A 144179-nucleotide genomic window follows, 5' to 3' on the forward strand; every position below is an offset into this window, starting at 1 on the left:
CTATATATTCTATATGATTCTCTTGTATTCGACAGTTCTGTGAATAATAGCATTGGCTGAGCCTGAGAGCTCTCTTTTCACCCGTGGACGTAGGTTCCTGAAAAAGGAACTGAACCACGCTAAACACTCACTTTTATCTTCATTTTCTTTATTTTCTTTATGGTATTAGAGCTAACCTCTTGAAGTCTGCTACATTAATTTTTTTGGCGTGCCTCTCTTCTGTCATGGCTTCTGAAGGATCAGGTAATCAGAGGTAATCTTATCCTACAACTCTGAACATATCTAATTTTGTGTCCTTGAAGTTGAATCACTCAAACTTTTTACTCTGGAGGACTCAAGTTCTCGCTTTAGTGGAAAGCCAAGATATGCAGGGATTTCTCAATGGAGAAACTCCCATACCTAGTCCTCTTATTGATCAAGTTAGCACTGCCAGTGAAAAATGACAAGTGCAGAATCCCAACTACACATTCTGGAAAAAATCAGGTCGATTACTTAAGGGATGGATTACAGCTACACTTTATGAATCCGTCCTAGGTCTTGTCGTTGGGATAGAAACTTCAAAAGAAATTTGGGAGGTACTGGTGAACTCTTGTGCTCAGGATTCCCAAGAAAGGGAATTTTGCCTTATTCAACAGTTGTCCACCATTAAAAAATGGTCGGGCAACCTAAATAAGTACATTTGCAAGTTCAAGAACATTTGTGATGATCTTGCTGCTATCGGAAAGCCAGTAGATGACAAAGTTAAAGTATTTTGGCTTCTTCAAGGACTTGGCGAGGGGTATGAAAATTTTGTCACAAGCATACTTAAGCCACCATTGATGACGTATAGGGATATCATTTCTCTATTGCAAAGTCATGAAACAAGAAACTCATTAGGTATCGTTGAAGTGCAAAGTCAAGCTGCCTATTATATTAATCAAAACTCATTCAAGAAAAAAACAATAAGAATTTCAACTCAAGAGGCAATGATTTCACTCAAGGGACGAGCAACTTCAAGGGCTCAAATCAAAATGACGGGGACAACAACAAGAATCAAAACAAGCAAAAGAATAAATTTTATGGCATGACATGTCAAATCTGCATAAAGAAGAATCATTCTGCCATAAACTATTACCATCGCTTCAATCATTCTCACAAGGCTGATGATATTCCTCAAGCCCTAGAAGCTATGAGTGTAACCAATTCTCAGGATGCGAAATGGTTCATTGATAGCGGGGCATCCACGCACATAACTGGAGATGCTGGTAAGCTTTCTAATATTAAGCCTTATTTTGGTAATGATGCTATAATGGTTGAGAATGGTCACAAGTTGCATATCTTTCATGTTGGTGATACTAAGTTATCTTCTATGCCATTAAAAAATGTTTTGCATGTCCCTACTATGAAGAAGAATTTGATCTCTGTCAGACAACATGCCATACTCTATTGAATTTACATCTGGTGGTTGTGTTGTTAAGAACGGGAGAACCAGACAGCTTGTGGCGACAGAGAGTAAGCAAGGAAACTTGTACGTGATGAAACAGGAACCATAAATCTATCTATTTTCAAATCGGTTCAAGTGTGTCTCGTCTGAGCATTGGCATGCGAGATTAGGTCATCCACAAATAAGTATGGTTGAGTTCCTTAGAAAAAATAAAATGGTTGAGGTTGAAAAAGGAGACAGTCAGAATTTAAATTTTATTTGTGCCAGTTGTCAAATGGGTAAAAGTTGTTGTCTTCCTTTTGTTTCTCGTGGAGAAATTTGTAGTGAACCATTTATAAAGATTCATTCTGACTTATGGGGGCCGGCTCCAATTAGTTCAAAAGAAATTTTTTGTTTTTATGTGATATTTATGGATAATCATACTCGTTTCACTTGGTTCTATCCATTGAAAAGAAAATCGGATTTCGTTGAGGTTTTCAAAACCTTTCATAAGTTTGTTGAATGTCGGTTTGATAGGAAGATTTAAGTGAAGAACACTTTTCTTTATGGTTTTCTTAAGGAATTGGTCTTTATGACTCAACCACTTGAATACATTGATCCAAAATATCCTAAAAAAGTTTGCAAACTAAACAAGGCTTTATATGGCCTCAAACAAGCCTCCCGTACTTGGTTTGATCGATTAAGCTCATTTCTTCTAAATCATGGATTTTTTGAAAGTACTGCGGATTCATCCATGTTTATCAAACACTTTAATCAAGACACTCTTATTCTTTTAATCTATGTGGATGATTTAATTCTCACTGGGAGCAATGAGCTTGTCCTTCAAGACTTTATCAAACAACTTCAACAACATTTTGCTATGAAGGATTTGGGGGCACTTCACTATTTTCTCGGGATTGATGTTTCTAAAAATGAGAAGGGGTTGTTTCTTTGTCAACGTCGCTATGCTCATGATATTTTGGCCCGTGCTCACATGCTAGACTGCAAGCCCATCAGCACACATATGGCTCTTAAGTTCTCTACGACTGAAACAAACAATGTCTTGTTCACGAATGTTACAGAATACCGTAGCTTTGTAGGTGCTCTTCAATATTTGACACTCACTAACCGGAAGCTTTCATTTAGCGTCAATTATCTCATCCAGTTTATGCATGCTCCTACCTTGGGACATTTTCAACCTGTCAAACGTGTTTTGAGGTATATCAAGGGAGCCATTGATTATGGAATGCAAATCTATGCCCATAGTGATCTTATTCTCTATGCCTTTTTTAACGCTGATTGGGCAGGATGCCCCGACACTCATTCGTCTACTATTGGGTTTTGTACCTTTGTCGATAGTAATTGTATCTCATGGAGTGCCAAGGACCAAAAGATCGTCGCTCGATCTAGTACGGAGGCTAAATATGTATTGATAAGCATCATGCATATGGTAGCAGCCAAGGCCAAGCCAGCTGTGATGCGTTCGATTCTGAAGGATAAACAAAAGCCTATTGCAGTTGAAAAGTTATTTTTTTATATATTTTATATGATTCTCTTGTATTCGACAGTTCTGTAAATAATAGCACTGGCTAGCCTGAGAGCTCTGTTTTCACCCGTGGACGTAGGTTCCTAAAAAAAGGAACTGAACCACGTTAAATACTCATTTTTTTTCTTTAACTCCCCCCCTCCCCCCGCCCGCGCGCGAAAAAATAGGCTTTCTTTTTTTTCCTTTTACCCCCATCGCTGCTCTGATTCTTACGAAGGAGACAGAGAATCGGTGAAAGAGAAGAAAGGAAATGGATGGAATCTCCGGCGACTCTCCCTGGAGACTCTTCTTCTCTTCCGGTTTTTTCTTTTTCCTGTCCTTGCTTCTCTCCTGGAATTCAGCGGAGAATTTCGGATCGGAGGCCGCAAAACTCCCCTACGATGAAGGTACAGATTTTTTTTGCTGATTTTTCTTTTGTTTATTCCATTTTTATGCTGAAATCATCGTCTAGATCTGCCGTTTTTCTTCTCTCTGCGTTCTCCCCTCTTCTCAACGAGTTTTCTCGGTGAAACATTACTCTGTTTTTACTGATTTTCGCCATAGTTCCTACTTTCTTTCGATTCTTCGATCCCGTTGATCTGGTCTAGTGGAGGCCATTACGTAGGATTAGAGCTTAATCCTTCTCGGTAGCCGCTGGTACGGCAGATGCAGGGGTGCTCTGCAGGAGAGTCTTCCTTCTCGTTGTCAGAGGGTATTAACGTCATTTTGAGGTGGCTTCCTTTGTACGCTTTTGGTTACCAAAGGCCGGTTTTGTCGGTTTCAGAAAAAGATGGTGGGGTGTTCGGCGGTGGGACTTCAAAGGGATCGGGTAGTGCGAGAGGATGTTCTAACCCGCATTCCGAATCTAAAATATTTGCGTTGAATAAAATCTCGTTCGGAGCTCGACCTAACGCTTTGGGAAACGAGACGAGCCCCTCGTGGCTCGACTCGTGAAATAGACTTGGTAAGCCGAACACGAGCAACGAGTGTTCGCTCAGCTCGACTCATAGAGGATCATTAATTAATAAATAAATATATTTTACATATTATCTTGGATCGTAGATATAAATGGTTGAAATGATTGGTTTACAACTAATAACTATCGAGTTTAAATCCTATTATTATCTTGGGACATTTTGGTATTTGGCGAGGGAATCTAGGGTTTTGTCACCTACTTTAGGGTTGTGGGGAGTAAGGGTGTGAAAGGGTCACGTTTGGTTTGGACCCAGGTGGAATCAGACTTGAACTTGATTTTTGAGTATGGATCGGGTCTGGTTATTTTAATCGGATCTATCATACTTGGACCTGATAAGAACTACGTCAACCAGACCCGAATCATACTCGATACAATAATATTTTTTTATCATTTTTATATTCAAAATTTATGGGTCTTAATGAAACTCGGGTTGGGCCCGGGTCTGGTATCAAATTTCACAAACTGTATCCAGATTTCACGTATTAATCGGACCTTTGAGTCTGAACCTGGGTCTTAATTGGGTCTTCTTATTTATCACCGTACCCTAACCCTATAGGGTTTGGTCCCGATCGTGTCCGGGTAACCCATTGACACCCCTAAGTTGGGAGGCAAAGTACAGCAAAGTGTGTAGCGTCATCATGGACTGTTTAACAGTTTTTTTTTTTGTTAAGGAGGGACTGTTGAACCTATTGACCGTCTCAGTTGGGTAGCTTTGAGACTGATCCATTGAATGCCTCTCATGGATCCCTTTTTTTCCTCCTTTTGAACGAACTTCCAGCGAGTATTCTCATTTGAGAAACAAAAGATTTCTAGTTCACCTCTTGATCGGACGCACCGGAAATACGTTAAATCACAGGTCTTCATGTTCAAATAGCTCGAATTTTAGGAGTATAGGACGCAAACCAGATCCGATTACTGGACTCTGTCAACATGTTGGACCTATGCCAGACTCGCGGACGTCCGAACTCAGGCATAAGCAAGCACCGGATCTGCGGATTCTGGATTCGGAACACTACGCGATTTGTTAGGCCCCGCCCTGTGGCGCTAAAGCCGCGTCGCACGAAAGTCCCTTCCGCAAGAAACTGCTTCCCCATGGAAAGGGTGCGAGATGCCTTTCACAAGAAACGTCGCGTTTTGTTGTGAGCAGCCGTGGGAGATACCATGGCTTGTTTTGCCGCCCATGGTTTTTGACTGAAACAAAACAAAGGAATAGGTGCACTGTCTTTTTTGTTTTTTGTTTTATGACGAGGAACCCTGGCTGAGAACGGGGCAACTTAATGGACCTCATCTCCAGTGAGGCAAATCCGGGTGGGGCTCATGACTACCCTGCTTTACGTGTCTCACTTTCGAAACATACAGACACACCCCTATGCACCAGCCGTGGTTGATCAGGCGGCGGATTCATCTCAACGTCTTCACAACCACCCTGCTGGCGCGGCGGGGTAGGTGCACCGACCTGTTTGATATGTATAAAACTTGCCTAAGTCTTCGATGTGCTTAGGGTTAAAACCAAGAAATACTATTGGGATTTTCCATGCTGCTTAACATTTTCCATAAGACTCCCCCTGCAGTAGTTTTTTAACGTTGCATTCCCCTAAGGCTCCGTTTGGATGACAGGGGTCCAAAACTAAGATTTTGGCAGACCTAGTTTATAAAAAACCAAAGTTTTTGGCTGTTTGGCTGACCCAAAACATGGTTTTCCAAATTTCTAACAGAAAAAACTTAAAAACAAATAACGGTCAGCCATTTCTGCCCATCTATTAGCTGGAAAATGTTAGGTGTAAGAAGGAAGGGAGAGAGAATTCCAAGAAGAAACGTGGGTTGCTTTTTACCTTTTGTAAAAGGTTGGTTTTGAATAGTCCCATATTGATTGTGCTTGAGTTTTTTGTGGGCTTTATAAGCCACATGTAAACTCATACACTTGTTCCTCAGAACAAGAGAGTGGGATGACCACCACGCTCGCGCGCCCGTCGTGCCGAGTTCAAGTTCGGGTTTGGGTTTGGGTAATTGGCCCTTTAGGGCCATATCCATTCAAGATCAAAGTACCTTTTTACCCAAAGTTTCTGTGGATACGGGTTATGAGAAATGATAACGGGTCACGACTCCTCGTAGTCTGTGCTCGTTATGGCTCTTCGGATTCCGTAACGGATCTCGATCTTTCGAAGTCCGTTAACGGGTCACGTTCCCTCGGATTCCGTAACGGGCTCCTTCCATGTTTCATAACCGTTCGTGGGTTATAAAAGTGTGGTCAGGGGTGGGGTTACGGATATGCTGAGAGACAGACGCTCTGGTTTTTGAAGCTCTGCGTTTTCTCTTTTCCCTGTTGTTTTCTCTCTCTCTCTTTCCTGAGTTATCCCGAAAGGGGTTGTTCTGTAACGTTGGTTCGAAGAGGATGTTTTCGAAGGACGACCCGCGGGAGTGCACCGTTCGGTTCGTCGTGGCTATTGTATCCTGGGGGAAGGACGCCGGACCCTGATTTGCACTGTATGTGGAGGCAAATCTTCTCTAAGGGGAGTACTTTCGTACGCCTTAGCCTGTTACATAATCTAAACATGTTTCTGTTGTTTTCTTTATGTTCTCTGCTTCTGTTTGCTCTTATGCTGTCGACTGGATTTTGGTCTGATGCGGAAAATGCCATGCTTGCTCCCTGTTATTGTTTCGATTGTCTGTTGATCATGCTGTATACACTGTTGTACTTACTGTTTTCTATCGTGTATTATATCATGATGACGATTGTGAAACTGTGTGATCCGAAATATGATCCAACAGAAAATGGCTGGGCTGTTCCCAAGCGGCATTAGCCATGTCCGTTGGTGCTAGCCTGGCCATTTTTCGGCCGGTAAATGGCTGGGCGTCAAAATATAACAAAAAAAGAATAAAATACCCAACCATTTTTCGGCCATCTACCTGCCGGAAAATAGCCAGGATGGCATCGCCAACAATGACAATGCCGACCATTTTTTGGCCGTAAATGGCTGGAAAACGACTAGATGACAACAACAACAACAACAACAACTACGCCTTCATCCCAAAACAATTGGGGTCAGCGATATGAACCAAAAAAGAAATTCATTTTGGGTCTTCCACATGAATCCTTTTCCTCCAATCATTTCTATCCAACGCCATGTCCTCGGTGAGGTTCAAAGCATTCATATCCTTTCCTATCATCTCCATCCAAGTCTTCCTAGGAAAACGACCAGATGACAAAGAAAAAAAATAATAAAAGATGCATGGCGGGCTGGCCGGTGCCATCTTGGCCATTTTTCGGTCGGTAGCAGAAAATGGGCAAAAAGGAATTGTTTTGGCCAAAAAATGATTTTTTCCGTCCATTTTTTGCAGGGAATCGGCTGGAAAATGGTCAACAGGATACCATCCTGGCCTGGCGGTACCACACCAGCCATTTTCCAGCCGGTTGCCAGCTGTAAATCATGTGGGTTGCATAAGGGCCAACTAAATATTTTTAGAGGGTGGGAGAGGGCACTTCTCCCTAAGGATGCACAGCGAACCGAGCCGCTCGGTCTGAAGCTCAACCATGCTTTAAATGAGCCGAGCTTGAACATTGTTCTAAGGTTCGGACGAGCAAAGGCACCGAGTTTGATCAGTCTACTGAGCTCGACAAGGCTCGCTAAGGTTCAGATATAAGTATATATATATATATAATATGTTTGCAAAAATAATCAATAAGTTATTGTTATTGTAATGGGTGGGCAATTGGTTTTTTATCAAAAGGTGCCGAGTTGGAATCTGCTTTTTACTTTTTCTGTAGAGTACTTTTAGTATGGATATAATATTTTCGGTCTCAATGAATAAAATATAAGCGTTGGCTTAATGGTGGGTTGCTTCAGAAACTTTGAGTGAGGTTAGGGTTTGAATTGCATCTCCTCCAAAAATTTTAAAAGTTGATTTTTTTTGGAATGCCTTGAAGCTCGGCTCGAGCTCGGATCTGAGCCGAGTCTGAACACTACCAGTCAAGCTCGGCTCCGAGCTTGAGCCAAGCTTGGACATAAACATTTTGAACTGAGCCGAGTTAGAACAGCTCAGGCTTGGCTCGAACTCGGCTCGTGTGCATCCCTAGCGCTCCCTACCCCTGAAAAACTAGGTTTTAAAAAAAAATATGCTTTGAGCAGATTTTTCAAAAATCAGGTTTTCAAAGAAAAATCTAGTTTTTCAAAACTCAGTTTTGGGCATCCAAACAAAGCCCAACCCTAGTTTTGAATGCTAAAACTGAGTTTTCACCCACCCAAGGTGTCACCCAAATGGGGTTGGTGGTTAATGATAGAGAAAATTTCATTTGGGGGGCAACCTTTTGCCCTAACTTTAAATATGGGCCTCACATTTTTATAAGTTTAAATATAGCCCTTTTTTTGAGAAACTGTCAAACAAGGGTCTGCATTTATTATTGTCTAACTTTAGTTAAATCATAAGTCAAATTACAACAGTAACCGTCATCATTAAGAGTAATTGTTTTCTTTTACTTTTTCTTTTTTATGAGAATGAACAAGTACTTTTTAATTTTCAATAGATGTGAAAAAAAAAGCGAATCACATTTTTCATGTTGACCAGAAGCCCTATTTGACTGATTTCAAGAAAAGTTTAGTTCATATCTTGAATTCTTAAAAAGTATAGCTCATTTTTGGAATTATAAGCAAAAAGTTGATACATTTGGTTGCTTGTGGGGTGATGTACAAATGAGATTCACTTTCTAAATCTCATGAGAACTCGGATTTTTTGGAGATACTAGGAGATGCTTTTTATTGTAATGTCCAAAAAATGAATTTAAAATTATGGCATAGAAGACTAAGACATCCCAGTGTATCTAAAATTCAATTTTTTCTAAGTTTGAATTTTTTTTGTAATATTAATGATTTCACTTGTGAAGATTGTGTTATGGGAAAAATGAAAAGATTACCTTTCAAAGATAGAACTTTTGTTTCATCTAGACCATTTGAGTTGGTTCATTCGGATGTTTGGGGTCCAACATCAGTTGTGTCTAAAGGTAGATATGTATATTATGTTATTTTTGTGGATGACTTTACTAGATATACTTTGATTTACTTCCTTAAATATAAATCTGAAGTATTTTCTCATTTTCAAAATTTCCTTAAGATGGTCAAAAATAGATTTGAAAATGATATTTTTATATTTCGTACTGATTCAGGGGGAGAATTGTTGTCAAAAGAATTTAAAAATGATCTCTACTCACATGGCATCACGTATTAAAGATCATGTCCACACAGACCACAGCAAAATGGCCTAGCTAGAAAACATCGGGTTTATATACAAGAATGATACACTTCTCTCTTATGGAAATAGAACTCCTTCTAATTCCAACTCTTTAAAATACATATATATATATTTATTTATTTATATATAAAATAGTTTTAAATTGGTTATTTATTATTGTTTTATTTAAACTTATCTATCTTGTCATGGATGGACTATGGGTCTCGGCTAATGGATTTAAGACCATATCCAAATCCAAATGGATGTCAGCCCATATATATCCTACCACTTCAAGCAGGGAACAAAATATATATTTATTTAATAAAATCATATTTACCAAATAAAAATTGAAAGAATTCCATGAGATACTACAAGGGCTTGTAACTATATTAATTCACAAGTAGCTGCTGGCTTGGAACGATATTTTGCTTCAGTGGTTGAGCGAGAGACGATATGTTGTTTCTTTATCTTCCAAGATATTGGACTTTGTCCCAAAAGAATAATGTATCCAGTAACGGTGCGTCGAGTCATGGGACAACTGGCCCAGTCTGAGTCACAGTATGCATTGAGTTGTAGTTCACTAGTGGACAATAACAAAATGTCTTTGCCTGGCGACGATTTTAAGTAACGCAAGACCCGTATGGCTTCATCGTAATGTGGTACCTGAGGTTCTTGCATGAATTGACTTAGGATGTGAACCGGGTAAACGATATCGGGTCATGTCACCGTTAGATAAATGAGGCAACCTACAAGACGTCGATAATGTGTAGGTTCATTACAGAGATCTCCTTAGTCCGATGTCAGTCGTAACTTTTGGTTTATAGGGAACATCATTTAATATATCAAGTGTATACTTTCGCTGACTCAAAAAAAAAATCCCTGAAGGAGATCTGGCTACCTCAACACTTTAAGTGCCCCAAGTCTTTTAAGTGAAATCTTGAATGAAGATACACTTTGATAGAGGAAATGCCTTGGACATTGTTGCCTGTAATGATGATGTCATCAACATAAACCAAGATGGCTATGAACATGGATCCAGTCCTTCAAGTGAAAAGTGTGTAATCCATTGAGGACTGAATAAAATGTGTCCTTGAGAGCCGAGGTCAGTTTGTTGAACCAATTTCTGGAAGATTGTTTGAGACCATATAATAATTTATTCAATCGACATACTTGATGTAATGCCCCAAATTTTTTACTTGAAAATTTTGGAATAAATTTTTTTTTTCTAAACAACAGCGGAAAAGCTTTATTAAATCCTTCGTCAAATTATTTGGGCGGGTTACAAGTAATAGCACAGACTTAAGGCATTTAAGTAAAATAAATTCTTGCATTGAAATACTACAAGTTATTATTTACAACTTAATGATTTATTACAAGTCATATTCCTCAGGACATCCGAAGAAGATATGGTCACATGGCACTGTCGTAGCGACGACCGCAATTGCTCGTCATTCAGTTTCCTGAAAAACATTAATTCAGACAAGGTCAGACTACCACGTCTGAGTAAGAAGCAAAATATCCATATGAATGTGCACAGTGTCACGTGTACAAGTATATGTGCAACATGTTTAGATAGAACTAATACCCATTTAACAAGTGATAAATGTACAGGTCACCAAAGTCAAGTATTTCATGATATATTTCATCAACATCAAAGCACGATACATCACATGCATGAACCATATTTATATAAGCAATAACAACTTTGGAGCTAATAAGGATGTACACCTGACTTAACTAAAACAATTAATGTAAAGTGTATATAAAGCACAAACATCAACGTTCAACACATCATTCATAAGTTATCACAATTTTCATGTAACGAAAAACTAATTTGAATCATGCTCTACAGGAGTCCCAACTTAATCCAACAATTTCAACATCGAGCAATATGCAACTACTTGAAGATTTTTCTTAATGCACTGACTTTATGTTTCATCTTGTTAATTACCTTGTGGGTACGCACAAGCATTCGACATCGTAGCGGACCGAGACCACACGGGGGTTTATTTTTTTTTTTATAACCCGTATGACTAGCCGTACGGATATCCAAAGGGGACGGTTCACGACCGAGAGAGTACTCCCCAATGGCTAGAACTAGAATTAGGATGCACCCTGTACTTCTGCAGAAGACTTGGATCTACCACCTAGGACGAATTGGTAGTCCTGGCCCCCTAACTCCGTGGACTGGGGACCGGTGAGACGCCTAGCTCTCACAAAAACAAGAATGTCCCACGAAGGTTGTACCATCTACCCTCTCTAAGGTAGACTATGGGTCCGGTAACATACACCGTCTTCAGGTGTACCCAGAGCCCTGGGAAAACCAGTAACATATACCGTTTTCAGGTATACCCAGTATCCCGGGAAACCAGTAACATATACCGTCTTTCAGGTATACCCAGAATCCCAAAGGTTTTATGTTTTATATTTCATTTACATTTTCTTTATGACCAAGTGCGAGCTATCGCACTACGAGGGGTCTGGTAACATATACCTTCTTTCAGGCATACCCAGAGCCTAGAATTTTCCTTTATGTCATCATGTATGAATTTAACTTTTGATTTTGGTGCTAGGGTATACATATCGTACCCTATTGGTTATGCCGCAACATGGCATAACCCAACTTTACCAATTCATAAGTGCACGTATGGCACTATCAGCATTCTGTGAAGCTGTAAGCTCAGTTTTAAACTTTCATGTGCTCATGGCAGGTCAAATGCCTTTTATTTAGCTAGTTTTTTTTTTTGCAAACAAGCACATACAAACCGACACTAGACATAGAGACACTTATTTATACGCAATCATCATGCAATCCATGCGTATCATAAGTGCTCATAGAGCACTGCAAGAGCATTGTAAGCAAAATTTTAATATCATACCACCATGCCACTGTAGTTTTTCATTAATTGAGCAAGTGTAACTGACATATGCATTTACCACATGCTACATACAAACCATTATGCGATAAGAAAACATCGTTGAAATCTCATTCATTGCCACATTCACTAATACGTAACATTCTTAAGCAAATATCACATAATAGTGACTTTCAGAGGTACACATAGACTACTCGCACCAAGTCGGGCTGTCTTGAGCCCTCTCGTGTTGTGGCTGCCACCTCCAGGTGATGCCATTAATAAAACAAGCTAATCGACGCTAGCGCTCATTGAGGAGTCCACCTGCCACCTATGTGACCAAGCCCTACAAGTATTCGCAAAAAGGATTCTTTCTTTCTCGACCTTGTTGCACCAATGTCATGGTGTAGTGCTACCATCAATGCGGCAAGTCGCGGTACTCTTTTATGGTGCGATATAGCAATGCCACTATGGCATGCGCCATGGTTGCTGCTTAACTAAGGTATGCAACCCTCTTCTTGGTTGTGGTTTATCAACCGGGGCTACCAAATACTTTACCGCAGCCCGAAGGCAAATCGACCACAAGGTCAACTTGGTTCGCGACCATGGGTGTGACGGGAACAAGGCTGGAGTCGAGCCGACCCCCGTCCAAACCCGTGTATAGGATTCAACCAACCATAACGAACCCGTACACGGTTGTAACAAAACCGCCGGAGTCCGGCTTGAAGCAACAACAACAGGCTTGTTGTTTCATCCACATGCTGGCAATGCCAGCATCAACGAATGTGGGTGATCCAATGTTCTACTTCAACGGACCACCAGCCATTGGCAGCAGGCAGTATCGCACCGCCAGATCATCAGCCGAGTGTCACTCATGTGCAGTAAGCTATGCCAACACCACCAGCTTGCAACTGAAGGGGTTAGTAGGGTGCAGTAACCGATGCACACCACTCGATATCGTGTGCCAACGAGGATGTTTAAGAAACCAGACCTATATCGTCTGGTGCTCACCCGCACTTTCAATCATTTGGAGATGGTGCGTGCTTATCAGAAGACACACGTTCTCTCATATATAACCAAAAATAATGCATGATGCAAACGGATACATGATGCAAATAGGTATATGATTCAGATATGAATATTGACTTGATTTATTAGACCCATAATTTCACATATTATAACTTAATGCAGAAATTAGTGAATGATTTTGCTAAGTGTTGGATCGATTGAGTGGTCAACACCAACTCTTATACCTCAAAAATCGTGATGTAGATCTATCTGTATACATCATTGACATGTTAGATCATGTCATTTTAATGTAGTAGGCAGATATCAAGTTATCAAGCACGGGTCTTCACATAGTTAAGAGAAAACATTATGCAGATTTATAACCCATGTTGTTCACCATTGCAACTTCAGTCATGTACTAAATTTGCAACAACCACTAAGTATCATGACGGTTCACATCACAAAAATTTCCAGACATTTACCTTATGGAAAGACCAATAATAACAATGTGAAGTAATCTTGTTAAAAAAAAAACATGATGTGTACAAGGTCTTTTTTTTTTTTTTTATAACCATCTAGTAGTCAAACTAATGCATAGTCCCTAAGGAAGAAAATTTTCAATTTTCAAAAATACATACTAACTTTCTTGATAATGGCGTAACCATCAAGGCTCACGATAACACATAACTATTGTAACGTCAATCTGTAACTCCAAAAAAAAAGAATTGGGCAATGATACATTTGATAATATGTTGGGCGTCAAATCTTGATGTTTATGTATAAATTATTTTTTTTTTCTTTTTGTTTTCATTTTGTTTATCTAACTATTTTATAACCCAACCCATTGTTCCAACCGAACAAGCCTCAAATCAAGGCTGTATATTCTTTTCCAATCTACAAAAAAATATAAAATGAAACCATCATATGGGTGCACACATTTCTGTAGAACTAAAACACTTCCAAAACCTACTTGAACAGATTATATGGAATATTTGGGTAATCAAATCAAAACTATATATATATATATATTCATCTACGTGTGTGCTCAGACCTAAGTTTTAATCATCTTTCATGAAGGTAACTTATATGTTTTGCTACAAGATAGTTTCAGATCTACATTCAAGAAGAAAATAATCTAACAGGATGATACTTAGATAACCCTTCCAACCTTTCTCAAGTATGGGTTTTGCAAATGACTAAGGTCTTGCCACGACTAGAGTAGTTGGACGAGCAGCCACCTAGATAACTATACCCTTGTCTGGTCCTATAACAAGTAGGGATTCTGCACTCGCGTATACACCCCACATGATGACGCACACACCTCAGTTGGTGGTACCATCAAGAGGGAAACGACAAGGGGTTATCCTAATCTATGTTACAAAACATTGCCCACCTGCACACAAATAGAATGCCCCTTACTAATTTGAGTACGCATAAATTATCAAACCCTACCAGGCTGTCAATTGATCACCATTGATCTTGCTGATGCGTGTTTACGATAGGGTCATTAGCTTTTTCATGTGAATCCCTATTTGGTTTGTGTAGTTTAGGTATAAACAATGAGATCCACTGAACCAATATATTTTCCAGCCCATACATGTGCCTCATAACACAATACACAAACACACAGAAATATTGCCCTTACCTCTCTCGATGAAGATCGAACCCGGAGGTAGCCGTGCTTCCTTCGCTCGGTCATTGAACGACCTCAAGCAAGCTTCTTGCTGGAAGCAATGGAGCAAAACTCCCGAGGATGAACCACCCGTCCAGCAATGGAGTCCACACTTACGGTGAGAGAGAGAGAGAGAGAGAGAGAGAGAGAGAGAGAGAGAGAGAGAGAGAGAGTCCAAAATGAGTTCATGTTTTCTTCTTTTCTCAAGGCCCACCTTTCCCTAATTAATCTCCTTTAATTAAGCATGATTTTTAACTGTCCACCATTCACGTTTTTGTAACTCCCTCCTCCATATTCAAAATTCAAGAGGCCCTTTCACCTTCCATTTGCCATTGTTGGGTTTCCCATTTGGGAATTCGGCTAGCCTCCTTTCAAAAAAAAAACGCACTCTTTAATACATGATTTATGGTGTATTTCGTATTTCGAAACCCTATTTCAAAATAATGTTTTGGTAAAAAGATCATGGATTTGAACTGATGTTCTCCTCCCCAAGTGGTAAAAAGTCCCACCAGTACGCTATTGCACGTTTTGTTGAAATTTCTAGCGACGTTATTTGTTTTATCCTCTATTAACGTTTTTACATGTTTGGCCAAAATGACATTTTTTTGGCAAAACCATTTGGCGCACAAGGGGATTCGAACCAGAGTTCTTCTCCCTAAGAGGCAATGGGCCTCACCACTGCACCATAAGTGATTTCGTTGCAATTCCTTGCAACGAAGTTTACTCATCATTTCTCTTTCTGTGTTGTGTTTTCAAAAAAAAAACTAGTGGCTTTGCAAAAGTCTTGACGCCCAAGGGGTTTGAACTTGTGACCTCTATCATGTGAGTGCATCATCCTAACCACTATGCCAACTCTTCTTTAGTTGCCCTTTCTTGAAATTTAAATTCTCTTATCCACTTATGACAGTACTTCTAAATCCATAGAACAAACGTTCTCAACAAAAAGACACATATTGAGATTTGAACTCAGGTTGCTTCCTAACTGGGCAAGATCTCTTGCCATTACACCACATCACCTCTAGTTGCGATATTGGCCTTGTTTAATTTTTTTATATACGAATTGATTTTTTTTTTGACGAATTTCAATTACGAGTTGGATAAAAATTGTATTTTAGATCTTCTGAACCCTCTAACTAGATTTTTGTTTCTTGATCGAAATTCGACCATATTTGGATCCATTAAAATCCAATTGGATTCTAATTGGGTTTCGGATCCATCCGGGATCTGAATTTGTTCGTCGTACCCGAATCCAGATACTGGATCCATTCTATCCAGTTTGGATTCAAGATCCATTTGGATCGACTCAATATCATTTTATCGTATTTATTTCAAAGGATTTTATTCTTTATTTAGTTTGATAATTGTCAAAATTTTGCGGGTTTTACACTTGATGCTCCCCCTTGCATTGTAGTCCCTGTGGCGACTGTATGTAGACCTCTTCATGAAGACTGCCATGGATAAAAACATTGCTGACTTCTAACTAGTAGAGTACTCATTTTTTGATGGACGCAAGAGCCAATAAAACCTCATAGTGGTAAGTTTGGCCATCGGGGCAAAGGTTTCGTGATAATTGAAACCTTCTATCTGTGTATAACCCTTTGCCACTAAGCGGACTTTGTATCGTTCAATAGATCTATCTGTCGGATGTTTAACTTTATAGACCCATTTGCAGCCTATGGGTCGTTTATTGGGAGGTAAAGGGACTATGGTCCAGGTATTGTTCTCTTCCAAAGTTGTGAGCTCAACAGACATGGCATCATTTTTTTAACCGCCTCACAACAATGAGTAAAATAGTGAATAGAAAATCAACATGCGAAGGAGAGAAGTAAGAAATAGGTAGGAAATTGGAAATGAGATAAGGTGTACCTGAAGCCATCTGATTGGTAGCAGACGATGAGGCTTATGTGGGCGTAGTTGATACCGAAGAACACAAAGTCTCTTAGGTAAGTGGATTTTTTATGGGTTTTAGTGGATCGATGGTGTAACGCCCCAAAATTTTAACCCAAATTTGTTTAAAGGATTTTTTGTTTATAATAGCGGAAACAACCATTTCATTGGGTTAATCATCCAGGAGCATTACAGGAGTGTTCAAGCAACAACATTTATTTTATTCTAAATAAATAATGACATCAGAGTTTCCAAATAACAAGAATAATAATAAATTGAATTTTTTTAAGAAATTCAGATCTAAGGATATGAAGTTTTCTTCACACTATGGATCTGAATTAAGATACATGGATCCAGACAAAGCTAGTATGGATCCACACATAAAGATTTTGATTGGATCCTACCCTATTTACCTCTCCGATGTCCAGGATCCAAATGTGGATCCAACCATCGCCTGTGCTATTTCAGATCCCTCTAAAGTGTTATAGGTGTGATATAGAAATTTATCATTAAAATTTGATTTAAACTTCATGGATCCATTCCATTCGTCCTGGATCCAATATCAAATTTGACCATGATATTGAGGTTCCAATAACAGAGATCTGATCCATTTGACCGAAATCTTTTACCAAATATCCAATTAAAATGTTTGTGATCTGTTAGCTAAGATTCAAATGGAATATTGAAAATTCGAACATGATACTAGGAATCCGGCATTGAAGATCCAACTAGGATATCCAAGATTCAAGTACAAATAAACAATTAAAACAATAAAATATCCTTGTAACAACCTAAGGACGTAAATTTTAAGTCTATTTATCTGATAAAATTTACGGGTATTACATCCTTTCCCCCTATAAAGAATTTCATCCTCGAAATTTCATTGCAGGATTCACGTAGAGATCGTAGTCTGAGGGGATTGATATCAACAAGGATGCACATATGTGTGTGAGCTCCCAACATGTATCCCAACATATAAGGATTAGGACAACACACAATGAGTTTATAAGAGAAGTTTAGAGCTAAAATTTGGTCTCCACAAAATTCATACATGATTTCTTTGATGGCAAAAACGTACTAAATCATGGGAAAGTCTTAACCTAAGACAGTTAGAGTGTATGCTCACTACCTACTTGTTTAGTCATGGATGATAGACACGACCTGCTATTCCTTTAGCTTGTTCTTGATTATTGGATGAGGTTTCCTTTATTTTATCATAACTACGTCGTTGTTTGTTGTCCTCGCTATTTCTAACAGACTCTTTGTCCTGAATAACCTCCACTTATTCCTATTTCTCATGGCCTTGCGCGGCTAGTTGTTTCCGATCGAGACCTCGCTCAAGGCGTAATTCTCTCACAAAATGGCTCATCTATCCACGAAAGACATAAACATAACATTGTATTAAGATCTAAATTCATTAACGATCAAATTCCGCTATAACTGAAGCCAAATCTATTGGCTATATCAATCAATCTCAGCAAAATTCTCACAATTTACCATAACTCTTTATTAATTAAAGATTAACAAGATCCACGCCAGATCACCTGGTCTGAGAAATACATGACCTCATAAGGAATTACCGCCCTAGAGGGTATACTTGGTTTTGGACAATACACTTCCTCACAGGAATTCACCGTCTTTGCGGCTACCCGCTCTTGGACAGTGTATTTCCTCACAGAGATCTACCACTCTAGCCGGATTACCTGATCTTGATCATACATACCCTCACAGATAATCCTTTGGAGACAAGTTTGTTAAAATATGATGTATATTTATATATATATATCTATATATATCGATTACGACACATATACATATATATGATATATATATATGTCTACGTGTCTATCTATATATATAAATATATATATATATATTGTAAAACCCCACAGGGGTATTTCTGTCATTTCATCTGTACACGCATATCCTTGATATGCTTTTTCCTTTCTTTCTTTTTCCTTTTTTCTTTTTCCTTTTTGTATTTTTTACTTTTTCCTTTTTTACATTAGAGAGGGGTCCACATAGAGTCGTTGGACCCCTCCAACGGTCATAAATATGACCGTTGGAGGGGCTCCAACGACTCTATGGGAGCCCCTCCTTGGGTCCCTTGCTGTGTATAAATAAGGGGCTCAGCCCCATGTATTCCTTAAGCTTCTTTTGAAGCATTCTATGAAGTGAGATATATTTTTTATCTTCTTTTTGTGCTTGACCACTTTTGTGGTTTATTTTGCCCTTTAGTGGCATCTTGTGTATGTGCGTGCTTCCGTGCTTTCACTTGGAGACGTTGCTTTTTTCATTTGGCACTTCATTACATGGTATCAGAGCCTTGGCTAAGAAGGCTTCATTGGATCCTCCATTGACAAGTAATACCTCTCCTCTCTCTTGTCTTATAAATTTTTCTTCTAATGGCCAACAAAGATGCAAAAATCGATCTCTCATTCAAATTGGATGGGACCAATTATCGTATGTGGGCGGCCGCTATGGAGAATAATCTCAAAGGTAAAAGGCTTTGGGGTTATGTATGTGGAACCATTCCGGAACCACAACTTAAGTTAACTAAATTTGAAGGAGGTGAAGAAAAGGCCTTAAATGAAGAAGAAAAAGAAAAGGCTATTCTTGATTACTCTTCTAAAATGGAAGATTGGGAAAGTGAACATGCTAAAATCTTAGCGTGGTTCATGAATAACGTCGAATTGAAGATTTGTGCAAATCTTGCTAAATTCAAGAAGGCTAATGAAGCATGGTTTTTCATGAAAGGTATGTACACTCAAAGAGACCTTGCTAGGCATTTTTTTCTTCAAGAAAAGGTAAGAGCTACCAAGCAAGGTGATATGAGCATTAGAGACTACTATAGTGCTCTATCCTCTTTATGGGATGAACTTGTCCTTCTCGAACCTCAATGGGAAGGAAGTGTTATTGCTATGAGACAAGAGCAAATGGAAAAAGAGAGGTTCTTTCAATTTATTCATGGGCTTCGTCCCGAATTTGAACAACTTAGAGGATCTCTACTTCATAGAGCCTCTACTCCTCTAAGTGATATTTTGGCCGATTTATGTCAAGAAGAAACCCGTTTGGCCTTAAAAAGGGATGTTGATGAAGTACATGCCGTGTCTAGACCCGGCAACAATGTAAGATCATATAAACCACCACATTTTTGGAAGAACAATGGTGGAGGAAGGAAAATCATTTGTCATAATTGTAATGAACCGGGCCATATTCGTCCCGATTGCCCTAAATTCAAGAAGAAGGTAGCTTCTGTGGGAGAAACTCCTTCAAACATCAATGAAGATTCAAAGAAGGATGGTGACATAAAGGATTCCATCGCTCATCTAACCGAAACTCTCCAACAATTTATGAAGATGAACGCCTTTACATCATCATCCTCACCTTCCACTTCCGGTGCCGCCATCTCTTCATTCCCAGGTATGTCTTCTTGGATTCTTGATTCGGGTGCCTCTTTCCATATGACTCCAAATGCATCACTTTTGTCAAAACCAAGTCTCAATAAGTTTAAATCATATGTATCCACCGCCGATGGAACTTCTTTAAATATTGAGGGTATTGGAAACCTTGAGAAAATTTATGACCAAAACAAAGAATTTTTTGTTCCCAAAATCCGAATCATCCCAAAACTTAATCTAAATCTTTTCTCCGTCTCTCAAATCACCGATTTTGAGTGTAATGTCTCTTTTTCACCAACCCATTGCTATGTGCAGGATCTCCGGTCCGGGAAGCGGATTGGGCAAGGCCATAGAAGAGGGGACCTTTACTATATGGATTTTTTGTCTTTGCCATCCAAATCATTTTGTAATCATGTTCAATCCAAAGATATTGAGACTTGGCATAAGAGACTTGGGCATCCTAGTATTTCCAAATTGTACCTTTTTCCATTTTTGGAAAAATTTTGTAATACAAATACATTTACATGCAATGATTGTATTCTTGGGAAAATTCACTCTCTTCCATATTCTCATAGCAATTTTGTGTCAAAAAGGCCTTTTGAACTTGTGCATTCCGATGTATGGGGACCGGCACCCATTATGTCCAAAGGAGGCTTCTCTTATTATGTTTCTCTTATTGATGATTTTACTAGATACACATGGGTTTATATTATCAATAATAAATCTGATGTCTTCACTAATTTTAAAGAGTTTCACGCTCTTGTTCAAAATCAATTCCAACACAATATAGCCATTTTTAGATCCGACTCAGGAGGAGAATACATGTCTAAAGACTTCCAAAATTATTTTAAAACAAATGGAATTTTGCACCAAAGATCTTGTCCTAAAACTCCGCAACAAAATGGTCTTGCGGAAAGGAAACATAGGCATTTAATTGAAACCACAAGAACTCTTCTTGTGTCTAAATGTGTTCCTAAAAACTTTTGGGCCGAAGCTCTTCTTACCGCAACATATCTTGTGAATCGTATGCCCTCTTCCTCTTTGAAAAATGTTTCGCCCTTTGAAAAATTATTTAAAATTACTCCCGATTTTAATAGATTAAGAATCTTTGGATGCAAATGTTTTGTACTTAGTTTAGGACAAGATAAGTTGTCACCTAAAGCTATTGAATGTGTATTCATTGGCTATGGTGAGAATCAAAAAGGCTATAGATGTTTTGATATTCGAAACAATAAATTATATGTGTCGAGAAATGTAAACTTTATTGAAGAACAAAATGGTTTCGATATCCACACATCTAAGGAAGACATCGATTATTCTTTTCTATTTGACTTAGCTCCTAGATTTGAGTCTCCTGAGGCTATTTCTTGTGATACTAGTTGTGATGGAATTTCACATTATAATATACAACAACATGACAATACCTCCCAAAATGAAAACCTTAATGATATAAATGTTTATACCCGACGGATAGGAAATGAACATCAACCTGCTATTGACAGATACTCTCAAGACTTCTCTTTAGAAGAATCTACTAACAACAATCTACCTAGGAGATCTTCTCGTACCAGTAAGCCACCACAAAAGTTTGTGTCCTATGAATCTTTTTCTCCAAATTATAGGGCCTGTCTTATGTTAATACATTCGTATCACGAACCTACATCTTTCAAGGAAGCTAAAGATCACCCACATTGGATTGAAGCCATGAAAATCGAATTAGAGGCTCTTAACAAGGCCCAAACCTGGAGCATTATTCCTCAACCTTTAGGGAAGAAGGCAATTGGGTGTAGATGGGTATATAAAGTCAAAACTAAAAGTGATGGGTCTCTTGAAAGATACAAAGCTCGTTTGGTAGCAAAAGGCTATGCCCAAGAATATGGGATTGATTATGAAGAAACTTTTGCTCCCGTGGCCAGAATGACTAGTGTACGAACCTTAATTGCTTTAGCATCCATCAAACAATGGCCTATATACCAACTTGATGTTAAAAATGCTTTCTTAAATGGAACTTTATGTGAAGAAGTTCTTATGGATCCTCCGCCGGGTCTTGAAATTGGGAAATGCAATATTCTAAAATTAAACAAAGCTCTTTATGGGTTAAAACAAGCGCCAAAAGCGTGGTATGATCTCTTTAGCAAAGTAGTTCTTGATAATGGGTTTTCCTCATGTTACACTGATACTGCTTTGTTTGTTAAATCCTCTAATGAATACATAACCATTTTGTTATTATATGTTGATGATATGATTATCACAGGTAATGATAAGAAAGGTATTGATCTTATTAAAAATATTCTTAAGAAAAATTTTGATATGTCTGATCTGGGTTTTTTGAGGTATTTTTTAGGAATTGAAGTTGCATACTCACCCAAGGGGTATGTCCTATCTCAGATGAAGCTTGCCTCTGATATTATTGCTAGGTCTGGGCTAACAGATGACAAAAGGGTGGAGACTCCAGAAGTGATCAATGCCAAGATGAGAGCCAATGATGGCACTCCTTTAGCAGATCCCACGCCTTATCGTCAATTGATTGGATCATTAACATATTTATCTATTACCAGGCCTGACATTTCCCATGCAGTTCATAGTGCAAGCCAATTTCAGACTGCTCCTACCACCACTCACATGGCAGCAGTGATGAGGATTATCAGATATCTAAAAGATTCCATAACTAAGGGAGTATTCTTATCCTCTTCTTCACCTCTTACTTTACTTGCGTATACTGACTCTGATTGGGGGGGTAACCCCGATGATCGTATTTCTACCACAGGTTATTGTGTGTTTCTTGGAGAGTCACTTATCTCCTGGAGGTGTAAAAAGCAGCGTAAAGTTTCTCTCTCATCTACTGAAGCTGAATATCGTGCGATGGCCACCACCACAACTGAGATTATATGGTTAAGAAGCTTACTTAAAGATATGGGTGTCTCATTCTCAACTCCCTCAAAGCTATGCTGTGACAACAAGAGCTCCATTTATATCGCTAGCAATCACACTTTTCACGAACGAACGAAGCACATTGAGATGGACTGTCATTATGTTCGAGATGAGTTCCTACGTGGCACCATTCAACTCCCATATGTTCCTACCGAATATCAGTTGGCGGACTTCTTCACCAAAGCCTTGCCTTCGCCTCGCTTCTATTTCCTCCTTAGCAAACTCTCGGTGATTTCACCGTGTGTTTGAGGGGGGGTGTTAAAATATGATGTATATTTATATATATATATCTATATATATCGATTACGACACATATACATATATATGATATATATATATATGTCTACGTGTCTATCTATATATATAAATATATATATATATATATATTGTAAAACCCCACAGGGGTATTTCTGTCATTTCATCTGTACACGCATATCCTTGATATGCTTTTTCCTTTCTTTCTTTTTCCTTTTTTCTTTTTCCTTTTTGTATTTTTTACTTTTTCCTTTTTTACATTAGAGAGGGGTCCACATAGAGTCGTTGGACCCCTCCAACGGTCATAAATATGACCGTTGGAGGGGCTCCAACGACTCTATGGGAGCCCCTCCTTGGGTCCCTTGCTGTGTATAAATAAGGGGCTCAGCCCCATGTATTCCTTAAGCTTCTTTTGAAGCATTCTATGAAGTGAGATATATTTTTTATCTTCTTTTTGTGCTTGACCACTTTTGTGGTTTATTTTGCCCTTTAGTGGCATCTTGTGTATGTGCGTGCTTCCGTGCTTTCACTTGGAGACGTTGCTCTTTTCATTTGGCACTTCATTACAAAGTTCTCAACAGGTGTCAAAATAGTGATATATGCATCAATACAAATAATTGCTCTTAGGGTCGATAGCCACCAATATGGGCACAAGCATACTTATCGTCAATATGCATCACATCACTTTATATGACACTAAAAATCATGAAATCCACCTTTCACCAATAAGGTTGCAAACCATAGTTCACTATTGAACTTAAGCATATATCTCATGCTTTCAAAATTTCAGATCACGTGGCATTTCAATCATATCATACAAAAACATATTATCCTATGTATCATATCATTGCCACCAGAAACATTGTACTTTTCAAATTTAACCTCGATGCATGCGTAACCAAAGCATAAGTTCTATACAATGTGATTCTGCATATACCAAGAATCAACTAAACCTCAAGATATGTAACTTCTACGTAGTTCGAGTTATGCACACAAGATTCAAATCATATATGTATCTAAGACACTCAGATCATTTCATCATTTCACGAGCATTGGTAATTTTTACATCATATCACATTCGATTATTTTGACGTGAAACACACACACATGTCTACTAAGAAATTTAGTCAGATATCCATGATATACACATCAATTATGCAATGCAATTATGCTAGATCCATTCAATCAATCATAATACAATCATCTACAATAAAACTATATAGGCGTGATACATCATTTACCTAGTAGGTCGATACTAATGATTTGTAGGCATAATAAGTCAAAAACCTAAAAGTTAATCATTTGTAGGCGTGAATTCATCTATATGCTAATATGAGCATCACAATAAAAAGAACAAAGTAACATAACCAATAAAAAAACAAAATAAATTATACTTATAGAGCGCTTGCAGGGTGTGGCACGACCGTGATCTTTGATTTATTGTTCTCAGGCTCTGATACCATAACTGTAATGCCCCAAAATTTTGACCCAAATTTTTTTAAAGGATTTTTTTTTTATAACAGCGAAAACAACCATTTCATTGGGTTAATCATCCAGGCGCATTACAGGAGTCTTTAAGCAACAACATTTATTTTATTCTAAATAAATAATGACATCAAAGTCTCCAAATAACATAAATAATAATAAATTGATTTTTTTTAAGAAATCCAGATCTAAGGATCTGAAGTTTTCTTCACACTATGGATCTGAATTAAGATACATGGATCCAAACAAAGCTAGTATGGATACACACATAAAAATTTTGATTGGATCCTACCCTATTTACCTCTCCGATGTCCAGGATCCAAATGTGGATCCAACCATCGCCTGTGCTATTTCAGATCCCTCTAAAGTGTTATAGGTGTGATATAGAAATTTATCATTAAAATTTGATTTAAACTTCATGGATCCATTCCATTCGTCCTGGATCCAATATCAAATTTGACCATGATATTGAGGTTCCAATAATAGAGATCTGATCCATTTGACCGAAATCTTTTACCAAATATCCAATTAAAATGTTTGTGATCTGTTAGCTAAGATTCAAATGGAATATTGAAAATTCGAACATGATACTAGGAATTCGGCATTGAAGATCCAACTAGGATATCCGAGTGTAACGCCCAAAAAACTTAACCCAGAAACACAAGGATTTTTTTTTACATACAGCAGAATCATTTTATAACTCATGGTTAAGTGAATGGAGCGATACAGGTAAAAAAATCTTCAACAATCCACACATCCTTTATTCCACTTTGGTTCATGAAACTTTACAAAAGTACATTTACAAAGAACGAAACCATGATGGCATATCAGTTACAAGTCGGCCAAGAAAACCAGTAGATCAAACAGATCATGACCTAAGAATGTTAAAAATGATAGGAATTAGACTACCACGTCTAAGCAGAAATTCAGTATTGATAGTGCAAGTATATCGTGAATCGAGTGTGTGGTATGAGTGTCATGGTTGAGCTTTAGTGTATATCAAGACAGGTAAGCACTATGTAACAAAGATCTAAATTCATGTACATGAGCAGGTGAGCAGTTATATAACAATAACAATTATGTCATATTAATACGCAAGTGAGCAGTTATTGAACAATAACAAATATGCAACATTAATAAGCAGGTGAGGTATGCCATAGTCAATGTAATAACATGTACACTTTCAGATAATAATTTAATTACCTCGTATCCACAAAGTTAAGAATTTTACTAATTTACAAGTTGATAATATAAAGCATCTGAAATAAAACTTATTACATATATCTCTCTAGTGTCTTCACTGGTTGTGACACCTAACTCTTCTAAATGATGTTTAATTATCTTATCCTGTAGGTACACACGAGCACAGGTGACCATCTTAGAAGAGAACGTTCGGGGATATATTATTCCAGTTATTTTATTAACCCGAACATTCTAACGGAGACTGAATCCTCAAGGAAGCGACCAATAGCCGAGAGAATCTCATAAGGGCTCAACTCAAAACAGGATGCATCCCTAACTTCTGCAGAAGACGTGGAACTACCACCTAGGACACATAGGTAGTCCTGGTCCTTAACTCCGAGGACGGGGACCCACTAGCCGCTTCACGCTCGACACCAATCACAAGTCCTCGAAGTCTTGTACCACCCACCCTCTCCAAGGTAGGTCTCAACTGAGTAATTGGGTTTCATTAATTTAGTTATTTTCCCGAAGTTTATAACATTTCCACAACTTCTAATCACTGCCATAACATTAAACCCCATTCTTAGTAATACACACACACTCAAATATTGAGTCTCAACTTTTCTTTGTCACATGTTATGTTCATTGTTCACCATATACTAAACATGAATACCCATCATAGGTATCTATCTGTTAAATATGCTCTATTAATAAAAGTATCACATACTCCCACATATTGTTCTAACCAAATTGTCCCAATTGGATATCTTTTAAAAAAAATAACAAATCAGTTATCCTGAAATTTGTGTTAAACCATTTTTAGCAGACAATCGTCCAATATAGATTGTAGTTAGTCAGAAAAATGCATCGATATGGTTTAAAAGAAACAGGACAATTCATGCACAGAGAGGCAATATACCATTGACAAGACTAGTGGAAATCAAACATGAACAGAAACAACTACCCCTAAATATAACCTTGCATGTAGTGTGATATGATATACAATTTTAACGTGTTCTTTATAATGTGAGATATGCTGTATGGATCCCCCAGTATAAGATTCGTAAGACTGTTCAAGCAAGATATAGTCCCTCAATGAAAGTATGTTTACTACTGTTTCCCTTTCATAATACATTTTTTTTAAAAGAAAAATCAAAATCTACAACAACCCACGAAATTCTGGGCTTATAAAACAAAATGGAATATGATACAACATATACAGATTTTAGTTAATCTGGAATCCGACGTAGGCATCAAGAACCCAGGTTTATTCAAGAAGTTAAAGAAATTAAAGGAATCTATGTTAGGTTGTCCTTATTGAATGGAAATCATCAGCCGACAGATTCAAGACACCCTGCTTCACATATTATTTAGAATCCAACGCAATAGGCTAAAGTAAATCAATCTAACTAAGAATAATCAATCTGACCAACATCATATATGATCAAGAAACCATTACGCTTAAGAGAAGGAAACAAATCCGAAAACCCATCTGATTAAAAACATATACGATCAAGAAAATCAATGTGTTCCAGAGAATGAATCCAATCAGGAAAAGAAATGACCCCCAAACCGTTCAGATTTGAAGATTTAGGGCTTGGCCAGCCAGCCTTCGGGTTGGATCGTTTTAGAAATCATCCGCTCAGAATCCCAACCCCTTTTTCCTCGTGACCATCGCGACCTTTGCCTGAAATCTCCAGCCCTTGGGATGGTTTTTCCGGCAAGCAGGGTAAAAATAAACCCTGAAATATGGACAACCATCAGGTGTCCCTTTGCCGACCCGACCTCACCTCGAATCAATCGATACCCTATAATATCAGAGCAGAATCCCACCTTTTCTTTTCCAACGATGAACGAAGAAGGACGAGGCTGACGACCGAGCTCAGGTACCCACCCCCAACACTGTGCTTCTTGCTGTCGACTCTGAAATCGTCAAGAGAAGAGGGATGAGAGGCGAGAGACGAGAGAAGGAATTTGAGAGGAGAGAAACGCGAGGGCACAACCTCCTCTACGTTCCCCCCTTTTATCGTGGCGATCCCCCATCTCCGATGGATCGGGAGAGTCGGTTACCTCCTGTAACCGCTCCCCTCCCCCGATTTGCCATTTCCACTTCTTGAGTAAGAATCGTGCCCTAAGCACGATTCTTAAACTCGAGTTTTAATAAAACTCAAAACGGGTTTGGGTTCGAACCCGATAACCTACACCGTCGGATCCATTTTACCGTGGATTCGGATCTATAACAAATTATTAACCCACTCGACCCATTGGATCCTCCATGATGTGGGTTCGAAATGACACCACTTGGGCAAATCCTTAAATGGATCCATTTGGGTCCACGGGGATTCGACCCAACCCATATAGTGTGTACCCTATTGCCTACTCCATTTGGATCCAGTGAAGGGATCCAAGACCCAAATCTCCCTATTTTTCGTAGTTATTACAACCTCTCCCCCTAAAAAAAAGTTTCATCCCTGAAATTTACCTGAAAGAAAACAAAACTTTACTCGAACAGATTGGGATACTTCTCCCTCATACTAGCTTGAGGCTCCCACGTGCTTTCCTCTATACCATGATGTTGCCACCTCACCTTGATGAAAGGAATAACTTTAGATCGTAAGGCTCGCTCACTTCTTTTCAATATTTCCACCGGCTTTTCGTCCATCGCCAGGTCTTCCTTTATATTCACATCCTCATACTGAATGACATGAGACAAATAATGTAGATATTTTCGCAACATCGAAACGTGAAACACATTATGTATTTGCATATACTGGGGAGGTAAAGCGACTCGATATGCTGTTTCTTCAATCCGTTCCAGAATCTCGAAGGGTCCCACATATCTTGGACTTAATTTCCCCTTACCAAATCGAAACACACTTTTTGTGGGCGATATTTTCACAAAAACCCGATCTCCCACACCAAAAGTAAGTTCTCGATGCCTCGGATCAGCATAACTCTTTTGACGACTCTGAGCGGATGCTAATCTATCTCGAATCATTTTGACCTGCTGAGTATAATGTTGTATTACGATTGGTGGTTCTAAAGAACGTTCACCCACTGCATCCCAATAAATCGGTGATTTGCAAGGTTTTCCATAGAGAGCTTCAAAAGGAGCCATACCAATACTTGCATGGTAACTGTTATTGTAAGCATACTCATCCAAAACCACATGCTTATCCCATTCGCCCTTCCAATCCAGCATACATGCTCGCAACATGTCTTCGAGCGTTTGAATAGTACTTTCTGATTGACCATCGGTTTGGGGATGAAGGTCGTACTCAGCTTCAGGTTGGTACCTCGTGCCTGTTGTAACTGACTCCAAAACCGGGAAGTGAACCTTGGGTCTCGATCCAATATGATTGATACCAATACTCCATGTAAACGAACCTCTCGAATATATAGATCTGCTAGACTCTCTAGAGATTGGGCGATCCTTATGGGTATGAAATAAGCTGATTTTGTAAGTCGATCCACTATTACCCAAATAGCATCGTGTTGTCTTCGTGTTTTGGGCAAACCCACCACAAAATCCATAGTGATCTCTTCCCACTTCCACTGAGGAATCTCCAGTTGCTGCATCATTCCTCCAGGTTTCTGATGTTCCATCTTGACCTGCTGACAAGTCAGACACTTTGAGACATAACTTGCAACCTATGTCACAGGGACTCTTCAACTAGGTGCCGCACCCGCGTCGCACCCACACCCGATGCGGTCAACCGGACCCTGGGTGCAGTCAACGCACCTAGGGTCATTTATGTCCAACTTTTGGACTTTATATATATATTTTGCCGCACCCCGCACCCCCGTACCCGCACCCATGTGACATAGCTTGCAACCTCACGTTTCATACTATTCCACCAATACCCTCTTTGTAAATCTTTAAACATTTTCGTACTCCTTGGGTGTATGGTGTACTTGGTTTTATGTGCTTCTTCCAACAGTTCTCATTTCAACTCGGGATTGCTAGGAACCCAAAGTTGCTTTTGCATCCAGATACTTCCATCCTATTTCAGGGTAAAATGTGAGTTTCCTTGTTGAGCCAATATTCTAAATTTCTCGTATTGTGGATCCTCCTTCTGACCATCAATAATTCTAGTAAGGATCTCAGGAAGAACCAATAGATTTGATAGTCTGATGTTTCCTTTGTCATCCTCACACGACTTCCCGTCAATAAATGCTTCCATTAAATTCCATCATTTACTCATTAAACTGGACAATGTACCCTCGGTTTTGCGACTTAAAGAGTCAGCTACAACATTTGCTCTTCCAGGATAATAGGAAATTGAAAAATCATAATCTTTTATAAATTCCAACTATCGCCGTTGCTGCATATTTAACTCTTTTTTGAGAAAAGAGATACTTAAGACTTTTATGATCTGTGAATATTTCAAACGTCTCCCCGTACAAGTAATGTCGCCACATCTTTAAGGCAAAAACCACGACTGCTAACTCAAGATCATGAGTTGGATAATTACGCTCGTGGTTCTTAAGTTGACAAGAAGCGTAAGCTATTACCTTTTCATTCTGCATCAGAACGCATCCCAATCCTATTCCTGACGCATTAGAGTAGACTACAAAACCACCATGGCCTGTTGGTAAAACTAAAACTGGAGCAGTTGTAAGTTTCTTCTTTAGTATCTGGAAACTCTCCTCACATTCATCCGTCCATTCAAATTTAATTCCTTTCCTTAGTAACTTGGTCATGGGCATGGCAATCCGTGAAAAATCCTGAATGAATCTTCTATAGTAACCAGCCAGACCAAGAAAACTTCTAATGTCACCGACATTCTTTGGTTGACTCCAACTCAATACAACCTCAACCTTCATCGGGTCCACTGATACGCCTTCATCAGGATATAACATGACTTAAAAACATGACCTTCTCAAGCCAAAATTCGCATTTCGAAAATTTTGCAGACAATTGATGTTTCCTAAGAGTCTCCAATACTATTCTAAGATGATCTTTGTGTTGCTCTGCAGTCTCCGAATATATGAGAATGTCATCAATAAAGACGATCACAAAAGTATTCAGATAAGCGCGAAATAGCCTATTCATCATCTCCATAAATACTGCAGGAGTATTCGTAAGTCCGAAAGGCATTACTACAAATTCGTAGTGACCATACCTAGTTTGAAAAGCTGTCTTTGAAATATCCTCACTCCTAATCCGCAGTTGATGATATCCGGGTCTGAGGTCGATCTTAGAAAATACCTTAGCTTTCTGCAATTAATCGAACAAATCCTCGATACGTGGTAGTGGATATTTGTTCTTAATTGTAGCCTGGTTCAACAAACGATAGTCTATACAAAGTCTCATGGAACCATCTTTCTTTTTCACGAAAAGGACTGGCGCCCCCCAGGGTGATACACTTGGTCTGATAAAACCCTGTTCCATTAATTCTTAGAGTTGCTTCTTCAGTTCCTCTAACTCTGCCGAAGCCATGCGATATGGTGCTTTCGAAATGGGTGCAGTCCCAGGCACCAACTCAATTTGAAAATCTACCTCACGCCGTGGAGGTAATCCTGGCAATTCATCCAGAAATACATCTGGAAATTCTCGCACCACTTCAAGTTCTTTTAAAGGAATGAATTTTGATTCACAGGAAAGTATATTCACAAAAAATGCTCTGCATCCTTGCCTTAAATACTTTTGAACCTTTAATACCGATATAGCTTTGGAGGTTGCCACCCGTCGGGAGAGTCGAAACTCAACTTTTGGATGCCCTGGTCTGTTCAAAATTACCTTCTCTTGGCGACATAAAATCTCAGCATAATGCTCAAATAATGAGTCCATTCCCAGTATAACATCAAACTCCCTCATATCGAGAATGATTAAGTCAGCATTAAGGGTTTGTCCTTCTAACACAATAACCACCTCAGGAATGAAATTTATAATATGGAGTTATATCCTATAGGGTTGTACACATCCAAAGCATATTTTAGAGTTTCAGTATGTTTACCTAAACGTTTTGCAAACTCAATAGAGATGAATGAATGTGTGACACCACAATCAAACAATACTAGTGCAGCATGACCACCGACCATTAGAGTACCTTGCACCAATTTTGTGTTATCGAGTTCTTCCGCAGTAGTAGCGTAAACCCGTCCTGGTACTCACTTTTGCACATTCGATGGAAGAGTAGGTTGTGGTGGTGGAGGTTGTTGCGGTGCAGCCCCAACTTGTCTTTTCTGCATGTCAGCAGTCTTCTTACGACACTGCCGAATACAGTGGCCCATTTTGCCACAGTATAAACACGCGCCGGTGTCCCGAGGACAGGGTTGCCCATTATGAGGCCGGTTGCACTTGAAACATGCCTTGTTTTGTCCCTGATGTTGTGGAGGACGGTCTCCATCCAAGATATGCTTCTTCTTCTGCGGTGACTGATATTTCTTGCCACCAGGTTGCTGCTGTGTGGAAGCTCCCCTTTTTTCTGACATGCCACCCTGATCCTTTTGAGATCGCTCCCACTCTTCGTTCAAGGTCGTGGCTGCTTCGATGGTCGAGGCAAAAGTGGATGGCATGCTAGTCATTACTTTTATTCGTAACCCATCTTTAAGACCACAAACATACTTACTTGCCCGTGCTTTGTCATTTTCGAACAGGTTCGAGTAATATCGCTCCAAACTGCGAAAATGAGTAGTATACTCTATAAGACTCATATTGCTCTGAGTCAGTTCCAGGAACTTCTGCTGCTTCCTATCACGAGCATGTGGTGGAAAGTAGGTTTCCAAAAAGACTTTTCGAAATCCTTCCCAAGGTATGAGGTCCATTTCTGCGAACTGAACCGTGCGAGCCGTATCCCACCATTTTTGTGCATCTCCGATCAATCAGTATGTACCAAAGTCAGTCAGTCTGTCGTCTGGAACAGGCTTTTAAAGGCTCTCTCGATCTCGGCAATCCAACTGTCGGCACATTCTGGATCGGCTTCCCCAGAGAAGGATGGCAGATTTAGCTTCAAGAACTTCTCATATATCACGACTCCTGGGTCACGACGTGCACTCGTAGTAGCGACCATCTCTGTCTGGACCCGCACTTGCGCATCCAAGGTCTGCGCTAAGTTGTTAAGGGTATTTATCATAAAATCCCTTTGTTCTTGCCATTTGTCGGGCGAGTTAGAACAATTTTGATTTCGGCGATACATCTTTCAGAAATCTAGCAAAAGTAACAATATATGTCAATCTTTATAAGATTTGTACTCACTGGGCTACACTACTTAGCATCATGCCCACAATACTAGCTCTCTCTCTCTCTCTCTATATATATATATATATATATATACTCACAAAACGCTTGCAGGGAGTGTCTCGACCTCGATGCTTGATGTACTGTTCCCGACTTTGATACCATAACTGTAACGCCCCAAAAACATAACCCAGAAACACAAGGATTTTTCTTTTCTTTTTTTTTTACATACAGCAGAATCATTTTATAACTCATGGTTAAGTGAATGGAGCGATACAGGTAAAAAGATCTTCAACAATCCACACATCCTTTATTCCACTTTGGTTCATGAAACTTTACAAAAGTACATTTACAAAGAACGAATCCATGATGGCATGTCAGTTACAAGTCGGTCAGGGAACCAGTAGATCAAACAGATATCAAAACTCTCCTGTAACCGCTTGTGGTGACTACTCATGACCTAAGAATGTTAAAAATGATAGGAATTAGACTACCACGTGTAAGCAGGAATTCTGTACTGATAGTGCAAGTATATCGTGAATCGAGTATGTGGTATGAGTGCAATGGTTGAGCTTTAGTGTATATTAAGACAGGTAAACACTATGTAACAAAGATCTAAATTCATGTACATGAGCATGTGAGCAGTTATATAACAATAACAATTATGCCATATTAATATGCAGGTGAGCAGTTATTGAACAGTAACAAATATGCAACATTAATAAGCAGGTGAGGTATGCCACAGTCAATGTAATAAAATGTACACTTTCAGATAATAATTTAATTACCTCGTATCCACAAAGTTAAGAATTTTACTAATTTACAAGTTAATAATATAAAGCATCTGAAATAAAACTTACATATATCTCTCTAGTGTCTCCACTGGTTGTGACACCTAACTCTTCTAAATGATGTTTAATTATCTTATCTCGTGAGTACACACGGGCACAAGTGACCATCTAAGAAGTGAACGTTCGGGGTATATTATTCCAGGTATTTTATTAACCCGAACATTCTAACGGAGACTGAATCCCCAAGGAAGTGACAAATAGCCGAGAGAATCTCCCAAGGGCTCAACTCAAAACAGGATGCATCCCTAACTTCTACAGAAGACGTGGAACTACCACCTAGGACACATAGGTAGTCCTGGTCCCTAACTCCGAGGACGGGGACCCACGAGCCGCTTCACGCTCGACACCAAACACAAGTCCTCGAAGTCTTGTACCACCCACCCTCTCCAAGGTAGGTCTCAACTGAGTAATTGGGTTTCGTTAATTTAGTTATTTTCCCGAAGTTTAGAATATTTTCACAACTTTTAATCACTGCCATAGCACTAAACCCCATTCTTAGTAATACACACACACTCAAATATTGAGTCTCAACTTTCCTTTGTCACATGTTATGTTCATTGTTCACCATATACTAAACATGAATACCCATCATAGGTATCTATCTGTTAAATATAACCCAGATGCTCTGCTAATAAATGTATCATATACTCCCACATATTGTTCTAACCAAATTGTCCCAACTGGACATCTTTTAAAAAAATATAACAAATCAGCTATCCTGAAATTTGTGTTAAACCATTTTTAGCAGACAATCGTCCAATATATATTGCAGTTAGTCAGAAAAATGCATCGATATGGTTTAAAAGAAACAGGACAATTCATGCACAGAGAGGCAATATACCATTGACAACACTAGTGGAAATCAAACATGAACGAAAACACCTACCCCTAAATATAACCTTGCATGTAGTGTGATATGATATACAGTTTTAACATGTTCTTTATAATGTGAGATATGCTGTATGGATCACCTAGTATAAGATTTGTAAGATTGTTCAAGCTAGATATAGTCCCTCAATGAAAGTATGTTTACTATTGTTTCCCTTTCCTAATACATTTTTTTTTTCAAAAGAAAAATCAAAATCTACAACAACCCACGAAATTCTGGGCTTATAAAACAAAATGGAATCTGATACCGCATATACAAATTTTAGTTAATCTGGAATCCGACGTAGGCATCAAGAACCCAGGTTTATTCAAGAAGTTAAAGAAATTAAAAGAATCTATGTTAGGCTGTCCTTATTGAATGGAAATCATCAGCTGACAGATTCAAGACACCCTGCTTCACATATTATTTAGAATCCAACGCAATAGGTTAAAAGAAATTAATCTAACCAAGAATAATCAATCTGACCAACATCATATATAATCAAGAAACCATTATGCTTAAGACAAGGAAACAAATCTGAAAACCCATCTGATTAAAAGCATATACGATCAAGAAAATCAATGTGTTCCAGAGAATGAATCCAATCAGGAAAAGAAATGACTCCCAAACCGTTCAGATTTGAAGATTTACGGCTTGGCCAGCCAACCCTCGGGTTGGTTCATTTTAGAAATCATCTGCTCAGAATCCCAACCCCTTTTTCCTCGTGACCATCGCGACCTTTGCCGGAAATCTCCAGCCCTTGGGATGGTTTTTTCGGCAAGCAGGGTAAAAATAAACCCTGAAATATGGACAACCATCAGGTGTCCCTTTGCCGACCCGACCTCACCTCAAATCAATCGATACCCTACAATATCAGAGCAAAATCTCACCTTTTCTTTTCCGGCGACGGACGAAGAAGGACGAGGCTGAAGATCGAGCTCAGGTACCCCCCCCCCCCCAACACTGTGCTTCTTGCTGCCGACTCTGAAATCGTCAAGAGAAGAGGGATGAGAGGCGAGAGACGAGAGAAGGAATTTGAGAGGAGAGAAACGCGAGGGCACAACCTCCTCTACGTTCCCCCCTTTTATCGTGGCGATCCCCCATCTCCGATGGACCAGGAGAGTCGGTTACCTCCTGTAACCCCTCCCCTCCCCCGATTTGCCATTTCTACTTCTTGAGTAAGAATCGTGCTCTAAGCACGATTCTGAAACTTGAGTTTTAATAAAACTCAAAATGGGTCCGGGTTCGAACCCGATAACCTACAGTGCCGGATGCATTTTACCGTGGATCCGGATCTATAACAAATTATTAACCCACTCGACCCATTGGATCCTCCATGATGTGGGTTCGAAATGACACCACTTGGGCAAATCCTTAAATGGATCCATTTGGGTCCACGGGGATTCGACCCAACCCATATAGTTTGTACCCTATTGCCTACTCCATTTGGATCCAGTGAAGGGATCCAAGACCTAAATCTCCCTATTTTTTGTAGTTATTACACCGAGATTCAAGTATAAATAAACAATTAAAACAATAAAATATCCTTGTAACAACCTAAAGACGTAAATTTTAAGTCTATTTATCTGATAAAATTTATGGGTATTACAGACGAAGAGGATGAGATATGGTTTCAGAAACAAGAATCATGGCATTGGAGTGTTCTAGGTTATCAGGTTGAGGTAGTATTGGTTGAGTGGCATCTAATTCAGCATAACATTCATCGGCTATGGGTTGAGGGATGATGCTCGTATCGATACTAACACGTTCTTGAAAAGGAAAATGATCTTCATGGAAAATGACGTCTCGACTTGTAAAAATCAAATGAGTTTCAAGATCGTAGAGACATTACTCCTTTGATCAATTGGGTGCGCAACAAACATGCATTTTCTGGACGTGGATTTTTTTTTGGCAGTTTGGTCATGAGCATAACTTAGGCAACCAAACACACAGAGATGATGATACTTTGGTTTAGTTTGAAAAAGAACTTCATAGGGGCTCTTGTTTTGTAAAATCGGTGTGGGTATTCGATTGATGAGGTATGTGGCTGTGAGAATGCATTCACCCCAAAAAGAAATTGGCAAGTGAGCTTGAAATCGTGGCACACAAGCAACTTCAAGAAGATGCCGATGTTTGTGCTCGACCCTAGCATTTTGTTGAGTTGTTCCCACGCAGGTTTGTTGGTTTTCAATTCTATTTTGATGAAAAAAAATTGAGTGTTATGAGCCCTAAATTCAGCACCATTATAAGTGAGAACACGTTGAACTTGGAAAAGGTTTCGTACTTGTATCTCATCAGGTATACCCACATGCACTATAAAAATCATCAACAAGAGTCAAGAAGTAATATGCACCGGTATGAGATGCAGTAACATAACCACCACAAATATCACAATGAATTAACCCAAAAGTTTCAAAACTCCTCGAAAATGGCAAACGAGTTTGCTTTGCACGATTGCAAGCATCACACAATTTATTAAAATGACATAAATCATTACTAAGTTCTTTGGCAATAGAAAGAGTACGCTCAGGGGACGGATAATCAAGTCACATATGCCAAATTTGGGGATCAGAATGGTGACATGCGACATGAAGGTCTCGATGGTGTGGCTGTGGATATTCGAGGTGGTTCCAATCAGCTTCTTCGTGGCAAGGTCCTGAAAAACACAAAAGTTGGAGAAGAAAATTGCAGCACAGTTCAAGCTTTGGGTTAGTTTTCCAATAGATAATAAATTGTATTGGAAATGCGGGACATGAAGAACATCATTGAGAATAATCTTTGGGGATATTTGGATTTTTCCTACGAGGGTAACTAAGATGTCTTGGGCGTTTGGTAGTTTCACTGGCCTAGGATTAACAATGGAGGTAATATCAAACAACAAGTCTAAACAAGGGCTCATGTGGTCTGACCAGAGTTACCAGTCGAGGAAGCAGGAGCGGGAAGCGATACGGGAAGCGGGAGCGGGAAGCGAGGCACTTTTAAAATTTTAGGAAGCGAGAAGTGTGGGATGACTTAGAAGAAAATTACGAACTGTCTCGGAAGCGAACTGAAAGTGACCTAGGAAGCGAACCGGAAGCGAGGGGGAAGCGAAAAAAATAAAACTAAAAAAAAAATGAAAAATGGGGAAGCGTGGGGGGAAGCACGCTTCCCCAAAAAAATGTGTTTCCCTGCACATTTCGGAAGCGCGACGTTTCGTGCTTCCGAAACGCTCTTCGGGGAACCATGCTTTCCCATGCGCCTAGGCACTTCCGGCAACTCTGGGTCTGACGTCCTAGTGTCAACAATCCAAGAGTTCATGAAATGGGAGAGGGTATTGTCTAACACGTTACTTGCGAAATTCTTCGAGGCTGATTTAGCACATTGATCAGCGAAGCAAGCTGCTTGAGTTGATCCTTTGTTAGCTGCGAGATGATAGAGTCCCCAAGAGTAGTGGTTAGTTTCACATTAGATGTCATATTAGCAGTAAAACTCCCTTGATTTGACGTCAGTTGTGGTACATATTTTGGATGATGAGGAGGGTAGCCATGCAATGAATAGCATTTGGCCTTCACGTGTCCCAACAAACCACATTGATCACACTTTGGCCGGACATGCCCCTTTCCCATGTTACTATTGAACCTTGTTTTGGGCTGCATTCCCACATTTATCTTAGCCATGAGGGCTGCTGCTTCAGTGACAATATTGTAGAGACGTTGGGTCTCTTCTTTCTTATATTGGGCAAGGGTGTGATAGTCAAGATGACTCTAAATGGTTGCAAAGGTCTCATTGAGACCCATGAGGAATTGATACACTTTTTCTTGTTGATGACAATCTGATGCAGTGAAGGGCACGATGAAGACTTCACGGTATTTGAATCTGATGTGGTTGCGCTTTGCTGTCACGTGAAAATCCCCACACAGCCACGTTAAGGGACTGTCACTGGCACGGTGCGCTTTGCTGAGATGGTTGGTACGCTGCTCACGAACGTACGATGTGCAGTGATAAGAGAACAACCACCCCAAAAATGATGGTGCTGTATTGTTTCTTTTTTTATTTCAATGGAATCCAAATGAACAATGAGATGAATAATAAACTGGATACCATAAAGAAAGGGAAATGAGAAACATTCAAAAAGGAGAAAACTTAATACTGACAGAAGAGGACAAAGAGGGGAATAAAAGAAATGCTGAAAAGGAAAAACTGTCAGAAGGAAAAAACTGCAAACAAAATAAAGAATCAAAGAACTGCAAGAAGGGAAAAGCTGCTGGAAGTTTCAACGTTCTCTGCCCCCCTCACGAAACCCTAGGCAACTTATTTAAAGGGCTTCAGTTTGGATCCGGGTCTCGGGTCCGGACCCGGACCCGAAACAATGCCTGAGTGTTATTGGGTTAGTGATGCTTGGGCTTGCTCTGCATCATTCTCCTCGGGTTGGGAAGAAGTCGGCTCCGACGACTTGTTGTCACCACACTGTTTACAATTCCATCTAAAAGTTTGGCCAAGTTTTGGGCATGAACATTTAAAAAAGTACATTCTGCCTAAGATAATGTAGCGCTCAGTGATATTCTTTGCAACTTGTAAGTGATCAAAACTCCTTCCCATAATCGCCACAAGGTATGTAAAGAGATCTAGTAGCTGCAGTGCCATTGAAGTCGCTTGAATCACTGTGGCTCCCCATCGTTGCATACTGTCCTCCAGAAAAAAAAATCATCAGCTGATTCACCCCATAACTTATGAAAAAACTTAGCCAGCTCATTTGCAAATGGATTGATTCTATCACCAAGATGTTCAACGATCAAAGATACCAAGTTTGAAACTACCACCTTCAATTCAAACATTTGCACCGCTCCAAACAACTTGAAACACAGACTCCAACACATTTGGAAACTGTAGAAGATGAACCGAACCCTAGAGAGAGAGAGAGAGAGAGAGACGGCTGAACATGAAAACTGAAAACTTAATTCATCATTAGGGCTTCTCTGTAACGCCCCAAAATTTCAACTTTCGAACCTTTCATCAAACAGGCAAGAGACTAAAAGAATCTCTTTATTTCAGAGTTGGTTTAAGAAATAAGCGGAAGACCATCCTTTTGTTAATTTTAGAAAAGCAAGTTGACCACTTTGGGCACGTTAGCTGAAGAACCAAAACATACAACCCATGCTACTTGAAAAAAGCACTTTCATTAAAAGAAGGTTTCAAAAGTACAAAATTCGGATGTCCAAAGGAAAATCCGTTACAAGACCCAAAAACATCAGGACGCGAGCTAAGAGCAGGAAGAAGAAAGTCTTGAAGCCATCTTGCCATCGCGCCATCGCCCGTGAAATACCTATTCATCACCTGTACCCATAGAATGGGTTAGTTTCGCAAAAAACTAGTAGGTACACAAGAGAGACTACAAGGAAACTGAATTATGTACATTTAATTCAGTAGGTTACGCAGTTTAAAGCAGATATGCAGTTAAACAGGTAAGCAATGCAAGTAGGTACATAGTGCAAACGCGTAAGTAGTGCAAGCGAATCAGTAGTGCAAACGAATAGGTAGTGCGAGCGAGTCAGTGGTGCAAGCGAATCAGTGGTGCAAGCGAGTGCAGGCGAGTCAGTGGTGCAAGCGAATTAGTGGTGCAAGCGAGTGCAGGCGAGTCAGTGGTGCAAGCGAGTCTCACTACTCAACAACCAGTGTGAACAGACTTTATGTTTCGATATTACTGGCCTGCGGGTACGCGCAGGCAAAACGTAGAAACAACTGAGACTAGTTTGGGCGTCTGTTATTCTATGTATTTTGAATAACCCGAATAGCTAGTTGAGACCGCTCCAGAGGGACGACTTTAGCCGAGAGAGGATTCCCCAAAGGAGGCAGTGCCACGGATGCATCCAACTTCTGCAGAAGTGTTGAGCTAACTATTGTAGCCCCTTTCCCCTAACTCCAATGACTGGGGAGGCCGGATCATTGCCCGTAGGGTGGTTGTTAACAACCTGTCCATTGGAGTTTGTACCGCTCTGTCCTCTTCCTTGACAGACCATTAGAAACGAATAGGTACGTTAGGGGTTGCTTAACTAACGACCCACTCTATGCTGTGGTCTTTAAACCACTCGAGCATCTTGCCTGTGAAGGCGAATGTGAGGCCATTTATGTGATTCCAGCATTGTGCATTTCGCACTGTTCGAGGTCGCACGACCGTCTCATCCGATCATCGCAGTACTAGACATGTCGTGCACGACTACAAGTACTCTAGGATGAAGGGGGTATAGCTCCTCAAAAGAAGCCTCAACAGGAGTGTTTCACAAAGATGTAAAGTTTATCAACTTTACTATATCCTTTGAAACAGCAGTACCTTGTGCCAACATTATGCCTGCGATTTTCTAGAACCTCATCCGCTATCGGGGTATCTACATGCCTCGCATGACTCGACACCGGCCTCGATAGACGGGAAACATGTTTCTCAACAGAAACTCCAACTCGTCTGCAGGACTGCATACTCAAGGAGTCAGGATCCTTGCAAGGTATCCCCCTCCTTAGACGGGGATGTTACGTTAGCTCCTATCTCAACTCTCGTCGCGAGAGAGAGGTGAATGCCTGAGGATGCCTTTAAGGCATATGCAAAGAGCAAAAACCTGCGCGACATCTGCAATAGCAAAGCAGTAATAATACATACAAAAACAAGAGTCTAGGCGCAAAGCGCGACGACAAGGCAAAGGCGGTAAGCATAAGTGCAACGCTGAACCTCGCCACGATGCGTGACGGCACATACAAACCATAAGCAAAAATGCAACACGAGATCTCGACGTGATACACTATGGCAAGTATAGACTGACATAAGGAAAAGGGCAAGGATCGCGAAACCGCGTCCTTGAGTTAAGTGCATACTCGTATATATATATATATTCATTTATTGATCATTTTTAGTTTAATTGAACTTAATTCAATTATCCAAGTCTTCCGTACAATCTTCCCCTACCTTGGAGGGTTACGAGCTTGCTGACGTCTGCGGACGTACACATTTGACGGCTTGGGTCGCGGAGCGCGAGTGAGATCCGTCGTCGCTGCAAATATGCGATATTAACATGCAAGCCCAGACAAAAGCAAAAGCAAGGCAAAGATTCCCCGGGTCTGTCGACCAAGGGTATAGGCTCGCGCACAAAGGGGCAGGGGGGATCGGCCCCTGCTGGCAAACAAAAAGGCAGGGGCCGAGGGCCCCTGTTAGCAAACAAAAAGGCAGGGGCCAGGCCCCTGCTGGCACACCGAAAGGCAGGGGCCGATGGCCCCTGCTGGCAACCGAAAGGCAGGGGCCTATGCCCCTGCTGACAAAAGAAAGGCAGGGGCCATAGGCCCCTGCTGGCAAACGAAAGGCAGGGGCCTATGCCCCTGCTGACAAAAGAAAGGCAGGGGCCATAGGCCCCTGCTGGCAAACGAAAGGCAGGGGCCATAGGCCCCTGCTGGCAAACGAATGGCAGGGGCCCATGGCCCCTGCTGGCGTAAAAGAAAGGCAAGGGCCATAGGCCCCTGCTGGCGCAACAAAAAGGGGCAGGGAGGAGGGGCTCGACCCCTCCCCTGCCGTAGCAGAGAGCAGGGAAGAGGGGCCCGACCCCTCCCCTGCCGTACGGAAGTAGGGAGGGGGCTCCGCCCCTCGCCTGCCGTACGAAAGCAGGGAGGAGGCTCAGCCCTCCTCTCCCTGTGTAACGAAGAAAACGAGGGGGAAGGATGGGAGAGAGAGGCGGAAAGAAGGAGAAGAAGAGGAGGAAGAACGTACCTGGTGGTCGGCGGCGGCGGCGGAGAGGGGTCGCAAGTGGCGGCAGCAGACGAGCGAGGGAGAGGCGGTGAGGGAGAGAGACAGCGAGGGGGGGGGGGTTCGTATTTGAAACCCCCTGCCTTATTTTCTAAAGAAGGCACGAGGGAGGCGGTGCCTCAATTGGGTCCGGGTCGGGTCCGGGTCCAGGTCCGGATCCGACCCGAATCCTAACCTCTTTTTTTTTTTTTACGGGTTATTACATTCTCTCTATATTAAATAGAGAGAGGCAAAACAAAGAAATTACATCTAAGACCTTATGAAAATAGTATTTCAGAAAACCTCTAATAAAGAACAACTTAACCAAAAAACCACCTATTCTCAACACTCCCCCTCAAGCTGGAGCATAGATATCTATCATGCTCAGCTTGTCACAGCATTTGGAGAAATTTGGCCTAGCAAGAGGCTTTGTAAACATATCTGCAACTTGGTCTTCAGACTTTAGGTATTTTGTAGTGATATGACCAGCTTGAATCATATCTCTTACATAGTGACAATCAACCTCAATGTGCTTTGTTCTCTCATGAAAGACATGATTGTTTGCTATATATGTTGCCGCTTTGTTATCACACATCATGGTCATTGGAGAGGAAACCTTCACCTGGAGATCATTAAGAACAGTGCGAACCCATATCAATTCAGCAGCTGTTTGGGCCATAGCCCGATATTCTGATTCTGCACTCGACCTGGAAACCACATTTTGTTTCTTACTTCTCCATGAAATCAAGTTGTCTCCCAGAAACACACAGAATCCTGTGGTAGACTTTCTATCTACTACAGATCCAGCATAGTCAGCATCAGAATAAGCTACTATCTCCAAAGTTCCACCTTTCTTGAACAGTAACCCCTTTCCAGGAGAGGATTTTAGATATCTGAGAATCATTATGGCTGCATTCCAGTGTACCTCAGTTGGTTTGTCTATGAACTGGCTAACTTTGCTTACTGCTAAAGCAATATCTAGTCTGGTCACAGTTACATATAGTAACTTCCCTACTAGGGAGCGATAGCGTTTGCTATCAACAGGTTTTGACCCTTCTTCAACCAACTGAACTTTATGGTCCATGGGAATATTTGCTGGTTTAGCTTCCAACATGCCTGTTTCCTTTAATAAGTCAAGAACATACTTCCGTTGAGACAAAACCATCCCTTCACGGCTTCTAGCAACTTCTATACCCAGAAAATACCTGAGTGAACCAAGGTCTTTTGTAACAAAGTGTTTGTGAAGATGAGCCTTTGTGGCTTCAATAGCTTTCACATCATCTCCTGTAAGAATGATGTCATCCACATATACTACCATAACAACTATGCCAGAGCTAGTTTTCTTTATAAAAAGTGTATGATCTGCTGCTGATCTGTTAAAACCAAAGCTTGACATCACTTCAAACAACTTTTGAAACCATGCACGAGGACTTTGTTTCAAGCCATAAATCGCCTTTCTCAATTTGCACACCTTATGACACTCCCCCTCAACCTCAAAACCTGGAGGTTGTTGCATGTAAACGGTCTCAGAGAGATCCCCATAAAGAAATGCATTTTTCACATCTAATTGACACAAGTTCCAGCCATGCTGAACAGCTACTGAGAGAACAAGACGGATGGTACCCATCCGTGCAACAGGAGAAAACGTTTCAAAGAAGTCAATTCCATATGTCTGGGTATATCCTTTCGCGACTAATCTGGCCTTGTACCTTTCAATAGAACCATCAGATTTGTACTTTATTGTATATACCCATTTACAACCAACAATGTCAGCATCTGCTGGGGAATCAACTAGATCCCAGGTATGCTGAGATACCAAAGCTGTCATTTCTTCTTGCATAGCCATCTTCCAGCGATTATCAAGTGCTGCCTGCTGATAGTTCAGAGGAATGGTTTCAGCAGACAAGGCTGAAATAAAAGACTTCATCTGATGTCCAATTCTGGCATGGGAGACAAAATGAGCTATGGGATATAAGGTGCATTGTCTTGTCCCTTTTCGTAGAGCAATAGGCCTGTTATCATCATCCTGAAGAACACTATTGTTAATAGAACTTACCTCAGGAGAAGAAGAAGATGAAGGCTCTTGCGGAAGTGGAGCTCTACGAACATATACCAATGGAGGATTATTAAATCTGGAAGAGGATGAAGTTTGGTTCGGTAAGGAGGGCACAGATTCCAAAGGAAAAGGAGGTATAGGTAATGGAAAAGACTCAGCTGGATCAACCTGCAGCGGAGAACCAGAACTAGAGTAATATGGAGAGGATTCCAGGAAAGATACGTCCGCACTGACATACTCTCGGCGAGAAATAGGATCATAACATCGATAGCCCTTCTGATTTTTCGGATAACCAATAAATATGCATTTTGTAGCTTGAGCTGCTAATTTATCACGGTCAAGGACAAGTTTGTGAACAAAACAAACACATCCAAATATTTTTGGTGAGAAAGAAAACAGTGGGGCATTAGGTTTTAGGATATGTAATGGAATTTGATCACCCACAGAAGAGGAAGGCATGCGGTTGATCAGATAGCAAGCAGTGGTAATCGCATCACCCCAGTATGACGCAGGAACATTGGATTGAATCATAATGGTCCTGGCAACATCAAGGAGGTGCCGATGTTTTCGCTCAGCCACCCCATTTTGTTGAGATGAATAGGCACATGAAGTTTGGGGTTGGATGCCATGATCTTGGTAAAATTGTAACAGATCTTTTGATTTAAACTCAAGAGCATTATCAGTGCGAACAATCTTGACAATAGATTCAAACTGAGTTTTTATTTCAAGAATTAGGGATTTGATAAGACTTGGAACTTCAGATCGTTCTTTTATTAAAAATACCCATGATAACTTAGAGAAATCATCAACAATAACAAGATAATACCGACACTGAGTCCTAGTAGGAATCTTACTAGGACCCCATACATCTGCATGAAGAAGTTCAAAAACTTTATTACTAGACTGACTCTGACTCAAAGGGAACGAACTTCGATGATGCTTGCCCAACTGACATGCTTCACACTGAAATGATGTGGTGGAAGGAATCTGAGGAAAGACCGACCGAAGCTTTGACAATGAAGGATGACCAAGACGACGATGCCACTGAACAGGGCTGAATGAATGTTCCACTGCAGCATGAACAGAACCCATTGGATGATGTAGGTAGTAAATTCCATTTTCTTCATAGCCTCCACCAATCTTCTTCCCCGTCAGCAAATCCTGAAAATGACAACCCATTGGATCAAATATTACTCTACAATTTTGTTCTTTTATAAGGCAACTAACAGAAAGTAAACTTTGAGAAAAGTTTGGAGCATGAAGAGCATTTTTCAACTGTAATGAGGAGGATATAGAAATATTTCCCTGACCAACAACCGGGGAGGAGCTCCCATCGGCTAATGAGACTCCAAGTTGAGCCTTAATGACCTTTAGATCTGAAAAAACACGTGAATTTCCACACAAATGTCTGGATGCACCAGAGTCAATAACCCACTTACTATCATTCGGATGGAGATGATTCCCGGTTGAATAGGCAATACCAGCTACAAGAGAACTGGAACTCAAAGGTCGGAGAGCAATCAACTCATCATATTCCGCACGACTAAGGGTGATACTACTTTCATTTGCAGTGATATTCTCTTGTGCATTAGTTGCCTCAATAGTAGTAACATGAGCTTTAGGGTTATATGACTTTGATGCAGAAGAGATTGGCCGACCATGCTTATCCCAACAACGATCTTCTAAATGTCCAGATTTTCCACAGAATGTACATTGAAGCTTTCCTCTGCCTCCCATACCACGTCCACGTCCTCTGATATTCTGAATATTTCCACGGCCATAACTAGATGGGGCAACAAGAGCAGATGTCTGAGTCACAGGCTGAGATTGTGGCAGAGATATCGCAAGTCTACTCAGACGATTGTAAGCGTCAGCAAGAGTGGGAACATCTGAACCAGTCAACATTTGAACTTTTGCAACAGAAAAATCTGAAGAGAGACCTGTAAGAAAACGAGCAATCATGGTTTGTTCTTGATGATCCTTTTGCTTCGAGCAACACAGAGGCCGGTGAGCATTAAGTCTTTCAAACGCAGCTTTGACAGAGGCATAGTACTGGGCCAAGGTCTGATCTCCCTGTTGCAAGTTATATATTTCTTGTTCGACTTGTAGGATACGACTCACATTCATTTCTTGTGAGTATGTATCACGAAGATTGTCCCACATTAGTTTGGCTGTATTATAGTAGATCAATCCATCTGCAATATGGGGTTCGACACTGTTCATGATCCATGACATAACTATGTCATTATCTTCATCCCAAGTAACATATTTTCCCAATTTCTCAATGGGTTCGCCTTCCAACAAAATATGTTTTCGACGATGTCCAGATACCGACATCATAAAAGTTCTGGACCACCTGGCATAGTTGGTTTCATTCAACCTAACAGAAGAGCCATACGAGAAGGGGTTGGCAAACGCCTTATACTCCCCAATATGTTCCATTTTGGAATCACCTTTCGACGTTTCAGCCATACCAAAAAAAACTCACTTGAACAACAAGTGTTCAAGAAGAAAAAAAAATTTCTTCAACTCAGCAGGAAACCACTCCTGTTGTTCCACAAAATAAAGTTCAATCCAGCAGGAAATCACATCTGCTATTTTCCATGACAGAAGAGTAACTTCAGCTTCCGTGCTTCCTTAAAACCAACACTCGACACAACAGGGAGTAAAAAAAACATAATTTCAGTTGCTGTAGTTACCACAGAAATCCCGATCCTTGCTGCACCCAAACACATCACCACACATGATAGAATGCAGTCGCAAGACACAATGTTAACTAAACCTGCTGTTCTCCAACATATACGGCATGACATCCAGTAAATATCACACAAAATCAGCTTCTGCAAGAACTCAACACTTACGGCCACACAGAAAAAAAAAATTTCTGTTGCTCCCAAACAGCAGGAACACACCTCGACAAGAATTCAGCACTCACGACAACAGAAAAAAATTTTGTTACTTCCACCCATCAGGAATATCCTTCGACAACTTATGAACCAAAAACACAACTCGTCATAGCAGCAACAAGACTCGGCACCACCAGGTCGCAACAGGAAATCCAGATGAGGAGAACTGATTTAGATTTTCTCCTAAGATCTGAACAGCAATCAAACTCCCAACAGCGTAGGTAGTCACGAGGAGAGAAAACAAAAAGAAGGACGAGGAGATACGACACCCACAGCAGGCATCCACGACGAGCACGAGGAGATACGACACCCACAGCAGGCATCCACGACCAGCAGATGATACGACACCCACAGCAGATGATACGACACCCACAGCAGGCATCCAAGACCAGCAGAATGCCCAAAAAAAAATATTTAAATTGCTGACCTGATTAGAACATTACTCAGCGTGATCGAAGTTTGATCACGATCATGAAAGCCTCCATGAATCGACTGAGTTCTGGTAGAACACGATCACGCTCCCACGTCACAGTCGATATCTCGATCACGCTCCCACGTCACAGTCGATCACGTTCCCACGATCGGCTGAGCTTTGATACCATGTAGAAGATGAACCGAACCCTAGAGAGAGAGAGAGAGAGAGACGGCTGAACATGAAAACTGAAAACTTAATTCATCATTAGGGCTTCTCTCTATATTAAATAGAGAGAGGCAAAACAAAGAAATTACATCTAAGACCTTATGAAAATAGTATTTCAGAAAACCTCTAATAAAGAACAACTTAACCAAAAAACCACCTATTCTCAACAGAAACAACCAGAAGGACCTATTTCGTAATAATTATCATCATCAATAAGAGAATACAACGACCAAATTGTTGCAAGTTCAACTGCTAGATCGTTATCCTGGAGCAAGATAATCAAAGCATACCACACTGGTTTCCTTAAGCCGCCTTTGATCTCTGAAACCCATTTTCCAAAAATCCATTCAACTTTTTGATGTATAACTCACTGATTAGGAGGGTTATTTGAGAGTTCAAGAGACAAAGCCCCTTCATACCAAGTCTTGAAGCTGTGATATTTTGACAGTTCGTGATATGTATGTCAAGCAGAACCATAGGCAACTTCTTGAGAAACAAGGCAGTCGGTATTTCAGGTTCTATTGCTGAGAATCCAATCATTGCTGCGTGGATCCTCTGATTCGTCTGGAGCGGAGGAGGCAAATCGGAGTGGTGAGGGAGAGCCGAATTCAGACCTTTGTCTTGTACAGGCTGAACGTGCATCGGCTGATCTGGGTCGATTGTCGCAACTTCAATGAGGACGACAACATCGTCGGCCACTCCCGAACCCCTTTGACGTGTAGTCATCGTGTACGGCTCCATCCACGACTCGATGACCGCGATCCGAGTTTCGACCCCATCGAGTCGTTTGGACATGCTGGCTACGTCCCGGCTGACACGCAACAGATCTTTGTTCATTCAGGTCATCATCTTCATCATACGTGACATTTGATCTTTCCTACCGGCGTCCTCCTGCTCCTTTCCGGTTACCGGATCGTTCCTCACATTTGGCAGCATGCTGCCAGCGACGGAGGATACCCGGTGCTCTGATACACGATGAAGACTTCACGGTATTTGAATCTGATGTGGTTGCGCTTTGCTGTCACGTGAAAATCCCCACACAGCCACGTTAAGGGACTGTCACTGGCATGATGCGCTTTGCTGAGATGGTTGGTACGCTGCTCACGAACGTACGATGTGCAGTGATAAGAGAACAGCCACCCCAAAAATGATGGTGTTGTATTGTTTTTTTTTATTTCAATGGAATCCAAATGAACAATGAGATGAATAATAAACTGGATACCATAAAGAAAGGGAAATGAGAAACATTCAAAAAGGAGAAAACTTAATACTGATAGAAGAGGACAAAGAGGAGAATAAAAGAAATGCTGAAAAGGAAAAACTGTCAAAGGAAAAAACTGCAAACAAAATAAAGAATCAAAGAACTGCAAGAAGGGAAAAGCTGCTGGAAGTTTCAACGTTCTCTGCCCCCCTCACGAAACCCTAGGCAACTTATTTAAAGGGCTTCAGTTTGGATCCGGGTCTCGGGTCCGGACCCGGACCCGAAACAATGCCTGAGTGTTGTTGGGTCAGTGATGCTTGGGCCTGCTCTGCATCACAATCATTTAACTCTTTGAACGCACCACATGAGCATTGGGGGATCATGACATACGATCTGAGCTCGTCCCATAGGGTCTTGAGAATGCTAAAATAAATGGCTAAGGGTAATTGATCTTGACGAAGATGAGAAATCAATTTCTGGAGTTGATAAATGCGTGCAACATTTCCTTGAGAAAAGTGATCTTCAAGATCGACACACACGTCAGGTGCGGTGTTAGTGTCGTATATAACGTTGTTTGCTATTTCCTTAGACAAGGGTTGAGAATCCAGGAAAGTATCATGTCATTGCAGCGGTTCCAGATCTGCAGGTTATTGGATGTTAGTGGTGGACATGGCAACGATCCATCGACAAACTCATACTTATTTTTGGCACTCAGCGCCATCTTCATTTCTCTTTTCCACGTTATATAATTATCTCCGGTCAGTGATGAGGTCACCAGAACAGTACCTGGATTATCTGAATGGTGCAGCAGATACATAGTGGCTAGGGACGAGTCACCATTGCTATTTGGGATCTCAGTGTTGTTGTTGCCCATTGAAAAGGACGATAAGGTGAAGCTGCGGCAACACAGGTACGGCAAGTGTCCACCGCAATAGGCAAAGATAGCAAAGAAAAGCAATGATGCAGACAACACCTACGATATTCAAGGAAAAAAAAAACAAGTTACAACTTAGATTGAATTGCCCAATGGATCAGAGTCGGCTCTGATACCATAAGAAGTCTCATATGAGAGAGAAGTGTATCTTTCTTTCATTTCAAATGAGCACTTTATAAAATACATATCTGTGAATCCCTTGATGATAAGGATGAGGATAAAATTACAGCAAAGGTAATCTGGTTACAACAAAAGTAACACACGTAACCTTGTATCTTGTTTTAGAAGGTAACGTAACAGCCTGGAGTGAGGGATAAGATGACGATATTCATGGATTACTTTCCATGAGTATCGTGATATTACCAACTGGAGGCCAGCCAAGGTACAGTCAGTAATGGGGTTTTTTCCCTTGGATTACCCAAAAAAAAAACTTCCAAATGCAATTGGAAAAAAAAGAGAGGGTGATTTTGGTTAATTGCTGTGTTTGTGTGTGACAATGCATCACGGTGACAACTACTGCTTCATGTTTCCAATAGTTGCGGCTCTCAAAGTGATTGCAAGCAAGTTGGGGAAAAGAGATTGGAATTTTAGCGTGGACCCATGCTCAGGGAGTGGAGGATGGATCACCCCCGGAGTCTCATCCAAGAACAATGTCACATGTGATTGTTCTTATTTGAATGGGACAGTTTGCCACATAGTAAGCATGTATGTTCGCTTCAATCATGCTAGTTTTGTTATTTATTGTCTTCACTTGTTTAGGTTGTAACTGTTCCAGCTACATGGTGTTAGAATTATCTATTTTATCTTATGTGATTCAGCAAATTAAAGGAACAAAATCTAACAGGAGTGCTCCCTGAGGAGCTGAGCCAGCTCACCTTCTTAACAACACTGTAAGTAATTATCCTTTGCGTGCATGCCATACAAATCTGCGGGTCTCTAAGTGGGTCTAATGGGGTTCATTTGAATCTGCATATATTAAAAGTTCAAGTGTATTATGATCATGGCATAAGGTGGGATCAAATATACTGTGGTCGCTATTTCATAATTACGATTACATCTCTGAAAACAACTCTACAGCTATCAATGCTTGCATAATTGTGTAATAACTATACTATTTTGTGAATTGTAATCAACCTTGTTTTCTTTGTGAATTGTAGTTGAAAAGATGTGCGCAGTTTTCTGATGTCATATAGTTTCGTGTAACAGTGATCTATCACCTAATTATATCAATGGAACCATTCCAACTAGTTGGGCGTCCTTGCCTTTGGTTACTCTGTAAGTTCTAGTTGCCATTTATGACTTCTGTACTTGCTGTTGGATAATTTGCATCTGCATCACACATTCGTTTGATGAGCCACAACCTCCAACTATGCCTGTCTTTTCTTCTTCAATGTTATATATAAGCGTTCTATCCCTATATAACCTGTGATCAAGACTATCCACCTTCAAACATATATTGCCAAACGCCAAGTCCAGCCTGCATGGGAAGGCAGCACTACAACCCCTTGGTTTTTGAAGGTGAAGAAATTTGTATCACGGGTTCATTCATGAGAATTGATGAGCATATGCTAGAATGCTTTTGTTTGCTTTCCACAAGTTATTTTGAATCATGCATCGTTCTCTCACCATGTTTACCCCATCTTGGAAGGTAATTGCAGGTGGTGGTTGCACAGCCAACACCTACTTGCCTTATCCATCTATGAGATCAAATTGGTGATCAGGGTCCATCTATTCATGCTTGATGACTAGAAAAAAACCTGTTATTTGTCTTGTCCATGATGTAAGAAAGTGAAAAATGCACTACAACAAATGTCTCTCAACAAGTTCTCACAAATACACCACAAGAACCACAAGGGTTCAAATTCAAGAATACACACTACCCGAAAAGGGTATACACCATGAAAAATAAATAACTTTATTGAGTTGGGATAAAAATCCCACACAAGAGATGGATTTACAAGGGGAATAGCCCCATGTTTATAGAGAGGTAGAGAGGAGCCTTAAGGGAGCTGTTGGACTCCCCAACAGCTCTATTAGAGCCGTTGGGGGGTCTAACGGCTCCTTTGGATTTACCTTTTTTGACTAGTCAAAAAGGTAAAGGCCAAATCAGTCCAATGAGGGACTGGTTTGGCTAATCCTAGTTGTATTTCAACTAGAACTAATTAAACTAAAAATCCTAACTAGAAAGGAGATAAAACATTACATGTCTATGAGATTACATATGAGATATTATATGAGATTACATATTTTAACACATGATACATGTCTAACTATTTTAGGGTGCTCTCGGGGAATCGTATATCTGGGCAGATCCCGAAGGAGCTTGGGAACATCACCACCCTTGAAGGGCTGTAAGTATCAATTTTTGGCAGGTTTCTTGCTGCTTAGGTTTAGTTGGAATTGCTTATGAACACTGGTTTGCTTGCATTGGTCCCAATTATGCATATTGTTCCAAACAATGCACCTGCTATTTTTGTAATACTCAATTATCTTTCATAGTCTTGTCAACTACAAAGCAGACAATATGATGTGTTCAAACGGCCATTCTACTTGATCAATTGCTTAAATAGCTTTAAAAGGCTATTGTGAAAAGAGCTGCATTTTGGGAGACACAAGACTGAGACCCAAACCAATTATACCCAACCTGAACCGATATTGTAAACCTGTGGGTTTGGGTCAGGTCCAAAATATAGACCCGTAGTAAAAATGGGTCGGGTCTTGGGTATTGTAAATGAAGACCTGAACCTGAATAGTCCTGACTCGATTATGTACCCAGACCTAAATGGTTCTCTATATTTTAAAACCGAACTGACCCGAATCCGACCCGATTATTTACCTGAACCGATTGTACACCCGAATCTGACCCGACTATATACCTAAACTCACCCGTACCCGAACCTGCTTCATACCTGATCCATCTCAAAGTTTCTAATTGATAAATATTATATATTCAATTAAACATTTAAAGATGTTGATAAACTTAAAATTAATATGCATTTCATTTTAGTAATCAAAACTTTAATTCATTTTTGCATATACTTCTTATTGCCCTTTTATCATGAAAATTGTCGGATTGAAGTGAATCCCAGAATAATACTCAAGAACTCGATGAATTTGATACATTTTGAATATGATATATTATTGAGTTTTTTGTTTCAACTTAAAATATTTGGTTGGTGTGGATATATTCTTTTTATATTCAGGTTTTGACATTATTTAGAATAATTATTAATCTTCTATTTTGTTAGCATATAATCTTCTTAATAAACAGTTGATCCCATTAATTTACATATTTTTTATTAGCGGGTTAGGTCTAGAATACCGATCATATCAAGACCCGAGCTTAAACTCGAACCCGTTAAGACGCAAACTGTTAATACCCAAACCTGTTAACCTATATGGGTCTCCTTTTTCAGCCATACCCAAACCTGAACCCGCCCGGAATCAAAATGGGTCTACAAAAGACTTGACCCGGTTATACCCTACCTGATGTATACCCGAACCCGTTAACCCATATGGTTCCACAGTTTTTAGCTGTACCTGAACCCAAACCTGAATTAGATTGGGTAGGGTTTGGGTCTGACTTTTGGACCCGATTTAGAATCGGGTCTGATAAGACCTGACCCGGTTACACCCCTAAGTGTGGAATGCCATGTGCGAAGCATGAAATAAATGTTTAAAAAAATGCCTTAATGTGTAAAAGCATGAAGTATTCACAAACATAAAATGAAGCAAATAAGAAAGTGGCAATAGAAGCTATGAGTGTCATTGGTTTGGACGTGGTTCAGACCTGAGTGGGTTCAGGTTTGGATCCAATTTTGAGGTGCTGGTACCAGGTTCAGACTTGGGTCTGGCTGGACTTACCATAAGAAAAATCATGTCAGAGTCCTATAAGGATTGCATAAACCAAACGCGGTCCATACACGGTAAAATAATATTCTTTATGTTCTTTAAATTGAAAAAATTCACTTCTCAATTGGAAATCAGATCAGACCCTGGTCTGATATGAAATCTCACAAAGCATACACGACTTAGTATACGAGACAGACTCTTTAGGTTCAACCGAACTCTAATCGGACCTCCTTTATCACCAAACCCAGACCTTATCCATTCAGTATGGAAAGGGTCCGGGTCAAACCTGACTGGTAGACACCCTAATAGAAGTGTGTAATATGTAAGGAAATAGAACTCCAAAAGCAAGCTAACAAAAGATCTCTTTCAATGAACACAAAGGTTCATTCAATACACTAACAAGAGCAAAAAATACTCAAAAGAGTATATATACCAAGATGGAAAAGAAAATATCTCATTCAAGTGGGGAAACCCACACCAAATGTAAATTACAAATGCATGGGGGTATAGCCTCATATTTATACAAGGAGGGAGCTAGAAAGAGTCGGCTCTAATAGAGCCGTTGGAGGGTCCAACGACTCTTACTTTGGACTTTGCTTTTTGACTTAGTCAAAAAGCAAAAGTCTAAAAAGTGTCCAAAATACTTTTGCTTTTTGCTTTTTGACTTGGTAAAAAAGCATAAGCTTACAATAGTCCAAAAAGTAAAAATTAAAACTAACTAGCTATCCTATTGTAACTAAAATAAAAAAATAAAATATTACATATGATGGGGTATTTACATATGAGATTGTCTATGAGATTACAGCTTTTAACATAATAAAATGGTGGTCTTCCACAAAAGCACTTGAATCCACCAAAAGAGTGTCTACAAAGACACTTCAAACAAAACCCATAAAAGGGTATAAAAGGAAGAAAACAACAATGAAATAATAAATCTTTATTAATAACAAAAATGCTTAAGAAGCATTGAGTGAATACAATGGAGGGGTTCACCCCTATTTATACAAGAGGAATGGAATGGTGAGCTCTCCCAAAAAGAGTCGTTGGACTCTAGTCCAACGTCTAGAAAACCTAGTCAAGTTCTAACAAGAACTTGACTAGATTATATATCTAGTTCAAAGTTCAAATTGAACTAGATATATAAAGAAGGAAAAATCGAATAAAGAAAAAATAAAAAAGGTAAGAAAAAAATATATATAATAATAATATATTATTAATATATATATATATATATGTTACAATTTACATTTTAACATTCCCTCTCAAACTTATGGTACAATGAGCAAAAGTTTGTTTAAGAGAAAGTGAAATTTAAGAGCAACGAGAGGCTTGGTGAAGAAGTCTGCTAAGTGAGACTCTGATGTAACATATGACAGATCAATGGTTTCATGTAGATACTCCTCTCTGACATAGTGACAGTCCATTTCAATATGCTTGGTGTGTTCGTAAAATGTTCGGTTGCTTGCAATGTAGATCGCACTATTGTTGTCACAATACATACGTGAAGCTTGCGTTGCTTCAACTTCCATGTCGGCAAGTAGACGTTTGAGCCAAACTACTTTCATAGTCGTGGTTGCCCTGACTCGGTATTCAGCTTCTGTGAACGAGAGAGACCTTCTGCTGCTTTTTGCATCTCCACGAGATTAACGATTCACCTAAGAAAACACAAAAAAACGGTGGTTGAGTGTCTGTTATTGGGATCACCTCCCCAATCAACATCAATATATGCAATTAGATCTAGTGAGGAGGTAGAAGATAAGAAAAGTCCTCGTGAAAGAGAGGACTTAATATATCTAATAATACACAGAATGACTCCCATGTGGATAGTGGTGGTAGCATATTGGAACTGGTTGGCTGTGTTTACAGTGTGTGCTATGTCTGGTCTGGTAATGGAAAGATAAGAAAATGCTCTGATAAGCTGTCTGTAAAGAGTAGGATCTTTAAAAGGTTCTCTATCATCAATTCTCATTTTAACGTTGACAACTTCTGGAGTGTCCACTTTCTTATCATCTGTAATTCCAGACCTGGAAACAATATCAAAAGCAAATTTAGATTGTGATATTAAATACCCACGAGGAGAATAAACAACTTCAATTTCTAAAAAATATCTCAATAAACCTAAATCAGTCATTTCAAAATGAGTTTTAAGAAGTTTTTTTATGTTTTCAATTCCCTGTTTATCGTCTCCGGTGATGATCATGTCATCCACATAGAGAAAAAGCACTATAATCCCTGCATTAGAACTCTTAATAAACAAAGCAGTGTCAGTCAAACATGATTGAAAACCAATATTAAGCATAACCTGACTAAACTTATCATACCGAGCTTTTGGGTTTTGTTTAAGACCATAAAGAGCTTTTTCTAAACGAAAAGCTTTATCCTTGAGAATACTAATATCAGGTGGGGCTTCTATGTACACTTTTTCAACTAGATTTCTATTTATAAATGCATTTTTGACATTCATCTGAAATATGAGCCATTTTTTAATGGAAGCTAGGCAATTAAGGTTCTAACAATTGTCATACGAGCAATTGGGGCAAAAGTTTCTTCATAATCGATGCCATATTCTTGGGCATAGCCTTTGGCCACTAATCGGGCTTTATTTCTCAAGAGTTTCATCACTCTTGGTTTTAACTTTGTAAACTCATCGACAACCTATAAGTTTCTTACCTAGAGAAAGGTCTTGAATAGTCTAAGTAGAAGCCTTTTCAAGTGCATATGACTCAGTTTTCATGGCTTCTACCAATTCTATATGATTCTTGGCCTGGGAGTACGATGATGGTTCCCTATATGAGTGTATTAATGCAATAACTATCCTATATGTGGGTGAAAAGGATTCGTATGACACAAATTTTTCAAGAGGCCTCGAAACTTGGGACGACCTTCTGGTGGATACTTTGGAATATTTTTTCTAGTGCACATGGAAGACTTCATCTAGAATATTATAAACTAACATCCCTATGGATTTGTTCTTCATTGTCGTCATTGTGTTCGAGCTCAATATTACTTTTATCATTGCCAAAGTCACATTCAAGATCATATTCAATAGGTTTTGAGGTCAAATCTATTAGGAAGGAATATTCAGTGACTTCCTTAGGTTTTTTAAAATCAAAGAAGCTTTCTTTTTTAAGGAAAGATACATTTCTTGATACATATAGTTTTTCATTTTGAAAATCAAAACACCTATAGCCTTTTTTATTATCGGTATATCCAAAAAAGGCACAGGGAATCGCACGGGGAGAGAGTTTGTCATTTTTGTTAGTGAAAACAAAGCACTTGCATCCAAACACTCTCAATCTGGAGTAATCCAACAAGTTTTTCAATTAGAGTTATATTTTTCAAAGAGGAAGATGGTATTCGATTAATAAGATAGGTAGCAGTTAGGACAACTTCTGCTCAAAATTCCTTTGGAACATGATTTGCTATTAATAAAGTCATAGTTGTTTCCTTGATGTGTCGAAGTTTACGTTCGGCCAATTCATTTTGCTGTGGTGTGTATGGACAAGACCTTTGATGCGTAATGCCATGTAAACTTAGATAGTTTTTTATTTCTTTGGACATAAATTCTCCCCTGAATCTGTGCGAAAAATGGATATATCATTTTGAAATTTGTTTTTAACCATGTTATGAAATGTTTGAAAGTATGAAAAGACTTTCGGTTTATGTTTAAGGAAGTAAATCCAAGTATGCCTAGAAAAATCATCAACAAAAATGACATAATATGCAAATCCACCTTTCAAAACAATTGGTGCAGGACCCCAAACATCCAAATGTGCTAATTCAAGTGGTCTGGAAGAAACAAAGGTTATATAATGAAATGATAATATTTTCATTTTGCCAAGAATACAATCTTTAAAAGTAAAATTTTCAGAATTACAAAATTTTTCAAGATCATGAAATTGTTGGATTTTGGTCATATGAGGATGACCAAGTCTTTTGTGCCACAAATCCAACTCTATTTTCTGAATATTATAACATAAATCATTTTTAGGCAATTGCAAAAAATCCATGTAATAGAGTTCTACTTCTCTATAGCTTTCTCCAATCAGCTTTTCTGACTGGTGATCTTGTACCCAACAACCATGAGAAGAAAATGAGACATTATCAAATATTTGAGAAGCAGATAAAAGATTTAAATTTAGTTTAAGAATATATTTAACTTCTGGAATAAAAAATTTCTTAGTTTTATGGACCCTTTCAAAAATTTTTATTCCTTCTATTTCAAGAGAGGCTCCATTAGCTGTAAAAACTTTTGACACACTTGACTTATTTTTAAAACATTCGGATAAGCTATTGTCATTTGTGGTCATATGAAAAGAAGCAACAAAGTCAAGAAGCCAAGGAAAGTTATCTGGATCGGAAAATGATGAAACAACTGCTCCAGTTGATGCTTTATACGAGGAGGAAGCTCCTTTGATAAGGGGTTGTAGAATCTTCATTAATTGAGCCATAGAAACCGGTGCATCTTGATCTTTGGGTTCCGATCCAACAGTCGCAACTCTCTTTTCTTTTAGCTCTTTAAGTTTAAGACACCGAGACCTATAGTGCCCTGGTTCATGACAATGGTGGCAAATGATTTTTCTCTTGTCAAAGTCACCATTTTGTTTATTGAAATGAGGTGGCCTGTAAGAGCGTACATGGTTACCCGATCTAGACACTGCTAAAATATGTACACCTATATATATATAATAGACATATGCATACATATATATCTATAGATATATTTGTATATATGTGTATATATATATATCATGATTAATTGATGTAATACCCGATAAGGGTATAGTTGTCTTTTTCCTCTTTATACGCATATTCACCTTATGAATATGTTTGTAATATTTTTTTCTTTTTTCTTTTCTTTTCTCTTTTTCTTTTTTTTCTTTTTATTCTTTTTCTTTCTTTCTCTTTAACCAAGAGGGGCCCACAACTATAGACTAACCGTTGGAGGGGCTCCAACGTTCATATTGGAGCCCCTCCTTGGCTCTTGTTGTGTGTAAATAGGGGACTTCCCCTTTGTATTTGGTTAAGCTTTTGCGAAAAGCTCTCTCTTATTTTTCAATACAAAGTTAATATTTGTATGCCTTTGTGCACTTGTGGGTGTTCTTATTGTGCTTGTGTGCACACATCCCTTCGTGGATTTGGTGTTTTATATACATTGTCTCTTTGTAGACATTTTCACATGGTATCAAAGCGAGGTTTATAGAAGAAAAGCTTGGTTATCTACATCATCTCAATCGTGCCTCGGCGAACGTGCTCACTCATCTCTCTTGATCTCTTGGAGTATCAAGCCTTTTGCGAGTGTGGTGGAATATTTCAAGAAAGCTCAAGGAGACCGATTGTGGTAATATTTCCTAATCTTTAGAGGCTCTCTCTCCTTCTTTAGAAGCTTTCATATGGGAGAAAAAAGATTCTCATTTCTCTCTTGATTTTAAACTTAATGGGTCCAACTATCATGTTTGGGCCGGAAACATGGGAGCTCACATTAAGGGAAAAAGCCTTTGGGGGTATGTCAAAGGCACGATGGTCGAACCCGAACAAAAAATCACCACCTTTGAAAAAGGTGAGATTAAGGTTCTTGAGGGAGAAGAAAGAGAGAAAGCACTTGAGGAATACAATAAAAAGCATGAAGAATGAGAGATGAAGAATTATAAGATTCTTTCATGGATCTTTTCAACGGTTGAAACAAGGATAAATGCCAACATTTTAAAATTCAAAAAGACATTTCAAGTATGGGATTACCTTGAAAGAATGTATACTTCAAGGGATCTATCCCATAAATACTACCTTCAAAAGAAGGCATTAACCCTTCAACAAGGGGAAATGTCTATTAGAGAGTATTTTGGGGAACTTTCATCCATTTGGGATGAACTTGCACTCCAAGAACCTAAATGGAGTGGAGAAGCTATTGAATTGAGACACAAGCAATTGGAAGAGGACCATTTTTTCAACTTTTTGAACGGGTTAAGACCCAAATTTGAGCAAACCCGATCCTCTCTTTTATCCTCCTTTACATCTCCACCTCTAAAAGATGTTATTACAAAATTAAGTGGAGAAGAAACTAGATTGAGAATGAACAAAACCAATCAAAGTGTGTTGGTCGTTCCTTCTAAAGATGAAAATGAAGGAGTTTATGCCGTATCTAGACTGGGGAACAATTTGAAGACATATAAACCTCCACATTTCAAATCTCAAAATCAAGGAGCAAGAGAAGATGGAAGCCAAAATAGAAGATTTCAAGGAAGAGATTATAGCAAAATCATTTGCCATTTTTGCAAAGAACCGGGGCACATTAAACCGGTTTATCCAAAATAGAAGAAAATGGTGGCTATGTCCACATTTCAACCACAACAAGAGGAAGCACCATCCGCATCCAACAATGGATCTCTATCATTAAGTCAAATCATGGAAGCCCTCCAACCTCTTCTCAAAGGGTCTACCTCTGGTGTCGCCATGTCAACCTTCTCTCCTCCCGGTAAGGTTCTTTGGCTTTTAGATTCGGGTGCCTCCTTTCACATGACTCCAAATTTTTTATGCTTTCTGAATATACAAAAAATTTATCTCCCGCATACGTTTCAACCGCCAATGGTGCTTCTTTTGAAATTAAAGGTTTTGGAAATTTTGAAAGTCAAAACTTTTCTATCCTTAAAGTTAGATTTATACCTAAATTAAGTTTAAACTTACTTTCGGTCTCTCAACTATCGGACCATGGGTGTGATATCAAATTCTCATCAAATAAATGTTGGATACAGGATCGCCGGTCGGGGAAGTTGATTGGGGAAGGCTCTAGAAAAGGAGATCTTTACTATATGCAATTTCTTCAAATTTCAAAAACCTCTTTTTGTAATGTTGCCCAACATAAAGATATAAATGTTTGGCATAAACGTCTTGGGCATCCCAATATTATCAAGCTCTCATATTTACACTTTATTAAAGATCTATGTAAAGGTGATTTCACATGTAATGATTGCATTCTTGGAAAAATGAGAAGCTTACCTTTTTGTCAAAAATCTATGTTTACAACCAAACCTTTTTAAATTGTGCATTCGGATGTATGGGGACCGACACCTGTTGTATCTAAAGAGGGTTTCTCTTATTCTGTCATTTTTGTGGATGATTATTCTAGATTTTGTTGGATATATTTCCTCAAGCATAAGCATGAAGTCTCTATGACTTTCAAAACATATCATTCAATGATTAAAAATCAATTTAATGAAAGTTTAAAGATTTTTAGAACCGATTCCGGAGGAGAATATCTCTCAAATTATTTCAAAAGTTATCTTGAAATAAATGAAATTATTCATCAAAGATCTTGTCAAAAAACACCTCAACAAAATGGCCTAGCCGAGAGGAAACATAGGCATATCATTGAAACAACTAGAACTTTACTAATTTCCCAAAACATTCCTAAAAGATTTTGGGCCGAGGCAGCTCTTCAGTGTATCTCATAAATGGTCTTCCTTCGAAAAATTTAGATAAAATTTCTCTATTTGAAATCTTATACAAAAAAACCCCAATTACAATAGATTAAGGATATTTGGGTGTAAATGTTTTGTCCTCACTGATAAAAATGAAAAACTCTTACCCAAAGCAATCCCTTGTTTCTTTCTTGGATATTCCAAGACCCAGGAGGGTTTTAGATGCTATGATGTTAAAAATGATAAACTATATGTTTCTAGGAATGTAACATTTCTAGAAAACATCAGTGGTTTTGAAGAAAGTAAAACTCATGAGAGGAATACTGATTATTCGTTCTTGTTTGAGTTACTCTCTAGAGATGATGATGTCTCTAGCGATGATGAATCCATAATTAATGACCTTAGTGATCACGAGAAAATAGATGAAACTCACGACCCTTTCTCTCAATCCATTGATCATTCTCTAGAAGAAGAAACATCTAATGGCCCAATCACTTATACTCACAGAGATAAAAACAATTTCAAAAGTGCGATTGAAAATTTTAGTGAGTCTAGTAAATCATCCTCAAACCCTCCTCGAAGGACTGAGAGAACTAGACAAAACCCTTCTAGATTTATTTCCTATGAATTCTTCTCACCTAAACACAGGGCATGTCTTAGTGCCATTCATTCATATGAAGAACCTAAGAGTTTCGAAGAAGCCAAGAAAATGTGGAATGGAAGGACGCAATGGAAAATGAACTTAAAACCCTTAAAAAAGCCAAAACTTGGGAATTCCAAGATTTACGTAAAGGAAAGAAAATCATAGGTTGTAGGTGGGTTTTCAAAGTTAAAACTAAAAGCGACGGGTCTCTTGAGAGATATAAAGCCCGTCTTGTCGCCAAAGGGTATGGGCAAGAATATAATATTGACTACGATGAAACCTTTGCCCCTGTAGCACAAATGGTTATTGTTAGGTGTCTAATTACTATAGCATCCATTAAAAAATAGAATATATACCAAATGGATGTAAAAATGCATTCTTAAATGGAGACCTACATGAAGAAGTCTATATGGAACCACCTCCGAGAATGAATGTGTCAAAGGGCAAAACTCTACGTTTGCTCAAAGTTCTCTATGGTTTAAAACAAGCTCCCAAGGCTTGGTATGATCAATTTACTAGTATAATGATCGAAAATGGGTTTGTTTCATGTTACACTGATACTGCGCTATTTGTTAAGAAATCTAGTGCAGGAACTGTTATCTTGTTATTATATATTGATGATATGTTAATCACAGGGGATGACACTATAAGTATCAAGAGAAATAAGGCTACCTTAACTGAAAAATTTGAAATGTCAGATTTGAGATTTCTGACAGATTTTTTGGGCATTGAAGTTGCATACTCTCACAGGGGATATTTTTTGTCTCAAACTAAGCTTGTTTGCGAAGTTATTGACAGGTCAAGTATTTCTGATGATAAAGTTTCTGACATTCCTGAAATAGTTGAAACAAAAATAAAATTGATGATGGAATTCTTCTAGAAAATCCAACACCTTACAAGCAACTTGTTGGCTCACTAATGTATCTTAGCATTACAAGACCAAATATTTCTCATGTTGTACATGTTGCAAGCCAATTTCAACATGCTCTTACATCTGTTCACATGAGTGTTGTTCTTCGAATTGTCAGATATGTGAAGGGTTCCATAAATAAGGGAGTATTTTTATCTTCATCTTCTGATTTAAAATTAATTGCTTATACTGACCAAAAATCACACCTTTCATGAGCGAACAAAACATATTGAGATGGACCGTCATTATGTCAAAGAAGAAAATCTGAAGAGGACCATTGATATGCCTTACGTAACATCAGAATATCAATTGGCTGACTTCTTCACCAAGGCGCTATGTTCTCCTCGATTTCATTTTCTCGGCAAACTTTCGGTCATCACACCGTAAGCTTGAGGGGAGGTGTTAAAATATGTACACCTATATATATATATAATAGACATATGCATACATATATATCTATAGATATATATGTATATATATGTGTATATATATATATCATGATTAATTGATGTAATACCCAATAAGGGTATAGTTGTCTTTTTCCTCTTTTTACGCATATTGACCTTATGAATATGTTTGTAATTTTTTTTTCTTTTTTCTTTCTTTCTCTTTAACCAAGAGGGGCCCACAACTATAGACGTTGGGGCCCCTCCAACTGTTAGTTTTCTAACAGTTGGAGGGGCTTCAACGTTCATATTGGAGCCCCTCCTTGGCTCTTGTTGTATATAAATAGGGGACTTCCCCTTTGTATTTGGTTAAGCTTTTCCAAAAAGCCCTCTCTTATTTTTCAATACAAAGTTAATATTTGTATGCCTTTGTGCATATGTATTGGTGCCTTTGTGCACTTGTGGGTGTTCTTATTGTGCTTGTGTGCACACATCCCTTCGTGGATTTGGTGTTTTATATACATTGTCTCTTTGTAGACATTTTCACATACACAACTAGAACAAAATCATCTTCTGGTTTTGGATTATTCTTTCTAATTTTGTTTTCTTTCATAGTTAGTTCCTCTATAGTATCAATGATAGAGGGAACTTTTCCTCGATGAAGAAGAGCCGATTTAGTCGACTCAAATTTTGGTCTTAAACCGTTTACAAATTAATAAAAATGCTCCATATCAAGTTGTTTTTTATGGAGCTCAATGTCTTTGAGATAATGTCATTTTGGCTCTAAAAGAGCCAATTCTTTCTAAAGTTCGGACATTTCATTATAATATTCTTGAATAGTTTTATCTTTTTGAGTTATTGTCCAAACTTTGTCTTGTAAATTACACACATGTGCAATATCTTTAAGGGAATACATATTTTTAAGGTATTCCCAAGCCTTATCGACATGTTCGAACTTGGAAAGACTATAACATTTTTTAATGTCTACGCTATTAATTAGCCATGACATAATTTTTGCATGCCCTATTCTCCACTCTTTTCATTTCTTTTCATAAGTGGCTAACGCCTGTGAGAAAATGTAACCCACAACCAAAATATCTCTCAAGAAATGCTCACAAAGATATTACAAGAACCATAAAGGTTCATAAAGAGAGCTCAAACACAAGAACCTCTAGGGTTCATACACGATACCCGAAAAAGGGTATACAAAATGAATAGGAAAACTAAACTTCATTAACTTAGGAGAAAATCCCACACACTTGAATACTTTACAAGGGGACAATACCCCATATTTATAGAGGAAGATAAAGGAGCCATCAAGAGAGTTGTTGGACTCCCAACAACTCTATTTAGAGCCGTTGGGAGTCCAACGACTCTCTCAAAAAGTGTTTTTTGACTTTAGTCAAAAAGTGCTTTTTGACTAGTCAAAAAGGAGATGGCTAAAAAGGTTCAAAATCTAAACTAAAACCTAATTTTCAATTAAATCCTAACTAAGTCTAACTAAAGCTAGTTAAGGGAAAGGAAAAGAAAAAAAATTACATATGAGATATGAGATAAAATTACATATGAGATTACATATTTTAACACTCCCCCTCAAGCTTACGGTTGGATAACCTAAAGTTTGTCTAAGAGAAAGTGAAATCGAGGAGCAATGAGAGGTTTGGTAAATAAGTCTGCCAATTGATATTCTGATGAGACGTAGGGAAGATTGATGGTGCCGCATAGAAATTTCTCTCGTACGTAGTGACAATCCATCTCTATATGCTTGGTGCGTTCGTGGAAAGTTCGATTGCTGGCAATATAGATAGAGCTTTTGTTGTCACAACAGAGATTTGATGCTCCTGTACTTTCGACTCCCATGTCGGAGAGTAGGCGTCGAAACCTGACTACTTCCATACTGGTTGTAGTCATTGCCCTGTATTCAACCTCTATTGATGAGAGAGAGACTTTTTGTTGTTTCTTGCATCGCCATGAGACCAAAGATTCACCTAAGAAGACACAAAAACTAGTAGTTGAGTGGCGGTCATTGGGATTACCTCCCAAATTTGCATCAGTATAAGCAATTAGTTCTAGGTTAGAAGAAGCATACAAAAAGTCTTCGAAAAATAAAATTTTTAATATATCTAATAATACGCAAAACTGCTTCCATATGAACAGAAGTTGGAGCATGCTGAAATTGACTTGCTGTATGGACAACATGTGCAATGTCAGGTCTTGTAATTGAAAGATACGATAGTGCCTCGACGAGTTGTCTATAAGGAGTTGGATTTTCAAGCAGTTCTCCATCATCAATCTTCATTTTGATATTTACAACTTCGGAAGTGTCAACGTATCTTTCATCTGAAATACCTGACCTGAAAACAATATCTAAGGCAAACTTAGATTGAGTTAGTAAATATCCTCTAGAAGAGTATGCAACTTCTATACCAAGAAAGTATTTCAAAAAACCTAAATCACTCATTTCAAAATGTATTTTAAGGAACTTTTTAATATTGTAAACTCATTTTTTATCACTTTCGGTGATGATCATGTCGTCAACACAGAGAAAAATAATAATAATACCTGCATCAGAATTTTTAACAAATAAAGTTGTGCAGTAAAACAAGATTGAAAACCAAAATCAAGCATAACCTTACTAGACTTATCATACCAAGCTTTCAGAGCTTGTTTGAGACCATACAAAGCCTTATTTGAGCGAAGAGTTTTCCCTTTAGGGACATTAATTCCTGGTGGTGGATCCATGCATACTGCTTCAACTAAACTTCCATTTAGAAACACATTCTTAACATCCATTTGAAAAATATGCCATTTCTTTATAGAAGCAAGAGCTATCAAGATTCTAACAGTGGTCATTCTAGCTACTGGGGAAAAAATTTCTTCATAGTCTATTCCATATTCTTGGGAATAGCCTTTGACAACTAACCGAGCTTTAAATCTCTCAAGAGTGCCATCACTCTTGGTCTTAACTTTGTACACCTATCGACAACCAATAGGTTTTTTGTTGGGTGGGATATCTTGAATGGTCCGAGTGTTTACTTTTTCTAAGGCTTCTAATTTAATTTCCATGGCTTTGACCCATTCAGGTTGATCCTTGGCTGTAGCATAACTGGAAGGTTCTTCATAAGAATGAATTAAGGCGATATAGGCTTGATACTTTGGTGAAAAAGACTCATATGACAATTTTTTCAGGAAATTTTGAGATTCTAGTGGACTTTCTAGTTGAAGACACAGGGTCTTGTTCCTTTGTGTATTTTTCAAAGGCACATGGTCTTTCTAAGTTTTCTCGTCTAGAATATTGAATACAATCTTGGTTGCTATTAATTGGTTCTATGTTAGTGATATCATTTTGATCATCTTGATCGATATCACTTTCATTACTCCTTGGAACTAGGTCCAATAAAAAAGAGTACTCATCTATTTCCGTGGAATCTTTATTTTCAAAGGGACTTTCATTTTCCAAAAAAAATACATTTCTTGAGACATATAGTTTGTTATTTTTAAAATCGAAACACCTATAACCTTTTTGATGATTTGCATAACCTAAAAAAACACAGGAAATAGCACATGGAGAGAATTTATCATTCTTATTTGTGAACACAAAACATTTACACCCGAATACCCTCAACCTAGAGTAATTTTGAGTTTGCTTATAAAGTTTTTCAGTTGGAGAAATATTGTTTATCGAGGAAGAAGGCATCCTATTGATAAGATAAACAACAGTTAAAGTTGCTTCAACCTAGAAAATTTTTGGTACTTGATGTGTAATAAGAAGTGTCCTTACTGTTTATATAATGTGCGTATGCTTTCTTTCAGCTAAACCATTTTGTTGAGGGGTGTAAGGACATGATTTTTGATATGAAATCCCATATAGATTCAAATAATCTTTAAATTCTTTTGATAAAAATTCTCTCCCTGAATCAGTGCAAAATATTGAAATATCCTCTTTAAACTGGTTTTTGACCATATTGTGAAATATTTGAAAATCAGAGAAAACTTCGGATTTATGTTTAAGAAAATAGATCCAAGTGTACCATGTAAAGTCGTCTACAAAAATCACATAATACACAAAGCCACCCTTTGATATAAAAGGTGCAGAACCCCAAACATCGAAATGTATCAACTCAAGTGGTCGTGTAGAAACAAAGGTTCTTTCTTGAAAATGCAGTCTTTTCATTTTTTCAAGAATACATTTTTCACATGTAAAAGCTTCAAAATTACAATTTTTTCCATGTTTGGAAAAAACTAAATCTTGGATAAACAAGGATGCCCAAATCTTTTGTGCCAAAGATCTAAATCTAACTTTTGAACATTTCTTGGGTATTTCCAAAAAATCCATGTAGTACAAGCCTCTTTCCCTGTGGCCTTCCCCAATCAGCTTCCCTGACTGGTGATCCTATACTCGACAATCACGAGAAGAGAAGGAAACGTTACACCCATGGTCAGTTAATTGAGAAACTGATAAAAGATTTAGATTAAGTTTGAGAATATATCTAATTTTTTATTACAAAATCCTTTTGAATTTTGAGAAGTATTTTCAAAACATCCTATTCCCTTAATCTTAAGAGATGTTTCGTCTGCAGTAAAAACATTTGATTCACTTGAGTTATGACATTGTGATAGCAATTTTATGTTGGGTGTCATATGAAAAGAAACTCCAGAGTCAAGGAGCCAAAGAGATTTACCGGGATCGGAGATGCCGACGGAAGAGACAACGGCTCCAGCAGATGAAGAAGCTCCTTTTAGAAGAGGTTGAAGCGCCTCCACCAATTGAGTTAGAGACATATTTCCAATGGATGTCTCACTTGATTCTTGCAGAGATTCAACTGTAGCAGCTTTCTTTTCATAAGGTCTTTTTAATTTTGGACAGTACATCTTGACGTGTCCCGGTTCACGGCAATAATAGCAAATGACTTTTCTTCTTTCAAACTCGCTTCCGTATTTTTCATCATTAGTCCTCCCAACATGTGGAGGTTTATATGGGCGAACATGATTTCCCGGTCTAGATACTGCTAAGATCGAATCATCATCACCTTTGGAAATTCTTTTCTTGAGTCTGTTCTCTTTCATGCTCAATTCTTCTATTGTATCTTCGATGGAAGGGACTTTACCTCGATGGAGAAGAGCGGATTTGGTTGACTCAAATTTCGATCTCAAACCATTGATAAATTAGAAGAAATGCTCCACATTCACTTGATTTTGGCGAAGCTCTATATCATGTGGACAATGCCACTTTGGTTCAAGGAGGACTAATTCTTCCCATAACTTGGACAAGCTATTGTAATATTCTTTAATGCTCTTGTCCCCTTGAACCATATTACGGACATTTTCTTGAAGATTGCATAAGTGGGCAATATCCTTGAGAGAGTACATTCTCTTAAGGTAATCCCACGCATCATTGGCATGTTCAAATTTGGCTAGGCTTGAACACTTCTTTATGTCAACACTTGATATGAGCCAAGACATGATTTTGGCATGTCCCATTCTCCATTCTTTTCACTTTTTTTTATACGTGGAAATAACTTTAACCTTTTCTACCTCCGAGAGAGGTATTTTTTTTCTCCTTCTTCTTTGGTGAGAATTAGTTTAGGTTCCTCATCGGTTCCATCCACTAATCCTCATAATCCCTTTCCCCATATAAGGTGCTTCATGATTGAAGCCCATGTTACATAATTTGAATCATTGAGTTTTATGGGCTTAATGGTGACATTATCATTGTTATCCATTTTACAAACTTGTGAATGGAAAGAAAAGGGAGAGAAAAAGAGACAAAACTTAAAATAAGTAAAGAAGAGGATACTCTACCACAAAATAGTAGAAATTGAGTAGTCCTCCGAGCTTCCAAGTCTTCACACAACCATTCCTTTAAAGAGACTTTACTCTTTTGAAAGAAACTTAAATGGCACGCTTCCCAATGCACAAAAAAACAAAACTTTTGATCGGCTTTGATACCATGTGAGAAAATGTAACCCACAACCAAAATATCTCTCAAGAAATGCTCACAAAAATATTACAAGAACCATAAAGGTTCATAAAGAGAGCTCAAGCACAAGAACCTCTAGGGTTCATACACGATACCCGAAAAAAGGGTATACAAAATGAACTTGGGAGAAAATCCCACACACTTGAATACTTTACAAGGGGACAATACCCCATATTTATAGAGGAAGATAAAGGAGCCATCAAGAGAGTTGTTGGACTCCCAACAACTCTATTTAGAGCCGTTGGGAGTCCAACGACTCTCTCAAAAAGTGTTTTTTGACTTTAGTCAAAAAGTGCTTTTTGACTAGTCAAAAAGGAGATAGCTAAAAAGGTCCAAAATCTAAACTAAAACCTAATTTTCAATTAAATCCTAACTAAGGCTAACTAAAGCTAGTTAAGGGAAAGGAAAAGGAAAAAGATTACATATGAGATATGAGATAGAATTACATGAGATTACATATTATAACGCCTTGCTCTTCTCCTCTTTCGTTAGAAGAACTTCTTTATCACCTCTATTTTGGTGAGTGATAGTTTAGGTTCCGAATCAGAACCATCCACTATACCCCATAACCCTTTTCCCCAAATGTGGTGCTTCATAATCGAAGCCCACATTACATAATTAGTATCATTTAGTTTCATGGGTATGATGGTGATCTTATCATTGTCATCCATCTTTTACAAGAGTGAGAAAGGAATAGATTAGAGAAGAGAAAGAGAAAAGAGGGATAAGAGTATAAGAGAGAGGATGAATAATACAAATTTTTGTAGCAAAAGTTTCTTCAATAGCCTCATTTCTTCAAACGAATCTTCTTGAACCAAGAACAAGGTGATAAAACACCTTTTGCAAGTGGAGCACAAAAAACAAGGTGGAAGCTCTTCAAGATCTAAGATCTCCACAACTCTAATACTATGTAATAAAATGGTGGTCTTCCACAAAAGCACTTGAATCCACCAAAAGAGTGTCTACAAAGACACTTCAAGCAAAACCCATAAAAGGGTATAAAAGAAAGAACACAACAATGAAATAATAAATCTTTATTAATAACAAAAATGCTTAAGAAGCATTGAGTGAATACAATGGAGGGGTTCACCCCTATTTATACAAGAGGAATGAAATGTCCCAAAAAGAGTTGTTGGACTCTAGTCCAACTACTCTTATTGTGGCCGTTGGACTAGAGTCCAACAGCTAGAATCTAGTCAAGTTCTAACAAGAACTTGACTAGATTATATATCTAGTTCAAAGTTCAAATTGAACTAGATATATAAAGAAGGAAAAATAGAATAAAGAAAAAATAAAAAAGGTAGGAAAAAATATATAATAATATTAAGTGATAATAATCTATAAAATGTCTTTATACTTAACTGCATCTTTTAAGCTCACTTTTACCAAAAATACTCATCATATATATAAATTTTACAATAAAATATAGCTGTTTAAAAGCAAGTACAATTTATTCTAAGATGAAAAGTGAATTTTCAATGTCATGAAAATTTAGCTTTATATTGGAAAAACAATCTTTCCATTCTCTAGAAGTGAGCTTGACAGATAAAAACTGAAGCCATATGCAGCTTCCCTATGTAAAGTCCATATACTGCTGACCCCTACTTCCTCCTGGAAAAGAGTATAATTCAGACTTATGAGATGCTGCTTATTGTGTTTAACTATCATCCGACATGGCTAATATTGAATCAATATGATGGCCAGTAACTGGAGCTAAGGATACATACTGAATCAATATGATGGACACTAACTACTGGATCTAAGGATACCTTTCTTTGTCTGTTTCAAAAAATATTGTTAACTGATTCCATATAATGCACTTTTTTCAACCTTGTAATCCTGAGTTAAGCTTTTTTACTTCCTCTATTGTTAAATGCAGGGCGGTTGAAGCAAACAAACTTAAGGGGCCACTTCCTCCAGAACTGAGCAACTTAGCCAGGATAAAAAAATTGTATGTGTTGTCATTGCTTCCGCTTGTTATCTTAATATTAATCTTTCTAAATTTGTCACAATTAGGATTCTATTTCACAGGTATTCAACATTGTTGGGGGGGGGGGGGGGGGGGCATCTCTGAGATGTATGCTGGACTCACATTTTTGTCTAATGAAGGGAAAACTCATTACTGATTGGAAAAATCAGTACAAGAAAAAAGTACAGCAATTGACAGGGTAATGAACGGTCACCCTCCGAATCCTATCTGAAATCGAAATCAACAAAGCTAAATTGGAACCACAAAAAATACAATAACACAGTCCAGAATGTTAATGTATATACAGTTTGATGGGTAGTTTAGTCATTGTAAATATAGGGGTATTATGGTCATTGTATACATTGTATATTTGCCTTATTTTTATTTCTTTCATTTTATTTATTTTTTGTAAATCCTAAAATAGTAGGCATAATGGTCATTTGACCATAGAACCGTTGGGATCTCCCCATAGGCTACATTTCTAGCCGTTGGGGACCCCAACGACTCTCTTGGCTCCTTTGTGTATATAAAGGGGCTCAAACCCCATATGTTGTAAGGCTTTTTGCTTAAAGCTTTTGGTGTATACAAATCCTATTTTTTATGTTTGTTGTATGTCCTTAAGTGAGTGATTTGTGATTGTGTAATTGACGCATTAGTGGTCATTGTGATTGTCCATAAGTGGCACCTTTGTATTTCATTACATGGTATCAGAGCCTTGGTGCTCTATTGATAAGTTTTGTGGTATTTAAGAGACTCGTGGGAGATCGAGAAGATCGGATAGAGCCTCGTGAAGTGTTCCCATAGCCTCACTTGAAGATTGATGTTCGTGTAGCTGATTTTTTAAGAGTGTTCGTCATAGCAAATTTGTGAAGCATTGCCAAACCAAGTACCTTCTACTCTTCTTGGTTCTATATTCTTTATTTTTTTCTCCTAAATGACCGACAAGGAAGTGGTGATGGTGGTTCCTATTAAATTTGATGGAAATTGTTAAAAATGTATATATATGTATATTGTATATATATAATATATAAGTATATATTACATATTTGTATATATTCTATATATATATATATATTAATTACAATGTAACTAGGTTAGAACTAAGATTTTCTTCTTTTTTTTCTAGTTTATTTTGGACTAGTCAACATAATGTTGACTACTCAAAATAGACGTTAGGATAGGCCCAACGGCTCCAAATGGAGCTGTTGGACCTGCTCCAACGTCTCTTTAGAGACTTCCTCTTGTGTATTATAAATAGGGGATGACTCCCTTTGTAATGGTATGATTCTTGCATATTTGTTAATGAATAAAATAATATTTTTTATTCCTTGTGCTTGCCCCTTTAGTGGGTATTTTGCGTGAGCCCATTTTATGGCTTGTGTATTCTCTTTTGGTGCTTTGGTATAACTCTTTGAGTCTCTACTTTGTTGGTTTGGTGAACATCTTCGGAGACCTTTGTTTTCTTTCATGGTATCAGATATTGGAAGATCAAGCTAATTTTGTAGTGCATTGGGAAGCATGCCATTCAAGATTTGGAAGAGATAAAGTCTCTTTTGTAAAACCCATTTAAGTACTTGTGAGATTGTGGTACTCACTTTGTGGAGGAGTGTTCGTGCTCTTCATTGGAGGTGCTCTCTTGGTAGAGGAGTGCTCGTGGGTTTGTGCTCTTCATTATAAGTGCTATTTTTGTGGTGAAGTGCTTGTGATCTTTCTTATTTTCTCTTTTTCTCCTTACTCTCTATTTTATTTTTACTCTCCTTACTCTCTTTTTGGGACCCTTAGGGACCCCACATTTATAGACGTTGGGGCTCCTCAAGGTCTACTTTGTGGGAGTCCCAAGGTCTCACTCTCTCTCATTCTTTGTGTATATAAAGAGGGGTGTTCCCCTTCTATTTGGTTGTAGTTCTCTCACTCTCTCTCAGTAATATTACTTCTTTTTTACCTTTTAGCATTTCCCCTTTGTGGGTTTATGTGTTTGCACTTAAAGTGCTTGTGTAATCTTCTTGGTTCTTGTCCATTGTTGGACCTACAAGTGTTTTTTGCTTGTTATTTGCATTTCCGCTTATTTCATTACATGGTATAAAAGCCATTTGGGTTTTTTTGATCTTGGAAGGTTTCTTTTGTGCTACTTTGAAGATTGTGATCAAAGTTCTTTCTCTCTCCTCATCTCTACCTTCTTCTTTAATATGGAGCACAATTTAAGGGTGGAGCTCTCTTTCAAACTCAATGGTTCAAATTATTTGATGTGGGCATCGGCTATGGAGAATCACCTTCATGGGAAGAAACTTTGGGGCTTCGTGATGTGGACCTCTCTTGAACCAACATTGAAGCTCACCAAAATCGAAGGTGTTGAAAAGGCTCTTCTTGCTGCCAGAACTGCTGCTGTTGCCTGAAAAATCTGTGGAATACGCAACATGTGCCTTCTTTTTTTGCTCAGGGTTACCTCAGACGAACGGGTAAGCTTCGTAGAGGCCATTGTCCAATCCTGTTTCGAGCCATTCGGCTCCCTCAATCAACTTAATAAACGATTTTGCAGGAGACGTAGAGATGAGATTCCACAGAGGGTGGGAAAAGTTATTGAGGATTATTTGCAACGCATGTTCCTCTGGGATGGGAACCTTCATTCTGTTACAGGTGCTTCTCCACCTGTGGATGAACTCTCCTGCTTTCTCATTCTCGTTCTGTTTAAGATTGTACAGATGGTTGAGAGTCGGCGAGGCTTCAACATTGAACATGAAGCGCTCGATGAAAAGATTTACTACCTTATCGAACTCTCGTAGTTCGATAGGGTTGATGTGGTCTACGTACCACCTGGCTGCTACTCCTTCCAGACTGCGAGGGAAGCAAATGAATAAGGCCCGATTATCTTTTCTGAAACGGCCGCATTCTGCATAGAACGTGGCTAAATGAGCTTTTGGGTTGCCCGTTCCATCAAATTTGAGGAATTTTCGAGGAAGATTCTCCAGATTATCATCCCTGTCTAGGCCGTTATAGAAATCTTTGCCCGAATAGGTTTGTTTGCCTTTGCTCTTGGCTTGAATATTTTTGATTGCTCGAGTCATTTCCCTCAATTGCTCGTGCATCAGATCTTCAGCTGAGATCCAAATTTTAGGTTTGTTCACAGACTCGGGCTCTTCAGTGATCTTTACGAATTGCCGCGGAAGATTCTGACTGAAGACAAACTGTTCTTCTTCTTCTGACTCTTCCTCTGCTGATTTTGTGTCCTCAGAAGTAGTGTCTGGCTGAACCTTTTTTCTGACGATTTTGACTTGCTTTTTCACAGCCTTCTTCTTCAGTTTGCTTTTTGGAACGACCTTTTTCAGACTGGCCTCAGCTTGTTCTGACATCATCCTTGCCATCATCTTCTGAAACAGACCATACATGGCTGGATCGATATCATCTCCCTTGTACTGACTCTGTCCTCTGACTGACTTGGGAGAATCCATTCCTTCCGCCTCACTGTCACTGTGTTGAGGAACTGTTTCCTTTCCAGTTCTTGTCTGAACCATTCTGACAATGCCAATGCTTTTTGTAGAATAAGAGAATGGTTAGAGAGAGGAAGAAACTTTTTCAAAACAACAATTTGAGAAAAGAATGAAGGACTTGGTAGACAATTAAAAGGACTATCCCATTACCAGGGATTGGGCCGTCACAAAATTTGTGACAAATTGCGTCATCATTCTCATGACAACAAAAAATGTGCCTTGTTACCTAGGCGAGGTCGTCAACCATGATAAAAGATATTGAAGAAGAATGAGGAGAATATTTAAAAGAATATCCCCATTGTCGGAGATAAGGTCGCCACAAACATCGCGGCTATCTACGCTCAAAATAATATTTGGCCCAAAAAAATGCTTTTCAGCACAACAAAAAGTAAATTTTATTGATAATGGATTCAAAGACAAAGAGAGGGTAGACAGACAGTTTGCCACCACTCTTGATATTCAGTAGATGCATTGGGTCCAGGAAATACAGATAGAGAGATGAAGGAATCCCAAGTGTATTTGGCCGCATGGTATGCCCCAGACCACTGATCCGACTGCAGATCGAATTCTGGCATGTGGCTCGCCGGGAAGCGAGTGTTGACACGAACCTGCCGCTGCGAGAACTGTCTGAGACACCTCTCTGGCTGATAGTCGACACAGAAGAAGGGACCAAGCAATCTGTGGCGCTTGCTACGAGCATGAGTGTAGCGAGGAACTGACTCTTGTCTGTCGAAGTAATCCCAAACGATCTCCTCCTAATGCAGACTCTCGATCAAGGCTCGACACTGAATGGCAGACTTCGGCTTCTTACTGTTGAACCTAAAAGAACTGGCTTTTGACGGCATATGTCGCAGGAACCAAGACTACAAAGCATAAGTACATCCTTCCACTAGAATGGTCTCTTCAAGGGCGAAGCGAGCTAAGCCTCGGTAGAGAAAGGCTAAAGCTGCCATAGAAACTGAAAGTTGACGGGTCTGCTTGCTTCTCCATCTTCGAAAGAGCTGAACAATCCTGATATCGATAAAATTCTGACCGTCCTGAAAGAATGCTAATCTCACTGTGCATAGGACCATGGCATACTGAATTTTGTCTTTCGCTGCTCGGGACAAGGTGTCGACCTCCTCGTAAGCTTTGTACTTGCGATAGAGTCCAAACAGGTCAATGAATTGACTTTCGTTGATCTTAGTGAGAGGCCAAGATCTGCTCCATGTTGCTCTGGCTAATGCTTCTCGAACATCTACCCCCTTGACGTTGCCTGCTCGATCGGATCATCTGGCTGACCAGCTGGTTCTGGCAATCCCATGATGTCACTGAATTCATCCATCAACATAGTCATCTCTCCCCATGTAAACCAAAATGTGCAGGTACGTGGATTCCATCGCTCTGCCATAGCCTGAATCAGACTTCCGTTGATGGTTCGCTTGCCCACTGCCGATGCCATCTCCAATCCACAGTCATCCAAGTTGTCTGGGAACATACGCGAAAAGGTGGTGAACCAGGAATAATACCACCGAGGGAAGAATAGATGAGTCTGGATAACCTGATGATCCGAGGATCCATCCTTTATCTAACAAAAGACATGATCTCTGGGAAAGACAACATCGAGGGAATTGGACGCCATCGAAATGATACTGGGGCAAAGAAGAATGAAGAGAATTAGATAGAATGCAGGACTTACGGATAGACTCTTGGAGGAAAGGAGAATAGATATAAATCTTGGAAATTTTGAAAGATTGAGGAAATTTAAAAGAATTTTCCAGGGTTTTTGAAGAAAATTTGATCTAAAAGAGAAAAGAATGTAGGTAAAGGAAAAATATACACCTGGGGTTTCTGAAAATAAGGGAAAGTTTTGAATAATATATCCAGGGTTTGAAAAAAGTTTGATATATATAGGAGAAATACAAAACATCGCATAATCACAGCTGCACAAACAAGGATGCGCAAACAACACTCCCTAAAGGTTGACTCTAAATGCAATATTTTGAAATGACTTATATGACCTTAATTCTAACTCTATGGTTCAGATCATCTGATTTCAATTAAGGTATGCCGATATACTCAAGCCGAAGCTCGAAGTACGTGGCATAGAAATATTTCTCCGGTTCTAAGGTAGTGGCTTCCCAACATCCTTGAGCACCTACCAATATACCTCAGACTATGACCCTTAGGTACGTGGTAGGGGGGCGCTAACCCAAATAAGTGGTCCAGTTGTGAGGCTCTCTCCCGAACTATGGTTCAGTGAGACAGCCTAGCAACATGAAGACCGGGACAATATAGGTAGGGATGTTTTCGAAAAACATGCTCAATATGCAATAAAACCAGAAAGCTCTAATGCAAATCCTAAATAGATAAAAAATTTTAAATGAAGAGAAGCATACACTTGCATACATTGTTTGCATTCAATCCCTATAATTGAGGAGAATTGTATTTCAGACCTAAGTCTAAGTGAGCATGGATAGATCTCCTCAATATAGTCCTACCAAACCATACTTAAATCCTATATGCAATGATGTCAGCTAGGACAGAGTCTAGGCTCCTAAGGTTTGCATGGAAATGAAGCTGACATTTGTTAAATAAAGACTTAGATAATATCAAAGCAAAGTAAAGGCATAGATTCGATCGGACGAAGACGTGTCCCATCACGGTCACTAACTCCTCTGATCATGCAAAATTTTTCCTCTCGTTCCTCTTTTCCTTTTCCTTGCCTTTCTAGCCTCTATTCCCTTTTGAAGAGGAATAAAAGACCAAAAAGAAGAGAGAATGAGAAAAGGAAGAAGAGAGAGAAACTCTTTTGCAAGGTCTCATTTGACCAAAGAAATGTTTTGAAAATCACCCCCCTCCGTTTTCAAAATTTGGGAGAAAAAATGGAGAGACGGGATTCGTTCGTCGGTACGAGGTTCGACCGTTCCTGGCGCCTTTACCAGGGGTAATCGAACCAATGATCGAATTTATGCTTTTTGCTTTGCTAAAATATCATCTAAGAGTTTATTCTAAGTCTAAAATGCATAGAGAATCATGCTTGTGCAATGCAAGGATGTATGCTCTTTTTGAGAAAAATATTTTGAAAATTTGAGATTTTCCAAGTGATTCTGAAATGAATTTGATAATGGAGTAAAGAAATGGTTTTTGAAAGTTGAATCTAACTTAGAACTTGAGATAGATCTGAAAAGATATTTGAAGTTCTAAGTTTTGAAATAATCAAGAGTTAGGAAAATAAATTTTGATGTGAAAAGAATAAGGAGAAAGGGATTTTGAAAATTTTGAAATAGGAATGAATTTTCAAAGTCATAATAGATTTTGAATTTGGATTGATTTTCAAGAATCGATTTTGAATTCAATACCTAAATAGTAATTGAATTTGAATTTAGACTTGAGAAATGAATTTGAAATTGGCTTTAAAAAATGAGAATTGGAAAAATTAGATTTGAAATCTAAAATAGAATTTTGATCTGAAATCTGGAATGGATTTTTTATCTGAAATCTAGAATGGATTTTTGACCTGAAATCTAGCATCCATATATATATATATGTCTTGTCTAAAATACCCGATAGGGATATTTTAGTCTTTTCACATAGTTGTTTCTAGAAACAACTATTTTATTAGGTTAGATTTTTCTTGTTTTAATTAAATGTAACTTTTTATTTTTTATTTTTTATTTTGAATCACATTGGGGGTCCCACCATAGAGTCGTTGGGACCCTCAACGGTCATAAATATGACCATTGGGGGCTCCCAACGACTCTATGTGGGAGCCCCAAATGGTCTCTCACTCTCTCCATTTTGTGTATAAACAGGGAACCTTTCCCCTTGTATTTCTGAAGTGTTCTCAAGCTTTCTTCAATAAATATCTTATTCTTTACTTGCTTATGTTGCCTTTTTAAGGCTTTTGTATTGTCCCATTGTGGACTTCTTACTTATATTCCTCTTATGCCATCGTGCTTGTCTATTATTGGACTTTGTTAATGCTTTTGCATTCTTGGGTTATATTCCCGCATACTTCATTACACCCAACTGCTACATTTCTAGCCGTTGGGGAGACCCCAATGACTCTCTTGTGTATATAAAGGGGTTCAAGCCCCATATGTTGTAAGTCTTTTTGCTTAAAGCTTTTGGTGAATACAAATCCTATTTTTTATGTTTGTTGTATGCCCTTAAGTGGGTGATTTGTGTGGATTTGTGATTATGTAATTGACCCATTAGTGGTCATTGTGATTATCCATAAGTAACACCTTTGTATTTCATTACACAGAACCCTGGCATGATCTTGCATCATCTAACGTCTTTATTAATGCTTAGCATACAAATGAAAAAAAGTCTTGACTCCCACTGCCATTGCCAGTATTAGATCTGAAACATATTTGATAATTGGTCTAGAGCTGAACAGCGAAGTGCAGAACAGAGACAGAATTCTGACTCAGGATTCCAAATATTATAATCATTGAATTTGTTCAAAGTGCCAAATTATTGAAGCAGACTCTCTGCCTTAAGGAACAAAGAGCCAGAAAAAACAGAACATGAAGCTTTCAGATACCACCAGTCCCTGTTTCCACACTATTCCAACATCAACAAAGAATAAGACCTTCATCTTGAAGTTGAGCATTTGGTTAAAGAATAACAGCTGCTTTCCTTTGTTCGGCTGAAAAAAAGAAGCTACCTCAGCTAACTATGTTTAACAAGAAGCTTATGTGCCTCACAACATCTTGCATACTAAATGCTAACTCTGTGGTTAACTGATTTCTGGCCACCCAATGCAGGTACCTGAATTCAAACAAGTTTGCAGGAGAGTTGCCATCAACATTGGCTAAACTGACAAACGTGACTCTATTGTAAGTGAACGCACTATATAAAAGTGATCATGGCGGTTGCGTACAGTCGATTCTTTCATAGCAAGTTGACCATCTTGGAGGCTAACATTGAAGGCCAACAGCAGGTCTAGTCATTGGTGGAACTCCCATGATTTTTTTGGGGGTATCACCAATCAAAATAACAGATGTACTAAAAGCAACTGAACATGTAGTGTCGGGATATAAATAGTTTTCATTGTTATTTTTCTCTTACCTGCAATATTGCAAAGTATTACTGGTTTTTTGTATGTGCAGTTGGGTCAGTGAGAGCAACTTCACTGGGAAGATACCTGATTTCATTAAAAACTGGACTCAACTTGGATTCTTGTATGCAAACATTTTTTAAGTTAATATTGGTTATTTGAACTTGAGACCCGACCTAGCTTTGAGTACATTGGAAACAAATTGCAGGATGATAATGGGTACAACTATGGACGGGCCTATACCTTCTAGCATATCTGCCTTGAAGAGCTTGACTGATCTGTAAGTGAAACTTCACTAGTAGTTCTGAAGGCTTCACTTAGTGTCTGACCATCACTTGAATTCAACCTACCCTTTTATATTGTAGCTACATTTTGTTAGAATGCATGCACTTCATAAGATTCTTTGGCCTCTAATGTAGTAAAAAGCATTTTGGAACTTATATCGGAAAGGCCAGGCCCCAGGGATATGGGCATATCATACTGTATCATGTCATATCGAAAGATAAAAAAAAACCACCTTTAAAATAAATAAAAAAATAAAGTATGCAAAAAATAAAAAATCTCCAAAATAAAGAAAAGGAAAAATCATATAATGCAATAAAAAAAATAAAATTTAAGCATTGTGATGAATTGAACATATATATGTAGTACTAAAACATGTGAAACAATATGTAACAACTAACAAAATGAAATATTTACTATTTTTATGTCATACTAGGTGTATCATATGATTCAGTGTGATAGTGATACACCACTATATCACATGATTCCGGCTATGGAACTGATAACACTGCTAGCCTCAGAGACTCTGTAGCTTGCAGCAGCCAAATTCAATAAATCTTCATATAGACATCCAGCCTATCTGGTTTGCCAAGTCTGAGAAAACCAAGAATCATGCTCAAGCAGGTCAACCAAAGGAGGCATCCATATTTTCATGTTTAGCCAATAAAATGCATGATAATCTGTCATTTTTACACAATTTGCAGGAGAATTACTGATCTAAATGGTCCTGGCTCAAGTTTCCCTCCTTTGCAGAATATGAAACTTTTGCAGATATTGTGAGTTACTAAATACTTTGTTCTTGTTGGGTAACTAATTCGATGTCTAACACTCACCAAACACTTAATTGGAATAATGTTGCAGGATACTAAGAAATTGCAAACTTTCAGGTGAAATTCCATCATATATCTGGAACCTTAGAAACCTCAGAGAACTGTGAGTTTCTTGTAATGATTTATTGGTTCTCATTCAGATATATAGATATGCCTGTAGATCTAATTTATGATTACATCTTATGCTTTCTTAATAAACTTGATCTTCTTTTCAGCTTCTCTCATGTAATCCATTAGATTTTGATAGTGGCCTCCTTGGATTTAATTAGATAACGATTCAATTATTACATCAGATAAGAACCACTTTTAGAGCACACGTGAATGGGTGTAAAAAAACCTCCACGAGGATAAAAAAACTCCACTTTTTATGTGGGCCTTGCTGGCTTAATCAAATGCATGAGAAAAACTCACCTCACGTTTTGCATTTATGGGGAGTTTTTCTCCCTATTTTTGAGGAGAAAGAGTCGGTCTCTTTGGGATCTAACTTTTTCTCCATTGAAGATTTTCTCCTCAGGGCATTCAAACTTGCACAAAAAGTGATAAAATCTAAATTTTACTTGTTTTATTAAGCTACTGCCCATAAACTGTTGTTGTGACTGAGAATATGATGGTTGCATGTGATGCATGATTAAATGCTATGATCTAGCTAGCTTAAGTAGTGAGTTTATTATTTCATCATTATCCTTTTGCAGGGACCTCTCTTTCAATAACTTAACAGGACAAGTCCCACCATATTTGTATAGTGCTGCCACTCTAAGTGTAATGTAAGTTAATTGATTTATGTAACAAATAATCAATGTTTGTTTTGTGTCTTTCTCTTCATTTTGGCACTTGGTATTTTCCTCCCTCTGACAAGATGTCATGTTTCTGTTGTAGATTCCTTCGAAACAACAAGCTGACTGGAATAGTACCTGAGTGGATCTACCATAGCAACAACAACTTGTACAGATCCTCAACTTCCTAATTCACTTTTCATTTATCAATAGCCTTTTTTTTCCTTTTTGGGTTTGGGGGGGGGGGGGAGGAGTGATTCATACTTTGTGAATGCAACATACCTCTGTTGTGTTGCACCCTCCAAGAACTTTTGGAGCAACATTTTAAGCTATTGAGTCAATGTTCCCTCTGCAGTTCTTCAGATTTAGGCCTCATTATATCTCTTGTCCTTCACACATGCACCGACCATTTTAACAGAAGAATGTCTAGAACCCTAAATACATTGTGGGTCTGGCACCATAATTCTGTTGATAGTTTGCATTATGTTTAAGTACAATTTGAAAAGTTCAATATTCTGCAGGGATTTATCTGAAAACAATTTCACAGGTAGAACCTTATCATCATCTTGTCCACAGGGGAACTTGTAAGGATACTCTTTTGTTAATATTGCATTCCTCATCTTTAAGCAGCATCTGTTGTTTTGCTTTGTGACAAAATATGCTGCTTCTCATTTCTTCAGGAACCTGATATCCAGCTTCTCTTCCACAGACAACTCGTAAGCTATTTATTTTCTTTCTTCTAATGCAAACTATTCTGATGCTAATGACCAGATCAGTTCGAGTGACTTGATACGTATTGCTACACAAAGCATGATAAAAATGCTGATACTCTAGTTTTTTTTTCTTCTAATAGGGCACCTGCATGCTTTAGAAAGGATTACCCCTGCTCTGCTTTATCAAACTGTAAGTATGGTAACTGATCAGTTTATACAAAATGTTAGAAGCTCTAGACCAATTTGTCCATCAACAATGACATTTATTGTGTAGCAACGACTGGACTCATTATCTGAGTTTTACTGGCAGACTCTTCTTTGTTCATAAATTGTGGAGGGCATGAATATACTGTCAATGGAAATAAATTTGAAGCAGACACAACACCATGGGGAGAATCTACGTACTACCTTAACACAGCAGGAAACTGGGCTTTTACTAGCACAGGGACATTCATGGGTTCCCCTAGTAACACATACCTAGTAACCAACACAAGTCAATTGTTAATGACAGATCCAACACTATACATGACGGCACGTGCCTCACCAATGACCTTGACATATTATGGTCTGTGCCTACAGAATGGAAATTACAATGTCCAGCTTCACTTTGCCGAACTAGTGTTCACAAATGACCAAACTTTTAGCAGTCTTGGTGAGCGAGTATTTGATGTATCTATCCAGGTGATGATCATCCAACCACGTAAATGAGTACCTCTCTCCTTCTGAGTATTGAATTTCTTCTCATCTGGTTGCTGCAGAACGAACGAGTATTAGAGAATTTCAACATTGCAAGAGAAGCTGGTGGCCCAGGCAAGGAAATCATCAAGAGTTTCAATGCAAGCTTGGCAAAAAACACTCTGGAGATCAATTTCTATTGGGCAGGAAAAGGGACATTGATCATTCCGACTAGAGGAGTTTATGGGCCTCTCATATCGGCTATTTCAGTGACACCCAGTAAGTTGTTTTATCTAGAGCTGTTGCATTGTTTTGTTGACAGAGAAACGTGCTTGTTGAGGAAATACTTTGCACAAGGAGGCAGCATGCAAAATGTACTGCCAGACTGCCAGTTATAATTATCCTATGTTTCTGTCAACTGGAAGCAAAGATCTGTTCAGAACGAGTTCTATGGACTCAGTTTTGGCAGCACTTGAGTCCAATGTTTCATAGAATCACAATGAAATATCACCTTCCAGTTAAACTATTTCAGCAGTGAAATAGTTATATTTACCATGTTGAAATGGTTGACGTGACAATTCTGTTGGCCAAACCAACTTAATAGGTATATGATAATCTTAATGTGTGGTATTGTTTCTGTTTTGCAGATTTCAAACCTAAAGATTATTACAAAGTTAAGAGCAAACCCCCAGTCACAATGATCATTCTAATTGTCATTTTTGGTTGTCCTATCACCTTCTTAATTTTAGTGATCCTTTGGATAAGGGGCTACCTTGGAGGCAGAGAATCACTGGATAAAGGTACACATGAACTCCAATAGACTGTCTATTATTGAGATAAGATTCCAAGAATAGTAAAAAAATAATCTTCATAACATAACACCAGCATCAGGTGTTTTAGCCTTTCATTCCCATCCTGAAGCTCCAATGCCAGCAAAAATGGTTTATTCTTGAAATTTTAACTGCAAATGAAATCCGATGGGCTTTAATCCAAATAGAGTTAATGGTGACTTGGAATACTTTAGTATGCTGCCGTAAGTAAACACCCAGATGATAGAAAGGAACTAGCTATCTGCATGCAAATTCGTAGCATCTAAATCTCAGTTTATTATCAAACTACACGGGTCACTTAAATTCCTACTAAAGCGTCTGTTTGTAAGTTAGGAGTTCTGATTTTTCTTTTCATGGTAGAACTTAGGGACCTAGATCTACAAACTGGATATTTCAGCCTTAAACAGATAAAAGTGGCCACAATGGACTTTCATCCTCAAAACAAGATCGGAGAAGGTGGATTTGGACCAGTTTACAAGGTATGTTCTGAAATCATCAGACCACAATGCACATTTCTATAACATGGGATTTTTCATCATTATGTGAAGAAGCACTAATATTAGTGCTAATCAAGTCTACTAAGGACTTGATAAGAATATTCTCTCACAAAAATGCACTAAGGCACATAAATATCATAAAATGCACTAAAGCACATATAAAAACATTGAGCCTTTATTATGAGAAATCCTCACTAAAAACACACACCTTACAATGGGGCCTTCAGCCCACTATATATACAAGCTGGAGGGAAGAGCTAGCTGTTGGGCATCGAGGTAGCCCAACAGCTGGTCAACAGTCAACAGAAAAAAACAAAAAAGAAAAGGCAAAAAAAAATGAAAAGAAAAGAAAAGAAAAGAATAAAAATACAAAAAGATAAATTAAAAGAAAAGAGGCACCACCTATATATGATATATACTTATATATATATATATATATAGTCAAGTATATACGTATATACAATATGAATTTCTAACGGTCCCCCTCAAACTTACAGTGCAATCACCGAAAGTTTGTCAAGAAGAAAATTGAATCTTGGCGAACAAAGAGCCTTGGTGAAGAAATCAGCAAGTTGATATTATGATGTCACATACGGGAGGTCAATTGTCTCCTTTAAGTATTCTTCACGAACAAAATGCTAGTCCATTTCTTTATGCTTAGTCCGTTCATGAAACGTGTGATTCCGAGCAATGTATATGGAACTCTTGTTGTCATAGCATAATGTCGTAGGATTCTGAAGATGAACTCTCATATTTGTAATTAGTTATTTGAGCCATACGATCTCCATGGTGGTGGTGGCCATTGCTCTATACTCAGCTTCTGTGAATGACAATGACACTTTTTGTTGTTTTTTGCACTTCCACGAAATTAGGGATTCTTCTAAAAATACACAAAAACCAGTTATTGAATGTCTGTTATTTGGATCCCCTCCCCAATCAGCATTTGAGTAAGGAATAAGATTTAATGAGGAAGAAGAGGATAGAAAGACTCCCTTATTGATGGTGCCTTTAATGTATTTGATGATTCTTATGACTGCACTCATATGAGTTGCTGTTGGAGTATGCTGGAACTGACTGACCACATGAAATGCATGAGCTATATCAGGTCTTGTAATACTTAGATACATGAGAGATCTAACCCCAATTGTCTGAAGGGAGTTGGATTATCCAAAGGAACCCTATCATCAGCTCACATCTTCGTTCCAACAATCTCTAGAGTGTCAGCAACTTTGTCATCTGATAGTTCTGACCTGTCAATGATATCTAAAGCAAACTTTGTTTGTGACAATATATATCCTTTGTTAGAATATGACACTTCTATTTCAAGAAAATATCTTAAAAAACCAAGATCAGTCATTTCAAAAGTGTTTTTAAAAAACTGTTTTACTTTTTTAATTCTTTCTTTGTCACTACCTGTAATCAACATATCATTAACATATAGAAGAAGAATCATAGTACCTGTAGAAGAATTCTTGACAAACAAAGTTGTGTCAGTATAACAAGGTTTGAAACCATACTTTGTAATAATATTGTTAAATGTGTCAAACCATGCTTTAGGTGCTTGTTTGAGTCAATACAAGGCTTTTCTTAATCTAAGCACTTTGTCTTTAGAAACTATCAACCCAGGTGGAACATCTATATATACTTCATCATTAAAGTTGTTATTTAAAAATGCATTCTTAACATCCATTTGAAATATATTATAATTTTTAACAACAACAATAGCTACGAGAATTCTAACAGTTGTCATTCTAGCAACAAGAGCAAAGGTTTTTTCATAGTCTACTCCATACTCCTGAGAACATCCTTTGGCAACTAACCTGGTTTTATGTCTTTCCAGGGATCCATCACTCTTTGTCTTGACCTTGAAGACCCATCTACAACCTATGATTTTCTTCCCGGAAGGTAAATTTAGGATTTTTTAAGTATTGACACCTTCCAATGCATCTAGTTCAACACACATAGCTTTTTGTCTTTATTGTAACATGAGGGTTCAAAGTATGAATGAATGGCTAAAAGACATGCCCTATGTTTAGGAGAGGAGTCATAGGAAACGAATCTATTGGGAATTCTTGGAGTTCTCTTAGATCTACGAATGATAATTTGTTCGGAGGGAGCTTCCAATGATTCATGAGCATTTAGATTTTCAGTGGATATGTTCCTATTCCTTCTAGTGTATACTATTGGTTCAACTGTTGTTTCTCTTTCAATAGAGGGCTCTATAGGAGTGACTTGACTATCATCATCCCCATAATTAGAGAGTAGTTTAAACAAGGAATAATCAACGTTTACATTTTGTGACATACATCCTTCAAATCCACTTTCATTTTCAACGAAATTAACATTCTTTGAGACAAGAAGTTTATCATTTTTGATATCATAACATTTAAACATTTTTTGTGATTCAGAATACCCAATGAAAGCACAAGGAATAGCCTTGGAAGACAATTTGTCTCCTTTATCATTTAAAACAGAACACTTGCAACCAAAGATTCTAAGCCTTTGATAATCAGGTTTATACTTAAATAGTTTTTCAAAGGGAATTTCATTTGATAGAGATTTCGAGGGCATCCTATTGATAAGATATACTGAGGTTAGGGCAGCTTCGGCCCAAAAGTTTTTGGGAACATCTCTAGAGATAAGTAATGTCCTTGTAGTTTCTATAATATGTCTATGTTTTCTTTTTGAAATTTCATTTTGTTGAGGTGTTCTAGGACACGATCTTTGGTACAAAATCCCTTCATTTTCTAAAACTTGTTTAAAATCATTTGATAAATACTCTCCTCTAGAGTCCGTTCTTAGGGTTTTAATCTCGCTTTCAAATTGAGTTTTGATCATGTTATAAAAAATTTTGAAGGATGCAAACACATCAAATTTAAATTTAAGAAAATAAATCCAATAATATCTAGTATAATCATCAATGAACACAACATAGTAGGAGAATCCTCCTTTAGAAACTACAAGAGCAAGACCCCACACATCCGAATGGACCAACTCAAAAGGCATAGAGGAGTAAAAAGTCCTTTGTACAAAAGGCAAATATATCATTTTTCCAAGTATGCATTCCTTGCATTCAAAATTGTCTTTGCAAAGATCCCTAGTAACAGGTACAAAATTTAATATGATTCAAAACTTGATATCTTTTGTTTGGGCAATATTACAAAAAGATTATTTTGGAATACAAAGTGAGTTCATGTAATAAAGATCTCTTTGCCTATAACCTTCCTCAATCAATTTTCTGGACTGGCGATCCTGCACCCAACATTTGTTTGATGAGAATACAGTATCATATCTTTGATCCGAGATTTGAGAGACGAAAAGTAAGTTATGATGTAATTTTGGTATAAATCTAACTTTTGGGATATAAAACTTGTGTTTAATCAAATCATTTTTAAAATTTCCAAAGACGTTCCATCGGCAGTAGAAACAAAAGATGCATTTGAGTTAAAGCTCCAGATTCAAGAAGCCAAGAGCACATACCGAGAGTTGGAGAAAATGCAATGGCCGCCCCCGATGTTGTGCCTTTAAATAATGGTTGTAGTGCCTCCATTAATTGTGCCAATGACTTGGAGAGATCTTTGAGGCTTATGGTGTATTCTTCTTGTTTTGATGGAGCCGCCGCAACCCTTTTTTCATGAAGTCTATAGTCCTTTTTGAATCTAGGACATTGAGGTTTAATGTGACCGAGCTCATGACAGTTATGACAAATTACTTTGTATTCTTCTTTATTTTGATTTTTATTGAAGGAGGCCTATAAGGCTTGATATGATTTCCCGGTTTGGAGGCGGCAATAGCACAATCATCTTCTTGAGTGATACTAGGTGTAGCAAGAACATTATCACTCTTGCTCATATTAAGTCCTTTCTCTAGTCTCTTCTCCACTAAGTTTAGTGAGAATTTTATGAATAGGAGGAGGTGATGAGGAAGATAGTAAAGAGGCCCTAGTTTGTTCAAACTCGGGTCTCAAACCATAAAAAAGGCAAAAAGTTTATCTTCTTCAACTTGAGCCCTCCGCATCTCAATACATTTTCCTTCGCATTTTGGTTCAAATTGAGCGAATTGAGTCCAAATGGAAGACAATTCCATAAAGTAGTTTCTAACATTTTTATCTCCTTGTTTGATATTTTTAGCCCTTTCTTGGAGATAATACTTATGAGCCATATCTTTTTCGGTAAACATACCTTTAAGATATTCTCATGCCTCACTTGCCTTCTTGTAGCATAAAAGATTTGAGGTAATCTTGGTTTTAACTTCACTTAGCATCCAAGATAAATTTTTTGCATTTTTCATGTTCCATTCATCTAATTTTTTTATAATATTCCTCCGTTGCTTTTTCTCTTTCTTTTCCTTCGAGATTTGTCTCAACATTATTTTCAATATAGTAAGTTTATGAGTAGGTTCAGAGATAGTACCTCTAACGTACCCCCATAATCCTTGACCTTTTATGAATGTCTCCAAATGTTCTGTCCAAATGATGTAGTTGCTACCGTTAAGCTTGAATGGTGGAAGGAAGTTGGAGTTGCTTGAGTTATGAGACATGAATTCATCCATATTGAAGAGGGAGGAATCACTATCAAAGGAGGATCACCGACACACTTTACGATGCAGCCACCAACACACTTTACCAGGCAGCCTCCACGAGTGAATATAAGCCAAGTAGCCAACCTAGCTCTGATACCATGTGAAGAAGCACTAATATTAGTGCTAATCAAGTCTACTAAGGACTTGATAAGAATATTCTCTCACAAAAATTCCCTAAGGCACATAAATATCATAAAATGCACTAAAGCACATATAAAAATATTGAGCCTTTATTATGAGAAATCCTCACTAAAAAAACACACTTTACAATGTGGCCTTCAGCCCACTATATATACAAGCTGGAGGGAAGAGCTAGCCGTTGGGAGGTAGCCCAACGGCTGGTCAACAGTCAACAGAAAAAAACAAAAAAGAAAAGAAAAGAAAATGAAAAGAAAATGAAAAGAAAAGAAAAGAAAAGAAAATAATAAAAATACAAAAAGATAAATTAAAAGAAAAGAGGCACCACCTATATACGATATATATATATATATAGTCAAGTATATACGTATGTACAATATGAATTTCTAACACATTAGACATTTAATTCTCCAAATGTTCTATTTATCATTATTTGAGTTTTACCATGTAAAAATATTTCTTATGTAAAATAAATGAAGCATGCCATTTGCACACAATGTCATTAGAGTGCTAAACTCCACTTAGTGAGTCAAAGAATATTTTCCCCGACAAATCAAGCCCAGACTGAATGTTTCACTTTTTTGAGATGGACAGCTGTCAATTTTCTTGTGTGCTAATAATGTTAATATGAACAAGTATATAGAAGTAAAAAATTATATTGTCATATGTGAACCTGCATGATAAATACAAGTGCAGAAAATATAATAACCAACCATAATTACCTTCTCCATTTTCTGTGATCCATCTCAAAGTGCTATTGCATCAAGAGGATTAGTGATAATGCAGATCGTGGAAGTACAGTTAGAAAGCATATCATGCACTCATCCATTCTAACTTGGTTTCCCTCCAAAATGAAGTTTGGTTTGTTTGAGTCACTAGGAATTGTAAAGTTTGTGTTTGGGATTAACATTTCCTATTTGTTTTATGCTTATGTTTTATCTTCTGCATGAAATCAGGGAACTTTGTCAGATGGTACTGTAATTGCAGTTAAACAGCTTTCATCAAAATCAAAACAAGGGAATAGAGAATTCTTGAATGAGATAGGCATGATATCAGCTTTGCAGCACCCAAATCTTGTCAAGCTATTTGGTTGCTGTATTGAAGGCAACCAATTGATGCTGATATATGAGTACATGGAAAACAATTCCCTTGCACGTGCTCTCTTTGGTAAGAATTTGTGTCACAGTAACTCATAAATTTAGATGCGGTCAGTCTACCATCTCTGCAGACGCCATCCTCATCTTAAAGATGAATGTTTCTGCTGGTGGTTATATGGGCGGCTCACCACGTGCCAGAATTATGGTCTTGTGTTGCATCCATCTTTGAATTGATGGAGCACGACAAGTAATTTCATACAGTATTTAGCACCATGTTCAATGGCTAATGCTATACAAAGCTGTGATTGTAGGACCAATTGAGCAGCGGTTGAAATTGGATTGGCCAACAAGATGCAAGATTTGCATTGGAATTGCGAGAGGTCTAGCTTATCTTCATGAAGAGTCTACATTGAAGGTTGTTCATAGAGATATCAAAGCCACAAATATTCTTCTTGATAAGGACCTAAATGCCAAAATTTCAGACTTTGGTTTGGCAAAGCTTGATGAAGGGGATAAAACACATATCAGCACTCGAATAGCTGGGACAATGTGAGTCAATGTTTTAATCTCTCTCTCTCTCTCTCTCTCTCTCTCTCTCTCTCTCTCTCTCTCTCTCTTTCTCTCTCTCGTTACTAAGGTTTCATGTGTCATCTTTTCACTTTATTTGGAGAATTATGATAATGAACTAGTAGATTTAAGCTTTCTTTGTATAATAATGTTTGCTTCTCATCACGGTATGACATGAAATCCAACTGTGCATTTGGGGTTGGAAAATGAGCTCGGCCTATTAGCAATTTTTAATTTAATTTTACCAACAAGCGGTAATCTGGAAAACCATTTTACTGTCATAATAACTTAATTCTCTATTTACTTTTGAAGACACAAGACCAAACTGAACCTACTTAAATACCATATGCATAAATATCATTCTGATGGACATAGGCATGATAACAGATCAGGAAAAATGCTTTTATGTAAAACCTCTTAACAGGAACGACACTTATCCTGTATGGCAGGAGCTAGTTTCTATTCTGAATGTCAAACAAGACAGATGTTGCGTCCTGTGTCGTAGTTTTCAAGTACCCTGCTTGAAAATGCTTGAAAATGCATTTTACCTCATCTGTTCTCCATATAAGTGCGTGTTTTATTCTATGCACGCACGTGTGCATGCACCCAGGTACACATACACAAGTAACAACCATATAAAGAAAGTCCTCTGTGTCATCTGTGAGGAAGCTTTATCTCCTTTTCTTGTTATGTGTCATCTGTAAAGAAGCATGTTATGAAAACCAACCAGAATTTGTGCATGTCTTTTGCATATGCATGTGTTAGTGTGTGTTTTTCTATGTTTAAACAATTTAAACAAGTGTCTCGATATTATCATGCACGTATGATAGACTTAAGCCAAAACTTGTGATTGTGCATGTGTCTTTAAAATAATCAATGACAGGGGATATATGGCTCCTGAGTACGCTACGCGGGGATATTTAACAGACAAGGCAGATGTTTTCAGCTTCGGGGTGGTAGCATTGGAAATTGTTAGTGGTCAAAGCAATGCACATGCAATGCCAAAGGAGGATTTTGCGTTCCTTTTGGACTGGGTATGATATTCTAACTTACTCTGTAGTTTCACATAGCTCCCAAGATACACATTCTATATTCTTAGCAGTGTATAACTTATCAGACGAACTGCATCATGTGCAGAACTATTCATAATTTGGCTTATGTCATTGTTTTTTTGCCTGGTTTCTTTATGTTGTCTGTGAGCACACAGCCATCTTGGCTTGTTTCACTGCATATAGATGAAGAATTGTGATTAACAATACTGGTAAATGTCACACTAACAGCTGCAATATAATACTGCAGGCTTTTGTTATACAAGAGAAGGGGAGCCTCTTGGAGCTGGTAGACCCTAACTTAGGCTCAGACTTTCCAGAGGAAGAGGCATTGGAAATGCTCAACATTGCTCTTCTCTGCACCAACCCTTCTCCCTCACTCAGGCCGACAATGTCTTCCGTTGTGGATATGCTTGAAGGGAGAACCCTGGCTCCCCAAGCTCCAACTCTTAGTATCACTATCACTAAAGCTTCCCTCAGCAGTGGTTGGAGATTCAGTAATCCCTCTCAAGACATCATAACTCAGAGTGAGTCGTCCACTGGGCCCCATAGTAGTGGATATGGACCATGGGCAGACTCATCAGATTCAATTCGACACAAGGAGGACAACAGTATTTTATTGACAAGCTCCATTACTGAGGAGAGGATCAAATGAGATAGCTGGATGGTTAGGTCACTCTATCATAACCCAGAGGTCTCAGGTTCGAATCCCACAAGGTTATGTCCCAACTTGGAGAGAGAGAGAGAGAGAGAGAGAGAGAGAGAGAGAGAGAGAGAGAGATCCTGTGTGGCCAACAAGGTGGTTGTGAGGGTGCTGAGATGAAGGTGTGGGATGAAACCCCGCTGGTGCATGGGTGTGTCCGTAGCTTTCAGAGGTGGGCCACATAAAGCAGGGTGCTCGTGGGGCCCCACCCGGGGTTTTCTTTACTTGGTTGAGGGTTCCTCGTCATAAAAAAAAAAGTTTTAGTGGCATGAGGCTATATAGTTCAGTACAGCAGTCAAAAGTACTTTCATTTGTGTTAACCCATTCATCTTACTGTGATGCTTTCATGTATGGAAACCACATTTCATGGAAAAACATTGATATGATCCATATTTGATCTTGAGAACAGATACTGCACTTGATCTTAACATTAATGAGATCGATAAGATCCAATTTTTAGGTTCAATGACCCACATCAGTTTGTGTCACACGAAATATGATCAACACATAAGTGCGAGATCTGACCTGGTGATCTGCCAAATCACGGATTGTTGGTGTTTCGATATCGTCACCATCTATTGCCTTCAATGCCACTGTTGTGCAAAATAAGGGGGACCCACACCGCAGGCCGCGTGACATCATCACCGACAACTCTGTTAGCAGCAATTGATTTCTTGAATGGGCAGTAATGATCTCAGAGCACCAAAGATCCATGATTTGGCAGATCCACCTCGTCTGCTCTCCATAAGTGCAGTAAGACTTAGGGCAGATATGGTGCAATCACATTGCACACTAGAAGTGTGCCGCAGCACTTGGCTGCCCTCCATCTCTGAGTACAGCCTATCGGCTGTGGGTCCCAACAGTGAGATGGAGGGCAGCCAGGTGCAGTGGCACACTTTTGGTGTGCAATGCGATTTCACTTGATCTTTACACAATCACATGAGAATGTCTCTGTGAGACCCAGGTCATGTTGAGTCGGGATCAGGATCGGGTGCTATCACATGGCACAAATTTTGTGCATTAAGCACCTGATCGCCCTCCATCAGGCCTTGGGCCCCACAACTGACAAGCTTGTCCCCAAGATGGAGGGTGGGCAGGTGCTTAATGCACAAATATTTGTTCAATCATATTGCACCTGATCTTTTCAGGGTCATGTCTGTGGCCACCGATAGGAATTTGTCTCTGTGAGCCCCAGGTCATGTCTGTGGCCCAATAGGAATGTAACTAATTGAATATTTGGTTTGTCAGACTTGGATTCATATTTGGATGCAGATGAGAAAAAACTAATACCGAATTTTCAAAAATAAATATACATGTAATTAGGATTTGGATATTTTTCAGACTCAAACGGTCCAAATCTGACTTAAATTACTGATCTAAATATAATCGAAATCCAAAGTGGTATGATTTAACAGACGCCAATCTGGTCCTAATTCTCATTCAGATTTCATTTAAAATATCCAAATAAAAAAAAACATGCCGAACTTGGATCAGATATCTGATCATATTCAATCTGCTTGCACCCCTAGTCTTTAGTGGATCCATTGTCAAAGGGTATCATTCTCTTACAGAATCTTGAACTTTGTGGTGAGGACCCAGTTGTATCCGAATCCAGAACTGGACCAGCCTGCTCATCAAAAATCAGATCCAGTGTAAGGACGAGACTGACCCTGACCATATCCGACTCGTTTGTAACCCTAGTAGCATCAGCCTGGGTTTAATTTGGGTCAAACGGCCAAATGAGTGAAATTGTGGTTTTAGGGTTTTTTCACCTGAATCTGACTTTCATCCGAAACCATTTATATCTAAAATTATATCCATTTAAAAGAAATTGTATCAGAATCCAAATCTGAATTTCTATGCTGTATTGGGTTAAAAAAATTCCGCCTGTGTATAACTGTTTAGTTATACACTGCCGGTCCCAAGCCCGGATAAAGGAGGAGGGTTGCGGTAGGCCTGTGACAGCCAGCATAAAAACTTAGTCATACCCTATGAAAATGAACCAATATGAGAATTTCGTTGGGGCATTCCCTACTGAGCTACGCGTTGTACTCTCTAGGCCCGGAGACAGTGATAAATGGGCAAGGGTTGCTAGGTCGTCGCCCAGAAGCGATGCGTCACACCGGTGCCCGGGTGTGGTGTCAAATAGGCAAGGGTTCCTTCATTTTGTTGGACGGGTGGGGGTAAAGAAGTTAGTCCAAGACCATAAAATTAGGTTAGCCACTTGGAACATAGGGTCTTTAACTGGTAAGTTGGTAGAGTTAGTAGATGTTATGTGTAGGAGAAAGATTGATATTTTATGTCTACAAGAGACCAAATGGGTAGGTGAGAAAGCAAAAGTGATAGAACCTTGAGGATATAAGATTTGGTATACAAGAATAAATAGGAATAGGAATGGAGTAGGGATTGTTATGAGTCATCAGTTTATAGATAATGTAGTTGAGGTCCATAGGAAGGGTGATAGAATTTTACTTATTAAATTAGTATTAGGTACGGATATTATTAATATTATTAGTGTTTATGCACCTCAAGTAGGTTTAGATGATTCCATTAAGCATCAATTTTGGGAATATTTAGATGGAGTAGTACAAGGGATATCTTATGGAGAAAAGCTTTTCATCGACGGTGACCTTAATGGACATGTAGGCATTAGTAGAGATGAATTTGAGAGTATCAATGGAGGTTATGGTATAGGAGAAAGAAATGAAAGTGGAGAAAGGATTTTAGATTTTTGTTTGTCTTATGATATGATCTTAGCAAACACTTGGTTTAGGAAGAGGGAGTCTCACCTAGTAACATTTAAAAGTGGGGTTAATACGAGTCAGATAGATTTTTTCCTACTTAGAAAGAGAGATAGGAGTTGTTGCATCGATTGTAAGGTTATACCGGGAGAAAGTGTAGCTACACAACATAGAGTCTTAATTTTAGATCTTAGAATTATACAATGCCGCAAAAGGGATAGACATAGGATAGATCCTAGAATTAAGTGGTGGGCACTGAAAGAAGCTAAACAAGGAATGTTTGTAGAGCAGGTAGTTAAGGAAGCTGATTGGTGTCTCGAGGAGGATTCAGAATCAATGTGGAATAAGATAGCGGGTGGCATGAGAAAAATGGCTAAGGAGGTATTGAGTGAGTCTAAAGGCGGTGCACCACTAGGTAAGGATACATCATGGTGGAATGAGGATGTCAAATTAGCTATTAAGGTTAAAAGAGAGTGTTATAGAAATCTAAGTAAGAGTCGTGATAATGAGAATTTGGATAAGTATATGATAGCAAAGAAGGAAGCTAAGAAAGTAGTTTGAAACGCGATGGCTAAGGTATATAAGGAGGTTTATGACAAGTTGGATACCAAAGAAGGCGAGAAGGATATTTATAGGCTTGCAAAGATGAGAGATATGAAATCGAGGGATTTGGGTATGGTTAGATGTATCAAAGATGAAACGCAAAGGGTTTTAGTCAAAGATGAGGAGATTAAGGAGAGATGAAAAGATTATTTTGATAAGCTATTTAATGATAGTCATGCTTAAGATCTTGGAGACTTCTCTATTCCTTTTCATGAGATAAATCGTGACTTCATGCGCAAGATTCAAAAGAAAGAAATTGCAGAGGCTTTGAAGAAAATGAAATCAAGAAGGGCAGTTGGCCCAGATGGTATACCTATCGAGGCTTGAAAATGCTTGGGAGAGATAGGTTTAGAATGGTTGACAAATCTTTTTAACTTGATTTGGCGAACAAATAAGATGCCTAATGAGTGTAGGAAGAGTACTTTGGTGCCTTTATATAAGAATTAGGGCGATATACAAGATTGCACAAACTATCGTGGTATAAAACTCATGAGTCATACTATGAAACTTTGGGAGAGGGTGATTGAGTCTAGGTTGAGGAAGGTTGTCATGATATCGGAGAATCAATTTGGTTTTATGCCTGAAAGATCAACTATGGAAGTTATACATCTTCTTAGACAACTTATTGAAAGATATAGAGAGAGGAACAAAGATTTGCATATGGTTTTTATTGATTTAGAGAAGGCATACGATAGAGTACCTAGAGACGTTCTCTGGTAATTTCAAATATTTGGGATCCATCATTCAAAAGTATGGAGAAATTGATGGAGATGTAAATCATAGGATAAAGGTTGGGTGGATGAAATGGAAAAGTGCAACTGGAGTGTTGTGCGATCGTAGAATGCCATTCCGGTTGAAGAAAAAGTTTTATAGGATGACTATTAGACCCGCTTTACTATATGGTACGGAATGTTGGGCTGCCAAGAGACATCATATTCAAAAAATGAGTGTAGCTGAGATGCGGATGCTTAGATGGATGTGTGGAAATACAATAAAAGATAAAATTCGGAACGAGGAGATACGTAAGAAGGTAGGTGTTGCACCCATTGAAAATAAGATGCGAGAGAATCGTTTACGGTGGTTTGGACATATTCGGTGAAGGCCTAATGATGCTCCAGTTAGAAGGTTGGAGAAATGAGAAAATATATTAATTAAAAGAGGTTGGGGTAGGCCTAGGAAGACTTGGATGAAGATGATAGGAAATAATATGAATGTTTTGAACCTCACGGAGGACATGGCATTGGATAGAAATGATTGGAGGAAAAGGATTCATGTGGAAGACCCAAAATGATTTTCTTTTTTTGGTTCATATCGCTGACCCCAATTGTTTTGGGATGAAGGCGTTGTTGTTGTTGTTGTTGTTGTTGTTGTTGTTGTTGTTGTTGTTGTTGTATTGGGTTACACATTGGATTTGGCGATGTCTATATTTAACTAGTTTACATCCCAGCTTTCATCTAGAGCTCTCAATTATCAGGTTCCCGACCCGAATCTAAACGACTAGGTATCATTTGAGTGGACCTGAGCCCGGGATGTCAACATTTCAGATGTTTGTTATTAGATATTCAACCTGAATCCGACTCCGATTAGTTGGGTTTGGTAAAATGGCCAATCAAATTCAGATTTGGTTTTAGATTTCATTGCTGAATCTGATGAGTATAGGAAGAATCTGGTGGGTATTCAAATCTAACTATATGGAAAAAGTCCAATTCGATATTGCCTTTTTCCATATGAATCTAAATCCAAGTTGCAAATATCCGATTTTGTTGGATTCAGTAAAAGGTACATCTAACCCCAATTCAAATCGTTTACATCCCTAGTTGGATCCAGGTAACATGTGAGTCGGGTTTGATGTGTAATTTCTGTCGGGGATTCAAACAAACTTGCACACCTGAGTTTTTCATATGCATTTTTTAAGTATATTTATAATTTAACTACTTTTACATATGCAAGTCGGATCTGGGCATCCATTTTAATGCTATAACCTGAACCTGATTGCTTGTTATTTGGTTGGGTCCGGGTGCTCATCCATGAGTCGGGTACTTGATCAATTGACAGCCCTACTTCCAATAGTGACAAAAGTTAAAAAATATTAACAGCTAAACACTCTCAAGAAATATTTTTTTTTTTAAAAACTCATGTTTTTGGTAAAATATATTTAAAAATATAAAAAATAAAATGTTATAAAAATACACTTTTAAAATTTTAAAAAATGAAAAGCGCATAGTTTTTCACGATAAATAGCAGACAAAAAACATAAATATCACGTTTGAAACACAATATTTATGTTTCTAAAAAAACATGATATTTTGAAAATGTCACGAAAAATTAACTTTCAGGTAATTTATCGCGATATTTTTCACGCATTTTTTTATAAATCTTGCGATATTTGTCACGTTAAATCCATCCCGCCTCATTCCGGATCAGTTATTCGGATAAAACCGAATCAATCAGATCGAGATCCATAGATTATGGTAATTTCGGCATTAAATAAGCCCTATATAAAGCCTTTTGGCGCCCTATATCTCCTGCTGATCCGTTCGGTTGGCGCGCGTCCTTTTCCAAGGTCTCGACTCTCGTGTTCGCCCCCTTTCAAAATTTTCGCGGAGTACTCCAGTGAGAAGCTCCTCCGCCGTACTGTCAATGGCGGAAACCCTAGCGGAGGAATCCCTTCCCGATCTCTTCCTCGACGCCCTAGACGATCCCCTCCCCTCCGATCCGAGCGAAGGAGCCGGCGATTGTGCCGATCCGCCGAGTCCCACCGTTGAATTATTGGATTCGCGCCTGGATCCGTCTCCTCTCCCGTTTCGGAGGAATCTCCGGCGGAGAATTCCGATTCGACGGGGAGAATATCGGAATTTATCCGGCGGAGATGGTTCGGATGTGTCAGGGATCAAAGAGGCGGGAGGAATCGGCGTTGATGGAGGTAAGGTCCTTCGGAACCTCAGAAGTCCTGTATCCTCTTCAGGTAGAACGGATTCTTCGGCGATCACGGGGGTTTCTGAGGGTCCCGGTGTCTTGGATTGTGAAGTTTCTGTGATTTCGGGCCTTTCGGCCACGGATGATTGTGTTTCAAGGATGAGAAAGGAGCCTGCTTATGATAAGAGCGTTCAGGATCATGAATTCTCTAAGGATTCATCGCTTAAGAATGATCGAGCGGGGGATAGTAGCGTTAGGGGTGAGGAAATGTCTGGAATTTCGTCTTTTAAGATTGAGAGCTCAGAGATGTCGAGGGAGTCGGGTTCCGGTGAAGCGGTTGTCTATCATAACATTTCTAGGGCTTCTTTAATTAAGGTACGGATAGAGGAGAGTGGAGATATGGATGCATCGGCATTGACTAGGATCATGGATAATCCCGTTTCTCAAACTGATAATGTTTATTCTTCGAATCAGGTTGTATTGGTGGAAAGTTCTGATGAAAAGTTGAACGATTCTTCTTTAGATGTTGTCGATGGATTGCCCTCTTCACACTTTCTTATTTCCTTAGCGGGGTTTGTCATTAAATCGATTTGCTTTCAGATAAATCTGTCTGTGATGATTCTGGTCTTCCCTATTAGAATGTCAGCTTATATATACAAGCTCGTGACAGATCCTTTTGGAGCTATTAACCAAATTAAAGAGCATGGATTCCATATCCTTGGTCAAGTGAATAACTTTGTATTAGAGAGGATTCGTGCGGTCTTTCCGGGTCATCCATCAATTGGGAAATTGGCAAAGATGTTTGGATGGGGGTGTTTATGGTCATGTTATGTTGGATTTGTGATATTTAGCTTCTTCATATTGTCATTCATCTTGAGTGGTGTGTTAATGGGAAACTTCCTAGAAGAACCAATCCGAATAACAAAGGCTTTGAGTTTCGACTATACTGTGAATGATCCAGTGGCTCTTGTGCTTATCAACTCCTTTGACGATGTAACTTATTTTCAGGACTGTAAAAGAAAGAGTGAAGCTGAAAAGAGTGTGGGGCATCGTTTTATACCGCCTTATCACAGGTTACGGCTCACAGTCTCATTGACATTGCCAGAGTCAGAATGCAATAGGAAACTCGGAGTCTTCCAGGTATATTAATGTCTTTTGTTAATGTACTTGAATAATGTTTTTGTTTGGATAAAATGCATACTCCTGCTTTCAATGTTTTGGCTTTCTTTCTGTCTAATTTTCTGCAGTGGGAAACACTTTGCATATAATATTGTTAAAGGTGTTCATCAAAAGGAGTCCATTGCATGCCAATGAGCCTATTGAACCATGTAATCTGAAATACGGCTGTTCTTTCATTAGAATATATGTTCTTGATTGCATCTAGGAATATGGTTTGTATGCGTTTCAAACAATGGGATGATGAATTGCAGCATTTCTGTTGAATGGCAAGACTGTGCTGATAGTTGGTTATTGAGCAATTATAACAATTAGCAATTGGGTGGTCCACTGTAAATTACATGGCTGTGGAAGGACTCACTTCTGATGAATAACCAATTGGTATTGTAATAAATGGTTTATATTTAAGGACAATTACAAAAAATGGCACAAAAGCATGGTAGCAAGTTTACATCATACTTCAGGATCCCTAGCAAAGTTAAGGCCAACGCTAAAGAAAATTCTTCAGGTTTCATAACTTTCAAATGTATTTTTTTTTTATCAAAAAAATAGTATATCAAGCATTAAAATCTACTAGTAACTACCATTCACAAATTGTTCAATTCCATAATCAACTATCATGAAATAAGAACTTATTTTTAAACTTTTTGACATTTTTAAATGACCAAAATTTTCAATGTCTTGGAGATGTAAACAATAATAATTATAATAAGTAGAATATTTTAACATTAGAAAATCTAACATGAAAACGTGTTGATGTATAAATTGGAAAAATAAAACTCTTTATGTGATCATCATTGTTTCTATAGATGATGTCAATCATGTTTTATAAAAACTAAAATATATAAAATATGAAGCTAGATATATATGGACCTAATCAACCAACTGGGTTTGGCCCAATAATGGGGCTACCTAGTGGACTCGTTTAAGTCACCAGGTTAACCTGCTGGGTTTTTCAAACTATGGGCCCGAGCTGAATCTTCAAGTTTCAGCCTCCAATTTTATGTTACAGTCCCTGGTTCACCAGATTGACCAGTGGAGCACTGACATTAATATTGTTTTGTCCATGTAGACAAAATGCCATTCAAACACCACTAATATAAGCTTTTAAGAGATGTGGCATTTTACTTGAGGGTTCTTGAGTTCAAGCCATATGGTTTTCATAACAATGATGATAATGTGTTATCTCATGCTTTCTAATGCTTCAAAAACAGGTCTGTCTGTTTGATTTAGTCACAATTTGGATGTTAAATCTGCTGTCAAATTCTGTATGCCATTTATATAGCACCTTTTAGCATATTTGTGATAAGGAACAAAGATTAAAGTTCCAGTGGGAGTGACAAGGATATTCCTTTTATTGAATATACATATTATATATACATAATATTTGTGAATTATATGCTGTTAAGAGAATAATTTGAACTCTAAGTATGATTAAAATGAATTGCTAGTGACTTTAAAAGTAGTTATCCATTTTCCTGCTTGTGTATCAATGCTGTACATAATTGGCATCTCCATAATTTTGATGGCTTCTGGTTTCATTGCTTTGCTGATTAAGGTTAGGGTGGATTTCTTGTCTGCCAATGGTGACGTACTTGCGAGTTCAACTCATCCATGCATGCTCCGCTTTAAAAGTCGACTGATCCTACTTGTAGGAACCTTCCTGAAAACTGTTCCTCTTCTTTCTGGTTATTCGTCCGAGTCCCAAACTCTTAAGATTAGAATGACAGGCTTTACAGAACGTATTAAGTCATCCAAGTGTTTGAGAGTTACTCTTGGGCACCGTGCAGAATACAGATCAGGTGAAGGCATCCCTGAAATATATTCGGCAACAGTTTTAGTCGAGTCCGAGCTTCCAATATTTAAAAAAATCATCTGGAGCTGGAAGAGGACATTATTCATTTGGGCCGCCATGGGATTTTTTGTCATGGAATTATTACTGATTCTGGTCTGCTGTAGACATGTTATTTTTCCCAGTCCAAGGCCTGCACATGATTCTGCGAATCTATGACAGGCTACAAATCATCCTAGTATCCAATCCACTGGCAGGTGATACTGATACCATTATTGCTTTTGCATTCAAACATCCTGGTTCAAAGGCAGGTTGAGAGCTGGCACAATCCTTCCATTCTCGCAAGCAACCTTTATGCGTGCTGTCATTGTGATTAGCTTTTGTTGTTGCTGTACACTATCCAATGTAACTTGTGTTATGCAGGTATGACGGTTTGACATTTTAGCTTACGGATCGTTTTGCTTGTATCACAAAATGGCCAAATGCTGTTGAGTTTTCTTGAGGGTTATATTGTTCTCTAAGACTAATTCAGATGTATCTTTTAACTGGGAGAACATTATTGCTGCCTCTGGGGCAGTCTTTCTACTGTGCTTAAAAGATGAGCTTTTGGTTCAGGCATGTTGTTGTACTTCACATAGGTCACTCTAATAATGGGATCCGCTGTTACTTTTTAGAAAGATTCACATAAATTTTGGCAGATATATAAAGCATCATCCTCAGTAATGATTATGTGCCATTCTACTGATACCATTATTGCTTTGGCATTCAAACATCCTGGTTCAAAGGCAGGTTGAGAGCTGGCACAATCCTTCCATTCTCGCAAGCAACCTTTATGCGTGCTGTCATTGTGATTAGCTTTTGTTGTTGCTGTACACTATCCAATGTAACTTGTGTTATGCAGGTATGACGGTTTGACATTTTAGCTTACGGATCGTTTTGCTTGTATCACAAAATGGCCAAATGCTGTTGAGTTCTCTTGAGGGTTATATTGTTCTCTAAGACTAATTCAGATATATCTTTTAACTGGGAGAACATTATTGATGCCTCTGGGGCAGTCTTTCTACTGTGCTTAAAAGATTAGCTTTTGGTTCAGGCATGTTGTTGTACTTCACATAGGTCACTCTAATAACGGGATCCGCTGTTACTTTTTAGAAAGATTCACACAAATTTTGGCAGATATATAAAGCATCATCCTCAGTCATGATTATGTGCCATTCAATCTGTAGTGAAGCTAAGGTATCTTAAGTTCAAATTTTCAAACTTGCATTGTGATTTCCCTTGGTAATGTTTTTTTTATCTTGACAATACTTTATCTTTTGAGTTGTTCTGCTAGATCTGTTGCTCAAAGATCTTTGGACTCCTGGAAGGGTTCACTAGCACACCGATGTTTAACCATGTGGGTGGTTCATCTAGGTGGAGCTCTTAACGTGGAAGGGTTCTCCCTCCAAGAGTGGCAAAACATGCTCTTGTAAAGGAGTGGAATTGTGCAAAGATTTCTTGAAGCTTTTGCATGCTCAAGGTGCGGTGAAGTATTTGTTTCTTAGGCTTTGAAGGAGCTTATACTGCATGATGTTGTCTTTAGTCTAACTAAATAAATTTAAATTTGCATCGCTGCAAACCAAATTGCCCCATCCTTAACGTAGTAAACTGGTATATTGATGTCTAAGGTCGGTGTGTTACTATTTTGTGAAACCAGTGGCATACTTATGTGGTAGGCCATTGTCATCGTAGCCTGTTTTGGCCAGGCATCTATTGCATGTTATATGCATCCACTACGTTTGCCTTCAAGTTTTCAACTCATTGGCTTTTATAGTATGTTGTATTATCAGTCTATCATCATTTGTATTCCGTCCTGAACTCTGTTATCCATGATGAGTCGTGAACAATTGCAATTCTATTATCCCGCCGAAACGGGGTGCAAGGGATAAGAACGAAAATAAGACCATAAAAAAATAAGAACAATCGTATTTAAAATACAAAACAAAAATAAAATAAAATTGATGAAAATATAGTGATCATATCGAGACAGTCTTAAGATTTTTTGAGGGAAAATTCTCAAAAAGTCTCCTAAAGTTTTGGCATTAATAAAAAAGGCACCTAAGTTTTATAAGATTTTAAAAGCCTAAATAATATCGTGGTTAATTAAAAGAGCTTAAGAGTTTACTACCGTCAAGTTTGCTGTTAAGCGTGATGTGGATTACCATTTTATCCTCAATATCATATTTTAAAAATGTACCTAAAAAGAGGGCAGGTGTCTTTGAAAGTTTAACTAGTAAATTAACTCTTTTAACTCATCTTGGGTTAGTGATAACCTTGGCTAAATGGTTGGAAGTTTGTTTCTTAAATATTAAAAAAGAATTAAGCAAGGGTATCATGTGCAAAACATTGGATGCTTTATGTAATTAAAAATTTGTATGGGCATTTGTATAAAGTATTCATAAAAAACGAAGTGTTAATTACATGGCACATCGTAAATTTAAAAAAAATTAATTACTATTTATAACTTCTCTCTCTATATATATCTCTATCCAAAACGTCTCTTCTTCCTTTAATAGGCACTAGATAATGGCTCGACCTGTTGACCATATGGCCGGGCTTTAGATAAATGAGGATCAATATTATAACAAAAAATTAATGAATAAATAAAATGAGATGTACACTTAAAGTAAGATACTTGTTTATATTAAAAACATACATAAGAAAGAAAATTTATCTAAAGTAACTTTGATGGTGAAAAAAAAGAACATTATGCTCACTATACTGAATGATTTTCCTGTACACTTAAAAAGGCAACTTACTGATAAAAGAATGGTTATGCATTGTTTTTGTAATATATTTAATTATGAAATACTAAGAACAATACACCTTATACCCACATTGCGCTCGGATTATATAAACTTGTTGGGCCTTTGGGTTAGTTTGGGTACTTGTCAATTTTGGATTTGCAAGTATAATATAAATCAGTTGATATCATTCTGAAAGTTCCAATGCTTTTTCCCTCAGCAGGCAACTCCAATCTTGTTATAGATCTTCCAAGCTAGCCACAAAATTAAAGTAAAAAATTTCGTTCAAAATGTACAATTGGCAGCCAACCTTCCTCTACGCCATCCTAGATAACAAGCTGCAGTCATTACGCCGAGTTTCATATGCACATACTTTGGTAAGACACAAGCCCATCTTTCATGGAATATTGTGCAATTTGAGACGATCTTCCCCCTCACTTTACATGGTAAGCCAATGAGTACGGAGATGATCTTCATTTACTCCTATGCAATTCATGGTTTACATAGATACGTTCCTTGATATCATATTTAAGTAAGACCTTGAAGGATTTTAAAATGCCATGATAGTGTCATCCCTTAAGGGTTAAGCTTGGAAGAACATCTTGACATGACATATTCAAATACATTTAGTGTGACCTAAAATAGAAAAGCAGTACTTTTCTGATTAGTATGATCTCCATAGATGAGCACATATTTAGGTTTCAGCTACCATAAAATTGAAACTTGCATTAATGAATGAAGAAGAATGTAAGAAGATAAAAGAACACAATCCATCTATGTCTAACTATAACAACTTGAGGACTATCATCTAAGTTAACAACTTGAACCCTAAGTCCTAGCTCCATTGTACACAAGTACCTAATGCTACTATTGGCCCACAATTCTGATTCTAACATAACCCTCTATAATCAGTGACCACTAATGGCAAGAGTATATGAATTTGGGTGCATTACCCACAGTCAACACGGTCTCTATCATTTGGCCAATAACACCTCATCTCAAACTAATAATAAGACCCAAATAAAATTTGTGAAATTCAACCATTTTACTTCCCACTTGATCGTTGTCTTGAACTATTCTGTTTTTCCTCTTCAACCAACAGGAAATTTTCCTTAATTTTATCATGGATACTTCTCAACAAGCTATGAGTAGAAATAAAAAAAAAATTGAGATATCAAAATTTGCTGTATTCGTATTAAAAGTTGCTCAATTATGGCTTGACACGGAATGGAGAAGGAAGTTTTCCATAATGCAGGCAAGATATTTTTAACAAGGACAACAACAATCACAATGGACCTCCCTTCCTGTAGTCAAGATTGCGAGATTCACAAGTGGCTATTTTCTCATTGATCAATCCATTTATGAACATCCTTGTTAGCAACATTCTCAACAAGAAGAACAAGAAAAGACTTCTAGCATAAAGTATAGAATAATCATGTGCACTACTATAGTTTCCTACACCAGATTTATTCACCACAACGTCCATCAAGTTAGGAACTAAACTCATTCCTCCTGCAGAATCCTTAACATATATATATATATATATATATATATATATATATATATATATATATATATATATATAGTGATGGGTAGGTGCCTGACTCTTTTTTATGCCTACTGAACTTTGAAAATATTGTTTCTATTTTTTCTAAAATCTGACCATACAGATGTGATCTGCATGCTTGATTTTGTGGGAATCGACTTTTGGATTGTCGGATTTCAACATCAAGTTAGGCTTTCATAAGTTTCAAAAATCAACAGTCTATAATGTAAAAAAATATTCAATGCTTAAAAAAACAATTTTTTTCTCAAAAAAAAAACATAATCTAAGTGTGATTTTCTAGCAAATCAATCATGCAGAACACATCTGTAGGTCAGATTTTTGAAAAACAACCTAAAAACCCTTATCCAAGATTGGTAGGCATGCAGTAGGCACAAAAAGCGTCAGGCACCTACCCATCTCTCTCTCTCTCTCTCTCTCTCTATATATATATATATATATATATATATATATATATATATATATATATAAACATAAAATTTCATCACCTTTAAGTTCACAACAAAGAAGTTAACGAATAAACAAATGATTAATGATGCATCTTTAGAAAAAGTTCCATAATTTAAAGAGCCCTCTGAAATCACATGTTGGGGCTAAAAAATAAATGTCCTCAAGTGCTGAATTTATGCATAGAGGATCATTTACTTTCATGGCCACAAGTCTACCAAATCCAAATGTTACCAATGCATGCAGAGGACGGTCTGCTGATGTTTTCCATTGAGTAGAATCATAGGAGACAGATGAGTAAGACAAGCCTCTTGCTTGGATATGACCTTTGGGTAGTCTTTTGAGAATAGATAACCTTTGGGTTGTTGATTCCCATAAGAAGCATGGCTATAAGCCTATAATAGGTCTGATGGTCATGTGCAACATTTAACTGATCAAAAGCTATACTTGTTCTTGGGAAAGAAAGACGTATACCCACATCCTAGTCGGGTTATCTAAAAATTTATGACCATTAGTGGAGAAAATTAATGACAAATGAATACAATAGACGCTTGGGTGGGGCTGGCCAAATACGCGCATAACCACGTCTCCCTCATTTTATGATGAGAGAGAGAGAGAGACGACATGGCTTCTTTTTTTTTTATGACAAGGAACCCTTGCCCAAGCAAAGCAGGTTATATGTTCCCCCCTGAACAGAGGGCAGTTAGCTACATCTCATGATCGGGTCCCAAAGAGCACCACGTATGTAAGCATGTGTGTCTCGTATCCCCATGTTTGTCAGCATTAATTAGCGTTGGAGTTTGATAAGATTGCAAAGACTTAAGTACCCTCTCCTCCATTGGTGCAAAAAAAAATGACGGTTCTTGAAAATGAGTGGTTGTAAAGACTTAAGTGCCCCGAAGATGATTATTTAAGACCCAGTCTCTGCACTGCAGGATTATCCGAGAAAGAAATCTCCCCTGGAGGAGGCCATGAACATCAACCCTCTTACTCTCTCTCTCTCCCTTCTATTTCTGCTTCTGTGCACATCCATTAGAAGATCATACATTGCTCCATCAAGCACCGACTGACCTGCACAGGAAGAGGGTCTGGGGGCTCCTCCCAGCGTGGGTAGCATCACCAGTGTGGGTAGCATCATTCAACTTGAAGAGTTATGGAGTCTGATTCAGAGCTTTTACCCTTACAGAAGGGGGGTCTGAGGGCTCCTCCCAGCGTGTTCATGGCCTTTTGCCCTTACAGGAGGGGGGATTTACATTTCGTAGAACACCCGTCACCGGAACGAGATGAACACCCATCACCGGAACGACGGCTCCGCTGAGACCTCCTCGCTAGGGAGAGGAAGACGACGTGGTGGAGCTTCTGCTGGCCATCCTCAGCGCGACTGCACCGACTGGGTTGCTGTCGAGGAGGAGGGCGAGAACGGTGACTCTTAGCTTGGGCAATCTTTCTTTTGATGATTGTGGTTGTAATGTATCGTTGAAGTTAAAATGGGGAATAAAATGACAATAAAATTTGCTAAAAATTTACAGAAATAAACTAGACTCAATAACGAAGACCCCACTTTTTACGGATTTGGAACATGACCTCTGGTTAGGGAGATATGGCCTTGACAAGTTGGTCCTAATTCGGGTAGCGATTTACAACGATTTGCTTACTGAATAACATTACAAATCGCTATAGCGATTTGCGGAAACACTATAAATCGCTATAGCGATTTGCGAAAGAATCTACAAATCGCTATAGCGATTCACGGAAGACACTACAAATCGCTATAGCGATTTGCGAAAGAATCTACAAATCGCTATAGCGATTCATGGAAGACACTACAAATCGCTATAGCGATTTGCGATTTGTAGTGTTTTCCGCAAATCGCTATAGCGATTTATAGTGTCTTCTGCAAATCACTATAGCGTTTCGTTGGAGACCCGAAAATACTACAAATTGCTGTAGGAAAGCCCGATAATACTACAAATCATTGGGATCCGCGCCAGGGGGGAGCCCCCGGACCCCCCTCCTGTAAGGGCAAAAACTCTAAATCAGACACATAAGTAAAGAGAGAAGGGAGAGAGAGTGAGAGGGTTGGTGTTCATGGCTTTCTCCAGGAGGAACCCTTTACCTCCCTTGATTTCTTCTCTAGAGAAAGAGAGGGTTTTACAGTGTTTTACAAAGAAGGAAGAAGAAGAAGATGACGATGGAGCAATGTAGGATCGTCTGTTGGATGTGCACAGAAGTAGAGAGAGAAAGGAGAGAGAGTGAGAGGGTTGATGTTCATGGCCTTCTCCAGGAAGAACTCTTTGTTTCCCTTGATTTCTTCTCTAGAGAGAGAGAGGGTTTTACAATGTTTTACGGAGAAAGAAGAAGACATGTTTGTCTTTTTTTTGAACAGAAAAAGAAGAAGACTTTGAAGAGTCAACATCATCCTCGACTTTCTGGATGGAGGACATGTTTGTCCTTTTTTTGAACTATTTGTTTTTTCTTTTTTGAATGAAGGGCATTTTTGTCATTTTCTCAAACCATCACTTTATGAGAAGAATAGCAAGAAAGGGTACTTAAGTCTTTGCAACAACACCAGAGTCCGATGCAAAGTTATGTCAACATACACGGGAATACGAGCCCCATGTGCTTGTATACGTGGTGCTCATTCAAAGCCCCGAACACAGACGTGGGATTCAGTGAATCATCGGGGGCGAACATACACAACCCTCTCTTGCCCAAGTGAGGAAAACCCCGGGTGGAGCCCCACGACTAAGGGTGGCAATCGGGTCGGGTTGATGGGTCGGGTCGGCGGGTCAGAATACCTCAATACAAACCCGACCTGTTTATTAAATGAGTCGGCTGTGGCAAACACGAACCCGACCCATTTATTAAACGGGTAACCCAACACGACACGATTAACCTGTTTAATAAATGGGTCGGGTCGGGTAAAAGGGTTGTCGGATCGGGGTCGGGTAAACGGATTGGCAGGCGGGTTGGCGGGTCAGGTTCGGGTAAACAGATTGGCGGGTCGGGTTCGAGTAAATGGGTTGGCGGGCGGGTCAGGGTCGGGTAAACGTGTTGGCAGGTGGTTTGGGTAAACGGGTTGACCCACCCGCATAACCCGTTTATTAATGGGTCAGCCGAGGTGGCGGGTTGGCATACCCCTAACACGAACCTGACCCGTTTAATAAACGGGTTAGGCAGGCCGACCCATTTACGACACAAACCCGTTTAAGCCAAACCCAAACCCGGCTAAGAAGCGGGTTGGCGGGTCGTGTCAGATTTTGCCACCCCTACCCACGACCACCCTGCCTTACGTTATGGCCTATATCCAGACGAAATACTTACCTTTTTACATAAATAAATGGCAACTCTTTTATGTTTTTTTAAAAAATTAGGCCCTCTCTCACCCTATTATTCAACGTGGTGGGTGAGGCCGTGAGGCCCTGAATACCATGTTCAAGAAGGCTTTAGCATCTACGTTTATTCAGCAACTCCTCATCGATGGACTTGGGGCCACTCCTTTGCTCCAATATGCCTTGCATGCTCATCGCAATTGACCTATGTTTGGACATTGCTAAGCATAGAGTGACAGACGTTTTTATGGGCAATTTCTAGTTTTTCAAAAACTTGCGAGAAATTGAAAAAATTTCATAAATCTTGCATTTTTTTGGCAAAATCTCGGCAATAAAAAAATAAATAAATAAATAAAAAATTTATTTTTTATAACAAAATATTAATAAAACTTATTTAAAAATAAAAATACATGATTTTTTCCACGAAACGTAAATATCACGTTTAAATCACGGTATTTATGCTTTTTTCATAAATCTTGCGATATTTTGAAAATCTTGCAAGAAATTGCCGTTTTAAACTTTCAGGCAATTTCTTGCGATATTTGTCACAATGTTGCTAAGAGCCTTTGAAGCGGTCTCGGGTTTACGAATTAGTGAGAACAAGTGCAAACTTATCGTTCTCAATGCCATCCCTTCCCATGTATGGCTTGCTGAAATTCTGTTTGGGTGTACACAATCGATGCTCCCATTGGACTACCTTAGAGTAAAAATCCTACATAAAAGACACACAAGATTATTTATGACTAGCTTTAGAGGAGAGAATTCGTTCAAGAATTGAATCTTGGGATAGACTATTGTTCTCAAAACCGGCAAAGGCCACCCTCATTCGTCATGTGCTAAATGGTTTAACGCTCCACCATATTGCTCAGCTCTCTCTCTCTCTCTCTCTCTCTCTCTAGTATCACTGAATCAGTCAGAGAGGGTAAGGGGAAGGGAAGCAGATCAGGTGATGCTGAACATGAGTGTTTTTGCTCATGCCGACATCGTGGCCATACGATTTGCATTTTAAAAAGCTCATAAGTCAACAAAACCACGTGTTATTCATCCCAAATGCAAACAGACGGTCACGATGTCGGCATGAGCAAAAACGCTCATGTTCAGCATCACCTGATCTGCTTCCAAGGGGAAGGGTTTTAGTGTGCTCTCTCTTATCTTTTCCATTTTAGTTTTGGGTTGTAATTTTTATGTTGACTTTTCAGGTTAGTCTAACTATTAGCATATCCAGAATATGGCAGAGTTCAGAACTCATTCTTTAAGGTTACAATATGGTTTTCATCCTTTGATTTGATAAAGATAATGCTGAGCATGACTCTCTCAAGAAACCAAAAACAATAATATGTAAGAATCCAACTACAAAGAGTCCAGCTCAATCTTAAGAAATAAAAAATGATGATTTGAAAGAATCTAGATACAAAGAGTTCAGCTCAAACAGGAGACTAATGAGCCAACCGATCATTTGATAATCTGATGATATCAGATTATCAAATACGGTAGATCATTTGTAACCGTTTTTAATAAAGATTATCGTAAAAGATAATATGAAAATATTCAAGAAAATGTAAACCGATGTAGTCATTTTTGTGATAAGGATTATCATAAACGATAATCCATAATTGTATATTGTATTATCATTTTTCTGATGTTATAAATAAATTGCTCGACCTCTCAGTGGACAAGAGAGCAGAAACTGAGCTTTTCAATATCGTTGTAGTTCTTTCATGGTATCGGAGCTAGCAACCTCCAACGAGTTGTCAATGGCTTCTTCATTGTTCTTTTCCTTTTCCATGACTCAGTGAAATGTCATCGCCAATCTAGTCTTGATAAAACTGAATCGCGACAACTGTCTGCTGTAGAGATCCCAACTTGAATAAGTTATGATCAGCCAGGACCTCTTCAAGTTTGTCGACGACTCTTGTCCTCAACCAAATCCCTTCATTGTCGTGACAGATGGAGGTAAGACAGAAAATCCAAATTATCCTATTTGGATTCTTTCTAATCAGTTGGCTCTCAGTTTGCTCAAAGCTACCATTTTTGAAGTTGTTCTCGGTCAAATCATGAGAACAAAAACGACACGTAAAACCTGTCTTATTCTAAAAAAAGCATATGGATCTCAATCCCCTTTGAGACTCATGCTTCAGAAGAAAGATCTGTTTTTTTTATCAAGAAAGAAAGTATGGCTATGCTGTTTTATCTAGACCGTGTGAAGTTTCTAGCCAACTCACTTGTCGCTGCCAATCATCTCGTAGAAGATGAAGAATTAGTTCAAATAACTTTGAATGACCTTCCTCTCGAATATAAAAGTTTTGTGACTTTCATCACTACTAATTCAGCCCTGTATACCTTCACATATCTATATGATCTGCTTCTTAACCAAGAAAAATGTATGCTTTTAACTCATGCTAAGCCTCCTGAAATACCAAAACCTCAGCAAACTGCCTTCAGGGGTGAGGACATGGTCGTGGTTTCTATCAAGATTGTGGCAGAGGACAAGAAAGAAATTTCTCTTCAAACATGTCTAATAGCAACTCAGTCTCTCAAACCCAAGGTTGTCATAGGACTGTCACCTGCCAATATTGTAAAAAAAGAGGACATACTGCAAAAACATGTTGGGATATCCCTAAAGCATTCTTTGCCATGTCTCTTTAACAATTCATGGATGACTACTGGTATCCTGACACTGGTGCTATGAATCATCTAACTATGGATGGTCAATAATTTTCTCATACATCACAATATCATGGGGGTGAGCAAATCATAGTTGACAATGGTAAGATGCTTCATATCTTGCACACTGGTAATCTTATTATGAAAGCTTATGGCTTTTCATCTGATTTAAAGAATGTTCTTCATGTTCTTGCTATTGCAAAACACCTTTTATTTGTGAGCCAATTTGCTTAAGATAATGATTGCATTTTTTAATTCACTCCTTTTGAATTCCTTGTTAAGGACCGACAAACATGTAAGATTTGTCTCAGGGGACCGAAATCCAGCGTGAGACTCCATCCAATCAAATTTGATGATCATATGCATGTGACGACATATGCATGCATAATGTCACCTTTTAATATATGGCACCAATGTCTCAGACATACGAACAAGAAGATCATTTCTTATTTAAACTCTTGTCATTCTATTTCTGTTAATAAAAATAATAAAATAAAAGTGTGTAAAAGTTGTCTTATTGGCAAAGCTCACAAACTTCCTTTTGGTCAATCTTGCTCTTCTACAATAAAGGATCTTGGACGTCTAAATTCTTTTTTGGGCATTGAATTTCATTATGCTTCATCAGGGATTCTTCTCTTCCAATGCACCTATGCACTTAATTTACTTCATCGCGCTTCTATGGCTGATGCAAAACCAATCTCTACTCCTCTGAGTGCCTCCACTTGACAATCTAAAGATGATACACCTCATTTTCATGATCCTCCACTTTATATCGAAGCATTGTGGGCGGTCTTCAATACCTCACCATCACGCGGCCTGATATTGCCTTTGCGGTGAACAAGGTTTGTCAGTTCATACACTAGCCCATGGTTGCCCACTGGTTTGCTGTCAAACATATCATTTGCTATATCAAGGATATTATTCGTCATAGCTCGTTCATCTCACAGTCTTCCTCTTTTCAGTTCAGTGCCTTCTCTGATGTTGATTGGACTGGTAGCCTTAATGATCGCAAGTATACAAGTGGTTTTGTTGTCTTTCTGAGATTTAATTTAGTTTCTTGGTCTTCTTGCAAGCAGTGGACCGTAGCTTGGTCCAACACTGAAGCTGAGTACAAGTTTCTTACTTGTGCTACGTCTGATCTTCTTTGGCTTAAGTCTCTTCTCACTGAACTAGGCTTTGCCCCTACTTCTTCACCCATTCTATGGTGTGATAACCTTTGAGTGTTATATCTTATAGTGAATCCAATTTTTCATGTTCTTACCAAACATGTTGAAATTGATTTTCATTTTGTTCGAAATCATGTGTAAAATGGTCATTTTCAAGTTCGATTTATCACCTCCTTTGATCAACTGGCTGACGGTCTTACTAAACCTCTTCCCTTTTCGAGGTTTGCTTTTATTCGTATAAGCTCAACATCGTTAACCCCACGTTGAGCTTGCAGGGACATGATAAAGATAATGCTGAGCACGACTCTCTCAAGAAAGCAAAAACGATAATCTGGAAGAGTCCAGCTCAATCTCAAGAAACAAAAAACGATAATATGAAAGAATCCAGATACAAAGAGTCCTGCTCAAACAGGAGACTCATGAGCCAACCGATCATTTGATAATCTGATGATATCAGATTATCAAATACGGTAGATCATTTGTAACCGTTTTTAATAAAGATTATCGTAAACGATAATCTGAAAATATTCAAGAAAATGTAAACCGATGTAGTCATTTTTGTGATAAGGATTATCATAAACGATAATCCATAATTGTATATTGTATTATCATTTTTCTGATGTTATAAATAAATTGCTCGACCAAGAGAGAAGAAACCGAGCTTTTCAATATTGTTGTAGTTCTTTCATGACTAATTACTTAAAAGAGTTGTAAGATTATGAAATACCAAAGTCCCTTTTCTGGATGGCGTTTTGCATCCTTAGTATTAAGAGTCAATTTTTCTTAGTTCATATGTGAATATGTGATCAAGGTTTTTTAGAATATGTTAGATATTTCTAGTTTTATTAGAGCCATTTTCTAGGTTCAATCGGGTGCCAGTAACAGAATGCGACAATAGGTCAAGCCTATTTACTCGATTTCGGTTCGGGCTTTGCTATCACACGTTTGAAACTCCAGCCGAGCCATAACAAGACGATTTTGGCTTGAGATTCAAGAGCTGACACAGCTCGACTCAAGATCAGATATCACAAGCTGGTCCGAGCCTGAGCACTATACTTTTCAGTCGAACCCAGATTCTTGAGCATCAGCTCAGCTGAAACCCAGCTCATGTGCACCCCTGGTTGTGTTAAGCTGGTCAACAGGTCCAACCCGTTGGTAGCCCTAGTAAGAAGTTTTCTAAATAGGCCAAACAGTAGTTATTAGGAAACAAAATGGATAGAAGCGATGCTAAAGCAAAAGCAGGGAAGCAAATGTTGAAAAGTAGTATTAAGTGAGAAGTAGGACACATTTGTGAAGCTATTATGCAAGTGCGTGAAAAAATAAAAAGAAAAGATATTGAAAGCATTATGAAGCGTGAGCATAAGCAAATAAGAAATGACATTATCCCACAAATACACATGCTTGTTATAAAAAAATTTATTATTTTTTAACATGAAAAATATAAGTAATGGTGAAGCCAATGTAAAATAAAAAGAAAGAGAAAAACGTTAAGGAAGCTAAGGAGAATCGATTTGAGAAATAAGGAGAAAGTGAGATTCTTAGTAAAGAGAATTATGTTTTTCATATTTAGTAAACGGGTTTCTCAAAGCTCTGTAAATTTTCCGCTTCTTACGGAGAGTTGAGCTTCTCCATCTAGCAAGAAGCTTCAGGTAACTGTGGATCAGACTCAGACATGGGTTTATCCATATCTATACCCGACCCATATCCGTGTTCATTTTGCAAACGAATTTAACCAAACCGACGTATCCAACCCGCACCTCAACGTGAACCGAAGCCCCAACGGCTGACACTGTATAAATACATAAATAGTAGGAGTAAGAATAAGGAAAGGAGACGAGCCGAATACAAGGCGGGCTCTCTGGCTTCACCTGAGGGGCGATTGTTCGACGTTTCTTCCCTTCCCTGCTGCTGCTCGTCTAGGGTTTCGTACGAGAAGAAGAGGTCTCTCTCTCTCTCTGTGCCGTGGTGAGATCTCGCTCCTCTCATCTAAAGAGGAGAAATCTCGACTTTCTCTCTCTAGAAATGAAGGAGAAATCTCGGCTTTCTCTCTGAAGAAATAGGGGTGAAATCTCGGCTTTCTCTCTGTAAGTCTGTATAAATAGAGGAGAAATCTCTACTTCTTAACTGTAGAATAGAGGAGAAATCTCTCTCTCTCTCTCTCTCTGGGGAGAACGAAACTGGTTGTTATGTACAGAAGGAGGGGCGCGAGACGATTTTGGTGCTTTCCCGAAGTTTGTGAGTTTTTGGTAGAACTTCAGGGTCGAATGCATTCAAACCCTAAAATCGGTTCATTAGTGGATAGGTTTGAGGAGGTGCGCGCAAGAAAACCCTAAAATCGATGAAATCAGCGACTCGCTTTAGGATTTTCTTGTGGAATTTTAACTGGTTTTTCTTTTTCGTGTTAGTGAAATCGTAGGTATGGTGCAATTGTGAATTGATGTTGGGGTTCTTTCTGCTAGTTGAAACCTCTTTTGCGTGTTCAGGGCTATGGATTTTCGGGGTACTTATCTTTTTCATTTTTGACCTTTTTTTTCAGGGATCAAGCATCTGAACTGCCATCCTTCATTCATTGCGTTATTGTCAATATCTTTGTAACAAGTGGGAGTTTTAAGAAATTTTTGATATATTCTAGGTGTTGGCCCTCTGTTTTTTTAGTTGTTGGCAGCTCGTTTCTTGTTTTTCTTTGTTCTTTTTGTTATCTGGTAGCCAATATGCCTGGATTAGCAGAGATATTGTCACTTCCGGCACCACCTTCTGATGGAAATCTTGGCCCCCTTCCTGCGGCGCAAGTTGTAGAGGAAACCCAAAAGGACCAAACCGCACAACCTCAGGATCAAAAACCCGCAAATGTTGCGTCTGTTTCTGTAGCAACCCACACAAAAACAATCGGGATTATTCACCCTCCACCAGATATTCGTAATATTGTCGACAAAACTGCAACTTTTGTTGCAAAAAATGGGCCAGAGTTTGAGAAGAGGATTCTGGTGAACGAAAAAAACAATGCCAAGTTCAATTTTCTGAACCCTTCCGATCCTTATCATGCCTATTATGAGCATAAGTTGATGGAATTTCGGAACCAACAACAGTCAGTTCCTGCTGAATCTAACTCTCAGGCTGGGGCTTGGGCTGATTCAACTGTCGCCACTCAAGCTGGCGATGAGTCTGCTAAGTCTGAGAATTCTCAGTTCTTTCCTGTACGTAAGATTCTCGATCCGCCAGAGGCTGAACAGTACACTGTTAGGCTCCCTGAAGGAATCACATCCGAGGAGTTGGATATCATCAAGCTTACAGCTCAGTTTGTTGCTAGGAATGGGAAGCCGTTCTTGACTGGCTTGACCAGTAGAGAGATCAACAATCCTCAATTCCACTTTTTGAAGCCTACCCACAGCATGTTTACTTTTTTTACGGCGTTGACGGACTCGTATTCGAAGGTCCTAATGCCTCCTAAGGGACTGACTGACAAGCTCAGGAAGAGCGTTGCTGATATGACCACCGTCCTTGAGAGGTGCTTGCACAGGCTTGAGTGGGAACAATCGCAGGCTCAGGCGAGGCAGAAGGCAGAAGACGAAATTGAGCAGGAGAGGATGATGATGGCCATGATCGATTGGCATGACTTTGTTGTGGTAGAAACTATTGAATTTGCAGATGATGAAGATGACGAGTTGCCTCAACCGATGACACTAGAGGAGGTTATTAGGAAAAGCAAGATGTCTGCACTTGAAGAAGAAGAAATGGAAGAGGTTGTTGAGCCTGGGAAAGAGGTAGAGATGGAAATGGATGAAGAAGAGATTAAGCTTGTTGAGGACAGTATGAGGGTAGCAAGTATCAGAGAAAATGATGATGAGAAGCAGAACAAGACTCGGAACCTGGATGAACATGAGCCACCCATGAGAATTGTAAAGAACTGGAAAAGACCGGAGGAAAGGATAGCAGCTGAAAGAGACCCGACAAAGTATGTTGTTTCCCCGATCACCAGGGAACTGATACCGATCGAGGAGATGGCAGAGCATATGCGTATTTCTCTGATTGACCCCAAATACAAGGAGCAAAAGGAAAGGATGATGGCCAAGATTAGAGAGACAACCCTTGCACAGGACGATGAGATCTCAAGAAACATTGTCGGTCTTGCACGTACTCGACCTGATATTTTTGGGACCACAGAGGAGGAGGTTTCAAATGCTGTCAAGGCCGAGATTGAGAAGAAAAAAGAGGAACAGCCAAAACAAGTTATATGGGACGGCCATACTGGAAGCATTGGACGCACCGCAAGCCAAGCTATATCTCAGAACCTTGAGGCAGATGAAAACTCAGATCCTAATGCTAATGATGGGAGAACATTACCTGGCCCTGCTCCTCCTCCAAGGCCTGGATTGCTGTCAGTCCGCCCACTCCCTCCTCCTCCTGGGCTTGCTCTGAACATCCCTCGTCCTCCACATGCGGTTCAGTACTCTGCTCCTCCAGGTTCAGGGCTCATCATGCCTCCACCTGTACCTAGACCTCCTGCTATTCCGCTGATCTCTACTATTAGGCCGCCACCTCCTCCCATCCCTTTGTCCTCTGGTTCACAACCTATGATGCTGAACCGCCCACCACCACCTCCACCAGGTTCCCAGTTTACGCCAATGGGTGTTCCAAGACCATACATGCACATGCCTGTCCCACTGCCTTCAATGCCTGTGATTCCACCTCCTCCTCTTCCTCAAGGAATACCTCCACCACCACCACCGGAAGAGGCACCACCACTGCCGGATGAGCCAGAGCCAAAAAGGCAGAAGGTGGATGATGTTTCATTGATTCCAGAGGACCAGTTCCTGGCGCAACACCCAGTAAGTAACCTTTTTTTTTCACTTTCCGATAGGTTTGATGTGTTCTTTTTAAATTTGTTACTGCACAAGAACTTCCATAACACATGCATAATGCACAACCATCTCATGACCCAGCTTTGAAGAGAGTGCATCTTCTTAATCATTCTGTCATAAGGGTTAGTTTCCGCATGAGATGTGGGTAAAAGAGTTAACTTGGGTTGGTAGTCTGCATATTTTGATGGTCTAGGTGGTGAGACACCAGGACGTCCACACACATCTGTGAACAGGACAGGACACACTGTCCTGCCCTCTTCACGCACCACAAAAAAAATGTTTGTTTTTTTATTGTTCGAGAGTTCTGTCCGCCACTGCTGATGCCAAATAAGCGTCCGCGGAATGCACCAATATTGTGTCCGCACGTCCTGCATTTTGCGTGGGCTCGTGGACACGCATGGGGCCCGCACTTGGTGCGTCCTGTGGACGGTGATTCAAACGCTCCCTAACCGAAGGTGCATTGGAAATAATGCTCGACTAACTACTCTTGGATGTTTTTATCTTTTTGTTATCCATTCAGGGATCTGCCCGGATCTCTGTGTCTGTGCCAAGTGTTGATGAAGGGAATCTCAAAGGGCAGCTTCTGGAGATCACCTTGCAATCTCTGTCTGAAACTGTTGGAACCCTGAAAGAGAAGATTGCAGGAGAGATTCAACTGCCTGCAAATAAGCAGAAACTCAGCGGGAAGGCTGGTTTCCTCAAGGACAATCTTTCTCTTGCTTACTATAACATTGGATCTGGAGAGATGCTTACCCTTGCTTTGAGGGAGCGTGGTGGCAGAAAGAAATGAAAACTTGTTCGACCTTGGATCTCGATCTACTTTTGTGGAAATCCCATACAGTGGATTCCATTATTTTACTTCCAAGTATTTAGTTTGTTAACACTCTTCTACAAGTTACTGTAAACTTGCTTTGCCATTTTGTGGCACCTTTCATCATGCTTATACTGACAATGTATGTGGTAATGCTGCAGATAGATTCTCTTGACATTCAGACACTGTGAGTTCCTTGCTGGGAGTTCTTTATTCTATTTTGGCTGTTTTCCTTTTGAGGTTCTGTTAAGAGTATAGATTGGTTTGGTATCTTCATTGCCTTTCTATGTTTTTCTGCTTTTTACCCTTCTGCAGTATATTGTGCATAGGTTTTGCCTTCGAACCCTATAATATGGATTGTCGATCCATCAGAATTGGTAATGGCTGAGGGCTTAATTCACTTTCATCATTTGAATATGGACTATGAGGCCTGAAGAAACCAAGCTTTTTTTATTTTTCTTCGATGATAATGTCTTGAGAAATTGTTTATGAAAATAATTTATTCCTGGCTTTGCTGCTTCGGTTAGGCAACTGAAGCTTTAACCTTGGTGGTCATGAGCAAGCTGTGTGCGTGGAGCTACACTGGATCACTTTTTCTGGAGTTTTCAGCCGCGAAGTTCAGTTGATGTGGTTTTCATCAGTTTGATCAATCAAAAAGAGGACGGGGACTTCTTGGTAGATCACCACAGTGGTAACTGAATAATGCAATCAGTGTATGTTATTTTGAAATCTATGTTGTGTTGTTTTATTTTATTGCCTGCATTCTCGAGTTGGTTCTGTGTATTCAGTTGACACACAAGGGGAAAACTTGTAAGAGATATTGTGATTGGGATACCTTACTGGACCGATTGACATACATGGAGGGGCTTTAGCTGGAGAGCCATAAATATCTTTTAGTTTTTGCTTCCAATGATGGTGTTTTGTGGAATGTTGTTCTGCACCTGCCTTGCCTACAGAGCTTGCCGTTGGTCAGGCTTTGATAGGTTCATCGTTCATCGTTATTTAGGTGAAAAAAAGGCAGCTGACTAGGCACCTAAGATAAGTGGGTGCCTTGGCATACGCACATACATTCCTACATGCACACATATATATAATTTAGACAAAACCATAAATATGCACACTCAATATTTGGTATAAATGTATACTAATTTTTAGAATGATTATTGGATAATCTTGTGTATCAGTAATTTTGAGAGTGGTTATTGTATAACTTTGTGTACCAATTGTGTGTTTATAATCCTTATGATAAATATATAATGTATTGCAATGTCTATATGGCATGTGATGAGATGTATTCATTATCAAAAGGTTATTTTGGTATTATATATTACTCTAATTATATAATATGTATTGTTATATATATTGGAACGATCAGGATAGAAGGAAATTTTGAGAAAATATTTGGAGAGGTTATACTCTGATATGTCGTCCTTGCTCTAACTTTGAAGCAGGGGTGGTTAAACTCTAAAAGATACATCTCTATCTATGCAAAGGATGGAAGGGTACCATCTTCTTCGATTGAATGACATTCAAATTAAATGCTTTGGTGGTACCAGAGCCATACTTTCTCACCCCTTTATTACACACTAATAATCTGTGAAAAAGTCATTATTCTTCCAAACGCTGGACTAAAACTATTGTGAAGATCTCATTAGTTGCACAAGGCGTAAGCATCCAAGAAGATAGTTGGCATGTTTTTTTTTTCTACAGAGAAATCTGGGGTTAGGCAGACCCCTACCAGTTATACAACCATATACAATTGGCATTCATCTCAACACAAGGTGACGTGCACCAACTGCTCCTGCCAAACAAGCGGGGCCCCTGTTGGTTTGCTAACCTCGTATTTAGGAATAGTAACCGGCGACCCCGGGATAAGTTTTGTTTCGTTGGTTACATTTACTGTTTTGATCATTCCTTGATTTGGTTGTTGCACTTGATGTGAGGAACTTTTGCGTAAGGTGAGGCAATTAAAGCTTGACTGAAGCTTGTTTGTTTTATATATTGAGTGAATCTTGAATCTAGGCCTAGGCTCAAAAGGATGGCTGGTACACGAACAGATCTCAACAAGCTAAGTATTGAAAAATGTACTTCACATATTTTCAATTTGTTTGCAACAGGTTAGCCCAAACAGAAGCTGTTCTTGTACTAGCCATCCTTTTGCATAATTACAGATTTTAAGCGATTAACTAATTTTGAACATTAATTATTTTTCCTAGGCAAGGTTTAGCCCTAGCTAAAAAGATTGTGATATATTTTCGGGGATTCGTTTTTTATAACAATATTTTTGGGGATGTTAGAACGACGATGAACCATAATAGGCTTTGACGAACAAGTCCTATATTTAATTTATTTATTTTTGCTGATATATGAAAAAAATATATTCAATTTCTGCTGAGAATGTGGCACCTTTTATTTTGTCATTATGGTCATAAACCAATTGCTCTCTCACCAAAATTCTACGTTTGAGAAAGACACACTTTCACAGTAGAAACACTGGCCGTTGTCTCGTGGCTGTCATCCCTAACGAAGGAATCATGCCGAATGTGTCCGCGGTGAGATTGATCTGATGGAAGCTCGCAAGTCGCAACCGCGGCTTGCTACTGGAGTACTGTACAGTCTGACTGTATCAGATATAATCCTTCTAGTACGCGAATGATGACGCTTCTTGGCACGATAGGTGCTTTGTTGATATGGTATGGAACGTCTTGGCCCATGTTTTGACATGGCACAAGACCCAGTTGCAAGCTACGGCATCAGTAGCCAGCATCCAGGGAGAGCAGATCCATTTCTCGGGTTACTGTTTAACAAAGCATTCCAGCTACAAAAAGCACAAGCCATTTTTCCCGTTTCATTCAGTGTTTTTTTGTGCCAAGTTCTTTGTCAAGTGACCAACACACACCTCATGTTATAGTAACATAAACACTTTTCTGCTTATGTGGTGCCTTCTATCACTCCTATGTGGCTTCTCCAACTTTGAAACACGTGCACACTACAAACACATCTCATACCATGCTTATGTTCTATATTGTGCACATGCTCGGTTGTGCTACAAAGCTGGCCGACAATGCTCTCCCACCCAACTTTTCGACCTCCCATCGAAGTCAGAACCACGTGGATGAGGGGTCTCATGTCTTTTGCCAAATTTCTTACACTCAACTTTGGTTTTACTCATACTTAGGATCCTCAAACTCATAATCTAGCTCCAATGCTCGAGCCTTTATACCTAGCCAACCTTACATCTTTCATGATCATCATCCAACTCGGGCACCCTCTTAGCCCACGACTTAAGTTGTCCATCCAAATTTTTGTGGCTACTTGTATCTCACCGATATAAAGAAGTCATTCATGGACTTTGTCCCGCTACAGAGTTACATCATCCAACATTTCATTGCCAAGGAGACTTCAGGACTATCCCAACCAACACTTGCAAAGATATGGTCGATGCATTTTCCACTCAATGGTACTTCACACTGCTCTTGTCATATGTAACTCCCTCCGGCGATCTCATCGAAGGGGATAAGCATTAAAAAAGAAGAAAGGAAACGACGATTTCCCTTTTGGGGAAACCACGTTGTCAGAGGGGGTGAGGATAAACCTCACCCCCCCCCCAAAAAAAAAAAAAATCCGCGGGAGGGTGAAGGTTATCCTCACCCTGCGTGAGGGCTACGTAGGCCTCCTTCTCGCATCAAGCGAGCGACGAAGGAAGAGAGAGAATGACAGAGGGAGTGAGAGAGAAGAGCGAGAATCTGACACCGACGATGAGGTAACCGCCTCTTCCACCTTCTTCATATTCTTCTTCTTCGTTTTTGTTTTCTTTTGGGAAAAAAAGGGCCGACAGTCATGGCTGCCAACGAGTTCCTGCTATATAAAAAAAATAGAGAGATTTAGAGAGAGAGAGAGGAGGGTTGACCGACCAACGCCGGTGGCTGGCCCTTTGCTGCAAAGGGAGATACATAGAGGGTCGACCCGACGACTGGCCCTCTGTGTTTGAAAAGAGGAAGGACGGAAGGGGTGATGCCCTTTCCGCCCTCTTTTAGGGTTTTATCGGGGGGACCGGGTCGGTCCGAATGCGACCCGGGCCGAACCGGGTCGGTTCGAGCGTGACCCAGACCGAACTCGCTGGTCTGGGTCGCACCCAAACCGAGCCTATTAAAAAAAAAGAGGTAAGTTCGGCCTGGTCGGTCTGGGTCGCACCCAAACCGAGCCTATTAAAAAAAAAGAGGTTAGTTCGGCCTGGTCGGTCTGGGTCACACCCAGACCGAACCAGATGGTTCTAAAAAAAAATAGTCAAACCGGTTTAGACTAAATCGGTTCAGACCAAACTGGTTCTGGCCGAACTGGTTCAGGTTGAGTCGGTTCAGACCGAACTAGTCTAAACTGAACCTGTTTGAATCAAATTGGGTCAGACCAAACTGGTTCGGTTTGACAAAGTCTCAAATCCATTTTGATTAGATCTGGACCAGACCAAATCTAAATCTAATCTGATCCAGTTAGTTTGGATAGATCCAAATTGAATCAGATCCAAAGAGATCTGAGTCTGGATCCAGATTGACCGTTCTGGATCTAGTTCAGATTAATTTTGGATCCAGACCAGAATTGGATCTGATTGGATCAGTCTTGAATTGGGTCTAGATCCAGTTAGACTGTCTGAATTCAGTCAGATTGTTCTGGATCCAGTCAGACTGTTCTGGATCCAGTCAGATTGTTCTAGATCTAGACAAACTATTTTGGATCCAGTCAGACTGTTATGGATCTAGATGAGTAATTGATCTGGATTCAGTTAGACAGTGTAGGATCCAGATCATAAATGGATCAGGATCGGGTGATGAGTTAGTATCGAATTATATATAAATTTAAAATAACCAAAATACCCTTTTTGGGTACCCAAGATTCATTTTGGTAAAATGGATATAACTTTGCACCCCGAACTCAGAATTGAGTGAGGTTTGGTGCATTGGACTCGTATCGTAAAGGGAAATCTACTTGTTCATTGGTTTTTCTCAAATTAGTAATACAAAAATTAAGGTTTTATGAGTCAGTTCAAGAGGAGTATTTTGGTAATTCTGTAAGAAGTTTTGTACATTAATGCGAGTATGCTTATGTAATAATCAGATTCTACTGTCAGAGCACTTTGAGACTCAATTTCAACTAGAAGACAATATTCACATTTGAGGTAAGGGATATTATGAGCAATTTTAGATGTAAATAAATATTTTTACGTTGCATGTTATTCTAATGTTGTAAATGAATATGATTAACATGATATTTTTTGAGTGAGACCATGACATACATAAAATTTTTATGCTTGACATTATGAGTTGATTTCATATATATGTTAGTTGTGATATATATGGTAATTATGATATGTCATGCATGAAAGAGATTATATTTGTGATAGCATGTCTGTGTGATTATTAATAACATTCATTGTGATGAGATTATTTTTAGATTGGAGTCTCATTTATTCTATTCATAGTGTGTGAATGGATATACTGAGATCAACATGCATAATCCCTTAAATTACGAAAATGGCGACCTGCGGCAATGGCTACCTAGTTTGCGGTCAGAATGTAGTCACCACGGAGAGTGGGCCGCCAGTGATTTAACGATGTAGAAACACTACATCATTGCATGCTTAGTGAGAGATAGTGCGAGTCTTAATGTCATCATGAGATTAAAGAGTGAGATCTGTTGTGATCAGTTTATGATCTCACTTGTGAGAGAATGAGTGAATGACGAGTTTGAGAATGTGGTTCAATGTGTTGAACTTAGTTATGACTTAGGGTTACACTCACACAAAGTTTGGATATCTGAAGGACCATGGATGGTTGATAACCATCATGGTTAGGATGTAACATAAATCATACCGAGATTTAGAGTTTGACCTCCCAGCTAGCTACCAGTGGGGTTCTCGTAGTGGTTTCACTGTAGTGCTTGGTGGTCTGGAGACCACTGGGAGTGTATAATTCATTGTGTGGCTAACATGTAGAATTGAGGTGTTCTACGGGATTGCTACGCCTATAGACGGCTATGATCGGTATAACCGACCTAATGATAGTTTGTTGTAAGAGATAATTAAAATATACAAACTTGTGTGGTATGTCAAAAATTAAACTAAGACTAGGAGCTTAGAGCCCACTACAATTATAAGTTCAAGTGTTTATTTTCTTATAATTATTTTTTACTGGGTTGTAGACTCACCCCCTTTGTTTAATCACAACTGTAGGTTTCAGGCACACTAGCACAAACATGACTTGATTAACTTCTTCTTCGACAAAGTATTTAGTAGTTTTTACTTTCATGTCATTGAACAATAACGTAATTGTTATTTGCTTTTGTTATGAATGATGAATATTGTAAAGAAAATGAGTTGTTGAATAATAAAAAAAAGAAAAAAAAATTAGTCATGTTTCTCTGTATGAACTTTAAACTTTTTCCTTTGAAAAGTAATACCAACCGAACTCGGACTCCCGAGGTCCCAGATTGGGGTGTTACACCGTATCTTGACCCTTGCAACACCGAACAACACACACTCAAATGCGCTTGTCACTTGCACGACTAGTTGTGCTACCGATGCTATCTTGCAACACCCACTGCTAGGGTTGTCAACGGGTCGGGTTTGGTTCAGACGTAGGTGGAACCAAAGTTGGACTATATTTTCGAGTATGGTATCGGGTTCGGACCTAGGTCTAATCAGGTTTGCTATAAGAAAAATCATGCCCAAACCCAATAAGAACTACATGAACCAGACCCAGACCATAACTAGTAAAATAATATTTTTTTATCATTTTTACATTGAAAATTTGTGGGTCTTAATCGGAACTCTCTAAATTTCACAAACTATACCCAGGCCCATGTATTAATTGGACCTTCGGGTCCGAACCAGGGACTTAATCAGGTCTTCTTATTTATAGCTGGACCTATAGGGTTTGATCCAGGTAGGGTCCCAATAAACCTGACCCGTTGACACTCCTATCCACTGCACAGGACAACTTTGTTGAGACTATGCTTATGCATCGACCCCCTTCCCTCTTTTACCTGCAATGCCCAAATGCCCAATAGTGCCTACGAGGTCGGCCTATAACAAAGAGAATCTCTAAAAAAAAAAAGTTTGTGAAACACTTGTGAGGACAATGGCGTATATATTTTAAAATAAGTACATTAGCATAAAATTTGAGAATTAAGGTGTTGAAATGCTAAAACATCTCAACAAAGTTGTGACATATTTGAAACAGAACATTGTGTTTTTTGAAATTATGTTGGTTTCTTAACATATCGTGATAAAAAGCAGAATATTTTCAGAATATTGACAATAATTATGCGTTTAAAGATGGGCACCTGAGCATGTCCGATGCAAGTCTAGATCCTACAAGAGCTTATTTTTTGAACCAAAGATCATACCATATGTCAATTTTGAGTCCAAATTGCATGCAATATATCGCCCGAGTCTAGATCGCAATTATATTCGACGAAGTAGCAGCGAGTATAAATGGTAATACTGGATAGGGTAGAAAATTCTAAAAACAAGCCTTTTAAATGGATTGGATTTGAACAAATCCAAACATAGACGTGTCTATTAGGATCTTATTTAAAGGATCCACTTCCAGAAACAAGGTGTTGATTTGAATTGGATAACCGACCAAATCAAAGGTTGCAAATTGCATGTCCAAAATCGCAATAGCAAGGCCAATATATTTTCCTTTCCTTTTTTTTTTTTACCGTGTCTGTTCTTTGGTTGGTTGCAGCTTCATTTGATACATCTGAATCTAACTTCTGGAATTTGTCTGGATCCAGACGGATCCAATTGGTTGAAGACCAGGTTGATTGTAATGCGACCTACTGAAACTTCTCCTGCAGTACTATCAAACAAAAATATTTGAAGAGAAGCAACACAAATAGACATACAAAGTTATAAATATGCTTTTAGCCATAATATTTTTAGGTCCAAATATTTTCTAAGAATCTTTTCTTGCTATTGAGGACATTATTGTTTATGAATACTATCAGGCTAAGCTTTCTCAGACAACTTCAAAATACACACATATATAAATTGATGAAAATATGCTAAATAGATTTTTGAGTTTATTATTTTTCTGTTTTTTTTAATCTTGACCAAACAAATATGATTTATATTCTTTTTTTTAAAAGGCAGGCTGCGATTTTTTTTCATGGCTTAAGCACTCACTTTGCTACCCATCTTCCAAGACTAGGGGCGCGTTTGCTTGTCCTAGAAAACTCTCTTTTTTTTTTAGCGAAAACGCATCGACGGACGTGTATTTTTGTGGGCCCAAAATACTGAAACAAACATGGGATGGTGGATTTGCATCGATAGGTGTGCCAAAAGGCACACTGAACCCCACTTTTCTGCGGAAAGCATTTCCAATGGAGGGAGAGGTCCGATTCTGTTTCCGCGGAATAGGTGTTCCTCTTCTGTGTCATGCAAATGCGCCTTAGGAAAAAAATTTCATAGCTTTGCACATACATCGGCACCAGCTACATAGCAAAACTTCTGAAATATGTGAACCACTTGGACTAGGGGTTTAATTTTCATCTTGTTCGAAGATGGCTTCTTTACATCAGCCAAAATGGCTTTTTTCATGACTTGCCCATTGTCATAGTGACAAAAGTTAAAAAAACCTTAAAATATCGGCAGCCAAAACTCGTGAAAAATTGATTTAAAAAACAAACAAACATTGGCAAAATCTGGACGATAAAAAAGAAATAAAAATATTCAAAATAAAATTTTATAAGGAAATATAAATAAAAAATTATTTAAAAATAAAAATCACACATTTTTCATGATAAATAGCTGATAAAAACATAAATATCGTGTTAAAATATGATATTTGTGTTTTTGATATAAAAACTCATGAGAAAATGAAATTAACATGAGAAATTATCATTTTAAACTTTTTAGTAATTTCTCACAATATTTTTATGATTTTTTCATAAATCTTGAGAGATTTGTCACTATGCCCCTTATAACAAATGTTTAAAAACTTCCTGAGTCAACCTAGTAGCTCTGTCAACACGGTCACTTAATGAGTCAACCTAATGAACTAATCTAGATCTCACGAAACTTGGCCCAATCAGTCAAGTTTTGGCATGACTTAGCCGATTCATACATATAATATATTTTGTATATAATTACTTATATTATATAAAATATAACATATAAATTACATATATATAAATTGTATAATCAATATATTATAAAAATATCATATAAGGTAATTATATGTAATATATTATTTGCAGTCTCAAAAATTTGTAAAGATTTTGCACTGTTGATTTTTTGAAGCTTTAAAAACCCACCCTTGTGTCGGACTCGAACACTTCAAGAGCTGATCCCTATAAAATCAAGTACATAGATCGTTCAGTTAGAAATTAAAAATAAAACAAAAAAAACCTAAAAAAATCATCAAACACGTGTGGCAAGCATCTAAGCTGTACTCATATACTATACTAGGTGCTTGTGATACGTGCTTGATGGGTTTTTCTGCTTTTTCGATATTTTTTCATAGTTTCGATCTCATAAATGTGTTGGGCATGGTCGATTTACAAAGAATCCACACCTGGATCATGTGTTTTCTACCAAACAAATCATATTTGAACCCTCTAAAATTTATAAAGATTTTGAACGGTTGATTTTTCAAAGCTTATAAAAACCCACTTCAAGAGCTGATCCTATAAAATCAAGTACAAATATCACATCTCTACGGTCATAAATTAAAAATAAAACAAAAAAACCTAAAAATCCATCAATCACACGTATGGCAAAGCACCTAATGTTCAACGACATAAGCTCTACTCTATATTAGGTATATATATTTACATATTTTATAAAAAATATAAAATTAATATGTTAATCCAGTCTCCCTCTCGTTATAAAGTAACAAACCCTAGATACCTTCGTTACCATCTCCTTTGAGTCTGGAGAGCGGCCTCTCTCTCTCTCTCTCTGAAACCATGGTGAGATCTCGCTTCTCTCCTCTTCCTTTTGTCCCGATTCCCTCTGATTTCCCCTCTAATATTTCTTTGGATATTTCTGGTTGCAGACTTTCAAGAGGAGGAATGGCGGTCGCAACAAGCACGGAAGAGGCCACGTTAACTTCATCCGCTGCTCCAACTGCGGCAAGTGCTGCCCCAAGGTCTCTCTCTCTCTCTCTCTCTCTCTCTCTTTGTGGGCGTGCTTTTCGTTCTTTTTTGTGTTTTTTTTTTGTGTTCTTATTTTTTGGTCTGGAATTGGTATGGTTAATGCACGATTAGGACAAGGCAATCAAGAGGTTTCTGGTTCGGAACATCGTAGAGCAAGCCGCTGTTAGGGATGTGCAAGAAGCCTGTGTCTATGATGGTAATCCTTTTAATCCCCCTTTTTCTTATTAAGCAATCAAGATGTTTTCTTCAGTATTTACGTTAGATTTATTGTAGAATTGTGGTCCGAGACTCCGCTTTGCTCTTTTTATGTATGGGGGTCTGTTATTTGGTATTTACTAGGGGATTGTCACCACCCATTTATTCATAAGCGTGGGATAAGTTGGGAAATTGCTGTGTTGCTTAAAAATGCAGTATCCTAACTTATCCCACTTTGTTGTGCATAAAAAACGCCCACTTTATTGTTATTTTTTTTCCAATTTTTGAACTGAATCACGCATAATTTTCTGCTAGGATATACTCTGCCCAAGCTGTATGCAAAGATGCAGTACTGTGTTTCCTGTGCGATCCACTCTCATGTGGTTCGTGTGCGGTCGCGCACTGCTAGGCGCAACAGGGAGCCCCCGCAGCGATTCAGGAGAAGGGTGCGCCTTTTTCCCAGAACGCTTTTTTTTTGGTCCGGCTGTTTGATTGTTTGCTGATTTGTTCTTCATTTTATTTCTTTAGGATGATCTTGGAAAGCCTGGGCAAGCTCCCCGTCCGGGTGCACCTGCAAATCCTGTCCGGCCCTGATGGACCTATTAGGATTGAAATTCATTTTTCGATGTTGAGATTCTAAGACATTTAATAGTTTTGAGTAAATTTGGTTGATTGACTTCCCCCCTTTTTGTTGAAAAACTCTGAGGTCTACTCTTGGATTTCTAGATACTTGGTGCTAAGATGGATTGTTGGTAGCTTATCTATTGCACGGCATCAGTTGTTTAATTTCATTATGATATACTTGTTTGCTTCGTTGTATTTTGGTTTTATTTTTATAGTTTATTGTTTTGCCAGTATGTGATGTACAATCATGACAATAGTTATGGTGATGATGGTGGCATGTTGGTGTTGTTATTAATGATAGTTATCTTGTTAGTCTGGTTCCAGACACAACATTATGTAATGGTTGAGTCATTCCCCACTTTCTTAGACCACCAATACTGAGGATTCATCTTTTTTTTCTTCTCTCAGATGTTTCTGGGATTCATTGGTGCATTATATATTGATGGATTTGAAATTTAGAAACTGATTTTTACATGTTTAAATGTTTTCAGATGATATGACCAACCATGTAATACTTGGGTGAAATTGTATGGAGGAAGCCTTGCATTGCAAATATGTCATCAGGAAGTTTCATAGATTGGATTACATGTTTTCAGATGATATGACCAACCATGTAGTACTTAGGTGAAATTATTGGGAGGAAGCCTTGCATTGCAAGTATATCATCAGGAAGTTTCATAGATGTGTGGTATTAATGGAAATATGTGGTAGATAGTCTTGAGCAGAGTTGTTTACCTGTTAGGTTGATCACAAACCTGATTAATTTTGATAAGTTGTAGAGACAAATTCAATTATATATTTTAGCAGGTGTCATGCATGTCTGACCAAGTAGAGCTTGAACTATTTCCTCCAAGGTTTCCGTTTCAGGATTCCTTAGAGATTTGATGCTTGGTGTTGTGGTTCTTTAGTGTAATTAATTTCTCATAGATCACATATCCCATGATCTAGATTTGGAATACAAAGATAATAATATGGGAGAGTAGTTACATAAGTAGAAATTCCACAATAAAATGTTGGTAAGTCTCTCTCTCTCTCTCTCTATATATATATATATATATATATATATAAAGAGTAACCCATATAAGTGGATGGACAAATGGTCCATTGGTGGGTCGGATGCGTGTCCGTCGCTTATTGCCAGCACGATCAGAAGCGGGCACACGTTAATGCATAAAACAGGCTTTAGCGGCGGTCCTTGACCACTGCTAATTCCTGTTTTTTGAACGCTTGTTTGATAATTGCCCGTCCACTGTTATGGGCAACCATATATATATGAGATTGTGGTGGCTGCTAACCACTTTTTTAGCTAACCGCACCGAGCTTTCAAAGGTTTTTTTCATGTTTTTCTTAAATCTTACCACACAGATGGGTTCTACATGCTTGATTTTTTTACGTATGTAACACTTACACTCTACTTGGGTGCCATACCCGTGTCAACACGGGTACTGCCACCTGATGCAGTGTGGGTGTGCCGCAGATCTGGTCCTGCATTGCGTTGGTGTTTTTTTAAAGAACCCCCAACTCTCTCTCTCTCTCTGTCTCTCTCTCTCAGCTCTCTCCCCTAACCCCCCTCGACTCCCTCTGTCTCTCTCTCTCTCTCTCTCTCTCTCATACCCTCGCAGCGCCGCCTCTCTCCGTTCCTCACAGCATCTCTTAGCCTCTCTCATCACCCGCCTTCTTCACCTTCGCAGCGTCACCTCTCTCAGCCCTTTGCAGCATCGCCCTCTCGTAAGGTACTCCTCTTGTCTTGTATCGCTCTTGACTCGCCTCTCTCCTCTCTCTTCTGTGTCTCCCTCTCGACAGAGACCATATTCCTATAAACGGATTGTCCCTCATGTAGAGAGGGGTTACTTTTGATGATGTTGAGACTAGGGGTGGCAATTGTGTCGGGTTGGCGGGTCAGCATACCTCAACCCGAACCCGACCCGTTTATTAAACGGGTCGGCTGTGGCAAACACGAACCCGGCCCGTTTAATAAACGGGTAACCCGACACGACCCGCCAACCCATTTAATAAATGGGTTGGGTCAGGTAAACGGGTTCGCGGGTCAGGTTGGCGGGTTGACCCACCTGCCTAACCCGTTTATTAAACGGGTCAGCCGGGTTGGCGGGTTGGCATACCCCTAACACGAATCCGACCCGTTTAATAAACGGGTTTGGCGGGTTGACCCGTTTATTAAACAGGTTCATTTTTTCCAAACCTGAACCCGCCTAAGAGGCGGGTTGGCGGGTCAGGTTGGCAGGTCGTATCAGGTTTTGCCACCCCTAGTTGAGACAATAATCATCTGTTGTAGTTGTAGCTTTTCTTGTTATTGAATTTGGATTCTTTGAATAAAAGTTAGCTTGTTCTGTTACTAGTTTAGTTGGTTGTTAAATGTTAAATTATTTCTTGAAATAATAGATTTTGATTTTTGAAATTATTTTATATTTATGGAATACTTAATATATATATATATATATATATATAGTGCCATGTCCCCTACCCTTACCTGTACCCATGCCCATGTGACTTAGTTCTATAGGAATCAACTCTTGGATCATCTGATTTTGATACGCATGTAGGTTTTCATAAGGTTTAAAAAATCGATGGTATAAGATTTTGCTAAATATTTAAGGATCAAGTAATGTTTAAGAGTAACCATGTGTGGGCATCCTTGCAACAGGACTTGGGAATGATGCCCTCAACATTAATCAGGATAAGTTAGGGGAAGGAAATCTTTTAGAGGACAATAACTTCCCACTGGGAGTAAGACTACATTCCCTCAATTAAAATTTCTGTATCAGACATTATGGGAGAGGTGACACTTGGAACTTTGGTAACGTGAAAGAGTCATACATTGGTTGGATGAGAACCTCAGCGAAACCTGAGTTACCTTGACTGTTGGAGGATGAAGGCCAAAATCATCTGGAAATGTGATGCTGAAGGGAATTTAGTCATAAACTCCTGCCACATTCTCTTCTTGTGACAAGGATTGCTCCCAGTCAATGTGGAATATCTTTCTCATGGTTGGTGTTTGGAAAGTATACCGACTCATGAGCAAGGGCGTAGCTAGGGGGGGGCAGGACTGGGCTGTAGCCCAGTTCTGCCTCCCGAAACAGTTAATTTTTTTTTTTTAAAGCCCAGTCCTAGCCCAGCCCTGATTCCATATGAAATAGATTTTTATCCATTTTTGTAGCCCAGTCCAGTCCTAGCCCAGTCCTGACTGCAGCAAATAGTTTGATTTGTCCATATGAAATAGATTTTTATTGATAATTGTAGCCATTTTTTATTTATCTCAAAAATTTTTTTTGGGGGCACTGCCCCCGAACCCCCGACTATCGCACAAATACATTTTTTTTTGCTACACCCCTGTTTGCCCCCCCCCCCTCCCCCCCCTCACATGAATCCTAGCTACGCCCCTGCTCATGAGAACTTCAGGAAGAGAAGCTTTTGCATTTTCTGTATGTCCAAGGCTTCTGAGAAAACATCTATCCATTTATTTTGGAGGTGCCATCTCTTTAGAGCACTTATAGATATGACATGCGGGGCTGGGACGTGGGGCCATTCAGGAATTGACCCCTCGAAGGAGGTTATTTAAGTGCCATGGATTCGAGTGTGGGAAAGTTATCCAAGCACAAGATTCAGTTTGAGAACTGCTGCCCAAGGGAGTAGATGGCTAAATTTTAAACTGTTATAACATGCCAATTTTTAGACAATTTAAATGGCATGATGTGAGGTCCATCTGCAACATCCTATTCTTTTCTGTGGAGATATGTTAAAGATGGTATCCAGCTGATTAAGAGGCCCACTAATAGCTAAACCTTGGGATTTTTGCTTTTTGTGTTTATGCTTCTGCTATATCATCGAAGAACTATACCTTTATCATACATGGATATCATGGTCTTTGTGGAGATCTGACAAGGATGTTATAGCAAATGATTAAGAGACAATGGATATTTGTTTATGGTTTTTGTTATGGTAGATGAATAGTGGAAGACAACAAAGTTACATTACCTGCCATTGTTGAAATGAGAATCAGGAACTTTTTTACCATTGTTTATGGTTTTTGTTATGGTAGATGAATACTGGAAGACAACAAAGTTACATTACCTGCCATTGTTGAAAATGAGAATCAGGAGCTTTTTTACCAGCTAGTAGTTTGTTTTGTGCTCGTGTATCCTGCGGTGGTTGCTTTGCTGTTAATGGTAGTAGTTATTTCAAGTTTTCTAGCATCTTTATATGCTTCTTTCTATCAACTTGTTGAGAGTGCTGGAAATCTGTTGGCTTTCTGGTGTTTTTCGCAACCAGTTTGTGTAGAAGTATTTGTATGACTTTCACTCTGCATCTTTTCTCCTTCCCAGTTCAAGATCAGAGAGACCCATGTGTTTTTGGAAATACCACTTCATGCTCAAATTGTTTCTGTCAAAACGATTAGGATCCTGATTGTTTTTAATTTTGATTTTCTCAATTCTCATATTTCGTTCATTAGAAATTTATTTTTTTTGAAAGGCAAGCTAGGATTAGGCAGACCCCTACCAGGTTCAATTAACTATATCAGCAAAATTACATACACCCCTCAACAGGGGACCAGTCTGGGGGGTTGGGTGATCTTTCCAAGACTTGTGGACACCTCCCTTCACCATTTTGGCGAGATGACGGGCAACAATGTTAGAATTGAATTTACTTTTCTGTACACAGAAATTCCTAAACCTATACAAAAATGGACTTACAGAATTGGGGATGTTAGTATGAATTAAGTTTCCTCTGAGCCATCTGTTTGTTGACGCCACAATATCATTCCTCCCTGATTCCAACAACACTTTCGTTGAAGGGTTGAGCAAGGTGAGGACTTGAGGCCGGCCACGCCACTCTTTATCTTCTATGACAGTATCAATTTAAAAACTTCCTGCAAACAGATAATGTCCCTTGTGGTTGCTTGTTGTAAACCCAAAATTCTAATGATGTTGAAATGTTCCATGATCACATACTTGGAACCGATCTGTCCGGTGGAAACCAGTACTCTAATCGATGCCGCCGGACCGTCATGTCGTGGGAGTGTTGCAGGACTTGTTCCCTGATAAGACTTATATGATCTTTCTGAAGCTGAATTACCAACTTTCATGAAAATTTGGGAATTGCGAATTTTCCACACTGCCTAAATAACCACCTGGTAAACAACCACTGGGCATCCTGACAGCTTCCTACGAGGTGAGGGTTTTGTCTTGTATCGCTAGTTGGTTTCCACCCAACCCCAAACAAATCCGTGGTAACCCTCTAAAGGTGCCGAATAATTGCACAATAGAAAACGAGATGCTTACAGTCCTCACTGGAAGCCTTGCAAAGTTCACGTTTGGAGGAAAATTGGAATCCGATATTCTGCAGTTTATCCTGTGTGAGAAGGTACCCCCCGCTAAGGCCAACCTAAGAGTAATGGAAAAGAATAAAAAAAATGCATGAAAATTGTGATTCATACATTAGTCATATTTTCAATTCTCATAATCTAGCCATTATATATATATATATATATATATATATATATATATATATATATATATATATATATATATATATATATATATAGAGAGAGAGAGAGAGAGAGAGAGAGAGATGCTGACCACTTTTCTAGCTAACCAGGATTTTGAAGGGATTTTCTCATGTTTTACTTAAATCTGACCATGTAGATGTGTTCATCATGATTAATTCTTGGATTGTGTTTTTTGATAAAAAATATATTTTTTAAGCATTTAATATTTAGTAAAATCTTAGATCATTGATTATTTAAACCTTATAAAAATTTACCCATCTATCTGAAAAACCCATTTTAATATTAAATTATTATAAATAGTTTTTATTGATTAAAAAATTCAAAATTTAGTGTCATCGTGTCCTGTTTTTTAAAAAAAATGAACTTATGGTGGGTAATTGAACTAAAAATGGAATCCGTGTCACAAGTCCTAATGTTCAGGTGTCTTTGTGACATAAGTAATGCCTGTGATTCTTGAATTTTCTCAATATCCTGTGATTGTAAATCACAATAACAACAATGTCTCAAGATTAGTGAAACATTGTATCCCCAAGATTTTGAAAATCTCGCAGTATTATCATGATGATATAATAACAAAACATGACAATCCAGATAATTTTGTGAGATTTTCCAGATCTTGCTTACTTTAAATATCTCACGATAATATCACAATTTTATCGCTTGTTTATTGCAACTATTAACAACCAAAACGGAAAGAAACTTTTATTTAAAAAAGCAAACAAAGGCATTTTTAAAACCCACTTAAAAATACAAAAGGCTGTTGGATTCAACGGGTCGAGATAAGGTGATATTAAACTCACCACTAGTGGTGATTTTCAATAACCACCACACATTCCTGTACGGAGGGCATTTCGTAGGCTGGTGGGACGGAAATGCCCTTTGCCTAGCCCAAAGGGCCATTCCATGATTTGTGGTTGATATTGAAAAAATCACCACTGATGGTGATTTTCAGTATCACCTGATCCCAACCTGGACGTGTAAACAACAGCATTTGTTTAATGCACAACAGCATTTAGGAGGTCTATCCATGACCCTAAGACCATATGAGTGACCCCTTGGTGTCAAAACCCTACGATAAAAATCTTGCGATAAATTAAAATCTTGCAATAAAACCTTGGTGAGAAATAACTCACAATAAAATAAAATTTTTATTTTAAAAAAATTTCTGGAAAAGTTCAGTATAATTCTAGATAAAAAAATAAACATCAATAAAATTTGTTTTTATCATGTTAATATCGTAATAAAAACAAAGTATTTTCAAGGTAAGTTGTATCTTGAAGATTTTATTCTGGTGTTTTGAAAATATTATTTAATATATAGATTTAGTGGTTGGGATTGAGAATACGACTGCGTGCAATGTAGAGATTAAAAAAAGCATGATTAATCAGAATAAAAATTATCATATTTGAGCATTTAAAAGAGCTAGATGAAAAATTATAAATTTCAGAATAAATTTTAAACGATAAAATTGGTGGTAAATATTCAATCTCAATTGATTAACTATTCATCGAACTGTGATTATTCAAAAAATTAAAATTAAAATTAATTTATTCAATCAACCTTAATCTTTATTTTCATGATTAGCTTTTCTTAAACCTTAAATTTGAAAATTTCAATAGAATAATATGAATAGATTCAAATCATTTCTTAGTTTTTCTTTTAAATTAAACATATGCATAACGAAAATAATCATTATATTTAAACAACCTGAGAACCTTAAAAAATAAAAAAATTTGAAAACTTTTGAACTTTTTTTTATTGAGGACAAACAGTCCAATAAGATAACTTGAGTTTGCGACTTTAAAATAAGGCTCTAACTCGTGGTAAATCTCGATTCATCGGTGAGTTTACGATTCGTCGATTTTACCCAAAATCGCCCCTCGGGAAGATAATCAATCGCAGTGTATCGGCGATTTAAACGATCAATCACCGAGGTCGGCTACCATGGTCTTCTCTATCTGCTGAGAATGGGACAACTGGATACGTTTGTTTTCTTTGGAGACCGAACTAGTAGAGCTCTACGCGTCTAAGCCTACACAATTGACTCTAGCGAGAGAGAGGGGTAACCTCTGGAAAAGAAATTCAAAGAATGGAAGCATGGTGCTGTAAACAGAAAAGAAAAGCAGCGTGGTGAGTGTTTCCAGGTGTTAGCCAACTCATATACAATACACTAACACAAGCACGGGTCCTTCCTCTCCCTCTTTCCACTACCATCACTAGCTAATCTTGGGGAGCTATAAATATGGAGAGTCCCTCCCTCCCCCAAGATCACAACTAGAACCCCCAGCTTCTTTCAGTACTCTCAAATCAAAAGATTCAGTTTTCTTTTTCCCTTCATTTCGTTGGCAACACCAATGGCATATTCACAGCATTACCTAACCTTTATCGTGGCGTTGGTAGCCTTCACCACCATCTCTTCCACTGCTGCAACGTTCTTACAGAATATCGATATCACTGGAGGCAAACCCACCATAAGAAATGGGGACAATGTTGTTGATCTTAGACTGGATCAGTTCTCAGGTACTTAAAAAAAGTGATACCCCACGTATAATCTCTCTCTCTCTCTCTCATGTATGATGGTGCATGTTGTGCAGCATCTGGTTTCCAATCAAAACAGGAGTTTTTGTTTGCTCGAATCGACATGCGGATCAAATTGCCCGCCGGTGACTCTGCAGGCACTGTTACTACCTTCTATGTAAGTTGCTCACAATCTCCGATTTAATGCCCTGTTTTTTCTGTTTGTACTCTGCATTCTTATTGGTTTGCATCTTGGCCTCTCGTCACCCTGCCTTAAACGTTCCTGTACTTGACTCTTCCTATGTTCACTGAATATTATTTCTGTTTCAAAAAATTATTACTTCTCTCTGAAAAAGAATCTCCCAGTTATCAGTATACACACAATTATATCTTTCACTCTAAACAATGCAAGATAAACGTGCCTAATTTTTGTATGTTTTTGCTCATTGATGTTCTTGGTATTAATGAGCAGATGTCATCGCAAGGCTCAGCTCACGATGAGATAGACCTGGAGTTCCTTGGAAACGAGACTGGCCAACCTTATGTTCTGCACACCAACATCTATGCTCAAGGGAAAGGGAACAGAGAGATGCAGTTCTACCTCTGGTTCGACCCCACGGCTGCATACCACACCTACTGCATCCTATGGAACCCACAGTACATCATGTAAATACTCCAATCCCTATTCACCTCATCTTTTTTTTATCTTCCTTGCCTTGCCTTATTGAATTAGTAATCATCCATCTTTGTTGTATCTGTTTTTCAGAATTTATGTAGATAGGAGGCCCATCAGAGTCTTCACCAATCAGCAGTCTCTCGGTATCCCATTCCCCACAAGCCAACCAATGAGGGTGTATGCAAGCATATGGAATGCAGATGATTGGGCAACACAAGGGGGTCGTGTGAAGACCAACTGGACCAATGCCCCCTTCATCGCCTCCTACACAAACTTCAGGGCCATCCCTTGCCCTTCATCTTCTAAGTCACCCCTCTGTGGCCCACAACCATCCACACCCATCTCAACTTCTTCCTCAAATGGCAACCAACAAGGCCCAAAACTCCCCCAAGTGGACGACTGGAGTAGGAAGATGACACGCTTGTTGCAGAGAAGGTACATGATCTATAACTACTGCAACGATGCAAAGCGCTTCCCTCAGGGCCTTCCTGCAGAGTGTTCCTACAAGAACTAGTTGCTTCGGCGCTCCTTTCTACCTTACCATTATCTATTCCAGCTCTTCTGATTCATTTTACTTCATTGACACAAAAATTACAGGAAACATTGTCATTTGTACCAATTATATGTTCCATTCATTTTTTGTGACAAATAATAAATAGATTGAGGATTCCTTCTTATATCTCACTCTTTGGATAACCTTGTTGTTTGTCATCCATGACTCGCCTCTTAGCAAAGAAATCTCATGTTTGAAAGTCTGTGTATCTGCACGGAACATTTCTACTGAGGTTGAATCTAAAGATGAATCTTGCCCTTTGGAGACTCATCATGAGAATTAAGACAGGTAGTAGTAGTCGTGGAGTTTTACACTGCAGGCCCTAACCCGGTCTGCAGTCAATGTCACAGCTCTCGGCCTGTAATGGGATCTCCAAATCATAGCGGTGGTTTCTCCACAATAATTAAAAAAAAACAATGTCACAAATCTGGGCACCGGAATTTTCTTACCAAGGGAAAATCATGTAAAATAAATTAAAAAACATTATTTTTTGAGAAAATCTCAAAAATGTATGAGCATATATAAAATTTAAAATTTTAGGCAGACATAAAAACATATAGACAAATAGATAGCTATTGTACCTTTCATCAAACAGAAAATCGGTGGTTTTCTGCCCTGCTATCTTAAAAAAATTTGACAAGAATATTCTCGAATTTCGAATCATTGTTCTTGGTGGTTGATTTCTACCTTTTCTTCCAGTGACCTACCAATGGAATGGAGTTTAGTTTGATGACTTTTTGGTAGGAAAAGTATTTAGTGTTTGGCTTATAATGGCCTTCAATATTTTTAAGCTCTATCCCATGAAAGCAACTTCACATTGGGTGTTCATAAACGCGCATTATGATCCCAGATGCAATCTCACTGTTTCTCACCATCCGCTAGGGAAATTGTCAGCCTTTTTGAATCAGTTAGTCTGGAGTTTGATGAGGTACCATAGTTCTGTGTAAAACTAATCATAAAGTTAGTAATTATCAAGAATAAGAATGAAAAGTAACATTGCAGCTGCTATTCTGGAAATATTAGAAGGATTAGATGACATTTAAATTTGGAAGAGAAAAGTTGTCCAGTTATCACATACAAACAAGAGGAGATCAATTAGTTAATAATCAATGCTCCCACTGCACAAATTTGATCAGCTTCAAATCAGTATGTGCAAACACACACACACACACACACATGTGTATATTGGAATTTACAGGGAGAACAGTAAATGTCCTTGATCCTGTAAATAGTAATATTAATGAAGTAATGAACATTGCATCTCCTTTGAAATAATCCTCTAATTTCACATGTGAAACCCGATATAGTCCTGAAAGAGTAGAGATATAGAGCTCCAACAGAATAAAGCACTATGTAGAGACAGATGGCACCCTTCATGTTGAGAAGCATATGTCACTGGAATGGAAAATATTGTGGATCTGTGATAAGGTATGCATGTAAAATATCAGGGATTCTGCACAACGGCAAACTTCTACAATTGTGTGGTGGTGTCATGATCAAAGAACAGATCAAATGTTAGGTAGTTGATATTATCGATTATGGTAAGAGTTGCTAGATAAATGTGTTCAATATAGTTCTTTATAGGCCTCATTCATCTTTACTAATATTTCAAATGTTCAAAGGAGAAATTTTCACGGTTGATAAAACTTGACATCAAAAGCTAAGTCAATGACGGGTAAAAAAGGAAAGCCTCTATAAGAGTAATCATGTTAGCTTGTTTATATCCACACCATGATTTTATCTGCTAATTTAAGGCTCTAGAAGAGGCTTGGCAGCATTTCCTCAACAAAAAAAGAAAAAAAGTAAAAGAAAAGAAGAGGCTTCTGGCTAATGAATCAGCCAATGGACATTACAGTTCATCATATTCATAAGGAAGCCATTCCATCATCGTAGTAGTAGCATATGTTTTGAATTGCAAAGCAGCAATCAAAATTTCAATTTTTGAGAGAAGATCCTAACTAATCATTTCTATCAATCAATAATGTCTGTATATTTTTTAACAAAATTCAGAAAAGAAAGATTAAAGCTAGCTCTCTGTATTCACCAAGAGCATGAGGGCATGTCAACTCAACATCCAGATAATCCAACTTCACAGGCATTTTGCATTTGCCTTGGAATTGGTTGTTTTAGGATTTTCATGATTCCTCTATCAGACTTTGTGCAGGTTCATCAATTCATAGATGCCACACATTTGTCTTATGACCAGAAAAATCACATGGTATTTGCTAGTCCTTGGCAAGGTGAACAAATATATACTTATATAGTGCATCATGTAAGCATAGCAAATTTTATAACCAAAGATGATGGAAGGCATTTGTGTGATGCATGTACAAGGAAACAAAGCTGGTGATTTGCATCTTGGCATGGTGATTCCTTTTTTCTATATGTTCAAACATATGCAACCAACAACTCCAATTGATACAATTAGCTCATCTGAAAAGAACAAGTACCAAGATACACGTTTCAGTTAAAATTGAGATGAGAAAGAACCCATCAGACCTATGAAGCCTAAAACAGAACTCTTTAGGCCGTGACTTCCCCATCGCCAGAGAGGGCTAAGGAGAAAGGGAAGGTCGTCGAGATAGTTAATGTTACTTGGGCACCAGGAGCCTTCAACCTTGAGGACAGGGACAGCTTTAGGAGGGGTCGCATGTCATTCACCCATAACAAAATGCCCCGATTAGAAGGTTTGTTGGATACCTTTATTTCACTTGCAGAGTTGTTAGGTAATACAGGAGTTGGAAATAAGGAAACTAAATGTTTGGTATTCCACCGTGATTTGGAATCACATGAGATTCACTTCAAATGTGATTTCAAATCACATTCTGTTTCTTATTTGCATGTGATTCCAAATCACATGTTTGGTTAGCTGTGCAAATGGGATTCATTCTCTTATTTGCATGAGATTTCAAATCACATGTTTGGTTAGCTGTGTAAGTGAGAATCATTCTCTCATTTGTATGAGATTCCAAATCTCATTTAAATGCAACCAAACATAAGTATTTGTGACTCCGCACAGACAATACTCATGAGATTGCTATAGAATGTGGGAATAAACTGGCGGAGAATGACATGATGATCTTGTTTTTGTGAATTGTCTTATTTCTATTACCCTGTGAATGTTTCTAATTGAACAACTGATCTGAAATGAACCCATCAATGTACATCAATCAAACCAAAAAGGAAAGACGACATAACTCAAGGAACCAAACCACCAGAACAACTCTTAAGACATCCTCACAACATCATATTTTCATGTTTGCATCAACAGACATATCTCATTTAGACTAGGAAAAAGATGTTACATGATCCAAGACACCCGGAAAGCAAGAAATCTCAAGCACCCAATTCCCAAAACCCCCTAAAAACACCAACCCACCGTTCAAGACTCCCTTCTTCCATCAACACATGCCAAGTTAAAGGCCCAATAAGAAAAAAAGGAGCAGAGCATGCCGAGTTAAAGACCCAATAAGAAAAAAAGGAGCAGAGAGAAACAGATAGAGAGAAATGGGTACCCTTAAAACACCATCAAAAGACTTGGTCACAAGTAAAGATCTGTTGAGGAAGTCTCCACGCCTCTGTTGTAGTGAAGCACATATCGTCGATGTCCTCGCCCGTACACCATCGACACTTGGAGTTCTTCAGGCACTCCTCCTTAGAGACCATCTCTGTGCAACCAGGGGGAGCTCCATTGAGGCGCCTGTGAGATCCGGTGTTCGATCCCAAGACCTCCTCGCTATAGTTATCATGATTGCTTCGATTGGAATCGTGAGAATTGGATGCAGAGAAGAATAAAGAGAGAAGGATCAGAAAGCAGAACATGGTGAGCTTCTCCATTGAGAGAGAGCGGTCAGTTTTCCACTTAGTCTGTGGAGAACCGATCGCCCTTTTGCAGAGAAAACAAAGCTCCCGAAGCCACAGATCTCCTTTGATCCGATACTGGAGATGACTTTGCGGGGAGATAGATCTGAGACTGGATCATGATCTGATCCAAATTTGTTGGTGTGGGGTTGGATCTCCAACTATTTTTTTTTTTTTTTATGACGAGGAACCCTCGCCTAAGCGAAAACCCCGGGTGGGGCCCAAGTGAAAGCTACGACACAGCGGTGCGCCAGTGGAGTTTGATCTGTATCCAAATTTTCGTATGGTAGTACTTGACCCTGCAAGATATTGATCTATGGATATGGATCTAAGGTTGATCAGGTACATTTCATATCCAATCTCAAACCAAACAGATCCTCTTTTAAGTTTTAGAGGGTGTTCGATCTGTGGGACAGCCCGGGCAGGAAAAGACAGTAGCTGCTCGGGAGCTGTCCACCGTTTGATATGCAGAGAGAAAGTGGTCCCACTGGAGACCGCTTTGTTCCCCTGTGATGTATCTCAAGGGATGCGTTAGAATCGTTGGAATCACCCGAGCAAGGCCCTGCCAAGGAACTGTCTCGCATTTGATATGCAGGGACAAAGTAGTATTGGCAGG

General features: G+C 38.7%; 4 protein-coding genes and 1 pseudogene across 10 annotated transcripts; all 5 read left to right on the forward strand.

Annotated features, from left to right (window-relative positions):
- The first annotated feature begins 50882 nt into the window (after window positions 1-50882).
- Window positions 50883-92976, forward strand: LOC149836542 (putative LRR receptor-like serine/threonine-protein kinase At1g53440). The gene is made up of 23 exons (XM_090006943.1): window positions 50883-50938; window positions 50998-51069; window positions 51386-51454; window positions 52459-52530; window positions 71245-71316; window positions 79574-79645; window positions 79919-79990; window positions 80075-80146; window positions 80853-80924; window positions 81010-81081; window positions 81671-81742; window positions 81855-81920; window positions 82273-82335; window positions 82432-82467; window positions 82605-82654; window positions 82775-83145; window positions 83223-83418; window positions 83787-83939; window positions 84330-84448; window positions 90142-90352; window positions 90594-90831; window positions 91733-91883; window positions 92149-92976. Exons 1-23 carry the CDS (start codon window positions 50883-50885, stop codon window positions 92551-92553), a joined length of 2832 nt encoding a protein of 943 aa, XP_089863069.1. The 3' UTR covers window positions 92554-92976.
- A 5505-nt stretch (window positions 92977-98481) lies between these two features.
- On the forward strand, window positions 98482-103476 carry LOC149836543 (seipin-2-like). 4 transcript variants are annotated; one of them, XM_090007034.1, is made up of 2 exons: window positions 98482-100001; window positions 103163-103476. In XM_090007034.1, the coding sequence occupies exons 1-2, from the start codon at window positions 98586-98588 to the stop codon at window positions 103253-103255; spliced, it is 1509 nt and encodes a 502-aa protein (XP_089863160.1). In that variant the 5' UTR covers window positions 98482-98585; the 3' UTR covers window positions 103256-103476. The 4 variants fall into 4 exon arrangements, 3 of the variants coding, with proteins under 3 accessions (XP_089863160.1, XP_089863161.1, XP_089863159.1); XM_090007035.1 differs by lacking the exon at window positions 103163-103476 and adding an exon at window positions 102253-102636; XM_090007033.1 differs by lacking the exon at window positions 103163-103476 and adding an exon at window positions 101596-102197.
- Window positions 103477-115607: 12131 nt separating this feature from the next.
- On the forward strand, window positions 115608-119689 carry LOC149836544 (putative splicing factor 3A subunit 1). 4 transcript variants are annotated; one of them, XR_016431806.1, is made up of 4 exons: window positions 115612-115869; window positions 116322-118611; window positions 119165-119509; window positions 119617-119689. XR_016431806.1 is itself a non-coding variant. In XM_090005419.1 (3 exons), exons 2-3 carry the CDS (start codon window positions 116497-116499, stop codon window positions 119432-119434), a joined length of 2385 nt encoding a protein of 794 aa, XP_089861545.1. In that variant the 5' UTR covers window positions 115608-115869; window positions 116322-116496; the 3' UTR covers window positions 119435-119689. The 4 variants fall into 4 exon arrangements, 3 of the variants coding, with proteins under 3 accessions (XP_089861545.1, XP_089861546.1, XP_089861547.1); XM_090005419.1 differs by having other exon boundaries at window positions 115608-115869; window positions 119165-119689; XM_090005420.1 differs by having other exon boundaries at window positions 115624-115726; window positions 119165-119689.
- A 9672-nt stretch (window positions 119690-129361) lies between these two features.
- LOC149836545 (small ribosomal subunit protein eS26y-like) lies at window positions 129362-130665 on the forward strand. The gene is made up of 5 exons (XM_090005422.1): window positions 129362-129427; window positions 129514-129606; window positions 129725-129809; window positions 130124-130254; window positions 130337-130665. Exons 1-5 carry the CDS (start codon window positions 129425-129427, stop codon window positions 130400-130402), a joined length of 378 nt encoding a protein of 125 aa, XP_089861548.1. The 5' UTR covers window positions 129362-129424; the 3' UTR covers window positions 130403-130665.
- Window positions 130666-139318: 8653 nt separating this feature from the next.
- On the forward strand, window positions 139319-139663 carry LOC149836546 (putative xyloglucan endotransglucosylase/hydrolase protein 21 pseudogene; annotated as a pseudogene).
- Window positions 139664-144179: the final 4516 nt, after the last annotated feature.

Source organism: Nuphar pumila, chromosome 5, assembly GCF_984573655.1.
Source record: "Nuphar pumila chromosome 5, dmNupPumi1.hap1.1, whole genome shotgun sequence".
In the NCBI taxonomy this organism is placed as follows: Eukaryota; Viridiplantae; Streptophyta; class Magnoliopsida; order Nymphaeales; family Nymphaeaceae; genus Nuphar; species Nuphar pumila.

What these genes read in the sequence shown, in the direction of transcription:
- LOC149836542 (XM_090006943.1), top strand. Translation starts at nt 50,883, where the DNA reads ATGTATGTTCGCTTCAATCATGCTAGTTTTGTTATTTATTGTCTTCAC. An exon ending in GCTGCCACTCTAAGTGTAAT is followed by an intron (nt 81,743 to 81,854) that starts GTAAGTTAATTG and finishes TTTCTGTTGTAG; the next exon opens with ATTCCTTCGAAACAACAAGC. An exon ending in CAGAGAATCACTGGATAAAG is followed by an intron (nt 83,940 to 84,329) that starts GTACACATGAAC and finishes TTTTCATGGTAG; the next exon opens with AACTTAGGGACCTAGATCTA.
- LOC149836543 (XM_090007033.1), top strand. Translation starts at nt 98,586, where the DNA reads ATGGCGGAAACCCTAGCGGAGGAATCCCTTCCCGATCTCTTCCTCGAC. An exon ending in GGAAACTCGGAGTCTTCCAG is followed by an intron (nt 100,002 to 101,595) that starts GTATATTAATGT and finishes TTGCTGATTAAG; the next exon opens with GTTAGGGTGGATTTCTTGTC.
- LOC149836544 (XM_090005419.1), top strand. Translation starts at nt 116,497, where the DNA reads ATGCCTGGATTAGCAGAGATATTGTCACTTCCGGCACCACCTTCTGAT. An exon ending in AGTTCCTGGCGCAACACCCA is followed by an intron (nt 118,612 to 119,164) that starts GTAAGTAACCTT and finishes TTATCCATTCAG; the next exon opens with GGATCTGCCCGGATCTCTGT.
- LOC149836545 (XM_090005422.1), top strand. An exon ending in GCGGCAAGTGCTGCCCCAAG is followed by an intron (nt 129,607 to 129,724) that starts GTCTCTCTCTCT and finishes ATGCACGATTAG; the next exon opens with GACAAGGCAATCAAGAGGTT. An exon ending in AGAAGCCTGTGTCTATGATG is followed by an intron (nt 129,810 to 130,123) that starts GTAATCCTTTTA and finishes ATTTTCTGCTAG; the next exon opens with GATATACTCTGCCCAAGCTG.